This window comes from Eretmochelys imbricata, chromosome 7 (assembly GCF_965152235.1).
Source record: "Eretmochelys imbricata isolate rEreImb1 chromosome 7, rEreImb1.hap1, whole genome shotgun sequence".
In the NCBI taxonomy this organism is placed as follows: Eukaryota; Metazoa; Chordata; order Testudines; family Cheloniidae; genus Eretmochelys; species Eretmochelys imbricata.
Window position 1 is genome coordinate 10,996,519 of NC_135578.1, and position 144,179 is coordinate 11,140,697.

Genomic DNA, 144,179 nt, shown 5'->3' on the forward strand with positions numbered 1-144,179 from the left:
ATAAACTCAATACAGAGAGGCATGAAGGGGGAACATCTATAGTCTCACCTTTCTTCCATCTGCGTTCGTCCTTTTCTATACTTCCCAAAATGTTGGTTTTGTACATGGGATGTTTGCTGCAAAAATCTGTTGATTAGTCTGATGGCTGATCTTGAGAGCTGGTCTTTCTGGTGTGATGCTCACCTAAGTACACGTCTCTAAAGCTAGCTCTGAAAAATATCTGGAGGCAGGAAAAAAAGCAAAAAAAAGGCATGAGCTGAGTACAGGACTAGGAACTGGGAATTTCTGGCCCTAATGATGTGACCTCGTCTCAGTTTCCCCTTCTATAAAATGAGGGTAATATTTATTTACTCCCAGGGATGTTATGAGGACAGTTAGCTGCCATCTTCTCTCAGGCTGATAGTGCTGCATCATTTCTCTTGGGAGGATTTAATATCTTGGTTCATAGCCCATCCATTTTAGAGAGTCATGTGAGACTTGTATGAGCTGCCAATTGTCAGTCAATAAAGAGCTATTTGGAGTCTTTCCTCGATTGTCTTTCCCTTCTGGCCATTTTGGAACTATTATCTATATCTACATCTTCCTATCATTTGTAGTTGGCACCACATACACGTCCTCCACTAAGGGAACAGAATGTTCAATACATGAGCTTCATGTCAGCACATTCTAGTGGTCATCTGACCTCATGGCATGAAAGTATTCTGGGTTAACGGTGAATGTTGTAGGCACCACTGTTCATTTATTATTTATTTTATTTAAATAATGTATTTAATGTGGGTTGCCAAAGGGCACTTGAGAATGCCACATTCATTAACTGACCCCAACTGCCCAGCTAGAAGCTCCTGTTGTGCACAGATGAAAACAGAGGAAGTTCAATGCAGGCAGCATTAAGCTAACCCAAGAAGGACTTAGATGTTCTGAAAACAGACATAAAGGGTAGGAGAGGGAGTGCTACATTTGAGGATGCTCTCCTGCAGAGTATGCTGTGGGACGGTGAAAAAGAACAACCCATCTGATGTGAGGAGTCTTGATGGGACATAGGCATAAGATGGTCCTGCTTGTTTGATTTATTCTTCATAGAGTTCTTTTTCATTGGCAGGTTGGGCCTCCCAACTGCATTAGCCGGGGGTGTCACATTGGGAATGTACACTGTAAGTTTTCCATTACTTCCTGATTTACAGAGCAGACATTGTGTATCCCAGGAGATGTGTATCCCAGGTATGTGCCAAAAGGGTAGTGGGGAGGGTGGGGATTCACTTGGAATAAGCTGCCAAAGATATGGATATTCTCAGAAACTTTTCAGGCTCTCCCTATAGTGCTTTCCCCAATAGATGACAGAACTTGGCTCCATCTCCCTATGACAACTGGGCCCTGGCTGCTGCCTTTAGTAATCATAAGGGAAAGCCACAAGTCTATTCTTCCACCTCTCAAGAAATTACCTTTTCGTAGACTGGAGGTTCAAGGGTCTCTTCCTCCTTTTCTCCTACACCGAGCATCAACTGATCATGGAAAGTTGGCCCAAGACCCTCTCTCCCCTTCTCATAACATCTCTTCTTTGTGGTAGATAGGGGTGGGGCTGAATTCCCTCACCTCTGAGCTACACCTCATCATCTAGGGGTGGTGTCCCAGTTCAAAAGGTGAGCCAAGAATTGAGTCAGTTTCCATGTTCACTGTGTTGCTTTTCTCACCCCTTCTTTAAGAAAGTAGTTGTTTTAGGAAAGGTTTTGACAGGTATCCCACATGATACAGCAGAACCTCAAATATACAAACACCAGAGTTACCAGTCAACCAGACACCCTGTGGATCCGGAAGTCCTCAATCAGGCAGAAGCACAGACAAAAACACAAATGAAAAAAACAAATGAGAAAAAGGCAAATACTGCTCAGGGCTTCAGCGGTGTGGGTACAGATGCAGGTGGGAGGTGAGGAGACTAGAGCTAGGGGCAAATGGGGGGGTTCGGGGCTTCTGACCCTCAGAAGCACCGGGGCTCAGGGCTTTAGGCCCAGGGGGAACGCTGGGGCTTGGGGCTTCAGCGCCATGGCTGTTCCCAGCTTCAGCCCCGTGGGGGGCACCAGGGCTCAGGGCTTTAGCTAAGAGGGGAGTGCCTGTTTCAGCCCCAGCGCTCCCCCCACAGGTAAAGCCCCGAGCCCTGGCACGCCCTTTCCTCCTCCCCAGCCCCCGCCCCACTGAACCCAGGAGCTGAGCCATGAGGAGCCCTGAACCCCAGCACCCCCCATGGGCTGAAGCCAGGAATGGAGCTGTGGGGATGAAGCCCTGAGCCCTGGCACTGAAGCCCCGAACCCCAGAGCTTCCCGCAGGTCTAAAGTGGTGAGTCCTGGTGCTCCCGCAGGGCAGAAGCCCTGAGCCCCCCCGCCCAGAGCCCTGACGCCTCAAGAGGCAGAAGCCCCAACTCCCCCTGCAGCCCCAACCCCCTGTGTGGCTGAACTCCATAACCTCTTCTTCAGAGTTACAGAATATTTCCATTTCTGAGGTGTCTGTAACTCTGCGGTTCTACTGTATTCTCAGAAGCAAACTAGGGAAATGCAGTTTAGATGAAATTACTATGAGGTGGGTGCACAACTGGTTGAAAGTCTGTACTCAAACAGTAGTTATCAACGGGTTGCTGTCAAATTGGGAGGACCTTGTCTCATGGGGGTCCCGCAGGGGTCAGTCTTGGGTCCAGAACTTTTCAGTATTTTCATTAAGGACTTGGATAATGGAGTGGAGAATATGGTTATAAAACTTGCAGATAATACCAAGCTGGGAGAGGTCGCAGACATTTTGGAGAACAGAATTAAAATTCAGAATGACCTTGACAAACTGAAGAACTAGTCTGAATTCAATCAGATGAAATTCAATAAAGGTAAGTGCAAAACACTTCACTTAGGAAGGAAAAATCAAATGCATAACTACAATATGGGGAATAACTGGCTACGCAGTATTACTGCTGAAAAGGATCTGGGGGTTATAATAAATCACAAAATGAATGTGAGTCAACAGTGTGCATGTAACACACGGGAGGTAACTGTCTTGCTCTACTCAGCACTGGTGAGGCCTCAGCTGGTGTACTATGTCCAGTTCCGGGTGCCACACTTCAGGAAAGATGTGAACAAATTGGAGAGTCCAGAGGAGAACAACAAAAATTATAGTCTGACCTGTGAGGGAAGGTTTAAAACCCTGGGCCTGTTTAGTCTTGAGAAAAAAAGACTTAGAAGGGACCTGATAACAGTCTTCAACTAAGTTATGGGCTGTTATAAAGAGGATGGTGATCAGTTTTTCTCCATGTCCACTGAAGGTAGGACAAGAAGAAATGGGATCAATTTGTAGCAAGGGAGATTTAGGTTTGATATTAGGAAAAACTTTCTAACTATAAGGGTGGTGAAGTTCTGGAACAGGCTTCCAAGGAAGGTTATAGAATCCCCTTCGCTGGAGGTTTTTAAGAACAGGTTGGACAAACACCAGTGTCAGGGACGGTCTAGGTTTATTTGCTCCTGCCTCAGTGCAGGAGGCTGGATTTGCTGACCTTTCAAGGTCCCTACCAGCCCTACAACTCTGTGAATATTATTTATATTACAGCAGTGCCTGCAGGCCCCAGTTTAAGATCAGGGCCCCATTGTGCTAGGCACAGTAAAAGACAACCCTTTCCCCAAAGAGCTTACAGTGAGCTGTAGCTCACGAAAGCTTATGCTCTAATAAATTTGTTAGTCTCTAAGGTGCCACAAGTCCTCCTTTTCTTTTTAGTCTGAATACTGAAGACAGACAAAGCCTGGGAGGAAAAACAGAGGCAGGCAAGGGGAGTGACTTGCCCAAGCGCACATACAAGACAAGTGGCAGAGCTAGGACTAGAACCCAGGTCTCCTAGGCCAGTAGCATAGGCAGCTACAGGCCACGCTGCTTCCCATCAGTCCCATTCTTTCACGCTTTTGTGGTGCCCACTTGTGTGTTGCAGGTCAGTGCAATCAGGCAGATTCTCAGGTTCAAAGCTAGCCTCGGACCTTTGTTCTAGCACGCGAGTTTTTCACCTGGCGTCAGTGCCCTCTTTCACAGTGTTTCATTTGCGATGCTGCAGTACAAATTGCCTGAGCGTGTCCATTATAATTTCCTGGTGGTTGTTCTTTTTAATGAGTTGTAAGCGGAGCTGTGAAAAAACTGCCTGTTCCAGTTCACACTGGCTTGTACAAGCTGTTTTTGGTCAGTTGCAGTTCATGTGGTTTCAGGCCCTTCACTTTACCTTTAAAGGCCAAATTCAAAGGACAAAAATAGAGGAAAGAGATGGTTTGCTCTTTCCTGCTTCTTTGGATTCAGCACACCGGGTATCCCCTCTGCTAGCCCCCAAGCACCTCTGCATTCAGCTTCTCCTCACTCGGGGGATCCTGATCAGTGGCACCCAAGGAGCATTTGGGCCTAAGGCTGGCATAAAGCGGTACCTGGGGAATGGAGAAGCAGTTGCCAGACCTGAAGGATCCTGAAAGGCAGGAAATCCTAAGGAGCAAGTTGAGGATCTGTCTCATGTGGGAGAGAGGAGGACACATTTAATTTTGGAAAGGTCAGGATGGGATTCAGTGAGCAAACGGGACTGAAGTTCAAGCTGCTTCTCACATTCTTAATATTCAGGTTGTATAAGAAGCCCCTAATTCAGGACAACTCTATGGGATTGTATGCCTGCTAATACTGATTGACAGTTGTGTGTGTTAAAATCTCAAGCTCTTGGACTGCTGGGTCCTGATTCAGCCAGTTAATTAAGCCTGTGCCTAACTAAGTTTGCAAATATATTTATTGACGCCATCGGGACTGATCAGAGGTTTAAAATTAGGCCTGTACATAACTACCTTGCTGAATTGGGCCTGGAAGAGAGGAAGACAAGAGGATTCTGGGTACTGCACATGGGCTTGCTAACTAGATTATAGTCAGCAGGTGCCTGGGAAGTGGACGTAAGACTATATTCAATATGCCCCAGGCGCTCTATGTGAGCAAAATGCAACTGCAGAAAAAGTCATCTGGGGACCAGACTGAACACAATGGAGTCAAAGCCCAGGAAGGCTGATTTGTCTGATCCACAAATGCTGGACCTGGAAGGAGGAATGAGGACGGGAAAGTCCTTGGAAATATGCCATCCAAAGCCAAGCAACACCATTTCCAGGAAAGCTGCTGCTCTTTCATCACGTGGTATATTGAATTGGAGACAAGAAAGCTTCAGCAAAAGAGGAACTGATGAGTCCCAAGGCTACCCCATGGCAAGGAAAATGTAGACGGACCCAATGGCAACGTTTCAGAAACAATCATCGAAGCACTAAAGCTTAGTCACCTAGTGGCTAAGTCCCATGGTGGCCTGTAAGTCACTGAACGCATGCAGCTGTCTGAAGCCAGGGCACACATGCACAGATAGTTTACAGGTGTGTCAGGATCATGCAACACTTACATTTTCAATCTATACTATTTATTACAATCATTCTGAAATTTCAAGCTTTAGGGCCAAACTCTGAACTCAGTTAGCTGGAGTTAGGGAGTTCCTAGCAGCACGTGCTCCAAAGATATGATGAAGTCTAGCAACACGGACCACATAGCCGTACATTCAACGGATGGCCTCTGGTATGCTCCAGTGCCTCTTTGCAGAGATGTTTTGCTCTTAGCATTTTTCAGTATTCCTTAAATGTTCCGCAAGATAGTCCTCTTCTTTCTCTTCTGAACACAGACTCTTGCAGTGCCAGGAACAAACAGGGGTGCACGTAACATTTTCACAAAGATGGGTTTCAGAGTAACAGCCGTGTTAGTCTGTATTCGCCAAAAGAAAAGGAGGACTTGTGGCACCTTAGAGACTAACCAATTTATTTGAGCATAAGCTTTCGGTGAGCTGTAGCTGAGACTTGGTCATGAAAGCTCATGCCCAAATAAATTGGTTAGTCTCTAAGGTGCCACAAGTATTCCTTTTCTTTTCACAAAGATGACGCTTTACAGACCAAAAATGGTTGACTTTGGCTGAAATCACATCCCAGCTCCCCTTGCCTTGACCCTGCAGCTGTCCTCTCTACAGTCTCTCCAACTCTTGAGGCTCTCAGGTACACAGCATGCTGTTGCCTGCCTTCCTACGCACCAAGGAAGCATGATCGAATAAGCCTGATCCCTGTTGTGTTTCCAGCCACAAAGCGCAAAGCACACTCTGTCTGTTTCAACTGACTCTAAGGGGACAGAAGCAAAGTCAAGCCTGCTTGAGAGAGCAGAGTGTGTGTGAGCCCCCACTAGAACAGCTCTGAGAGCAACATGGCTGCTGTAGCTGCCTGCAGGCAGGAGTCTCAGAAACTTGAAAGTGCTGCGCACAGAAAGCAAAGGCAAAATGGTTGCACAGCGACATAGGCCACAAACCTCAAGCAGCTCCATCAGATCCCTGTTGGTTTCAGGAGAGCGTTAGAAATGGCGTTTGGTTCACATTCAGAACGGCCGGGGTGGACGGACATAGACTGAAATTGGACAAGGTCTCTTATACCAGCAAAGTCTGGAAAAGTTGGCTTTGAATCCAGGCCTCAATGACTGGCCCCTGCCTCTAATTCTCCCCTCCCTGGCACCAGTTTTGCACTGGGCTAGCACCGCTGACTTCTACGAAGTCACTCCTGATATACGCTGGTGGAAATGAGAGCAGAATCAACCCCTCCTAGGTGTGATTCTCTACCATCTTGCACCCTGTGCTGTCACTTCCTCTGGTGCAAAATGAGCGTGTGACGCTGCTAGTGATCTGGTAGAACTGTACACTCCCTTTGTACTGGTGTAAACGGCAAGACAAGGGGCAGGGCAAGGGAGCATTAGGCCTCTCTTCACTAACATGTGGCAAAGCAAGGTGAGGCGTGCTGACCCCTGCTATTTGAATCATTTCGTGCAGCTCTGTTAAAGAATAAAGACTGAAATTCTGTGCTGAGGTACAGCCAGGGGGCGGGGGGCAAAGGCAGCTTTAAGAATTCCTCACCCCCTGGCATCCACCGAGCTTCACCTGTGGTGCCCTCTTGCACCAGGGCTTGGGTGGAGCAAACACGTAGGTTCACCTACGACTGCTTCCTCTCCTATCTGCACCATGAGAATGCTTGCAGACTGTTTACAGCTCCTCTGCACCAGTACACCCTCCCTAAAGAGCCTGCTAAATTTGCATTTCTGCTGTAAGATACACCAGGGGACTTTCACAGCCTCGATGGGTGGATCCAGTTGCAAAACACAAAACATTTTAGAACGCTTCTCTGTTTGGAGAGTGGAAGGTAAAAGTAAACAAGGAAACATCCAGCCGGTTAACCCCAGTGGTTCTTGCATTATTTCTACCGAGTGCTGAGATTTGGTCATTTGCTTTCATAACAGGCTGGCCTGTGTAATGAAAATCCCTAAAATAAACATGCCTATTTCATTAGTTTTCGGTGTGTTTTTAAAGCCCTTATCCCTGCAGTTGTGTTTGAGGAGCTAAAAACAGGCAGCAGAGTCACACGGAAACCTCCGGATGTGAGAATTCACATAAAAGATACGAGCGTGAGTCCTTGTTCCCTTGGAAATAACACTAGTAGTAATTCTTGAATGTGAGGGCGTAATGGCGAGAGCTAAAAATGGCCTATTGTTCTCTGAAACGCTCCAGGAATATCCAGGGACAGCATAAAAACGGGCTACAAAGAGAATAAACTGCTCTAGTTTTTCGCGCTGAGTGGTGCTTCGCAATTGTAGCAATGCCACATACATTATTCAAAGCTCAGAGGCAGAGATCAGTACATTCCTGTTACAGGGCGAGACAATCCTCCCCCTGCAGCCCTCTGGAAACCTGCTATAGGCCTGATTCTGGGAAGCAATTCATACATGTGGAAGACTTTCCCGACTGATCCAGCGATAGCCAATAATTACAGATAGTGGGAGAGGGCACTCCAGCTCTCTAGCACTGGCTGGTTGAAATTTTGATTGAAGATTTGGATTAAGGATTAGAACTGGGCCTTGGATTGGATTAGAGATGGGCCTAACCCCAGTGGCAGATTACGGCATGGGCCCCCAAGGCCCATGCCCAGAGGCCCTGGCCAATTTGGGGCCCACAGAAAAATCTCTCCCCCACACTGCAGCCCCAGGGCTGGAAGAGACACGGAGCTTCTGCAGTCTCAAGGCCACAGCAGGGGTGGGAGGCAGAAAGGAGTGAGCGGGGGCCAAGGCTTCCGGGGAAGGGACGGAACGGGGGTGGTGCTGTGGGTGGAATGGGGGCAGGGCCCCAGGGAAGGGGCATAACAGTACAGGGCCTTGGCCAGAACAAGGGCTGGGCCATGGGGAAAGGGGCAGAACAGAATGGCGCTGTGGGCCTGGCTACAGGCAGAAGGAGTGGAAAGGGGCCGGGTCGCAGGCAGAAGGGATAGGGCAGGGCCATGGCTCCGTCCGGGGACCTCTCACTTGCTCCAGCCCAGGGCCCAAGAAGACCTTGACCTGTCTCTGCCTGAACTCAAACCTTGTCTCCCCACACTCCCAATCTTTGGCTCTGAATACAGATTTGGAACTTAGTTTTGCAGCCAGTGATGAATGGGAGAGTTGAACCAAAAGCCCGGACCTGGAGAGTTTGGGGAAAGTTCAGATCTGAATCTGAACTCTGTGGCTCAGGCCCACCCCTGGCAGGAAGCTGTTAGCCATATGATAACATAGCAGCTTTCACCCTTTTATTTAGCAATTCCTTTATATTTTAATTGTCATGACCTGAGCCTGTGAGGTTCTGAGTACCTCTTGCGAGATGCTTGGTATCCTCAACTTCCATTCAGTGGGCATGGTGGTCATTCTGCATCATATAAGGAAGAACATGGCAATTTACAGGATAAGAAACACCCAGGGGGTGGGATTTCCAAAGTGGTCTAGGGGATTCAGACGCACAGCTCCTTCACACTTCAACGGGAATCATGAGTCTAAATCGCAGCTTGGATAAACGCAGCCTACAGTTCTAAATTCGTTCATTCCTTTTGAAGTGGAATCTGTTTTCTTTCCACTCAAAGGTTTTCAATTTCTGCATTGTCAAGATGAATTATGTGCTGGCTCTTACAAATCCTTTCTAAAGGAACGTCGGTATTTACCTTCTTTCCAAAAAGTTTATTGCTCTCTCTATAGATTTATTACATTAGAAACACCTCCACAAAAAGAACATTAAGGTTGCAAAGTCAAGCATTCAGAAGTTAGGAAATGTCAGAATTAAGGAGCTGTGGGGGGATGGAGCATGCTTAGTGAAGACAGAATCTTAAGAGAATTTAGTTGCCAAACTCTAACAAGTCTCTGCTGAGCACTTGCAAAATGAGATTTTTCAGAGACTCGTAACTAAGGATCCGTGTTTGTCACGGCGGTCGCGGATGTCATTAATTCAATGACTCCCACGACTTCCGCAGCATCTAGTATGGCTGGCCCTGGGGACAGCCACACTGGGTGCAGCTGGAGCAGCTCTTCAGCCAGTCGCTTGGATGGCCATGCAGCCAGCCGCACCAGCCGTTGCTCTGGTGGCCCCGGGCAGCAGCCAATGCTGCTGTCCCCAGGGACCACCTGAGCAGCAGTCCCGGGGGGTGGCGGGAGCAGATACAGCTCAGGAGCTCCCAGCAGTGATCCCGGGGTGGTTGGAGCAGCAGCTGGTCCCAGGGCTCCCCCTGGCGGTGGCTGGAGTAGCAGTGGCCCCCCTGGTCTTCACCCTGCCAGCCGCGGAAGCAGCCACTGGCTGCCCAGAGCTTCCCCCCACACCCCGCCAGCGGGTCCCCTGGGCGCCGCTCCCACCGCAGCTGGAGCAGCAGTGAGCCCCCCCTCGGGACTCACCCCCACAAATGGGGCCACAGGACCCCCGGAGCTCCCCCCCCAACAGCTGGTGCCTCAGGCTCTCTTTCCCCACAGCACCCCCCGTTAAGATTCAGTCAGGGGTATTTATAGTACAAGTCCTGGACAAGTCACAGACTGTGATTTTTTTATTTTTGCCCGTGACCTGTCCATGACTTTTACTAAAAATACCCATGACTAACTCTTAGCCTTACTCATAACTAAGCTGTATTTGGGCAGATTTTCACAGGGAGGGCAAAAGACATACCCCCGATCACAGGGCAACACTCCTGCCAAATTTAAAGCTCTTAATCCAAAGCTTGGAGGCGCTAAAGCTTCTCGATGGAATGGTTGGAAGAATTTTTTTAACCTGGGCAAAACAAGGTCTTTTGCCCTAATCTTGCTTTCAGAAGCTATTGAATCATTTTCGCGGAAACTTCCCCCAAAACATCAGCCTGAGGCAGATACCCCACTGGGGACATTTTAGCCCAGATAGTTAAGGTTGGGAAAATTATAAGCAACTGAAAACAAGGTGTTATAACGGAAAGTTATAGGACAGTGGAAAGTCCGGCAACTGTAACTAAATAGGCGATGCTACTGGCTCCACCTAAATAAGTCGTAGTTACTCTTCGCTCTGCTATAGTGCTTTACAGCAGTAGATCCTAAAGCACTTTACAGAGGAGGAACGTGAAGCACGGGGCAGTTAAGTGAGTTGCCCAAGGTCACCCACAGGCCAGTAGTAGAAACAGAGCCCAGGTCTCCTGTGTCCCAGCCCAGTGCACTATCCACGAGGTCACACTGCCTCCATATTTGCCCCCAGCACATCCTCCTTTAACAAGCGGAGGGAGAAGAGAAGACGACTCCTTGATGGCCACTAGTTATTTGACTGCGCTGTTCTTACAGCCCTAGCAAGCGCTTAGATGCTACAGTGATGAGCATGGAAAACCCTAAGAGACAGATGTATTAGCAGAATATTGCTGGTGGTATCCAGTGCTATTCTCTGGCTAACAGACTGCTGCTGTTCTCCAGCGCCTGCCTATTTAGAGCTGCGGAAGGAACTCCCATGCCACCCTCATTAGCAAATTGATTTTAAAATAACAACACTATTATCCCTTCCCTCGTCACCTATTAGCTACCTAATCCCACCCCCCGTGCTATTTCAAGTTGATCTCCTGATGATAATACAGGGGCAAGCATTTATGAGCCATCAGGCAAACACTACCGCCTGAGTTAGGTTTATGTTCATTGCATTGTATTTGTTTTGTGTATTTGATTTCTTTTCTCTTGGACACTATTTTCCCCGCTACGTTGATGGTGTCTGTTGTAAATCCACCATGGCAATAACACCATACATATAAAAATCCTTTCGCCGTGGAGAGTGTAAAGAAGTCTGCTAGAGCTGGGCAGCGTTTTTCAAATTTGGGGAGATTCTGATGAAATTCCAACCACGTTTTTAAATTAAAAAAAAAGCAAAGAGAAAAGAAAAATGGTGATCTTTTTCAGGAACGCCTGGCATTTTTTAACCAGCTGGAGAGCGGGTGACGTTTTGCAGATTCCGAAATTGCAAATTTCAAAATTGCAACTGTATAGAATGGATCCCACCCCACTTTTTAATCCCAGCTCCGGAGCTCCTAGGGGGTAACTTACGTACTGAGGTATAAATGAACCCAGCCCCCCCATGCAAGTCATCAATGTACAGTGCCTACACTTCAAGCTAGGGTGTCATTTCCAGCTCGAGGAGACATACGTGTGCGAGTTCTGAGCACCTCCCGCCGCTGTATCTTCACTCTGTTTTTAGTGTGAAGGGCCTCTAGCTCCATCTCTAACTTTCCTATAAGGGATCCATTTTGTGATTATTCTTCCGCGGTCTCTGTTTCATGTGCTACAATTTGGGAACATTCTGTAGTTTAAGACAAAGGCTCAGATCCTATGCTGAGCCGCTGAGAGAGACAGCACAGAACTCTCAGCTTGTGGGTGGCACAGGCCCAAGGTGACTTTAACCATCTTTGTGCCCTCCCATACCTGAGCTGCTGTGAATATCAGCAGCCTCTCCTGGCCGTCCTAGGGACTGCAGTGCTGCCGGGAATCTTCACAGCCCCCAGTGCACCCCCTCTGCCCGGGCTCTCAAGAGGGTCCCCACTTACAGCTGGCTTCCACTGATCTCGCTCCAGAGGAATCCACCCCTGCCTACATACAGGGCTTTGAGAGTCCCTTTACGCTGCTCCTGTCCATGAAAGGACCAGAGTCGGGGGTTAGGATATCACCCAAAGACTTGGAAAAGGCCCAGCCTGATTCTGTACCCCAGGAAGCCAAGTGGAATTATTGCCATTAGCATCAATGAGAGCAGGACCGGACCTGAGTTTGTATTATGAGTCAGCCCTCCCCTTTCCTGTAATGAGTGTAGGGTGCTCCACTGCCCCATGGAGAGGGGATACGGCTCAGGATTGTTCCAGGCATTGCAGCCACCACTCCCAATCTCTATATCAATCAGCGTGTCCTGTTTCTAGGGTTGCCAACCCTCCAGGGTTGCCCTGGAGTCTTCAGGAATTAAAAATTAATCTTTCATTAAAGATAATGTCATGTGATGAAACCTCCAGGAATACGTCCAACCTAAATTGGCAACCCTGCCAGTTTCATGTATTTTGATTTCGTTTCTCTTGGTTACTGACCTTTTATTGCTCGTGGCTTTTAGTGTAAGTCCTCAATGGCTGGATAAAAAATATGCACAAATCTTACCTTCTCATTATATCTGTTGGTGTTGCCACTGCTGGGCATATTCTGGGTTCCCGCTGCTGCTACTGGAGATAATTTTGCCTGAATAACAACTTTCTTCCTGCCCCACGTTTTCTGCAGGATCCTGAGACTGCAGCAATCAATCTGATGTGATGAGAGTCATAACAGAGAGTGCAAAACCCTGCTGCTGATTTCACTGCAAGAAGTGAAAGGGGAGTTTGAGCCGCAAGGGAAAAACCCAAGGAGTGAAAGAGAAAGGGCTGGAAAGAGCAAAAATATCAAAACACAGTACAGAAAAATAAAAAGGGTCTGAGAGTCAAGGGGCTTTGTTCTGTATCGTTTGTATTGATATAGAGCATACAGGCCACTCCCCCATTGTGTGAGGCACTGTACAAACACAGAACAAAGAGCCAGTCCCTGCCCAAAGTCCTTACAGACGAGGGCTATCTCTGCCCTGCACAGGGGTGTGAGTAGCAGCGCACTCCAAAGTGCTGCGCTGTTAGTCCCTTGTGTGGATGCTGTGTGCACCAACTAAAAGATTCCTAGTTTGCACGAATGGGATCCTGTTTGAAGAGGACTTCGTTAATGCGAACTGGGAACTCTTTAGCTCGCGCCCTCAGCATCCACACGGGAGAGATACAGCGCCGCACTTTTGCTGCGCACCGCTATTCACGTCCCCGGATGGCAAGGTGGTGTAACTGACCAAGTGATTAAATGCTTCTGAGCGGAGTTGCAGCAGATCAAACTGGGAGGGACTCCAATGAAGCAAATGGGGCTACATTAGTGTAAAAGAGGGGTCAGTGAGATCAGAATCAGATCCAAGTTGTGCATGTTCACCATAAAACATAAAAACGCCTCAAAGTTGCCTAGTTTGGGGGGTTTTGTTGTTGGTTGTGTTTTTTTTAAATACATCCTCACTCAAAAGGTTCGCAAACTTTTCAAATAAACCTGAGTCTTGTGGTCTTGCATTAAAATCATGTGGAGTTTGTGGTTCCTGTGCAAAACCAGTCTCCCAGCCAACTACCTTCAAACCCAATGCTCAATGTGAGATTGCAGTGCAGGGGGTATAGTTAGAAGCCCAGAGGAAATATTCACATGGACCCCTGCAGGGCATATTGGCTAAGTGTTGTACAGCTCTGCCTGGTAGTAGGTTTAAGTAATGGTATATTTTAAACTTGGCACCTGTCTGATCACCCTCCTTGAATAGTGTTATCATGTTTGAAAACACTTCGCTTCACTGATGGCTGTTCTGCTTTGATCAGTGTAGAACTTCCCCTAGTTTGACATGTCTCTGGGGCTTGCAGCGTTGCTTCAGAATTTCACCCATTTTAGTCTTCAGCAGATAACAGCTAGATAAGGCTCAGCAAGGGGGGATGGATGAGATGGCCTCTTGAGGTCCCTTCCAGCCCTACATTTCTATGATTCTATAATTGAGGCTTGGTCTATGCACATGAGCAGGGTAGCAAGAATCCCAGGTACACTCCTATGAAAGCTACCTGGACCTTGGGTCTGGATACATGTGGGTAAGGGGATGTTGCATGCCCCCTTCGTCCTTTGACCAAGTTGAGTAAGGCCTTGGTTCTGCTCTCTTTACTCATTGGCTAAAATTGCTACTCCTCCTGCTGGAGCAAGGAGGAAGGAGAGAGTAAGAATTGAAATTCTAGGGCTTCTCCTTGTGTTATGCAACATGCACGACGCTGTGCTCAGGGAGTGTCACAGCCTAACCCACAGTGAGCTCGAATTTCATATCCATCCATTGAAGAAATGCATCCACTGCTCTAGCAACATGCCTGCGTAACCCACACACATGGATCTTGGAGGGAGGAGCCCAGGTTGCAGGAGGGAAGAGTTTGGAGGAGCTATCACGAAGCCAATCTGTTTGCACCTGGCTGGAATGCGAGTTGTAATTACAACACCTCTGTAAGTAAGTCACGTAATAAAGAGCACATTTAGTTTTAGAAGCCTGGAGTGCTCTCCTGTTATTACGCAGGGCATGGTACATGAAACAACTGCAGGCTGAAACCTAGAGAAAATCTTTGGAATGGGACAAATATCTCCCTTCCTCATGCCCCACTCTCACCTGTGCTCATTTGTCACTGCTACTGCAGCACAGATCACTTCATCTGGGCTCAGCCACCTGGCAGGTTGCCAGGAGTCCAGTTTTCGACCAGAACACCTGATCAAAAAGGGATCAAAAGCGGCAGCACCGCTGACTGGGCCATTAAAAGTCTGGTCGACGGAGCAGCAGGGCTGGTAGGCTCCCGGAAGCAGCCAACATGTCCCTGCGGCCAGGGAGGCTTCGCGTGCTGTCTATGTGGCGAGCACCAGCTCCACAGCTCCCATTGGCCAGGAACCACAGCCAATGGGAGCTGCAGGGCGGTGCCTGCGGTTGAGGGCAGTGTGCAGAGCCCCCAGACCACCCCTGAACCTAGGGGCCGCAGGGACATGCTGGCCACTTCCAGGAGCCGCCTGAGGTAAGCGTCGCCCAGAGCCCGTGCCCATCACCCCCTTCCGCAACCCCCTGCCCCAGCCCTGAGCCCCCTCCCTCAGCCAAACTGCCTCCTGGAGCCTGTACCCCTCACCCCCTCCCACGCCCCAACCCCCTGCCCCAGCTCCCTCCTGCACCCAAACTCCCTCCTGGAGCCCGTACCCCCTCACCCCCTCCTGCACCGCAACCCCATACCCCAGCCCTGAGCCCCTCCTGCACTCCAAACCCCCTCGGCCCCTGGTGGCTGTGGCATGTTTGTGATGGGCTTTGGCTCACAAGCAATTCCCTTCAATAAACACTTTCCATGCAAGCCGGGATCTGACAATGGAGAACTATATGGCCACTTGGTATTGCTGCCACCCTACCGTCATCCTCTCATGTAAATTCCATATACCTTAGATAAGGTAGACATGCTACTTCTTCTGGCCAAAGGGTCTTCTTTCTCTTCCCCCATGCCTTCTCCCCTTTCCGATTGTTCCCTTTCCCCTCATCCACCCCCTTTTTCCTTCCTTTTTACCAAGAAATAGTGCAGGGGCCAACAGGGGCACAGAATGGAGAGATATGATAAAGACGGGAGGACTGTAGACTCTCAGGAGCAGGGATCATCTTTGTGTTTAGTGTTTGTACAGCACCTAGCACAATGGTGTGAGGTCCATGACTGTGCTATGTGCCACTAGGTGCTATGGTAACACAAGTCAATAATAAATAATAAGAGCAACATGCCATGTGGTAGGAACAAGTCATGGGCAGTATTGTGGCTGGAGCTTACATGAGTACCAGCATCTGTTCTACTCCTATTTGACCTGTGGGAAAGTTCAGTGGATTTATAACTCTGTATGTCAGTGGTTGGGGTTTATTTTGGAAGCATAAGGGTAAGTTTCTGAATGCTCCTTGATTCCCATGCATACTCCAGTGTGATTCAAGACCCGTCCTAATCAACCTATGTACTGGGGCAGGAGGACAGACTGCTACAAGACTAACCAATAAGAATTTTATAGCCAGGCTCTTCACCAATATCTGAAATGCTGTTTGTCTGAGAGCACAGATTTTGCTAAAATTATCGGCTTTGGCTAGCACTCCAGCCCTTTTCCATGGGCTGGGGCTTGTCTGTCTCTTGCTTCGCCAGATGCCTTGATGAGGTTTTGTTATGGATGACCAGAAACTGAATTAGGTCGCATCCAGAGAGACAGAGCCATGTTGCTGGGCAATTGTGCCTGGCTGAAAGAAACTGACAGTCATACAGAATTACTGATTTGTACAGGGTGCAGTCACAAGGCTGTAGCTCACGAAAGCTTATGCTCAAATAAATTGGTTAGTCTCTAAGGTGCCACTAGTACTCCTTTTCTTTTTGCTAATTCTGAATGTGACCTGTATATATTTGTGTATGTTTTAACTGACAGTGAGCTGAGCCTTGAAGGTCAAGGCTTGTTAGGTGCTTAGGAGCTAATTAAAGAGTAGGCTGCTTAAATAGGAGTTGCACAGAAAACAGAGCAGAAAGCAGGCCATTCAGTTAGAATCATAGAAGATTAGGGTTAGAAGAGACCTCAGGTGGTCATCTAGTCCAACCCCCTGCTCAAAGCAGGACCAACCCCAACTAAATCATCTCAGCCAGGGCTTTATCAAACCGGGCCTTAAAAACCTCTATGGATGGAGATTCCACCACCTCCCTAGGTAACCCATTCCAGTGCCTCACCACCCTCCTAGTGAAATAGTTTTTTCTAATATCCAACCTAGACCTCCCCCACTGCAACCTGAGACCATTGCTTCTTGTTCTACCATCTGCCACCACTGAGAACAGCCGAGCTCCATCTTCTTTGAAGGCTGCTCTCAAATCCCCCCTCACTCTTCTCTTCTGCACACTAAATAACCTCAGTTCCCTCAGCCTCTCCTCATAAGTCTCCCCTAATCATTTTCATTGCCCTCCGCTGGACTCTCTCCAATTCGGTCACATCCCTTCTGTAGTGGGGGGACCAAAACTGGATACAATACTCCAGCTGTGGCCTCCCCAGTGCCGAATAGAGGGGAATAATCACCTTCCTCAATCTGCTGGCAATGCTCCTACTAATACAGCCCAATATGCCGTTGGCCTTCTTGGCAACAAGGGTGCACTACTGACTCATATCCAGCTTCTCGTCCACTGTAATCCCTGGGTCCTTTTCAGTGTGTTTGGGTCACTCTCTGGGGCATAGAGCAGATTCCTCCATAGCAAAACTGCAGTCGGGATGTATGGAGAAATAAGTTATGAAGCAAAACAGAGTGGGTTTTGAGTTCAGCAAGCTTCTGAATCCAATCTTACTCCAATGTTAAAAAGCACATTTCCATCTTCAGTATGACATGAACTGCTTTTCCCCCAGAGAAAGTGCCCCCCCTTTCCCCCATCAAGGTGTTCTTATTGAACAGAATCGTTGTTTCTATCTAATACAGGCTGTGAGCTGGTATGGATTTCTGACATACCTGTCTTCAAAATGGCAGGATAGTCTCAATGTTGGAACATCCGTTCAGCAACCAGGGAGCAGGATTTTTTCCAGGCCGCGCCGTTAGCTGCTGGTGGCATCCTGTTGGCTGCTGCTGCAGGTTAATTCCTGCTGATGCATTGGGACAGGAGCGGCTCATTAAACTCCACCCTGAATGCAAGGTTTGCTGCTGGGGCAGTGAGTTACAGGGGAGGGAACTCAATCAGCCAAAGCTAAGAAGAGTTACAATCATTCATGACGTGTTTTTTTGGAATTACCTATTAGTTTGTTAATAAAAACTAGACCCCCAAGAAGAGGGACTTTTGGACTCTGTGTAATAGAGCTCATCAGGAATTTTCCAACACAACCATTTTATTTTCTGAAAATGCTGATTCATCAAAACTGAAACGGTTTGCCTGAATGGGTCGGTTTCAGTTGATCTCCCAATTTGAAAATTTTGGGGGGGAGAACAGTTTCAAACTTATCAAAAAAATCCCATTTGCACATGTTTTGAAGTGAAACATTGTGCTTTCCAGTCTGAAACGCTCCTTCATTTCAAAATGGTAGTTTATTTACACTAAAAATATTTCAAAAATAAAAACACCACGATGAAAACAAAATATTGCAAAATTGCCTACATGAAATATTTTACTTGCCCCAATTCAATTTTTTTTTAAATGATCAGTTCATGAAAGTTTTCAAAATTTTTACTTTTTGTCCTTATTCAGAGGCTTTCATTTGCAGCTTTTATTTGGAGCTGGCAGGGACTACACCAGCGTCCACTCCTGATTCCCTCTGCTAGAGGGTACAAAAAAGAAGGAAAAGAAGAGAGCTCTTCCAACAGTGTCAGCGAGTTTGTAATCAGCAATGTCCAAAGGAATCTGAAACCTGTTAAGTTCCTCTCCAAGGAGCCAGTGAGCTGAAAGGAAGACACTGACTAGAATGAACAACTTTGAAGGCTGGTGATAGGGACACAGTGCAGTAAAACCCTCTTTTAGGACCAGATTCAACACGGTCCTAAGCATGTGACTAACTTCAAAGTGTGCAATGGTTTCACTGGTTTCAATGAAAATCCTGGATCATTTCATGGCCCGGTGCAAATAACAGCTGTTATTTGAGTGACTTTCTAGTTGTTCTGTGGAAAAGATGCAGGGTTCACTAAGGCCCTGAATGATTCAGCAAGTTACTTAAGCACTTGCCTAACTTTGTGCAGGAGAGCCATGCCAGGAAGTCACTTTGTCATGCTCCTGATTTACATACACACCAGGGCAATGCATGTGCTCTAGCCAGGGGCCTGTGAAGTAGGAGTGCCCTTTAGATCAATTGAGACTGTGCTGGTTACAGTGACATCAACTGCAAGTCTCAAGTCACTTCATTACAATACATTTGTTAGTCTCCAAGGTGCCACAAGTACGCCTCGTTTTTGTGTGTCCACATTATAGCGGTGTGAGTACCCCCCACCAAAGGTGTATGGGGAGGCGGGGGGGATTTTCCTGGGTTTGCAGACGTAAGCTACATCGCCTGAGATTTTTTTAGCTGCTTTAATTTCCTCTCTAAGAATCGAAAACTCCTCCCTTTAACAAGCTAGTGCCCCCGCTAGCTGGCACGCACTACGCTAGCAAAGCAGGGGCACAAGCTCATTCAGCGCTGATAACATTTTGGTGCGCTGCAGCACATTGCTTTTCACTGCAAACCACAGCCCCTGAACGGCCCGGGGCCACAGCCTCTGACTAAGGCTGTATTGTTTGCTGCGGAGCAGCCTCTTGGCTCATAACAGCAGTCAGCGCCTTATCAGCTAGCACATTAATCTTAATTAACAGATCGACAGCTGCAGTGCCTCCCTCCAGCTCCCCAGAGCATTCACAAGCTCGGCCTGTGCACAGTGCTGTACGGCGGCTCAGACATCACCATTGTTTCCACTACAGGGAGGGCCAAATTCTGCTCTTGGCGCAAATGTGGAGTCACTTCACTGACTTCAGCACTTCGATGCTATCCCAAGACAGGTCAGTAAATACCTGACTGGCACCAGGGGGACTGCGCACAGAATCCAGGCCCCAGCTCATGTCCCCTCATGGTAAAGCCCAGGGGAGTGGGCCCAGCAGCAAGAACATTCTGTGAGGTGCCTGCAGTGAAGTTTCCACAAAATTCTCCTGTTCAGGAGGTGGGTTTGACCCATTCTGCCACCCCGGCAAGATGCAGTAGATCTGGGCCCCATACTTCATGGATCACCCAAGGTCTGCCAGCAGACCCGTGTCTCCTGCATATAGCCCTCAGCCCTTTGCTTTGGCTGCAAAGTTCTTCACCCCTCTCCCGGCCTCCCTGCGAATCATGGCTTCAAGCCCTGGCTTCCTTGGCCAGTTTCCGCACCCAAGAAAGGTGGGGGAGGTCCCTGGATGGCCCAGAGATGTAGAATGGGCAATACAGCCTGGAGCTCTACTACCTAGTATCATTGGTTGCTGAGGGGATTCATGCACCTGGACCTACTTACAGTCCACTCCTCATGCACAGGGTGCTGGTTCGAGACAGGGAGCTCCACAAGGTCAAGGGAAGATGGGAGGGTCCATGCCACAGAGGCTGCTGACCCTCCTCCCCTGCTCCATGAGGGAGGGGTGAGATCCGCATGTCGGGGGGACCCTCTAAGCCAGAGATGCTCAAACTGTGGGTCAGGACCCCAAAGTGCCAGGCTGAAGCAGAAGCCTGAGAGCTTTAGCCCTGGGCAGAATGGCTCAGGTTACAGGCCCCCTGCCAGGAGATGGAGCCTTTGGGCTTTGGCCCCCTCGCCTTGGGCAGCGGGATTTGGGTGGGCTCAGGCTTTGGTCCCCCCCTCCTGGGTTGTAATTTTTGTTGTCAGAAGAACAATGAAGTTCTCAGCGAAACAATTCCCCTTCCCTGCATTCTATATAATGGTAGCTCAGTAGAGGCTTACACCTGATTGGTCAGTTGCTCTTGTGATCAAGGTGGTTACCTGTTGGGTATTTTAAGTAACTGTCCATTTCCCCTTCTCCTCACATTACTCATGGTTCAGGTTAAGAGTCTGTCACGGGTATTTTTATTAAAAGTCAGGGACGGGTCGTGGGCAATAAACAAAAATTCACAGAAGCCCACGACCTGTCCCTGACTTTTACTAAAAATACCCTGGGGTGAGGTGACAAACAGAGCTCTGCTGGGGCTTGCAGCTGCTCCAGCCCTGGTACTGCTCCTGTGGCCGGGCTGACTGCTGCTGCATCAGCCCCAGGGGGCTCACCCAACCTGGTGGACCAGGGCTGGCCATTGGTCAGCTGTTCGGTCAACACCCCCTCCTGACCACTGCTCTGGTGGCCCCAGGGCTGGCTGCCGGTCAGCTGCTCCGGCAGCTGCTGAGAGCTGCCCCAGAAGAAATCACAGAGGTCCTGGCAGGGGTAGGGGGGGAAGGAATTTTAAAAAAAAATCACAGAATCCGTGACTTCTGTGACAGAATTGTATCCTTACTAATGGTCCCTGATTCAGACAAACACTGATGGCTGGAGTTATATTGCCGAACTCTGTCTTAGCACCCCTTCCTTTGCAAGCACTTTGGGCTTGGTTGGTAGATTGTGAATTCTCCCAACTCTTCCAAGAACAGTTGGGAGAATTCACAATATACCAGCCAACAGCAGCCCCAAACGTGATGCTCTGGCCCCTGCCCACTGCTTTCAACTCCCTGTTATTACAGCCTTTCCCTTTGGCAGCAGAATGCAGGGCTGAGCTACTAGGAGACAAAAAAAATCTTGGAAGAGTCCGACACATTTCACTCTAGCTGGTCTCATTGCTTTACAGTGCTTTGCTCTAGTTTCAATATTGTTCCAAAACAATAAATAGTTAATCGGAGTCTGCTACACCAAAGAGGTAATAGCTGTTATGAATAATAGCATGCTACAACAGGGTGGGCTGCTAGGTCAAAACTTCCACTTGGCTAGAACTTGGTATATAAAATAGGGAAGCCATTTCCTACCTTGTCTATTCCCAAACTCATGCTGCTTTTTCATTGAAGAGAATAGAAATTCAAGAGTTTGAGACCATTTTTATAACTTAAAATGGCAAGAATTTGTGTTACAGGTAAATTGATAATATGATAAAGTTGAGGCCAAAATTTTCAAAAACAGGAGCCTAATTCTACATCCACAGCAATTAGATTCCTAAATAAGTGTCCTGATTTTCAAAAGTAAATTTCAGTGGAAGCGACTGGGAGCTCAGTAGTTTTGAACATAGACCACGGAGCCATGCTTTAGACATCTACTTCTTAGTCTAAATGTTTTTCCAAGTTAGGAAAAAAGAAATGTAGCTGAAATACTGAAGCTTTAAACAGGAGTTGCTGTCCATGTGCAGTAGCTCTTCTCATTAAAAAGATCATAAAGGTTTTTACTATGCTGACTTAGGGAGTATGTTAAGCATCTAACTTGCCTTGACAGACCATAAAGGAACTTTTGTGACCTATTGGGCCAATGATGTGTGAGGAAGTGTTTACACCATAGTCTATAGCTGGGATGTATTATCAGTGTTAGATGTTTTGTACCAAAATAATGCTTCAACCTGACACATGGAGCTGCTAGGCTCTGATGTGTAAATAATGCGTATAGTCAACATAAAAATTTGGATCAACCAACCTGCTTTATTGCTCTGTAGATTGTATTTATTCAGAAGTACCCAGGATGGTATATTAACATTAGTACACATAACTGGATGTATTTAGCTGGTTGTCTTTTATGATCTTTTGAGTCACAAATATGGCTTTATAAAAGCTCCTGAAAAGCTCACAGAAGGAAGCCCATTATATTCCATCATTTCAATTCTCACACAGGGATAGGAGTCAGGAAATCTAAGTTCCAGTCCCAGCTCTGCTACTGATGTGTGTGATCTCAGGAAAGTCACTTAACTTCTGTAGGCCAGGTTTTGATCTCATTTACATCAGCATAAATCTGGAGTAACTCTGCAAAATCAGATTCTGCTCTCATTTACACCAGTGTTAGTTTGGAATGACTTCAGTGAAGTCATGGAGTTACTTGAGATTTACAGTGGTGGAACTGAGCACTAAAGTGGAATCTTAGTTTTCCATCAGTACCTAGGAAAAATGGCAACGCTGCTCACGCACCTTTATAATGCATGTGACGCAGCCTTCATGGCTAGATGGCCTAGTGGCTAGGTTGTTGGTTAGTCACCAAAGGGAGTGGTAGGGGAACTTGAGTCCTCCCTCTCCACCAGGTCCCAGGGCCATGTGTAGTTCAACCTCTAAGCAGAGGGTTGGGTCTCCCTCCAAGCAGTGGATGGACAGGGAACAGGGAGCTGGGGGGCAGGGTCAACAGCGGTTTCTCTGGGCTACTTCCTACAAGTCTTTTTAGTTTGGGGCATGGCCCCACAGTCCAGTTGCCCTGCAGTTGAGGACCCCCCCTCTGCCCATGGTCGCCCTGCCCCAGGCTCACTGCCATCTCTTTCCATCTGGATAAACCTTCTGAATGTTTCCCAGCCGAGGAGCAGCCCTGTGTAGACCATGAGGCTCTAGGCGCATGCCACAAGTTCCACCTCTGGTTTTTACATTCTTAGAAAGGTCCCGTCCCTTTGGTGAAGCTGCTGGCTAGAGACGCCCCCAGACTCCTCTCCGTGTGTGCACTCAACCCTGCCTAACAGAGATCCTCCAGAGCACTGCCCCACTTTAATAGATCCATCCGCACAGTATTATTTCATGACGCTGGTTTCCTTTGCCTGCCTTCTTCCCCAGCATTAGCCCCACGCTTTGCCCCTGGGGATGCAGCCACAAACTGAATAGGGGCTGCTGAACACGTGGAATGGTTTCTTTGGCAACGATAGTAAAAGCTCGCTGCAATTTTCTTGCTCTCACTCACATGACTTTAGCTGCCCAGGTAATGGGGACTGTGGAAGCAAAGAAACTGTAAGCATCTGGTTTACATTACGGCCGCTGATAGGAATCAGCCACACACTCCAGCCTGCCTGCTGCATATTTATTCATTTGTTTGGCATCTGATTGATTGATGGAGTCCCTGTCGCCCAGGCAGCAGCCTGGCACAATAATTCACTCACTCTCATGCTGTAACAAAGCAGGGTGCTTTTGCCCTGCTCAGCGCTAGGCTGGAGGAGTCAGTAGCGATGTAGTGCACCCTAGGGCAAGCATTAGGGCCCTGATCCTGCAGTCTAATCCGTGTACGTGGAGCCCTGTGCCTGTGCTGAGGGCCCTTGGGCAGCAGGGTTTCCTGTGCGGATCCAATCGTAGGTTAATGGCCTTAGTTTCCTTCTGTCCCCTGCAACTTAATAGCTCAAATGACGCCAGAGAAGAGATGCACCAGCCCCCCCCCCGCCGCCCTCGTACAACGTGTGTTGTATGTTACTGCCTCTGCCCCATGCCCTCTGACTCTTCAGGCAGGTGCAACGTGTGACTGGAGCACCCACTCCTACTGCTGCCTCAGCCCATTCAGCCCCAGCTACTCTCACGCCGGTGGGGCCCGGGCCTCCCCGCAGGTGGGCTCTCCCATGGGAGTGGAAGGGCTGCTCAGGGCTTGGTGAGTTTTCCTCAGTGGCAGAGGAGGCAGGAAGGCGAAACACGGGACTCAGGGATACCTGGTGCCCGCTAAATGGAAGGGATCGAGCCCTGCGAGGTGCCTGCCTGAATGAGGCACCTCTGGGCACGCAATACCCCTGGCCAGCTCCGGGAGTGAGCCGGAGGCACAAGTCAAAAATTGCCCCTGCCCCGCCCCCGGAATACATCCCAGTTTGTTTCAAGGCCCAGCTTGGTTTGGTTTCCTTGTTACGTTTGCACTGGGGGCCTGTGTGTGTATTTCCTGTATGTGCCGGAGGAAGGTGAATGTCTCTGCCCCCTTGGAGGTTTCTCTGCTCTGATGCTTACCCAGTGCTCGCCAATGGCCAGGCCGCTGTTTAGGACACTCATGCTGTTACCTTGTGTGCCCACCTCTGGCTGTTGCACCCACCTGCAGTCCAGTACTTCAACTGTTGCTCTTTGGCGGGGGCAGGGCAGTGTACCCCACCTAGCACAATGGGGCCTACCTCCCTGCTTTAGTCAGGCCTCTAGTCTCTGCCACAGGTCAAATAATATTGGGGCTATAACCCCATTTATAACACCAGCAACATTATTTTACTTATTCAGTGCACAGAATCCCAGGGGCTTACAGGCATTAGGCCCTGACGGTGTAAAATGTGCGATTGCCCTGATGGTACCTGGTGGAGCAGCCCTAAGATCAATCCTTGCTGTCAGTGTCACGACGACACCAGACCTTAACACCTGGGCTTGGCTGTTTCGCTATGGATGAGAAAGCCTGGAGATGTTGGCTCATTACTAGCTGGCTTGGGGATCAGCAGCATCCATCAGTATGACATTAGAACAAGCTGCAGCAGGGAGCCAGGGTCAACATAGCAGTAATTAGACTATCCCCTGCTGTTTGCTTCCATGCTTGTGGGTTTAAGACAGACTATTAATGTGCCTTAATCATTGTATTATTTTTAGGGGCTTTTTAAATGAGAGCAATGTAAAAAGGATACAGGGATGTTGGAGCTTTTTTATAGGCTCCCAAGAAGCACAATTATTAGGGTGCAAGAAGGAAATTTGTAGGTAAATCATACTTGGCTAGCTCCTTTCTCCAGCATTTTAGAACGTTTGTTTTGTTCAGAGACCTTGGTTTTTAGGCAATTCTTTGTTAGCAACACTACTAGGAAGGAGAAAGAGGATGGCCCAGTGGTCAGGGGCTAAGCAGGGACTCGGCCGACCTGGATTCAATTGCATGCCATACCCAGAGACTGGCTATAGGACCTCTGGTAAATAGTAGAGTGAAATCCTGGCCGAATGGACAAGCCAGGATTTTACCCAATTCCCCTCTCTGTGCCTCAGTTCCCCATCTGTAAAATGGGGATGAAAGTACTTCCTGGCCTTGTGGGAGTGTTGTGAGGAGAAATACATTAAAGATTGTGAGGTGCTTGGATGCTATGCTAGCAGGTGCCACGTAAGTATCTAAAAGTAGATAGAGCATGGGGCTATTTGCTAGAGCTTGAGTTTCATACATTTCTTTCCCTTTCGTCTTTATACTATTAATTGTGTCGAACAATGTTAAGCTCTGCTATTCACTGGGCTGCTTCCCACATGGAAATAGCCTATAGAGTTTAAGAGGGATAAAAACAATAGCTTTCTGCTGAATGCTGCTTCCCGCATGGAAATATCGTAGCAAGGTTAATAGGAAAAAAAACAGTAGCCTTCTTTGGAAATGTAAGAGGGTTCTTCTAAAGTTACCCTAATCACGTTGGGCCAGAGACTGAGATCTTTACTCTCACTGAGTTCTCTGAGGAGCCCCATTGATTTCAGTGGACTTGCTTGTGGAAAAAAGTACGATTTAATAATAACAAAGAAAGCAGAATATGGTCCTTATGGAACTTCAGAGGATTAAGTCCTTCCTCTTGGTTGGGGGGAGGGATTTAGCCATCATATATAATTTGATTTCTAATTCATATTCTTAGTCTAAATTGTATAGGACGGTGCATTAGAATGGTTATGTTCCATTCAATTCTAGAGGAGTTTTGCCATATGGACTCTTATTTGGATTTGAACAAGAGGTTAATAAAGAGACTTTACAGCTTTTGCTGGATTAAACCCCATTGCTAATGAGAAGGCCTGAAGCTAAAGGAACACCGGTGATTTAAAAAAAATTTTTTTTTCGTTAATAGCCCAGTATCCCTTGTTCCATGAACATGCAGCTGCCAAGCTCGGTTCACGCAGTCTGTTAGGAGGTGTTTGAAAATACTGAATTGCACTGATCTGAGTCACTCACAGCGAGTTTGTGTGTAAGAAAGGGTTTGGGGAGTGTGGCGATGGCTTCTGTTGAATGCGGCAATTGGACACTCCTGCGTCCCTGGTTTGAAAGCATTTTGCTCCTCTGATCAGTGCACTAGTGTCGTACATTGGCTCTTGCTGCTCTTGTGTGGGTAGCACCAGGGCACGCGCGCATGCTGTGACTGCACAATAGCGTGGGTTTCCCTGAAGCCTCGCCATGGGAGCAGTAATACCATGAGCACAATTATTTGCAGCAGCTTTCATCTACTAGCTTTACTGGACATAAATACACTGGAAGTGGTGTCAAAGGGATACCATTCTAAGTGACCCACAAGATACAAATCATTCCCACTGATTCACAAATACCAGGGGAGAAAGTGCCTGAGACTGGCCAAGATCCATTTGGCCAGACAAGCTCTTCTGCCCCCTCCAGGATCCCGCTCCTCAGTCTACAAGCCCACAGCCAAAATCTCTGGATCGTGTACACACACCCACGCGTGCGCCCTCTCGCTTTAAGCGTGTCTTCTTCAGCTCAGAAACTAAAGACGGGGGTCACATCTCCCCAATTCTTCCAGCTCTCTAGCTCAGTGGGTGCCCAAACTTTTCCTCTCGCACCCCCTTACAAGTAATGGAACGTGTCCACGCTCCCACAGGCCAGGAGTGGAGCTGCAGCTGTGGCTGGGACCGGAGCAGAGCTGGGGGGCAGGGAGGGGTTGGATAGTGCTCCCTCCCTGCCTACTGTGGGGGCTGGCCTGGGTCCAACCACCTCCCCCCGGACATTCCCCCACACCCCCCTAAACGGGGGGGTGCCTCACAATTTGGGGGCTACTGGACAAGCTGGAAGCCAAAAAAATCAGTGGAATAATATGATATAGACCCAGTGATCCTAGCTAACTTGCCCTTGCTCATTAAAAGCAGGTTGTGCCAAAGCCCTGTGAGAGCTGCTGCGGGAATCCTCCTGGTGACCTATGTCTACCTGCTCACGGTGCTGCTATTCTTTATGACATCAGTGGGTATTAAAAGGTGCTGTTTCTCTCTCAGGACTCGGCTCCTCGTTACTAGCAGGCAGAAAAGCCCCTGATTGATGCCTGCTTAGCTTCTGTTTCAGAGTCCGCATGAGAGGGCAATGTGCCACTGGCAGCCGAGATCAATTAATTGTTGCCCAGCTGGGAGCATTTTGAATTTCTGAGAGTGAGCTGGAAAGAGGTGGGGAGTTAGGACTGTCCTTTTATGAATGTCCTTTTATTCTACAGAACGTCATTGGTTGCTGGAGATGGTGAAACACCCCAGGCAGCATATGCTGGTTTTAAAGGATTTCATAGCCGTACTTGAGCTGGGTTTGTCAGACCTGGTACTGCTGGAGAGCTGCATTTTACATTGGCATAGGCAAGACAGACCATTACAATAGATTGGACAGTAATAGAGAGCCAGAGCATTGAGTGGCTCGACAGAATCTCCCTTAGTCAATGTCAGGGCTAGGGAGATTCTGGCCAGAGGACACTTCCCTCCAGGCTCCACCTCTCTCAAGTTGTGGTCATTAAAGACCACAGCACTTGTGAGACAAAGTGTTGTTAAACCCCATGTCATCCCATAGTTTCAATAGAATGTATGGTATTTGCTTCGTTTGCTTGCGACAGACAGCAATGCAGTGAGATTAAATTCAGTTTCTTGTGCCCTCCTCCAGCGTTTTCAATGTGCCACAGATCTCTGTACTGACAACACAAAACTACAGGGTAGCTGTTGTTGGGACAGAAGCTGGAAGTTTTGGGAGCTGGGTTTGTAAATTCTGGACAGCTGGGATTTTAGTGTGGGAGGCAATCTGCAGTTGTAGAGTAAACACCGTTATGCTGGAAGGTGTTGATGTCTGCCATCAATCACAGACCTGCTTAAAGCTAATGGGTGTGCTAATCACCTTTCATTCAGGCTAAATGGAAGGCGCAATTAGGCCCCCTTTACATAGTGATAACTGAAAACCATAGAAGCCACCACCCGAGGCAGTGGGAGTATGGCAACCCGAGAGCAAGATCTAACTCTCGTAAAGATAGAGGGGTTTCTCTGGGACTGATTGAAATCAAAGGGGCTAAGGGATAGTTTTGCAACCTGCGTGTGTGCAAGTGGTAGAAAGCCAGCACTATCTAGTAGACAGTAAGAGAAGCAGTCATGAGCATGGCCCTGGAAGAGGAAGCAGGGGGATGATGCTTGTTGGGCACGGGACTGGCAAGAAAGGCAGGCTTGGAAATTGTGAGCAAGGAAACTGCCTGGTACTGTTTGTTCCTTTTGTGTCCAGGGAACACAGGACATTGTGTACATGCTTTGTAAATAAATAGAAATACCTTGCTTGGATCATCAGTTCCTCCTCCTAACAACCAACCAATCAAGGCCCTGCACACTGGCTAACAACTCGGGCCCAAAGGGGCAAAAGTACAGCAGCTGAATGTCTCTGCTAAAGCAGTCAGCTGTGAATCATTAACAATGGTGACATTTACCTTATCATTTTAGGTTTCATAGTTGTAAAGAGACAGGCTGGCTCAGTGGTTGGGGCACTAGCCTAGGACTTGAGAGAGCTGCGCTCACTTCCCTGGGAGACCCTGGGCATTCAGCTAAGGTCTTGTCTTCACTGTAGCATGAGCTGGAACTAGAGTGTTGCTATAATGGTCGAGGTGCCGGCAGCCGGACCAGAAGTCTAGTCTCAACTCCTCCCTTTGTTTCCAAGCCATATCAGCAGACAAGCACCAAGCTGGGCCAGGTTTGAGGGCAGGAGTCAGGAGCAAGATGGGGCGAAAGACGAGATCTGTAACAGGAGCCAGCTGTTCTGCGGTATTGCTCAGACAATTTCTTGGTTTGAATAGTTGATGTGGACCGATCAGGTGGCCGCAGGGTTCTGTCACTCTGGCCTCTCCAGGCGGTACTTCCTGCAGTGCCTAACCCACCACTAATTCTTGATGCTCCTTTGCCTCGCTCCCCAGTGGCAATGTGGAGGCATCGATCATCCACAACCCCACAACTGCAGGTTCTAGCCCTGTGGATCCTTAGTTGTCCCTAACCTGACTCCCATCCACACACAAAAATCTCTATTTTGGGTTTATAAATTCTGGACAGTTGGGATTTTAGTGTGGGAGGCTTTAAACTCCAGCTACTTGCCCCCTTGCGGGAGAGGAGGTGTTGACGCTTGAGCAGTAGTGATGCAGCTCCAGCTAGCACCGCCCATCAGCTGCAAACCCAATCACTCTGTGCAGCTGGAACATGGCTTCGCAATGTTGTCAAGTGGAGTGACACTAGTTAACTTTTGCAGCGAAGACAAGTCCTCGGTGCCTCAGTTCCCCATCTGTAAAATGGGATGAGTAAATACTACTTCACTACCCCACAGAATGCTGTTCATTTTCCAGGTGATTATGGCAACTGAGGGCTAGACACAAAATCTTATTAAAAGAATGGCCTATTTTCTCTGGCTGGGAACGTATTCCTCCTCTGCACAGTGGCTGATCACAAGGAGAGCATGTGTGCACACGCCCTGCTAAAGAGAACACTTGCCAGTTGGAAGGTCTAAAAGAAATGCAGCACTTCCATTTTTGTCTGGTAGGCCCAGGGGCTGGCATAAAGGAGGGGAACATTGGAGGACATGCTCCCTTCTCAGTTCTCTCCTGTTCAGATTGTTTTCATGTTGCTGTTCTCTGATTTTCCTTGGCAGGGTAAATACAGCACAGGGACAGGTCTGCTCAAGTTGTTCTCATTAGCCAACCCGCCCCCGACACACAGAGTCCCACGTGCTTCCCCCAGGCAAGCTGGAAGCAAATCAGAGCCCTGCAGCGGGACTGGGATCCCACAGGTCCCAGAGGACCCGCTGCCATAATAGTGGGAGCAGAATTAAAGAGGAGTCCTGCACAGGGCTCTAAAGCAAACCCCAATTGTGGGCTACAGGGCTACGGCTGAATTGCCTGCCTGTGTTGCCCCTGCAAGTGACGGTCAGGATTGCCCTGTGGATTCATGGAACTCTGGCTGCTTTCACACTGCAGCCTCCAAGCGAGAAGCTATAATGCGTCCCTGGGAAGCTGAGCGAAGGTGGCTGCAGGCAACAGACTCCTCAGTTCTGAGTCAGAGCTGCCAGTCATCACACAACACCCAAACCTAGCACCTTCCCAGAGCAGCCTCCCCTCGCGCCCACTGCCTCTGATTTGTCTGAGCCCCCCCGCCCCCATGTCATCACATTTCATGATCATTTGCAGTCATGCAGGTTTCCCATCAGTCATTTTTCTCCTTCCTATTGTATTACAGTGACTCCCAATTAGCTCCTTGTCACAGACTGTCACACACCCATCAAGCTCAACACTGCAGTAACAATTAAACCCCTCTGGGATTGCCAGCACAGCGCAGCACTTATTCCTACATCCAGACCATGGTTTTAACTCCAGCCCCGGTTTTACATCACTAAGTTCACACCAGCAACATTTCTATTGAATAGCTGGGAAGCAATTGGAACAGCTAATTACACAACCAGCCCGACTGTCTCCTGATAGGGAGAACATACCCTGCAGCAAACACATCAGTGCACGTTGCTATGAGGATATTCTCAAAAAGAAAAGGAGTACTTGTGGCACCTTAGAGACTAACCAATTTATTTGAGCATAAGCTTTCCTGAGCTACAGCTCACTTCATCGAATGCATCCGATGAAGTGAGCTGTAGCTCACGAAAGCTTATGCTCAAATAAATTGGTTAGTCTCTAAGGTGCCGCAAATACTCCTTTTCTTTTTGCGAATACAGACTAACACAGCTGTTACTCTGAAACCTATGAGGATATTGTTTGGCTCACTGAGGGTTTTTTCCCCATCTGCTATATTCTGCCCATCAGCGCCCAAGCACATACAATCCCCCCAAACCCTTTGCGGCAAAGTCCAGACTCACAACAGGAAGATTTCAAAGGCCTTGCACATTCTCCTTGGTGGAAATCAAGGGCAGGAGCGTCTGGATTAAGGATACAAACTGCCTTTTTGCAGTGTTGTAGAAGCTGTGATGGTCCCAGGATATGAGAAACACTGGGTGGGTGAGAATATTTTATTGGACCAACTGCTGTTGGTGGACGGATCAAGCTTTCAAGCTACTCAGAGTTCTTCAGAGATTGGACGCACTGTGGTGGCCACCACCGCCTCCCCTGACGCCAGTTTGATGCAAGAAGATTGCAACAAACAGCTTCGGGCTTTGTTAACAAACATTCATCAGCTTTAGACATTCCCCCCAACCCCTAGCTGTGCGTACACACAACCGCTCCCAGCTTCCTGACACACTGCTGGGTGTCCCACAAGGATCTGCAGTCAGGGACATTGGCATGGCTCAACATGGCTCCCAGGAAGATGGCATCTACATCTGATCTACATCCCTCTGGCTGTAGGGCATCTTTCCCCAGACGGTCTCTGATCCTCCTCCAGCTGGCGCTTAGCCCAGAAGCACATTGTTGTTGCTTAGCAAATAATGGGTGGGATTTTCAAAAAAGCCTAAGGGAGATGGACACGCCAACTCTGTCAAACACTTGAAAATCCCACCCATGTAACTAGCTTAGCAGACACTAAAGCAGCCCTGGAAATCAGTTGCTGTCTGCCTCCAATGCAACGCCAAAAAGGAAGAGCGGCTGAAGGACAAAGTGATCTAGAAAGCAATGAGAAGGAGATCTGAGGGTTGATAGCCAGCACAGCTAAAGCACTCAGAGCCAGGCTGGGGGCCATTTTTGGTGTGGTTGTCCGAGCATATGCTGATTTGCCTCCTAGCTTCTGATCGTAGTGGAGCAGGGCCCCAGCAGCGCACATGAGCATAGGGGCTGTCGGTATCCTCACACTCCGGCTTACAGCCGCAGGGCAAGGCTGGTGTGCTAGGTTATATAAAGCTCTGTGTTTTGAGGAATGAAACAGCAGCAGCCCCATTTATTTACAGGCAATGAGGTGGCGGTGGAGTGTTACGATGGCAGCTGAGCAGCGAAGGTGTACAGAAAAGCAGCGTAACTCCATTCATGTTGCATTATTCAACTCATCTCGAATACAGCAGAGTAAAACGACAAATGGGGGGTGGGGGGGGGAAGCTTGTTCTTTTGAACTGCTGGACTACACATTTCACCCGCTAAAAAACTGGTGGCGGATGGTAGGATTTATACTTGGTGTGGCTGTGAATTAGCCCTGGATGTGGTCAATGGAAAAATACCATTTCTTCAAAACTGGAAACTTTGACCAGTGATCTCTACATTGAACTTCCCAGAGAAGATCAGTCAGCAGCCATGAATTTTAACTATTGCAGATATGAGGGCAGATCTTTGGCCTTCCTGAACCTGGAAAGGTTACATTTAGCTATCAGAGTCCATATCTACTGGCACTTACAGAAAGTCAAGATCTCTCCTGCTAGAAAAGTCTACTCTGTTTATGTTTCAAGATACCCCTATGCTAGAGAAATCAGTTTAATGTAATGGGTTGCTAAAGTTGTTTTATTATTTTATATAAACTATTGGGAGCCTCTCTGAGAACTAACTTAAGGAGCAAGTGGGCTGAATCTTTCGGCTCCAATTCAGTGATAACAGGCTAAGCTTTATGCAGAACAGTTGGGATTCTTATCCATAGTGATACGTTGCCAATTCTTACTAGAGCGAAGATGAGCCAGCAGAGGTGGGTGAGCAGACATTAGACAGAGAAATTTGGAAATCGCATCTTTCTGTATTTACCCTGTTGCTGAGGATGTCTCTGCAGCCCTGAGCCTGTTTCCATTTTAAATCCTAGATTTTTAACTTGCAGGGGAAAGGTGTAATTAAAATAGTACAATGGCTCTACCGATTCTGCACTGCTCTGGGCTTTACATTTAAAAACAGCGAGTTGCACACAACGTGCAGGGTAATACAAACCACATGTCTGAATGCCGCATTCTTCAGGCAGACAATCTGAAGCAAGCCGTACAGCAGAAAGCCCCATAAACAGCAGATGAAAGGCACAGTGTGGCACCAGGCAAACAACTGTTTTGATGCATTATCGGTCCCTCCTCTTCTGCTGTGTGCAACATGCTGTCCCTCTGCAGCGTGCTGGAGCTCTGTTTGATTGCATACATGCTCCACCCCCCCGGGCCATTCTAAAATTCACTCTTTGTTTCCCTGCTAGCTTTCTCCAGCGCTCTCCAACAGCCTTTCAGGCCCTTTAGATTTCTGGCCAGCTCTAGTAGCTCTAACCAGTGAATACATCCTAAAAGCTTTTGATGTGCAATTTTCAAATGTGTATTACACCGGATATTTCAAAGCATTTAAGTGAACTGTCAGGTTACACGCTTGAAACATTTCTGACTCACCTGCTGGCAAGAGGAAATGGAGAGCAGCAGCTCCAAGGAATCCAGGACATGGAGTTTCACAGCATGACACTTTCAAGCACTTCAGGTATAATATTTGATTTTGAAAATGAAAACACTTGTGAACAAACAGGAAACAAGCATGCTGGAACACCCTTTCAGACACATCAGGTGCAGCATTGCCAATACCAAATGGTTTTAAAAAAATCATAAATCAGGCCCCAAAAAGAGATTTTCTAAAATATAAAATTCGGGGATTTTGACTTCTTGGTTTCTTATCCTTTAGGGGGGTACTTATGCATCCAGTGAAGTGGGCTGTAGCTCACAAAAGTTTATGCTCAAATAAATTTGTTAGTCTCTAAGGTGCCACAAGTCCTCCTTTTCTTTTTGGGGGTACTTAGGTTACATTTAAAGGCTACCCTCTGCAAGAGGGCTAGAAACTTTTTTTTTTTTTTTTAAAGGAAACTTGAGAGTCTCAGCACCAGGAGGAGCTGGGACCTTAAACAAAGGAGAAGATATTATGAGACTTGTGATAACATCATGAGTTGGCAAGACTGAAGCTACCATATTTTCCAGTTGAAGCCAAAGAGCAAAGCAAAGAAATAAAACTTCATCGATGTTGCTCTTTACTGCTCTTCATTTTCTTGCTTGGCTGTGACTGCATTGTTGGGACTGAGAACCTAAGTGCTTATTTAAAAAACAATCATTTTGGAATTTCTTACGTGTTGTTGCTGGTTTGCACACACACACACACACACACACACCCCTTTCCTTTTGTGAGTGTACTACTTAGGGCAAACTGTCTCGCTTATCTCTCTGTATTAGATGTAATGGTAACAGGATAGCAGGTTTCAAAGGATGCATCGATGTTAGATTCAATCCATCCCTGGAGAGTGATTTCTTATAAATACAAAGCAAACATCACAAGGTTAGGGAGAGTAATAGATCTGTATTATTTGGCTTAACAATTATAGAAGTAAAAATAGGATTAGCAATTATATAACTATCATAGAAGGAAACCACCAATACACAAGAAACACAAGGAAAACATTGTAAATAAATATTTCCTAGGCCTTATAACAACTATGCACAGCAACACGAACAGACTTGAAGTCTCAGAGATCACAGTATCTTTCCTCAGGTGTGTCCTTCTGATCATCTTTCTTTTCCACAAGTAGTTGCCAGGAGTTATTTGTGCAACCTGAGCTGCAAATCCCCCTTTCCTTGCTGCTTAAATGGAAACCCAGGCTCTTTCCACACAATCCTGCCACCAGCCTCAAGAGTTGGATAACTCCTGCTGGGCTCAATACCGTATCACAGAAGAACTCTAACCAGTTATAACCAAGTTAGAGACCACTCTTCCAGGCTAGCACGCCAGATCTCTAGGTGAGACAGCAATGTCATCATAAGGTTCCTGAGCACATGGCTACCACACAAAACCCCATTCCGAGACCAAATACACAAATGTCAGACTACTTATTTAGACCTTTAGCTGGTCACCATTAACATAATGAGCATTTCAGCAAATTGCCCAAGAAGTGACTCCTTCCAAAGTGTACAAGTTGGGACTCCCGGAAATGGGCCTGATTTTCCAGAAAGTGCGAGCACCCATCCTCTGAAAGATCAAGCCCCTTCAAGGTGTTTTCAAATTGGGCATGTAAAAACAGAGGTACCCAGCCTCACTAATCACTTCTGAAAACCTTGACGTTGCACTGAAGGAGGCTAAGAATAATGGATGGAGTTAAAGCATTGGAGTTACCCAAGGGATCACTCCAGACCAACATTTAGCACATAGCAAGCACTGCCAATCAGTGACAGACACACGTTTGTACAGAGATTGAGAGTGGACAGTGCTCAGCTTATTGGCATGGAAACAAGCCCAAAGCCACCAAGAAGAGAATTACACATTCAAAGCAAAATTAAAAGAGCAACACATCATCCTGCTGCAAGCTGTTCTTGCATTAAGTGGAACAGAAGTATTTTCTAATTAGACTGCACAGCGCTGTTTGAGTTCACATACCTCAACCTAAGATATCTCCACAGTGGTTCCAAAGAGGCTGCTCTCTCTCTGCTTGCTTTGCACATGGGTATTAAAGAAACTGGAGTTTGCAAGGATGGATGGGAAGCAGCTACAATCCTAATGACAAAAGCGGCAGCCATTTCTTCTCTGATGTAACAGTGTCTCCATGGGATTCTGAAAGGTTTGCCTACACTCTGGATCTAACACAAATCCTGTCTTCTGGTGTTTTTCTGATTTGACATGGTACTCAGTGGTCTGTAATCCAACACCTTGCTACAGCTGGGGCAGAAACTGCCATTCGTCACATCTGTCATCTCTTTTGTAGACAATTTTCAGCTTGAGCCCTAGAAACTCCAATTGTGATTCACTGCAATAAAAGTGATGCTAGACACATGTAATTAATCACTATGAGGGTGTCCGTCTAGTAGTTAAATAGAATAATCCTGCTGTGGGTTTCTAACGCTCTTACCCAGTCTTCAGGGGTATCTTTCTGTGTTAATTATTCTTTTAGTTTCTTTATGACTTTTGTGTTCATATTTAATTAGTAAGGCAAGTTCTTTTACAGCAAATGCCACCCTCACACTCTTATTCACTGTGTTATTATAAAGCTAGATCAGGATCCCTACTCATTTTTGTGTCAGATAAAGACTATTAGTTGGAGCAGCTGATAATGGGGCTCCATATCCCTGGACTGAAATTCACGTGGCCTTGTGTCTTTTAAAGGATTGATTGCATGGATCTTTCAAACTGATTGTAATCTAGCCCTTGGTAACAAAAATTTTCTTGTATCTTATTAATATGAAGTTATGGAATATTAGGGCACAGGCAACAGTTTCAAAACATGGCTCTTGGCTGTTCGGCCTGTGTGCCCAAACTAACCTAGTGAGTTCATGGTTCTGCAATGGATGTTGAAAGTGACCCCATGAACTAAGAGACTTCTACTAATTCTTATTACAGCTGGCGCCTTTTTGGTGCGTCTGTCCCTATTCTTCTCTACAAAGTCAGGAAAGAAAAGCTTTAAAATTAGCTGACATACAAGCTGATGAGTTTTATCACCTTTATTTTGTATAATGAAATAGCAGGATACTATTTTATAACCATGACCAATATACACTTTAAACTTAGTGACATTTTAGGACAGAAGTTGAACAGCTGCTATGAACTAGATTCCCGCATGCAAGTACATCTGGCTTGTGCCTTGTTCCCTACAAGTAGCAGGTTAAAAATGCTAATTTAATGGATCTTTCAAGCTGTGTACATTTCTTAATAAAAGTGATTCTATTACTGCAATCCTCACTTTCTCCTTTCTATCACTCTTATCAAAGCTGGCCTGAGGCCCCAATCCTGCAAATGATTACGCTGACTCTGAGGTCTGCCTGCCCAGTTGCTTGATGGGTCAGGGCCTTAGACTTTCAGTTCTTTGAGGCAAGGCCTGTTTCTTTACTTTTTTCTGTGATGCACCAAGCAATGCTTCTGGGCTCTCTAAAACTACCTTCCCTGTTGCTACGTATTTTTGGCACCAATTCTTTTGAAACATTTCCAAGTGTGATAAGTACTTAAACAGTTTGCATCTATAGTGAGGTGTTTTTTTAAGCAACTTCTAGTGACATTAGTTATAAGACACAGAAGAATCAACTCCTTTTAATTTGATAACTTATACAGTTCTATTGAATTACTCAATCACTTAAAAAAAACCCCCAGAACCGGAAGGAGTTCAGTATTTCATACCATCTTGTTTCCTAGACAGTGGAAGCAAATACTACTTGTAAAATAGCAGTATTTTACAATGCAAAAATATATCTAGATTTCCAATTAAAGTCTTATAAAATGTTACTCTTAAGAGTTTGGTAGCTCAAGATAACCCAGGGGCTCTCACTAAAATTCTTTGCACCAAACTTCACCATAGCTGCAGAAATGGGGGAGGGAGGGGAAATTGTCTATTTCTGTTATTTGCAAAGCAATATAACCCAAATTCTGCAAACACATCTGCAACTTTGCTCATGCAATTAGCCCCAGTGAACAATATGGTATTACTTACGTGCACGAAGTTCACCACGCGCATTAAGTGTTTGCAGGATTGGAGTACAGCAACTGTGTTTCCCATATATAATTCTGTACATTCTGCAGAAAAGCAGCTACAATAATACAAGCTCTTCACCTTGTCTGAATACTGGCATCTCCCAAAAAAGAGAGCTTTCAGATTTAATTAAATTTTACTATTTTATTTGTGAAAAAAACTACAAGCAGAATTCATAAATAGACATTTCTATTTAAAGCAGGAAAATGATAAAGTGGCTTCTAATAACAGTCGTGCACATGCCAGTAACAGGAATATATTAACATCTTTTATTTGCTAGACAAAGAGCAGTGTCCAATATAAATTTCCCGAAAACATTTAAGACCTGTGAATTTCTGACCAGTTCACAAAACCACCATTGACACTTTAGCATGAAGATCAAAACAAACCTAACAGGACTGTCAGCTCTAAAGACTTTACAGAGCGGAGAAACTTTCAAAAGCGTTATACAAGCTGTCTTTCTGGGCAAATGAAAAATATAGCTCGTATAATACATTAACATAAAAATCCACAAGATAAGATTATGTTTTGACATACTTAAACAAGCATTCTATATTTGTCTCCAACAAACAAAGCTAAGGAAATAATGTAACCATCTTTACACAGTAAATTAAGGTTACAAGTCATACACAAGAACAGAACTGCTTGCGCATTAAAAACTGTTCAGCTCCATTGTCATACTCTAAATGTTGGCTCTTAAAACCATTTTTCGGTTACATACAAGCAAAGGTTATTATATAGTCAGCAATTAATAAATTTTCAATAATTTAAGTTTATTGTAGCTTAAAAAAGTAGACTGAGAATGATCTTAATAAGGCAGGTGAAAATATCTCAGTGGAAATAAACTCACAGAAGCTACTGCCAAATTTTAAATCTGTCCAATTTGAAATGACCAAAGTGTTTTGATTAAAATAAATAGTCTGTGTTAAAATTATTTTACTTTTTCTTTTGCATGACTATGTCAAACTGAGCAAGTCAGGCAAGCTGTGTTTGTGTGTAAAAGTTTAAACTTGCAAACATAACACTGTGCTTTTCTTACCTGCTTTCTGTGCCACTGAATACCAAGCATTTCTGGTCTTTCCTTTACACTAGTGTCTAATTTTTTTTAAACATGCTCCCTAATGATAGCAGGGTAAACTGAAAATGCAAGAAAGTGAAGGGAATTCCATTTCCAGATACATGCCTTAGGGGTGTTATCAATTTCAGAAATTAAGTGTAAAAGTAAACACTATCCTTCAAATCCACAACACAACAGTTAAAAATGTGGCCCGGTTAGGTTCAAATGCTTAGCTAGCAATTTCTACTAAATGCAGAGTTTCAGTTCTCTTGTACCAAAGCAATTTTCCACTCCATCCTTACAAGCAGCTAATTTATCAAGGAGGCACAACCAAAATAAACCACCACCAAAGAAGATTTCAATGACTTAATCAGTAGCCTCTGAGTAGCTCGTTACTGTGTGTTAAAGCTTTTTCAAATAATCTATGGGTCCATTCATTTAACATGAAGTAATTTTCTGGTACATACAATGCTTTCTTGCACAAAGTACGACAGCCAACAAAGCGCACAAGCACGTGCATAACTTTAAGCATCAGTGTGGCCCCACTGAAGTCAGTGGGACTAGACTCCTGCTTACATGCTTTGCTGGCTTAGGCCAAATGCATTTAAGCTGACTGATTATGGTTCATTTATAAAGCAGTGCAAAATATACAAGTTCAGGGCATCTTCAGAAAATCTCTCTTTAAAAAAATTATTCCAATACATCTCAGTAAAATAAATAAATATGGCTGACCAGTTTACCCTCCCTGAGACCCTTAAAGGAACAGTAAAACTTGAAAAGGAATGTCTTTGCAATGTTCCACTAATGTTAAAATGTGGATTGAGAAATTCATAGTATTAAAACTATGTATAACATATTGATGCTCATAAGTAGCATCTGATTTCCTTTGGTTTTTCAATAAATACTTTAAAAATGCGGTTTTAAAAAGGTAAATATAGCTTATATCCCAGATATAAAACAGAATTAAAAGGGGGTGCCCATGTTAACGTGTTCAGAATAAAACTGCAGCTGTAAAGACACTGCTTTGTACCGTACACATGCAAGCAGAGCTGGTAACGGATTAATTAAGCACAGAATAATTTTATCATCATTTTGAAAGGAACCTACATGTCTGCTACTCAAAACCAAGCTGATTTCAAAATAGAATTTTATTCAGTTGCCTCCACAGACAGAAATTATTTTTACCAAGCAACTAATTCACAATGTAAGAAGCTGGCACCAAGTTCCCGAGAAGTGGCCCTCTTTCCAAGTAGAACACCCAAAAGCTATCCTGTTGATGTTGAATAAAGTTACAGACTCTGTGCCTGAAATTACTGCAAAGCACTCTGGGCCACATAATTAAGGATAAAAAGACAAACAGAACTTGAATCTTAAAAAAACGTTTGTTTCACCTCTTCAGATTATTATTTTAGCAGGATAATGCACAGAAGGTAAACTGTAAAGCAATGCTAATAGACCAGGAACGAAGTTTATAGTCTGAAAAGATACAGAGCAAGAATGAAAGAGACACGGACCATCAACGTGAGCAGCACTTGTTGCTGACCTGCCAGCATGAAAGTTTTTTCTCAACTGTAGCTCCCACAGCAGAATATCTAGAAGTGTCCAAACATTAACAAGCCTATATATGTCATCATTGGATGATATGCTGTTCAGAAATTGCTCTTGGAATACAAACCCAACTCAATTAAACCCAAAAATACTCCCCACAACAGAATGGAAAGAGATAGAAATGAAAAGGTTTGACCAAGAAAGAACCAAACCACATCAGATGTGAACATGTAATGGTTTGGTTGATCAGCTCCAAAAAGCTTCCAGCCTTAGGGTTCTCTTCTGCCTTGAATTCTAAAGCAAACAGCCACTCCACAGAGATTTAATGTCACCTCAGTCATTGATGCAGGTCTGGAAAATGGATGGAATTAATCAAAATTACAGAATACCACATTTTTGTGTGATTGGCTATGGAAGAAATAACCATGTCAACAAGTAAACAAAATATACATTAATGCATGGCATTCTGAAACCAGCTTAGTTACTTTTGAATAAGCATGCTCCAATTGGACACGGACTTGTGATTTGTCATTCTGAGTTATTCTATTGGGAATGCAGGCTATCTGGAGGAGTCTTCCCATTATAGATCACAATGTATAATAAAAACTATTTGCCCAGTACTGTTTAGCCAAAAGTTGGGGGGGTAGGGGGGGAAAAGAGAAGAGAGAGAAAATCAGGTCTCATCTGGCTTTAAACCTTCTGAAATATACTTTTCATCTAAGCCTGGTTCCATTTCAGTATCAGCACTTTCACAAAAGGGGACTGTCCCAGATCTTTAACTGTTCAATATTTTTGTTTCACTTCACAGTGTTTCAAGCACCAGCGTTTCCATGTATTGGTTTCAAATAACCCTTTATATATATTTATTTATATATATATTTATATATAATTTATATCAAAACTGATAGTACACAGTATAACTGGAAGAAAGAAAGAACTGAACTTAAAGGATATGCTGAAGGAGGATGGAGTTTGTGAATGCAATAAATAAAGTCCCCTTCCCCTCCCCCCACACACTCCAAAAAACCAAAAAAAGTTGTAATGTTCATGGAAAATTGTGCACAGCAGATATTATAAAAAAGTAGATTCAGGAGCACATCCAATTATAAATGATTGTTAGGAAAATTATATAAAACAATGGAATACATAAAAGTGTCAAGAGTAATTGTCAGGGTGCGAAATTCCTTGGTGGCCAGATGCCCATGACAAGCAGAAATTATCCTGGTTGCATCAGTAAGAGAGTGATGTCCAAGAAAGTGTGTGTTCAAGCACAGAAGAGGCTCTCCAGGACTGAAGCCCCATGGGCAGGTGGAGTGTTTGAATTTCATACCCTGATTCATAGTTTTCCACAACTCCATGTGCAATTTTCAGAAAGATTCATCGTTAACTGCTGACATGTCGCCCTTCGGCGTGGAGGAACGGGACGAGCCTTTGTCTGTGCTCTCAGAGCCGGAGCTGCTCTGATTCTGCTGTTCTGATCCTGCACTGGAGGTCACTGTAGATGAAGATGTGGAAGAGGAGCGAGTCTTTTCTTTAAAGTCTGTGATAATTACTGTGACGTTCCCCACTGTGACTGCCAGCTGCTGTGCAGTACTTCGGTCCACATTTTTCAGTCTGGGCCTAAAGAACAGGTGAGGAAAAAAAGGGAAAAAGTTTATTAGGAACCATATTTCAGAAACAAACTTTCTACTAAGTGATATGTTCTGAGCTCTCTTGGACAGATCAGATTAGTTTGGAAGTGAGCTCTGGTACCAGCCCTATGGGACAAAAGATGAAAGAATTCTGTTATCTGAATACTCCATCTTGTCACATCACGTGCCCTGATGTTCTGAGACAAGGCTGTGACTTTGCAATACAAAACCACATGAAAGCATTTGAACATGGACGTTCATTCCCATGTGGGGAACACTGTAGCTGCAAATAACTCAGGCACTGGGGCAACTTGGCTTCCCCTTCTCAACTTTGAGTTTATACAAATCAGAGGCCCAATCAATCCAAGTATAAGATTGTTCAAAATGCTCTCTCCAGAAGGCTGTTGTAAGTAAAACCCAGGACATTTCTCACAGTGTTAGCTTTTCTCTGTCACAAGACAAAACAAAGCGAACACATTGGTTTTTATAGCTCAGGATTATATCAGTAATTTGTTTCTGCGCTTTCATGCAATTAGTAACCCAGCTAATAAAGGACTGTGCTCTGCACAGAGGCTGACATCCATGTGTTTGCAGGATTTGGTCCAAAATTCTGATACAAATACAATGCAATGAGTTTATTTAAGGGCAAACTTCTGCTGGCGTGTGCTATTGCTGGCCGTGTGAGACAGTCCTTTAGCTGTTGGCGGATGCCACGTCTGCTTCAGTGATTACCTGTGATTTACAGTTAACTCTTTTCCCTTCCAACCGTGGGTCAGACTGATGCAGCAGAACTTTCCCCACTAGGGAAATTAGAGGGGCGTTCTCCAGACATCAGGTAGAACTAGCTCGCTAGCGCTAGAAATTGCGTTTTTCATGGAGATAGGAGACAGACAGGTTTTTCTTCAAGACCAGGCCCCAGTTTCCCAACTGAGTAGAAAATAACCCTCTCCTCTACATTTGGGTCATATTGGACTAACTCAAAATAGTGAGAAAAGAGGAAGTGGATCCAATTTTATATTTTCAATGCCTCTCTGCTGGTGTCGAGAATTGGTAGACGATCATCCCAGTGCTACCCCGTTCAAGATTATCCTATAAAATCACTGAAATAGATGTAGGTTCTAAACTAGGGTTATCTAAAGTGGTGGGAAATGGTGATGATAAATAGTTTCAAAAGAAAAATAAATGATATTCTTGTGAATTTAAACCTTCAATTAAGTGTGCTGTAAATTTCTCACTCTAAAAAACTGCGTTTGTAGGTAACCTAGAAAGAAAATTGCATCAAATTTAACAGTAAAAACATTAATATTTTAATCACATTTAAATATTAAATTATAAACTATGTTGGGATAACAACCTGACACTGAATAACTTTATTTTCTTTTTAATACTGCCCCTCCACTTAGTCACTAGATTTTTCAAACCCGTAGGTGCTGTCAGTAAGTTCTAATGTGAAGCCACACATACACGTAAGTATGTATATACTCATTTACACACCCAAGAGGTTGCGATTTGAACATGTAACCACAGACTTAGATGAAACGATTAACGTCACCTGGCATGTGGGTGATGCTAAAGGCCAACTAGCTCAGCATATCTGGACAATTTTGTCAGTTTTCAGACTTAGCAGGCAAAGGCCACCCTATACTGATAGATCCTTTGTATCTACAGTAAATATTCCAGGAAGTAGGTTTGTTTATTTTTCTCCCCCAAGTCCCCATTTCCTTTAGGAAACCCAGTTCTTCCTGTAACTTTACAGACTCATTTGTTTTTTCTTGTATTCAGAAACAGCTAAAAATCCTGGCCCGGATTTTGTCTCTGGGATGCTGGTGCAGATCTCTCTGCCAGTGCCCTTCTCTGCTATTGAGTACACCTCTCTGCTGTCACTTGACAGGAGCTGGAACAATGACAGGTGCATTGAGCAGACTGCTCCCTCTCAATGATCTGCTTAACATGGCCCCAAGCCACATTAACTTCTGTCCAGAATAACTCCATGCTACCAAACCACTTCAGGGGATTCCTGAACAGCTGCAGCTGGGAGATACCCTGTCACCATGACTGCACTGGAACATGCTGACAAGAAAATAGGGGAGAACTGCGGGAGTGTGATAGGCGGTAACAGCCGTGGCTTCCCATCCACCCTGATGTTTGGGACTAACCCCCCTGCTCATTCTTCAAGGTCTGGGAGGACTTAACAAATCTGATTGAAGCTCAAAAGGGAGTTTAAAGGCACTCTCCTCCCCTTGGCACTTTCACACACCCGTGGCACTTTCACACAGGTAGTCAAACTGTGGGGTCAAATTCTGCTTGTTGCCTCCATGACTTCAAGGCGTAAAGACGACCACAATTTGGGCCTGTTGCATTGGAGAAATAAGGAGCAATAGCTTTTATTTTAAAAGAAACCTGTAATGTCAGCACAGCTGAGGATAGGACTTAACTCTAACACACAGGCAAAAGCCAATTTGAAATATCAGCTTGAATCAACTGTTTTATCCTTGGACAAAAATAAAGTTCGTAAATGCCTGAATTGTTTAATGAGACCTTTCATGTGGTCCCCTAAGAACACAATCAAAAGACAATTTTTCTCATAACTGCAGTGGTAGCATTGGAGGCATGGGTACAGGCAAATATAATATATCCACTCCTTACACTGTTATTGGGTCTAAATGGAGAGAAGGTAAGAAGAAATTGACAGGTGACCTCTTTTGACCAGATTAATATCTATTTTCTACACAGCAGTTTAACTGCCTAAAAGTAACAAACCACCACAACTGACACGATAGCTTTATCAGAAGGCGAATGACTGAGTGTCTAGTGAGTCAACTGCTTCCACTATTTGAAGCTGCTGTTTTCCAGGTAATCATTCAGATGCACAGGCACAGAGGAAGCTTATACTACTGATGTTCATGCCTTACCAATTCTGTGGATAAATCAGAGTCTTCTGTCTCTAGGGCTGTCAACCCAATTAAAAAACCCACTAGTTTGGACCCTTCAGTTCAGTTCTCAGATGTCAAGATCTAACTAAATGAACATCAATTGATTCTATATTAAACTTACCTTGAAGTGTGATTTGAGTCGCTGGTCTTTGTTGTAGTATTCCCAGACTGTATACTGTTTGCTTCACTAGGAGGATCTTTTACAATATCTGACTTTGGTCTGTAAAAGTAGGAAAAAATTATTATTATAGGTTTTCTTGCTGATTAATGTGCACTATTGCTTGGCAAGACAACCAATCACTGATAAAGCTTAAATACTGAATAACTAACTGTACACCTAACTAGTGTCCCCCTGAAACTTACTTAGTCTTTTTACTGGTGTTCTTCTTCGTAACACTTGGACTGATTTCTTTTTCTTTGTCAGGCTTTTCTTTGTCTTGTTTTTCCACTTTCTCTTTCTTCTCCTTTTTAGGTGGTGGGGGTGTGGCATATTGCTGGGCAACTTGTTGGGCAACCAGCTGAGAGTTTATTCTAGGTTTTCTATAAAGAGAAAAAAATAAGACACACAATCAATGATTTAATAAAGGACATGTCATTTCAAATGTAGCAGAAGCACCATTAAGATCCGTTTCATTGTTTATGGAAGGATATTTGACTTTCAGGTACAGAGTATATTTCCTTACTTAGTATCACGTATTACCAGCTACCAGTAAGTATGAAATTTTCCAACTAAAATTTGATAGCCCTACAAACTGGAATTTCATTGGTACTAATCCACAGTCCAGGAACCCTTCTCAATATTTCTAACAAATATAATGCTCTTTTTCCACATGCTTCACAAATTTACACTCTTTTAAATCTTTCAGAATTACATGGACTGACAGCTTTCAAACATCTAGACTTAAAGTGCGATCTCATTTTATTAAAAAGACATTGGTAATATGTTAAATACAGAAAAACAAAATTAGTAAGGTGTCATTCACATTTAGATTTTCAGAATAAGTTCTAGTTCCCTGAAGCAGTGGACTTGGCCTGGACAACAGATAAAGAGCAACAGAAGGTTTACTGATAAAGAGCAACTAAGACTTACTGTGTCCCACCAAAGGCTCAGATTGTAATTCATGGCAAACAACAAAACAAACGGGACATTCACTGTACCATTAAGTGTCACGTCTGTCTGTGCCAATCTCCAACTAGCACTCACTCCCAACACAACTGTTTACAAACTCCAAATAGTATTCAGTAATCTTTACAATGTATATTCATTTAGAAAACAAGGACAACAAAAATTGAAGGATGCTCTTTCTGGAATATTATATCCTCAGTCAAAGACCCTAGTGAGCTGACTTGCTGTAACTGAGATCAAGAAGTCTAAAATTCCTGTCCAGGTGAGGGTCAAAAAAGACAACTTGAGGTGAAATGGCTGGTTTCTGCTGTGACTAAAGGCTAGTAGGTTTGGGTTTTTGAGGGAGATAATGTGATTCAGGGGGCAGGCAGTGTGCAGGCAAAAAAAAAAAAAGAGAGAAAAGGTTACATTACAGAGGGGAAATGGGAAGAGAAGAGGTAACCAAATTACTCTGTCTTTTTAGCGAGATTTTTATTTCAAATGTTTCAAGCAGAAATCTAACCCACCAGATAGTTAACAATTCTGCGCTGAGTGCTCTCAGTAGAAATTCATACACTCATCCCTTCTATAATCCTCATTCCTGCCTTCATTTCCTCTCACCTTGACAACTGTGTATTTTCCTTCTCTCTGGCCTCTCCAACACCCAGCATGTGCAAACTGCTGACTTCCTTCTCATGTGTTCAAAGCAGCACTAACACATCCTCCCTATTGTCAAACAACCCCATTGGCTCCCTATTTTTATTTCAGGTTCAAGTTCAAAATTATTCTGGTTTACAAAACGTCTCTATGAATGTTTCCTAGGACAAAAATTTTCAAAAGCGTCTAAACAGATTAGGATCCTCAGTCTCACTAAAAATCAATGGAACTCAGGCTCCCAAATCACTCAAGGACTTTTGAAAATGTTACCAGATATGCTCTGTGAACTTAGCTGCCTCTCTATTTCCCTTACCTAGCACCACCCTTTGCTCACTCTCTGCAAACTCCTTGGATTGTAGAGAGAGTATTAACCTCTGCAGCTCTAGCCATTCCTAACAGACTCCTTCACACTGCCCATCTCTTTAAATAGCTGTTTGCTAACTTGTTTATACCTCTTCTTTTCTCTCTCCTGGTCCTAACGTTTAACTCTGGATATACGGAGACAATGCTTCTATAAATACTATATAAAATTAAAGTTGTAGTGTACACACATATTGTATTAACACATTTTCAATTAATTTTTTTTAAAGTAGATTTAAATATAGCGTAAACTCATGCAGCATGGATCTGTAGTTCTGATAGATTAAATCAAAAACAGAAATACTACGAACTACAAAATAACTCCTCTCAAGAATTAAATCAGCCAGTTTATCTTGGCACACAAAGTTCCCATTTCATACAAGATCCAAAGATAGCACAAAGTGTTCTGCAAGGAACCAGAGAGACAAACATAATCAATGCATTCTTTGCTACACATACACATTTTTGCATAGGTCAGTCCAGTTGTGTAACCACCACTCTTGTATGCCTTTAAAAAGGACTCCATAAATTACTGCACCTCAGCACTAAATGAAAAATTTAGAAAGGGTCAGTTAACATTAGTTCCAACGTTAAAATAAATGAATGAATACAAATCTAAACATTCCCTAGTTTTACAAGAAAAAAATCAATTAAAATATTTGCTGAACACAACTTTTGGGGATTCAGACATTTCCCAAGTACTATGCTAGAGCAGAACTGGATATTGAAACTTGCTAGAAATTAAAAGTGAAATTGACTAGTCTGTTTTTGCTGAATGAAAGGGAGATGAAACAGCAAAAGTGGGTAAAAGATACATTTTAAAGATTCTTTCAATTTTTTTTTTAGCAGCAATGCAATTGCATCAGTGCTACCAGTTGTGTAGTGCAGACTCATCACAGGCTTTAAAAAATACAATAAAATAAAATAAAAAACCTTATGAGGCTATGGTTAGATAACAGAGTGTTAAAATTGTGCCCAATACACCATTAAAAGGACTCCTGCATCTAAACTGGTGCTGAAAAACAGATCTGCCTAGTTAGTGCACAGAAGGTCTCTGGTTTCACGTAGTCACGTAAGACCACTGCTAGGAGGCCGTGTGTCTGAAATAGTGTGAAAACAATTCTACATAGCACTATCCTATACTTCACTAGTTTGGGATCTGCTTTCTTATACACACATGCAATATAGGAGCAATTTTTCACTTTTTTTGGTCATGTGTCAGTATTTTTGTCTTTCTAAAACTATTGATGGAGTTTCTAAGCCCAATAAGAGTTAGGGCTCTGTGACAAGATCAAAATCAACCTCTTTCTCTGTGCAAGTTAGCAATATGTAAAATCACCACTGGAGATCACCAAATTCGGCACCATTGATTAGCCAGCCAGCTCTTCAGAATGACCGTTCTGTGGCCCTGTTAGATCTTACCAAGTAGTAAAAACAAGGCAGCTAAAGATACCTACTGTAAATAGATGGTAGTTGATCCAGACTAAGAAGTCTGCTGTACAAACTTATTTTAACAGAAGGAAGCACTACACTAAGAACTGCCTGTGACATTTCTGTTCTTATAACACCAAAATTTAGATGAGAGAGCTTGTTTAAAACCTGCTCAGTGCTTTCATGTTTTTTTAAATGAAGGTGAACGATACTATTTGTTGATAAAAATGTAACATTTAAATCTACAGATGCCCCATAAAAACAATGGAAGTGTCCCAAAAAGTTTCTGCCACCACTATGTGAAGGCATAAGTAACAAAAAACTTCTCTTGATATCAACAGAAGGAATTTTGCTGGCAATTGTTTTGTGGGTCCAAAGCTGTTCCATGAAGACCATATCTGTACTGCAACCACGGTTCTGTTTGTACAAGGCTTTAGCTTTATTACAACATACTATTGTGCTCCAGTCTGCACAACAAATTGGAATAATATTTGTAACCAAGTTATAAAACACCCCATGCTGCATTTAGATTCTTCAACACAGTTAGAGCCCAATACTGTTTATAATGTGGTTTGCTTACACTTCTCAAGTGTGTGCATACAGAGGGCCTCACTAAACAGTCAAACTGAAAAATGTATCCTAGAAAGCTTTTTGGTACAATTATTGCTCATATGGCCTGTAGTATAGCCAAGGCCCAAGGTATGAACAATTCTAAATACCATTACATCAACAGCCTACTTATCTTATCAAGAATATTCCTCTAGGGGGATTTAAGGGTAAGAGACTATCTACTGATTTTTTTAATGGAATACTGGGGACAGTTTTGCATTCTTGCATTTTAAATAAGGATTCTACAGCTGTGACTGCATAACAGCTAGTGGATATAAACATGACAGAGCAGAGCAGTTGGGTTATGCAGTAGAAGGAAGATTTTACCTGATTAATGAATCCATTCTCACAAAAGTCTTGCTTAAATAGCAGAGATTGTGAAATGCAACCTTTTAAAGGTTAAATAATTTAAAGTATTTTGCAACTTTTACAATTTTTCATGTCATCAGCTTGTACTATTGGACCAAAAAAATGGATGTTCACACAGTGCTTCATCTTCACATAAGTTCTCCAAAATGGATCACACAATAAAGTAGCAGTTAACAAATCCTTGGAGAGCACAGGCTGTCCCACTGCACGACTGACCTCACTGCTGAAGCTACCTTTCCAGCAGTGACTGGAAGTTCTAGTTACTTGCTGCTTACATAACTAGTGAAATGAGAAACTCTTGCAATCATTTGTGCTTGTACATTTTGTCAAAAGATCATATTAGGAAACTCACACTAAGAATCTCATATAAGGTTTTCTATTTAGTAGCACTTTGATCTGCTCTTCATAATGTTAGCCAAGTGTGGACCTTTGCTCCAACTTCAATGACTGGGGAGCTTGCATATCAGTATATTTTGTTTATAAACCCTCCTTCCACATTCTTTGCTGAGGAGTTAAAGAGTGCAGCACTGTATAGTTAAAAATATAACTTCTTTCTGTAGCTCACGAAAGCTTATGCTCAAATAAATTTGTTAGTCTCTAAGGTGCTACAAGTACTCCTTTTCTTTTTGCGGATACAGACTAACACAGCTGCTAATCTGAAAACTAAAACTTGAAAATCACATCTACCTCTGGAAACAGTCAAAGGTAACCTCCAGAAGAAAGATCACAGAAAATAAAGAGGATTTTTCAAAATTTCTCATGCTTTGACAGCACTAGTCTATAAGGTGCCACAGGACTCTTTGCCGCTTTTACAGAACCAGACTAACACGGCTACCCCTCTGATGCTTGACAGCACTGTATGTATAGTCAGTTTCATTGTCTCAGGGATGGTCAGTGACATAACTCTCATGCATAGTTCCAGCAAGTTCATGTACACGCTCTTCCCTACTCCATGCAAAAGTTAGTAGCAGCAGCCACGAAGAGGTAGTAAGCAGGAGAGTGCACAAATAAAGGGGAATTGGGAGAGTGGGGGCAGAAAAGGGATGGATCTGAGCACGTTTGATAGCATTGCTCCTTTTAAACCCTTGCAAATATTTTTGTTTTTAATTCAGAACATGCTATTTTTAAAAAGACGCTAGGTTAAAAAACAGTCTAGTTAAATAATTAAAAAAGAAATCCAAAATGATAGTGTCCCTTTAAACCAAACTAGGGGCTTGTCTACATGAACATTTATTTAGTTCACGGCAAGCTCAAGTGTGAATCTAACCCGCAGTCTGTGTAGACCTTACTGATGTGCACTAAAAGTTCATTAGTGAACTTTAATCTACTTGCATTTCAAAAGTGGCATAGAATAAAGTGCACTAATGAATTTTCAGTGCACATCAGCAGGATCCACATGGACAGTTAGTGTCTGGTAGGCTACTGTGGGATAGATTCGTACCTCACTCTGAACTAAATGTTCACGTAGACAAGGCCTCAGTAAACATTTAGTCTTCTACTTCAAATTTCTATCAAACTTGGGAAAAAAGTAAACAATGCCTGCGTGAGTTATGGGGACCCCAAGTCCCTGGAAATCAAAGAAAAAAAACCCACAATTTTAGGATATAGTTTACAAAACTGTCATAATCAAACTATACTGGGTAGAAGAACTTTGGATAGAGAAAAGCCAAGCAAGCAAGCACAAACCTACCACAATGCATTTTTAACCACAGGGCATGATGCAGAAGTAATGCTTTTGCTGTGTCCAGATATGTAAGTTGCTTGCCTGGCCTCTGGACCATACTCTCTCTCTCAAACAGGAGATCTTTTCCACAGAGAACTCAATTTTTTAAGAGTTAATAACGCCTCTCAACATAAAAATGCTTGGTACCCTTTGGTTGGGTGTCCACATACAGCATCCTTCATCTCAACTATTTTTCAAAACATCCCATTATTTTCCTGAGATATGGGAAACTTTTTTCTATATTTCTGTATTTTATAGCTTAGGTTTTTCTGATTTTAGAGTAGAGCAGGACTTGTTACAAGACCTCACTATAACAATCTCATGAGTCCTTCACCGACCATGGCTACAAAGCATTACTTTGCTTTCCTGAAAGGCAGAAGTAAGACAAAGTCAGTATATTCAGGGAGATACAATTCCTGTTCATATTTTAAAATGAAAAGGAGATGATGGTGACCTGAAGCCTCGTTTCCACTTGGAATACAATGAATTAACCTGCTCAGGCATCTGTTCCAGAGTTCTGAGTCACTAAAGTATAGAAGGATCTCTCTGTGCTAGTTTAACACCACACTGAACTTGAGTATTTCTGGCCACAATTTTGCTCTCATTTGCCATTTTATGACTGGATATCTGCAAAAAACAGACTATTGCTTTAAACAAAAATATCCCATTTTTAAAACTATTTAGCATGAGAGCAGAGTGACCTGAGAAGAAATTTGTCTCCAATATACACTTTTTGCAAGAAAAAAAAAATTACCTCGAAAATTAAGATTAACTGCTTTGTGCCCAAATCCTGCTGAGACAGAAAGGAAATTGAACTTTAATGCACTTCAAATACCAATATCCTGTTTGGGTGCCAAAACCAAAACACAAGGCAGTCTGCACTCTAAGCCTTCTGTCCAACGGAGGTGCTCAAGGAAATGGCTTAACTGTCACTGTATGGCATTTTAGTGTCTTTTACTCAGGCCTGATCTATACTAAAAAGTTACCCAGCTATGGTCACTCAGAGGTGTGAAAAATCCACATCCCGAGGGACATAGTTAAGCCGACCTAACCCCTGGGGTAGACAGCGTTGGGTTGATAAAAGAATTCTTCCATTCACTTAGCTACTGCCTCTCGGGAACATGTATTACAAATGCAGCTGGGAGCTGCAGCACTGCGGCTGTGCCGCTGAAGCGTTGCAAGTGTAGACAAGCCCTCAGACAAGCTTCTCACTTGCATCAATGAATGTATGAAAAGACTGCATGAACTAGCGAGAATGTAAGATTAACAAGCACTGTACATGAGCCAGAGTTAGTTAATGAATTGCAATATCTCCCTGAAAAACAGAAGTGACATTTCAGGAATTCAGGAAGCTACATTCACAAAAAACTGCCACACATTAAATATGGTAAAAAGAAAAGGAGGACTTGTGGCACCTTAGAGACTAACAAATTTATCTGAGCATAAGCCTTTGTGAGCTACAGCTCACTTCATCGGATGCATCCGATGAAGTGAGCTGTAGCTCACGAAAGCTTATGCTCAAATAAATTTGTTAGTCTCTAAGGTGCCACAAGTACTCCTTTTCTTTTTGCGAATACAGACTAACACAGCTGCTACTCTGAAACCTGTCATTAAATATGGTGGTAACTATAATGTCCTACCTGTTTCTGCAATCTAATCGGAGTCCTCCCAAAGTACCCAAGCGAGTTGCAGAGGATTTTCCCCTTGGCAGTGGTGAGCTTAGTTGTTTGGTTAGTTCTCATGTTGTCACTTGGACAACACAGAGGCCAGCAAATATGTTATGTGCCTCCATGATGTTCTGTCCTGTGCCAAATCTGGTGTGTTATGGGGTGGGATGCCTATGAGGAACAGCTGTCTGTTAGCACTGTCCAGTCATCCTGTTTTAGGATTCCAAGGGTGTCTTTTCCATCCTGCTTTCACTGGATCCAAGTTGAAGATGATTCTTGCAGAAAAGCTGGTAGACATTTGGAGCAGATGACAATACTCTTTAGAGAGCACTGGGTGACCATTTGAGAGAGTGAGAGGCGTTTAATTAGGAAGTGGATCTCTTCCACTCAACTTTAATACGTGCTGAGGGCTACTGCAATTTGGTCACTCACAGAAGGCTTGACAGTAAATGTCACGTGACTGAATTCTGAATCCTATGTGTAGGCTTGGAAGGATTAGATTTTTATTGGTAAATATTGATAAACATCAACTTGAACACATATACACAAAACATTGAGAAATATTTCCATTGATGATAATCAAAATTTACAGAGTAGGAACAATGCTGCTGCTTGAGAATTTCTTAGAGTTTGATTTAAGGCTATTTACTTTGTATATTTTTACATATATGATGCTGACAGTTTGTGTTTTAACAGTTATAAAGCTTAACTTTTTGCATATCAACATCTGTCATTAAATAATGATTGTCTAGCCCCTCATTATTTCCTGCAACTGTGAAAATTTAAATCAATAGACATTGAAAAAAAGCTTTAAAATAAACATCATCTATCAAAATACTAAAAAAATAAAAATTTAATTCTGCAAAGCTTACCTGTGGGACAGACACCAGCAACAGATTAGCCCAATTTTTCTGGATGTGACTTTTTACAAAAAATATTATTTCAAGTAGCTGGCAGTGAGAAATCATTGGCCAATATGGGTTCTAATTTGTAGTCACCGTTTAGTGGTTTTCAGACCAGGATCGCTGAGATGTCATAGACCAGACCAAAAACAAAAAAGTGAGGGCCAAGTTTTACTAATGTTAAAACAACTGAGTAAAATCCAAAGGATATATTCACACAACAGCCTGCCAGTCAATATCATTCCAAAGAATCTGGATCCCTGGGTCACATCATCATTCCAATGGATCTGGCCATAGTCTGGATTCCAGGGTCACATGTGAACTGGTATTTGCTACATGTCAGCAGCTGGCTTTGCTTATCAAGTATGTTTTACAGGTGTCTGATGTTAGTGAGACGAGTGATTGGAAATGAAGGCAAAGTATTATATGACAATACTTCCAGCTATGGAGAGAGTTAATGTGTCAGGGACATTCTCCTCAGCCTAGCCAGCCACACTTAGTTCCTTGATTCGTGTGGACTTGGAGCAAGGCAAATATAACGCCCAGAGCGGCAGCAAGCAGACACAAATCCAGGTCTTATGCTAGGCAAAAAAGTCTTAGTCAAGAAGTTTCTCCTCAGGTAGGAACAATGATTAGCGGACTCTGGCCCAGAGGAAAAGGAGGAGTAAAGGAGGAGGGTTTTATTTCTGGGATCATTTAGGCCAATGGGAACGAGAAGGTAACGAATATGCTAGACTAGCGAAGAAACCGATCTGGAGACGGACAGGAAATAATGTTCTTGCCAGGAATAAAAGGGAGGCTGCTGTTACACTTTCACCCTTCAGCTGACAGACCCTTCAGACTGAGAGTAACTCAACAATGAGAGTTCAAACTGCCGAAGCAGGAAGGTTACACAATGCAAAAGCACGAAGTGGTACAAACAGAGAGGCTGATGCATGCGGAGGCTACTTTGTGTCGTGAAGCCTCACTTTCATCTTTACGAATGATCACAAAGAGGTACGCTACAAGTACGAGCCTTCCTACGTTTTGACAGTCTGCACCTCTCCCCTTTGCATCGCCTTGATGCCATGATTATTTCTGAGATCTGAGAGGAGATTCAGGAGGTGCGCAGTTAGGCAAGGCGGACACTTCTTTCCCAATCAGGATTTTTTGCCATCTCTGTAGGAGAACGCACCTGCACATGGCTTTATAACTAGGAACTCATTGCAGACACCCCAGATTTCTGCATTAAAAATATAAACCTTAAAATAACAAGCAAATTTCAGAACACCTTCAAGATCTTTAATATTACCAACATATTAGTAGTGAAAGACCAAATTCTGACTCAAGCGTCTAAAAGAGTTTAAATTTTTTCAGGTCAAATGCTGAGATCTTAGTCATTCCCTACTTGGCCTACTTATTTAAGTGACAGTTTTCCTGGGTAAGGACTTAGCTATCAAATTTGACCCTGATGTGACTAATAACATACAAGATAATCTTCTGCTTTCAGAAGCAAGTAAATTAGAGAAATAATACCTACCTTTGTCCTCTAAGACAAGTCACAAAACCAAACCAAATCAATCTATGTTTTGAAAATTATCACTGGAGAGCAATAAAATATTCCAATTAAAATTAGTTTGGCAGTCTCTGGGAAGCTGTAGTTCATGTCACAAAAGCAGATATTTGCAGAATAAAATACAATTAGTAATCTTTGTCGGAATACAATATTGAGGCATGAATTGACACGCTATAATACATTCAACTCTCCAGAAAGTAGTTTTGGCACCTAGGTCTTACAGATTGAAATTTTTATTACCAAAAATGATGCCCAATCACTGCAATAGTTAAGTTTCACACATTGATAGATTCTAAAGCCAGAAAGGATCCTTATGATTATCTAGTCTGACCTCCTGTTTGGCCATACAATTTCTTCAAAGTAATTCTTAGAGCATATCTTTTAGAAAAGCATCTAATCTTGATTTAAAAATTAGGAGGTGGAGAAACTACCGTAAATTGTTCAACTGGTTAATTACTCTCACTGTTAAAAATTGTGTGCGCATGCCTGATGTACGCTTACCAAAACAACTGTTGTACGCCCAACTCACCAAAGGAAAAAGGAAACAGGGAGGCCAAAAAAAACGCTTTAAAGACACCCTCAAGGTATACATCAAGAGATGTAGCATCGACACCACACACTGGGAGACAGCAGCCCAGGATAGGTATAACTGGCAAAGACTTGTCAGAGAGGGAACGTCCACTTTTGAGGAAAATTGCCTTGCCCTGGTCGCAGAAAAACGCCAGAAAAGAAAGGAAAGACAACTGTCACGTAGCAATCGCATCTTACCCTGTCTTCCAACACCACCTCTGTCAACAAGCCTGTGGCTTAAGGATCGGACTCCTCAGTCACCAAAGAACCCATGAAAAATAAAACCTGTGAAAGATATCATCCTCGTCCTTGAGGGATTGCTGATGACTCTCATTGTTAAAAATGTATCCCTTATTTCCAGTCTGAATTTGTCTAGCCACTGGATCCTTTATACCTTTCTCTGATACAGTGAACATCCCATTATTAAGTATTTATTCCCCATGTAGGTACATACAGAATAATCAAGTCAACCCTAAATATTTTCCTTGTTAACCTAGACACACTGACATCTTTAATAATCTATCACTGTAAGGAATGTTTTCTAACCCTTTAATCATTCTCATGGCTCTTCCCTGAGCCCTCTCCAATTTACAAACATCCTTCTTGAACCGTGGGCAGCGGAACTGGACCCAATATTCCAACAGTGGTCACACCAACTCCAAATACAGAGTTAAGGAGTTTGGGTTTGGTTTGATTTTAGTGACATAGTGGCACAAGATCCCTCAGCAGGGGTCTCATGGCATATGTCTCTAATTTCCAAGAGTGGTAACTGATCCACATTCTTGGGACTCTGATAAATCTCTGTAGATACCTTACACACATTTCCTTCCTTTTCTCCAACAAAATGTTTCCCTGCCAAACTACCATCTCTCCTTTGGAACCAGGTCCAGGATACTAAAATCCATTAGTTCTGCCCTTTTATTCACAACTACTGTTAATGCGAAATTAATCAGAATAATAGCCAGCAGCCAAATTAATCGAAATAATAGCCATACTCTTGGTGCAAGTTATTTACTGGGAAATAAAGTGGAATTATGTAGCAAAATCACTTTTACCACATTGTACAGAATATTTTCTGTGTGCTCCTGTATTCTGTACTTGCTCAAAAGTCCTTGACCCTTTCTCTAGGATTTGAAAGGCATAAGCCATCTACCTCCTGAAGACAGAGAAGATTCTACCATGGAGGAGTCAATCAATGGCCTGCTTAACACATGGAAGCACAGAAAGTCTTAGAGGACTCATGCAATTCCCAGGAGTATGGATCCAATTATAATTGCTTTTACCTTTGCACCATGTTATCACAGGAGTGGAAGTAGCATCAAGTGGTATTTTACAAAGTCAAAAACCTCATGGCAACATGAAGTACTGATAATTTGAATAATTTCACACACAGTGGTGCAATATGTCAATCTCTGAGTGGGGTCTCACCATTTCTTCGAAGAAAGTAAATATGTCTCATATGCAATGCAGCATGAAGTGTAAGTACACAAATAGTTTAAGAATCCTCAAGCGTTCAACTGCACATTTAACAAAGAAAAAGAGTCCAAAGCAGTTTTTGAGAGTTGTTTATAAAACAATCTGTTCCAAGATCATAATACAATAAGGAGCACTCTTCTGAGATAGATGCACTGCAAGAAGAGAGTAGACAGTAACCCTTCAAAACATTACTTCAAATAGCAAGTCCTATTTTCTCAAAACCTTGGTTTTTTCAAATCTAAAAAAAAGAGAAAAGTTTTAGAAGATGTTAAGCCACGTATGTGGTGGCTGAATCAAAGTATTCATGCTTATACACATATTACAAAATTCACTTGTGAGTCCACTGTCATTTTCAGAGATCAGAAAGAGTGTAGACTAATCGACAAACTCTCCTTGTATAAACTGCACAACATTAATGACTTCAGTGGAAGTTGCTCAGATGTATCTGAGGGGAGATTTTAGTCCCAAGTGTATAGGCTAAGCAATACACCAAAAGGACAAGGCAACTGGATGACTACAGAGCACTAAAAGATAATACAGAACACACCCCAACAGGAACAGGAAGAGCATGAGTGATTAAATAAAAGCACACAAAACATTACTTCAAGAAAATCCAAAATCTTCTGAAGTATTGTTTCAATTGCGATTAGCCAAAAAGTAAAACAAAAACTAATATGAATGACTTTTACTCTTAGATGACAAGTAACCAGAAACAGTTAATTAATCTAAGTAACCCAAGAGTCTGATAAATATGATCAAAAACAGTATAGACTTCTCAAGTGAAGAAATATATTGTGCATCAGTTTTCACACACACCGCCAAGGCCCTGTCTACATTACAGTAATAACCAAGACATAGAATCTGGCTCAAGCAGAGTTAGGGTGACCAGACAGCAATGTGAAAAATCAGGACAGGGGATGGGGGGGGGGGGGTAATAGGAGCCAATATAAGAAAAAGACCCCAAAAATTGGGACTGTCCCTATAAAATCAGGACATCTACTCACCCGAAGCACAGTTCCGCTTTGTAGTGTAGATGGGAACCATAACAATGTTCCATAATTGGACTTAACAGTTGTGGTCCCACCCATACTTCAGTTTTGAACAAAACAAGACCACAGGACAGCTTTCTTGTAGCCAGTTGACAAATTATAACCACAGTGTAAATTGGCTTTAATTGTTCTTTATACTATCAGTATGGAGCAATTATCTTTTCTAAGTGGGAAAAAGATGTGAATTGATATTAATCTAAGATGTAGTATATAAGGAAATACAAGAAAGTTATCTCAAGAAAGCATCATATAAGATTAAGTATCACTGATAACATTTTCTAAATTTAACAAAATGTGAAAGAGGAAAATCATCATCCATTTGACAAAAAGCTAAGATATGCAACTTTGCTCCTCAAACAACCCCCCCCCCAACAAACTTAAGTATATTTAAACATACACAAACTATTGAAAGGTTTCAATATACCACTTAATGATTGGAACTTTTAACTCTTTGCTGCCAACTAAGTTGGAACACCTGATTTTGTGAAATCAACTCCCCTGGCCTCAATTTTTTTTATGTTGTCTCATCCGTTCCTTTTAGTAAGTTATAAAATCACCATGTTCATAGTTACAGGTACATATCAAGCTGTATCAATGGATCAACTGAGGCGCTTATTTAATAAAACTTTTAACTTGATAGAATTCAGAAGAAATAGTTTACAACCAAAATATGCATTACAGGGGGAAACACCTTGAGAGCGAGCCTATCAGCATTAAGGAGATACAAGAAGTTACATTAATATACTCACTAAAAATCCTAACTCTGCTCCATGAGGAATATTACCTAAAAATAAGTCACTTTCCAAATCTAAGAGTTCCTTCTGATTTTGACATAGAACATTAGACTACAGTAGAGATACTGCATGTGATGTAATTAAAGACCATAGAAATTTTTCTGCATGGAGGTCAAAGCTTCAGCTTTAAGGAAGTAATGGTTATCTCTTAAGTGCTTGGTTCCTGAAAACTGTATGCTGCAGGACTGGATGAAAATCTGTACTACAGGAGGAATTCTTGAGAAACTGAGTGAAATCTGCTCATGAGAATTTTTAAACCTTTGCACAGTTTGAGGCCACCTAACAATGTTTCTAAGTAGTTAAGGAATAATTTATATTAGGTACCAGAAAATATTAAAATAGGAGTTAAATCCCAAACAGGCTGCAGAGTAATTAAAGGAGAAAACTATAAAAAATCCCCAAAAACTGATTTTCAATTGATCTCAAGCCTGGGATCTGGAACGGTTACAATCGAAACCTTGAGTCTTACAACATCCAAATTTAAGCTACAGGTTTTTCTTCAGAAGTAGCTTTCTCCTACAAAGAAGCTGCTGAAGAAACGTTAAATTCTTTTCCTTATACTGCGAACTGGAGAGATCCACAATGAATACTGCATATTAAGACAGCACATTTTGGAGGTACTGTATATTTATTGAAAGGTTCAGTATACATCCAGAGCCTCTAAAAAATGTGGGCACAATAAATCAAGAACTTAATGTCAGAAGGGGGCATATTCTAAGGCCTGCCTGGCCCCTCTCTCTTCCCCAGATCTAGCACAGGCTGCCTTTGACAGTGAGACCAACAACCTGACCTCCCCCTTTCCATATGGAGGCCCTACGTCAGTGAGGAAGAGCCGGAAGGAGGTTGATCTAAGCCCACATTCCCTGGTGCTCCCTCTCCTCTCAGCAGCAACTCCAGAAAAGACCAGGCAGAAAGACTAGGGTCTCCCAGGCTCCTCCACATGATCATCTTCACAGCCTGGTAGACCCTGGGTGCCACAGGAATCATTCAGTTTTGAAATCTCAGCTCTGCATTCTATATTTAATTCCCTGATCTGTGTCTCCCTTACCCGCCAAAACTCCTTGGATACCCAACCTCCTTCTCCATGTTCACCCATCTCTCTCAGTCCTTTCCTTCTCTTTTACAAAATACACCAGCTTTTAATTCCCAGGCTACGGAGTGACCATTTTCAAGAGTGCGTGCAGGAGTGGGTCTTCAGTTTTCAAACAGGTATCCCCAGCTGGGATGACAAAGTTGATTTAGAAAGGAGGAGGGTATTTGGAACTTCATTCCTATTGAAGAATTTTATGCTGCTGCCCATCACCCTAGTATGAGCATCTTTCTTATAAAATCAATAATGAAGTCCCTACTAGACTTCACAGAGTCTCTGTCTCTCCTCCATTTTAGGGGTAAAAAAACTGCTTTTTTCCTCATAAGAGGATTTTTAAAATGAGGACTGTAGGAGAATGATTATGAAGGGCAAGGTTTCATTTCTCTATTTAAATCAACATAGATATTAGGGAAGGAAGCATCTGCTGATAATGGGCTAACCATGTTCTGCCTATTTATTTATAATTAGCGTACTATCTGAGTGCCCTTAGGAATCCAGGACACCATCATGCCACCAGGGATCCACATTTGTTTTATTTAAGGCTTATAACTAAGGATGGGAGTTTGTGATGGTGGTCATGGATTCCATGACTTTCCGTGACCTCCGTGACTTCTGCAGTGTGAGCTGTCCATGACTTTTACTAAAAATACCCATGACTAAAACGCAGCCTTACTTATAACCACAGTATCGAAGTTATCAGGATTAAGGCTCTATATTTGTAACAGTGTGGCTTTCATGACCAACGCTTATGGTCTTTCACATTTTATGAAATAATCTAAAAGTCATAGTCTTTGTCATCCTACTTAGTGAACTTACTACTGAGCAAGATTCCATGATTAATTTACAAATCTGTCTCTATGTGGTCTCCTTCCAGTATAGTAAAATTTCATGTTTTTATACCTTTTAAAAATGTTACACAACATTGTTGTTTGCAGTGTAGCCGCGCTGGTCTCAGGGTATTAGAAAGAGGAGGTGGGTGAGGTAATATCTTTTATTGGACCAACTCCTGTTGGGAGAAAACACAAGTTTTTGAGCTATACAGAGTTCTTCGAGTCTGAGAAAGATATTACCTGTCCAACCTTGTTTCTCTTATACAACACTGTAGTTTTTATCATATTAAAGAATGAGTACTTGACTTCTTACAATTCCTATCAAAACAGCTTATTAGAATATTGTGACATGACTTTTCTTTAAAACTAAAATTATTACCAGATAATACCATGAAGATTCAGATATTTTGCAATGACCAACAACCGGCCTAAAACTGTGATACCAAATCAAAACCATGTACACAAACTTCCCAGAATTGGTAGCACAGGCACTTTAACAAGTCTAAATATAAAAGCGAAGCAGGACAATTAAGTAAGAGCCAAATCAAACAAACAACATCTTACAAAGTCCTCAGTAAGCTGCCAAACTGAGGCTGTGGTAGACTGTCAATCAGAATGAGTTTCGAAGTTCAGGCCCTGTACTGAGAAAGCCAAAGTGGAAAGTTCGACACCAGGGCCAACAGTGAGAACATCCCAGTTGATTTTATCTTTATGGCATAACTAATGTGAGGCACTCACTTAGGGTATATGCCTAACTTAACATGCTACAGCAGCAAAGCTGAAGCACTGCAGTGGTTAATCCACTTCAGCGAGATGTGGTAACTAGAATCCTTCCATTGACCTATCTACACCGTGTGAGTGTGTGTGTGTGAGTGTGAGAGTGTATGAGAGAGAGAGAGGTTTTCAGCGTAGACCAGGAGGATCTACTAAATTCAATACAACTACACACACCTAAGTTAAGCACATGAATACATCTTTTCAGCCTCAGGGCCTTAAATTGTTGGGTCCCACAGCATTCACTGCTAACCTTTAAATGCAAACAGGGAGTCTTTAAGGGTAGCCCTAACAGAAGGACGTTACAGTCATCCTGGCTGGAGGTAACAAAGACATGGATGCCATTGTGAGGCTTGCATTAAAGTAGTACGGTCATAACTTCTTGGTAGTTACAGATGGAAAAAGGCATTATACACCACCGCTGCTTCCTGAGAATCTACGAGCTGTGATGGATCCCAACAGGATCCAGGGGCTATGAATCATGTTGGTGAACAGCAGGCAATTCCTATATGGAGTGTACTCCAGATGCAAATACTACATTAAGAGAAGGATTAAATCAAGCAAGACATATCAGACATGCCTCTGGAGAGACTGCTCCCGACCAAATCAGTCAGTCTGTTCATTTGAGATGGTCTGCAAACCAAAAGAAAACTTTCAAAAACCTGAATCTCTATCCTCAAAGGAACAAACCTGCTATGGTACATATCCAAAATGAAAGGAGTCTGTTTTCCCATTTTGAGCAAGAAATGACAACAGACCAACAAAGGTTAAACCAGATGAGGCAAGTTGTAAACTGTTAGTTAAAATGAGTCTGTGCTTTTAATTTCCCACCACCACCGCCAAACAGTCACAAGTAAGGCTGCAGGTTTGTCAGGGCATTAAAAATGTCATGAATACCATCCGTTTGTCCATGCCTTTTTCTTGTGTCTGTGATTTTAATAAACTCATTCTGCAGTGCTGGCTTCTGGCCTGTGGCGCTGGGCCTGGATTCCTGTTCCAGGTATTACGAGCTGGAACCAAGGGCTGCAGCGCTGCTCAGGTTTGGCCCTGCCATTCCTCCATAATGACAGGAGTTGCCGCTGCAGGGCAGGCTCATTTTTCAGCCCCTCCCAGAGTCTCCCACCTCTGGGTCAGGACTTTACATCTCCCCGCCCCGCATAGCTCCACCACTTTAAATGGCACTCCCAGGACATTACACATCACTTTCCCTTATACAGTGACTTTTACTAACTTGACCATGATTTTGATGAATTCCAAGACAAATCTGCCCTCCTAAATCATTACTGAAAGTCATATGGAGTTTTCACTGTGCTTACCTTCTATACATTCTTACACATAATTTTCTTCAGAAGTCCTTTCATCAATGTGAATAAAATTCACAATACTGCACACTGCCTTACCTGTATTGGAATGAGAGCTTCAATTATTCTCATAGGGCAAGAGCAAAAGGCACTGCAAAGTCTGTTTTCAAAATAGCATGGTTTAAGGCTAAGAGCAGGCCAATTTTCTTCCATTCATGAAATATTTCACACAGCAGCTCAATGTGGTTAGAAACAATAGTAAACCAATAGTTATTCTCCATCACTGTTCTATGCCAGTACATAATGTGGGGGGGGGGGGCCGAATTTCTGTTTTTCAAAAAATAAAACCATGATTTAAAAAAAATGGGGGGGGGGGGGGAAGAGACCAAGGATCACCTCAGCTATCTCACACATTGAAATTACAACTTCCCACGTCTACATCAGGATTTTAAAATAGGAGCCATCATGTTTTTAAAAAGACAACACCCAGCACTTTTTTCTGGTCAAGCCCTCAGAGGGACTGACAACTCAATAGCATTAGAGAGATGGGCACTGCAGATCACACAGAGAATACAGAAGAACCTCAGAGATATGAACACCAGAGTTATAAACTGACATGGGTGTAATTTGGGAGGGGGCACTGCCCAACCAAGCAGAGGCGGGGGGGGAGGGGGCACACAGGGCTGAGTCACTGCCTCCACCCTCGATTTTTGCGAGCACTGAGCTGCTCATGGTTTGCTCTACTCGGCCTGCTGGGGAAGGGGGAATCTGTTGTTCCCACACTGCACTTCTGCACCCCTTGGCATGTTACCAGCTCACCCGGGTGGGGAGCATAGGGAGTGGGACGGAGCCTCTTCTGCTGGGTGAGGTAGGGTGGCTGCTCCAGCTCACTGCCTGTGCACCTGGACACCGCCTCCTAGTGTCACTCATCCTCCCCTTCTGTGTGTGCTGGACGCCTTGCATGGTCACCATCCTACTTCCTGTACAATGCTGAATGACAGCGGTGGGGCAAGGCAAGGGAGGTGGGGTGGGACAGTGGAAATGGGAGAAGGAGAGTGGGGTAGTGGGTTAGGGTTAGCATTTTTCTTCTGCACAGTAAGTTTCAAAGCTGTATTAAGTCAATGTTCAGTTGTGATCTTTTGAAAGAACCATAATGTTTTGTTCAGAGTTCTGAACAACCTCCATTCCCGAGTTGTTTGTAACTCTGAGGCTCTGCTGCTTCCAAATGTAATCTCTAGTTGCTAACAAAAGTGCTGTGGGGAAGCCGAAGTTGCAGTTCAATAACTGCAGGGAGAAGCATCCACCTTCTTTGCCATGCCTAGTGTCTTGGCTGAATTCCAGTTTGAGCAATTGAACTATATTCTGCCTATCTATATCTCATCCTCCCCCTGCAGTTGCAATTCTATCCAACAGTCTTCGCTTCCTGTCCTAAGCAGTTGTGTAGGGAGTTGCTTATGCGCTTAGATAGACTTCTCTGTGACCAGTTCAGTAACTCCTGTATACAAAGTTTGTAAAGTACGGCAATCTTTCGAAATGAGGCCATTATCATACAGTGTAAGATTATTTCATAAGAACATCAAAACAGCCATCCTGGGTCAGACCAATGGTCCATCTAGCCCAATATCCAGTCTTCTGATAGTAGCCAATGCCAGGTGCTTCAGAGGGAATGAACAGAATAGGTGATATATCAACTGATCCATCCCCTATCAACCAATCCCAGTGTCTGGCAAACAGAGACTAGGGGCACTTCAGAGCAAGGTTTTGCATCTCTGCCCATCCTGGCTAATAGCCATTGATGGACCTATCTTCCATGAACTTATCTAGTTCTTTTTTGAACTCCGTTATAGTCTTGGCTTTCACAACATCCTCTGGCAAAGAGTTCCATAAGTTGACTGTGAATTCTGTGAAGAAATACTTCCTTTTGTTTGTTTTAAACCTACTGCCTATTAATTTCATTTGGTGATCCCTAGTTCCTGAATTATGAGGAGTAAACAACATTTCCTTATTTACTTTCTCTACACCAGTCATGATTTTATAGATCTTTAGCATATCCCCTCTTAGTCGTCTCTTTTCCAAGCTGAAAAGTCCCCGTCTTATTCTTATTATTTCACAGTTAACTTACACTTCCTCCAGTTAATTAAGTACATCTACTACAGGACAGAAATAATAGTACAAATTAGCACATTTTATTTCCACTAGGATACTGATGAGCATAAAGTGTAAGAAATCAGTAAGAAGAAATTGGTACACTATACAAAAATTACACAGGTCTTGGGGAGAGAGAGAGGCAGGCTTAGTTTAAAAAATTTAAAATTAGGGCATCGGAAAACAGCACAAATATATCCATCCTCTTCTTAATGAAGAAAGACTGAACGCACAAGTCTTTCACCTCTTAAAAGAAAACCAAAGATACAGAAGAGATCTGAAACCCTTGGTGTTGTCATTATAAAAAACTCTCCATGTCATTAAAAATGCAGTCTTCATATCAAAACTACTGTGGTTCACACACTACATGAAAACTAAAAGAAAAGAGACGTCGTAGTTTATAATCAAATAGGATATCCGTTTTCCAGAAGTGTTACCTACATTTTTTTCTGCTGTTTTAAGCAAACAGAAACGCTCTATCCAGGTTAGGACATGAACAGAGTTAAACAGGAATTCAGAAACTAACTACGTAGGTAACAAGGAAAGAAACACCTTCCTTATGTGGCTCCCAAATCTGCAACGTACGGTAATTTACAGACTGTATTAATTCCCTGTTGCAATGTCCTCCAAACATCCAACGGGTCATGCAATTAAGGAAAGTTCTGTTTCAGCAATAAAAAAAACTTTACAGAGTTTTTTTTTTTTCCCATGTAACAAGTGTTCCTGTATTAATTCCAATGATTAGTCCCATGTCAAAGCATTAGTCTTGAGAATTTAAAGGAACTGAAAATACTGTTGACTAGAACTTCTATATTGTATCTAAAGGAAGAAAAGTTTTCTTACAACTGAGACAAGTCTTACAAGTGCAAACATACATGTTCCACACCCAAGACTTTTGGGAAAGATGAGGAATAAGACAACTGGCTCCAATGTAAACCCCAAAAATGATGCCCGAACTGAAATATATATAAACAAATAAATAAATAAATAAAAGGGCTATTTTAGATTTCTCATATGAAAAACATGATAGAAAATGAAACCACCTGTAAAGCATCACCAGAATTAAAATATTGAACCACTATCGTTTTATTAAGCACACAACATGCTTTTAGAAAAAACTGGTATTTTAAGAAACTTTTGTGTCACAACTACAGCATTACTTACATTTCTCTGTAGTAAAGATAGTAATGTAAAAAGAGCCTCCACTTTGCCCATAATGCAAGGAAATAACTGCACAACTGCAATCTTTGCACAGGCTCAGATTCATGAAGCAGCACAGGAACATTCCACAGAAACGTTTAAGGATAAAAAAGAATTATTTGGTTCTTGTATGAATATGTTTTACATGAGTGGATTTGTCAATGTTAAGCCATATGTCAGGAATCATTTACCATTCTGCAGGAGCTAACTGATATGCCACCTGCACACTCATCATGTTCAGCTAACCCTCTGAGTGACATTCAAACTGAGGAGGGAGGAGAAGAGACAAGAATACAAGACACCAAAAATGGTTCTGAAACTCTCTGCCACTGTCTTCAACTCAATAATGTAATCAATAAGCTACTGTTTGGGCTATAAATCTAGTACTGAAACTCCAAATTGGTACTTTGCACAAGAACAGGGGAAACATTAGGATGAGGTTTCTAGGGTTATTTTCACTTTTGTTTAAGCCTTCCGATTAAGTAAATGGTGAGAATTATTTAAGCCCCCTCCCCACCAATCACAGCATTTACCGCAGGCTCAAAATTTATGATGCCTTTCAAAAATCACTATGAAAATGTACTAGCCTGGACACAAATTTCACTTGCCTGCTATTGCCAGAATGATGCAAAACTCATGAGATTTTACTTGCCTGTTTAAGAAAAAAAGTTGCTCGTCAGCGGAATTCAGCAAGGCTGTGATAGAATGAGGAGCTACCAGCAACTGGGAAGACGATAATCAAATGTTCAGATTTACAATACAAATAGGTAATAGATTTATTTTAAATACTTCCTCAAATTTATGACTGTTTGTTAAGCTAAGTGAACCTTCTGAATCAAGTATCAGAACATACTAATTATAGCAATGAGCATTCCACAATATGGAGTACAAATGGGTCCAAAACCAAGCTAGACTTATTACGCAGGTTTCACAGAAGTTTGCAGAACTACTGCTAATGGCTAGCACCATCTGTCATTGTTTTAACTCAAACTCAGAACTGAGAAGTACAGATGGGATCTATTACAACATCAACCATATCTGAAGTAGAGTAATATTTGAATTAACACGATTTACACAAATACTTTAAAACAACTTCTAATATGTCTCAGACTGACTTCTCAAGTTTAAAAATTGTCAAGGTTATATCACACCTTAATTTATCTTGACAGTTGTTCCCATCTGGAAGCATTTGTCGCAAGCATTTCAGCCACTTCAAACAAGAAGGTTCAAGCTAATTTAAAATGCTTCAACTCAGTGTTTCTCCAGCCTAGCCTTGGAAGGGGACAGACTGTGTCCCTTTTGGAGGTAGAGGAGCCCCATACTTGTTCAGGGAGAGGAGAATATGCCAGAGAGGGATGGGAAAAGCTGCATGTTCTCATGTTTATCTCCTACTGCAAATGTGCTCCCCAGGCTTCGGGTATAGCGGTGGATGGCTGCTTGAAAGCTGCCTGGCTTCCCTCCATGATCCCACAGCTGTCCCTATTACAGTGGGTTGCTGAAGAATTTCACATGTAAGCCGCAGGCTCTGACAGCAGCAGCCTGCCAAACTTTTCTCTGCTCCCACAGCGCTCATCTCAGTCATTAGAGCACATGCAGCCCAGCCATGAATGAATGGTACCAAGTCTCAACTACAAACAGCATGTGGCTGTCTGCTGAAGGAGAAGGAAGGAGGAAGAGGAAGAGAAACAGAAACAGGGGGAAAAGATGGCAATACTATCCTCCAGAGAAAAAAAGGAAAAAAACAGGACAGGAAAAAGAAAAAGGTCAGGGGAGAGACAGACTACTGAGAGAAAAAGGATAAACACTGATAACTGCGCCAGAGCACAGTGAGAAGGGACGCTGGGAATGGCAAACATCTTGCCCAAGAGTTGCTATAACAAAACAATGTGTTCTTCCCTAGACTCCCCAACATAAATGTTTCCAATTTTAAGTCCTTATTTCCATAGCCTGTATTAATCATGTCACAAAACAAAATCAGTATTTTTTAAAAAAGTTTTAAAGTATGGTCCTGGGTTACTCATGTCAAAATATGTATGACATACAAGTTTCAGTGTTCTAACATATTAAGTAGTACTGTTGTGATCCCTGAGAACTACTCCTACCCTAAAAAAGACGTGAAGACAATTTAACAGGATATAATCTATAAAACCAACAGATAAGCAATAAGGCATGACAACCATGCCCGGATAAATATAACAAATGTTGGATGGGATTCTAAAGGAGTTACAATGATCCCTTCAAAATTACTTTATCAAGGTTACTAGGTTCACAATTTGACATTTTTGATAACATATATGCTTTCCAGATATGCACCACTTTTATTACTAAATTTAGGGATGGATTCAAATTATGAAATGTGGTGAATTTATTGCCATAGAGAATGAAATCTTTTTGATCAACGAAGTCAATACAGCATTAACTCAAACTTCCCCACATACTTCCCTAGCCATGCGCCTCAACCCTGATTCATGGGACCACTTTTTAAATTCTCCCCATACCCACATTCTTAAATATTGGCCTGAAGTCAATGCTGTCAGTTGGGTCTGAAACAGCTTTTGACTCTGCCAGTGGTGATCCCTGGCAGGAAAATCAACTAGCTGTTCCATCCAGGCCAGTCACTCTTGGGAGAGCCATGGTTAAAGTTACACATAACAGTAGATCTTCAGAGTTACAAACTGACTGGTCAACCACACCCCTCATTTGGAACTGGAATTATGCACTCAGACAGAGATCAAAAAAAGCAAACCCTGTACAGTATAGTACTGTGTTAAACATGAACTACTCAAAAAATAAAGGGAAAGTTTGACAAAGAAAGAAAACTGTTTCTGTGCTTGTTTTATTTAAGTTAAGATGGTTAAAAGCAGCATTTTCCTTCTGCATAGTAAATACTTTTGAAAGAACAATCAATGTTTTGTTCAGAGTTATGAACATTTCAGAGTTACAAACAACCTCAGGTCCCAAGGTGTTCATAACTCTGAGGTTCTACTATAAACATACCTTTGGAGAAGCATGGATATTTCAAATATTTACATTTCTGCTTCCAATGTCATTATGTCACTACAAATATACCTGCTTCAAGTAATGGGTAGGTCTTGCTTAAAATGACTGAGAAAGGAGCATGGAGATTGATTTCTGCTGTAATACTACATGGCAAGCTGGGATACACTGGCAGATCACAGTAAAGTTTTACACTCACAACATATTGGGACACCTTACACATATAGATAAGCAAAGGAGCACTGCCTTCACCCTATCATTCATTGTTAAGCACTACATTCATCATAAACAGGTAAAACTGGAAAGTTTACCTGTTCAAAGACAGATACACCAAACGATGTTTTCCTATTACACTTCCTACATTTCTTAGGATTCCATTTGAAAACCAAGTAAGAATCCAGTTATAAAAGACATGTTTTCTCCAGGCACTTCAGATGCTAAAAGTTTTACTCAAATGAAGGGCATTTTGACTTTAGATCAAGTGAAAATCTATTTAAGAGAGGATCAACGATAGATTTCACTTGATATGAAAACAAAGCTTCAGTCCTTCAAGTAACAGTAATTTTATAAACAAAGTTCCAGTTTATAGGACAAAGGCAATTTATGTCACATATTTCTGGCACAATTTGTAAGGAAATTTGGTTTGTCAATGGTTATGTTATTTTAAGAGGAAAATTTACCACTCAAGGTGTCAGTTTGCTTCTTTCAAAAATGAAATATGAGATTAAGAATTCCTGTAAATACCTTTATCAGCAGAAGACAGGGTGAATAAAAGTCAATAGTTTAAAAAAAAATTTTAAACAGATTTTTATTAAAAACTGATTTTTTTGATAAAATGCTTTTTGAGGAAAAAACCTACCTATCTAAATAGGTCTAACTAAGATACATTATAGCTCAAAGATATCATTATGGAATAGGGATTATAAACTCTAACTCTACAGTATGAGACAATATATTCATGTAATGTTTAAGAAAAGTTTTGTAAATGAGTTCCAATAGTTCATGGATTAGGGACCCCACCTTATGGGGTTCCAGGGGCTTCTGTATAGATTACTTAGGTTAATCTTTCTATCTACCCAATGGGATTCAGTGCTCACTCTAGAAGATACCATCAGAGATGCTCAGTTTTGCAGTTCTCAAACTGTGGATTTGTGTCTCCAGAGATGATATGCTTGTTAACAGCAAAAATGTTTTTAATTAATTTATTAATTAAATAATACATAGAGATGAGAAACAACAGACCTCAACCCTATTGTCCTCTGCAAATTTGTGTACACAGAGTCAATCCCTTACCTCTCTCTAAAAGTGCAATGGTTCAAAAAGTTCAATGAACAGAAGATTGTTGGTGGCGGAATAGATCTGGACAAGAAGTCTGGAGATAAATGTGAGAAGGGAGGGACAGGCAGTAGAAACAAAAGTGAAACTCTGAACAGCATATTCCAGAAGCCTTGAGGTCTTTCTGAGTGTAGCCTTCATTGATTTGCGATCTACCATACCATTCTCTCACTAGAAGGGAAAACCTATAATGGCAGCAGGTTGCAAGAGAGACCCAATTTGGGACTAAGAACCATTCAAGAAATATATGTTTGCAGATGATGTTTTAAAGAAAGTCACACCAGTGAACTTGTGGAAGTCACTTAAGCACTTGGATTCAGAGACTGCTGAAGTGATAATCTCACTTTTAAACAGCAGTAGCTTCTTCTGCTGGTGTAGAAAGAATATTTTCTTCCTTTTGACTAATTAATTCCAAACTGAGAAATCATTTGGGCCCTGAAAAAACAGGAAAGCTTGTTTTTCTTTTCCAGATTATGAACAAACAGGAAAATGAAGGTGAAGATGACTGAGTTAGCTGCAGAAGCCAATATTTTAAGTTTCTCATGTTGACCTGGCTGACATAGTTGATTTAATTTTTCTTTTAATATTTCATTTAACTATTTTAGTTAAAACAATTTTAAAAACTTGAATGTTTAACTAAATTCAAAAATTCATATTGTTTTGTTAAAATATTATGTGTTTGCTGTTGAAGAAAAAAATCCAGAACACATAACGTTGTTGTTTAAGTTAAATAAAACAATTTAAATGTCTGTCTGGTGATGTTCTCCTCCTAATACAGTATGGCAAGAAATCCTCCAAATATTAACGATTAACCTGTTAAATTGGAGATAGTTTGCCTCCCAATGACTTCATAAATATCTGCTTCAATTACCTTTGGTAAATGAAACAACCAAAGAATCATTCATTTTCTGATATAGCTGTAAAACTAATCTGAAAAGTTTTCAAAATAAATCACTTAAAAAATGTATAGTGTGTACCTTCTAAAAATGAAACCTACATCTATCGCTGAGTTGTGAAGAATATCTATTAAGGTTATAACAACCAACAAGAATGCACTTTTATGTAGAAATCTATGATTAAATCGAGTCTTCCTAACTAGTGATTTAAAACAAATCCACCCTGGCAGAGAACAATGCATAGCATACCTGTATGTATCCTGTATTTTCAAATTTGCACCAACACATTTAAGTACTATCAATATAGGTGCTGCTAGAACAGCTATTAAAAATACAGGACACTGTGTATCCCTGCTTGCTAATTTTATTCTTAATGGGCTTGAGGATGTGGCCCAATGTTTGCTGGATGTGGCCCCAATGTTTGCTGAAAGTTTACAGGGAGCTTCAGAACGCATTGCTATGCTCAGTTGAAAACCTTCCTCTTTCTCTCCTCCTGTCCTTTTACTTCATAAACAATCAATTCCTCACTTACGGAGTCCTAATCCTAATTGTCCACATGTACCAAACAAACTGTCCAATAAGGAAAAACAACTTTCTTCATAATTAAGAATTATAAACAAAATTAGCACCACAAAGAACAATCCTACACAATAGAAAGCCAGGAATAATTAATTTAAGTAGCAGCATTTTTGAGCACTCTCAGAAGTCACCTCCTGACCTATATTCAAGGTATTTGTCCACAATGCAAAATTATCATTTTTAGGAAAAACTGCTTGCTTAAAGTGAGCCTAAGTAGTATAACGTTAATTCCATTGTATTTGTCCAGCAGACTGAATATTTACATATTTTACTTGTCACCATTGCTTTGCCACTATTATAACATGCCAAATATTTTAAATACATTTATGTGCCATATGTATAACATCTTTTAATCTCTTTCATTCTGGTGCATGCACTAAAGAAGAGTGGAAGCCAGCAAATTTCAGATTGAAGGTTTGTTTTCTTTTTAATTCTAAAAGCACATTTCTGGTGCAACATTCTGAAGTGGATAGTCTTGTTGAGAACTAACAGTTAAACTATGAACTTGTGCCAGCTGTAAATCACTCCAACCATCCTGGCACCATCATTTAAAGTCATTTTCCATTTAAAGAGTCTCACATCAATGCCAGTATAGCCTTTCATTACCCATCCCACTTAATACCCGCAATCTCTCCACAGATCACTTGTTCAGTCTCCACTGACCAAGGAGTATACAGAGACTGATGTGTGGATTATTGGGATTCCTAATGCTTTTTTCCCCTGCTGGCTAAATGCTGAACACTTGGCAGTGTGCCTGACCCACAACACGTATGGACTTGTCAGCCCAATACAATGTGTCATCTGGAAAGTCTCAGACTGAAGTAGAACTAAACAACGCCTGATTAGCAACAGCCTCAGGCTTCCAAAACTTCCAACTATTAAAGTTTCAAATCGTGGTCCAAAAAGATAGGGGCGTGAATATTTGGGGTTTTTCTCCCCCTTGTTTTATGAAGTGAGGGGTGGATGAATAGATTGTGATAAGAACAAGAACAAAATTGAGCCTTATATTGCTATAACAAAGCATGCAAACACAAAAAAACAAATGGAAGTTGAATGCAGTATATTTCCTTTTCAACAGCAAAAAGCATTCAGAATTTGGAAGTAAGAATTCTGTTTTGAAATTACTTTGTATGTAACTCATCTTCTTAATTGTATAATTATAGAAAAGGTTCAATGGAATGATCCCAAAAGTGAATTCTGACTGAAATGGTTATCACTAACAGCATTAACATGTAGCTATTTAAAAAAGTTCTTATACCATCTCTTGACTGGGGACTGAAGGAGGAGATGGAAATCAGACACAAAAATTCTGAGTATAGACATGGTCCTTGCCATTAAGAGTTTACAACTGAAAAGAACAACCATACTGGATCAGATCAATGGTCCATTTAGCCCATTATCCTGCCTTCTGACAGCGGCCAGTGCCAGACGCTTCAGAAGGAATGAAGAGAACAGGACAATTCCGAATGATCCATCCCATCCATCCAGTCCCAGGTTCCGGCAGTCAGAGGTTTAGGGACACCCAGAGCACAGGTTTACATCCCTGACCATCTTGGTTAGTACCCATTGGTGGACCTATCCTCCATGAATTAATCTAATTCTTTTTTTAACCCAGTTATAGTTTTGGTTTTCACAACATCCCCTGACAATGAGTTCCACACGTTAACTGTGTGTTTTGTAAAGAAGTGCATCCTTTTGTTTTAAGCCTGCTGCGTATTAATTTCATTGGGTGACCCCCTGATTCTTGTTTTATGTGACGGGGTGAATATTCACTTTCTCCACATCTTTCATGATTTTATGAACCTCTATCATATCCCCTTCTTTGTGATCTCTTTTCTAAACTGAACCGTCCACGTCTTTTTACTCTCTCTTCATACGGAAGCTGCTTCATACCTCCTTACTCACTTTTGTTGCCCTTCTCTGTACCTTTTCCAATCCCAATATAATTTTTTTTTGAGATGGGGTGACCAGAACTGCACAATATTTAATGTGTGGGCATACAATGGATCGATACAGTACCATTATGATATTTTCTGTCTTATTATCTGTCCTGGTCTTAATGATTCCTAATGGTCTGTTATCTATTTTGACTGCCACTGCATATTGAACAGATATTTTCAGAGAACTATACATGAGGACTCCAAGATCTCTTTTCTTGAGTGGTAACAGCTTATTTAGAGCCCACAAATTTGTACATATAGTTGGGATTAAGTTTTCCTATGTGCATTACTTTGCATTTATCAACACTGATGAAGGACACCTACATGAAGGGCAGAGGAAAGGGATGCATCATACAGACAATATGATCGGACTGCTGGTAGACAGATGTGACGTAAACAGGCATTACCAAAGTAAGGGGATAAATAATGAAACTTGCTTAAATTTGAGTGCTTTGTACATGAATGACATATTGAAAGTTCAGAAACAACTGAACAAATGAAATACTGTATTTGGAAATAATATATAAAAACAACATATGCTGAAAAGCCCAAACACAGCACGTGAAAGTCCCCTCAGAAATAACTCAGACATAGGCAGATATATAAAGTAGGATTTTTTAGTTTGCACTGACTGGCAAACAGATCACAGATTACTGAATTTTGTGAATTAACGCAAAAGCAAAGAAACATAATAAAAAAAATCTGAAACTCCATCACAAAATACACTTTATTTTGACAAGCATAGTATAGTTCTTTTTTTTCTTATTAGCAAATGTACTATAATATATTTCAAAAAGGTAATACAATACCTTATCATAGCACAGCCATATTAAGTCTTTGCTGAGAAGTGGTGAGTGACCACCAGCTTGGATTGGTCTGGGGTTTTTATGGCTATTTTAAGTGCTTCTATGACACACACACACACCCCATGGCCAGGGTATCAGAGTGTCTCACAACCGATTAGCATATTTATCCTCAACATCCCTGTGAGGTAGGAAAATACTATTATCTTCATTTTACAGATGGGGAACTGAGGAACAAAGAGACTAAATGACTTACCTGAATTTCACATAAGATTTTGTGCAACAAGGAATTAAACTCAGGTTTTCCTGAGTCTCTGGCTAGTGCCCTAACAACTAGACCATCCTTCATCAGGTTGGGACAATTACTGCTGTCTGCAGCTTAACAACAATGAGTGAGAGAGATTCTAACTTACTTATGTTGCTTCCTATATTAATTGCTTCCTGGGATTGGATAGCCAATCACTTATTTTTTACTAACTTCCTGGGGCTTGTGATGGTCTAGAAACAGTAACAAGTTCTTGCTGTATTATTTATTAATGAATCACATTGGATCTGATCCAGTGACCTACTGAGCATCTCCCAAGAGGTACTGCATGCCCTAGCTCGTAGTAACATCAGGTAGATTGGGGAGTGATTAGCAATTTACATGTCTCTTCCTAGTTTCAGGATAAACATACAAATTCATAAAGTAAATACACTGAAAAGACTAGAAAAACATTTTCTCACTAACTTCTCGGTTTTAATGATCTGGGTGCCCTTTTTAACAATAGCAGGTACAAACTTGTCAGACAAATGTGATTTTCATGTTAGTGGCACCCCTTTAAGTAAATTAGTAATTATTGCCCAATTTTCAAGTACAATTGGAAAGTTTACTTTCCATATGAGTCTCCTCAAGAGAAAAACAGTCTGCAAGTGATATAGCTACACAAGGAAAATGCCTGGAAACGAACAATATTATGGCACAAATGAAAGTTCAAATGCTTCTTTCTGTTCATCATTCCTGATTAAAAAAAACACCTCATTTTCAAACAACTGCTTTACCTATTTAGTTTTAAACACACTCTATGTAGGAGCAAAGTTTTACTTTGTTTCTGTTTATTCCATAGTTTCCCTGTTTATTCAGCCTCTTTTCTCCTCTGTAGCAGTAAGCCATGCTGCTAGCTGAAACACAGGGCAGATGGCTTTATCCAAAAACAAGTAGTACTCTCAATGGATTCATAATTCCACACCATTGGGCTCACTTCACACAAAAGACTCTTTAAAACTCAGGCAGCTACTCCCTTTTTACCATGTACACAGGTTCAAATGGTTTTTAAGGAGAAGAGGACAAATTATTTCAATTCAAAATGTGCTATTATGCAAACTAAAAAGAAATTTTTTTTACAGCTTCTGTATATTTTTGTTCCCCTGACACACACAGCGCTTAGTCTGAATTTTGTCTTGTACCTATAGAATTTAAACTTTAAATACTGCTTAGGAAGTTGAATCTGCATTCAAGACTTAAAGCAGGAAAAGAATTCTAAGTATTACAAAATCTTACACCATTGGCAAACATTTTCCCAGAGATCCTTTATTCACTCTCATATGAACTAAATGTCGGGTATGAATTGTATTTCTTCAGATATTGAAGAGTATACCTCAGTGATGTGTTGTGTGTGCTTAGTAAGACCCTGATCCTGCACACACTTACCCGTATACTTAACTTGATTCATGAGTAGGTCTTCAGATGGGCTACTCATATTTAAACAATTGTGTGTTCGCAGGGTCGGGCTTACATTGAGAGTAAGGTCAAAACCAGCTAGCCAGAGCCAAAACAGTTAGTGTAAATTTGTCCGTATGTAGTTTGGCTAATGCGCATTGCTCCTAATATGCAACATCATTGCTGTTCTAATGCTGTAGCCTTTCCGTGCACAGATGACCATTATTGTAGAACAGCGTTGAGTGCATCCCCTCAGGTGTCAGGCCTTGTGGCTTTACCCATCCTAGGGCAGAATTCCACAGTTTTCCACTCTTTTAGATTGAGCCCTGAGATACAGTACCTTGTATATCAGCCATGCTTACCCTGCAGATCCAATTCAGCTCAGCACCTGCGATTCTTCCATTTGGGAATCTGTGAGCAGTGATAGATACAGTAACTAGACCACTTTTAAAACCAAATGATTGTTTATTTTAAAAGTAGGAACAAACCCACACCTATCCTACCTAAAGCCCAAGCATTCTGCGTTGAAGATGTAGGCAGGCCTATCTTCTTCAGATATTCCCCGCTAGTGTCTGTGTGTCAGTTTGGTTCTACTGAACAACTTCACTCTCTTGAGAGAGTTCCTTTTAACCCAGCAAAAGTTCCTTTGAACTTGCAAGCTCTCTCATGTTGACCCTGCTTGTCAAAACCAGTTCTGTAAATGGGCTGGAACTAGGTGGTAGAATCTTCAAAAATAACAATTTGGGCATTATCTCTTAATAACCTGTAAGTTTTTACTGAGGGATGGCGTATCTTGAACCATTGTTTCCCTTTCTGCTTGTTTTTCCTGACAACCCCCTATTACTAAACTAACATTCACACAGTAAATGTCACAATAACCATGTCATCATGCTGTGCTCAAATTATTTCAGAGAAGCTTCAATTCCATTACAAGCTGAATTAGTTGCAGTTCAAACTCATGTCCTCCTCTGGCCGAAGACAGAATTAACACATGGCGCTTCTAAAAAAAGAAGGATTAGGGCTAGTCTACACTGGCAACGCTAAAGCGCTCTCCCAGTGCTCTAAAAAACCCACCTCAACGAGGGGCGCAGCGCGGCTCCCAGCATTTGGGCACTGTTTACACTGGCGCTTGACAGTACTGCAACTTGCTGCACTCAGGGACGTGTTTTTTCACACCCCTGAGCGAGAAAGTTGCAGCACTGTTAATTACCAGTGTAGACAAGCCCTCAGTGAGGTAACAGTGCATCGGAGGGACAGAGGTAACTTGAAATCTAGTCAATTTTAAAAGGATTAGTTAAAGTAGTTTTCCATGTTACACCTACCAGAGTCCCCCCATGCTGATTTTTGTGCTTTTATCATCACATGTTCCGCATTCTTGGATGCTTCTCTCTCCCTAATTTGTGAGTCTTTCATGCAGCAGCAGCAGAGTACAGCGGACTATATACAAATGCTGTCAAAATCCACAATAAAGTAGCCTAAATCTTGGGTGTTACCCAGAAAAAGTGGTTGGGCGGGGGGGGGTGGAAATTGTCAGATAGGTGTGTAATTTAAAGGCAATTTCAAATGACTGGTATGCATTTTTATGAAATATCTGAAAGTCAAAATAGTACACTTATAGCAAGAACAAACATTAGAGATCACCTCAATAATACTGTAATTAACTCTACATTGCAACTGAAGTCTGCCCACATAGAGCTCATTGCACGATCAGCACCTAAGTCTTTCACAAAGCCACTGTTATCCACCACTTCATAAATAACAAGCATCACACTATGTTCCCAGTTTTAAGAATTTATTCATGTTTGTCCTATGTTTGCCTCCCAGATATGAGAAGACATACACCCTAATTAATGCCTCCCTGAGTAAGGAAAACAGGTTTTAAATAATCGGTATACTTCATGAGACAGACCGGAACATCTAATATTCATAGACTCTTCCAATTCATTCCCTAGAAGTACTTCACTCAAAATGACACATACCCGAAGGACTATTAGTTGATTACTACTATCATGTATAAATGATAGTTGAAAACTTTGCTACAAACTTCAAAACTTTGGATCATTTATTCTTTTAGCTCATTCCAGTGAGAGAGTTATTCCTATTACCATGGCGTTGGGTTCTTTCAGATCTTAAAGGAACAATGTGCCAAATTCCTCAGTGTGATTAAACTATTTTAACCCTGTATCTATACACTCCAATAGACTAAAAAGATACAAAAACAATTCTGATCACTGGGAAGTGATTGCTCAGCAATGATTTACAAACCATATGGAAGTTAACCTGTAAGTATGTTTTAGATAAAGACTAGGGATTTTTCTATCGAAGATGGAGACCTTTGCTATCAAAGCAGCATTCAGAAATTTGAGAATGTGTAGATTCAGAAGATATTTCTAAGTCAATTAAAATGGTTTCCACACAAATCTTTTCCAAAAAAACACTTAACATTATGTGTTCTCCATTCTAAAATTTTGAGCTCTGATTTTTAGCTCTCATTATGTCCTAATTATGACACAATCCAACTGCTTAGGCAGGCCCCAATTTTAATCGGGGATTTTAAGAAAGTGAACAAAGAATGTGGTGTCAAGTTCAGGGCAATTGTACCAGTATTCAGCAAGGGCACCTAGTCTCTGGCTTCCAGCTCCTCAGCTGTTGCCTGTCTTGGGTGGAGGCACATCTCACTCCCTTCTGACCAGGATATGTCCATGCTGAGTAGTTCCCTGCCTTCACTGTGTTATTCCCAGCAAAGACAGTCTGCCTAAACAGACCAACTTGCTTTCTCTTCAGAGACTGATTGAGTAATTGCTACAGATATAAATCATCACCACAGTTCTTTCTAAGCAAGCCTATGTTATTCTTAAGATAAAAAGTACTATAGAGAAAACATTAAAAACAATAAAAGAAGAGCAGTCTTTAAACACTCTACCCTAGGGTTTTTCTTGAGGTTACAAATTCACAACAGCTTCCGCTCAGAACAGGCACCCAGTCTTATGGGGCCTCATTAGGCCAAAACTCCCCCATCCTTCCCTAAGGATTGAGGCCCTCTGTGGACCGGAGGATCTATGAAGTGTGTGTGGGGATGAGGGATATGGAGATTCAGGAAGAAGGTCCTGAGTCTCAGGCTATTTATCCCTGAGTCTTTTCTTTTGTTGATCTCTAGAGAATCCCATCTGAACTACTATACGCAAACCTCCCCATTGATAGGCTTCAAAGGGTTGACAACTGGAAGAACTACATTAGCACATAACCCCTCCTCTTTGAGAAACTCCCTTAATCTTAAAAATTTGCATTGTTTCAAAAGGTCCTTTGAAGATCCTTACAATCCCTTCCAGAGATTGCATTAAATCCTGGCTTCTTGTTAAATTTAAAGAAATTCCATATAATCTCACAATAGTGCATAAATATTTGCATTTTAATACAATGAACTCCAAAGACGTTAAAACTAATTCAAAAGGTTTAACTTAATTCAATAAAGTTCATTCAGAATATTGTTAGTTTGTCACATGTGACTTCAAGTGCTTGATTTAACTCCTACTTCAGTCTTTCCCTTGACTTTAATGAGAGCTGGATGGACCCCTGTATCCCCATGTTTTATTTGGTTACTCAGGACCTGATGCTCAGACATAAACAATGCTGGGGGCACTAAAAATACTTGGGTTACAAAAACCCTGGAGCACATGCTTTAAAGCTGGAATATAAATTGACAGAGGAATGTTCCATCTTTTAGTTCCGCTGAAGTCTGGATCCACTTTGAGCGGATATACTTGTACTGATAAGTGATTCTAGGTTCTTGTTAATATTTCTTGTTTTATATCACATTTCATTTCTAATCTCTGTTGTGAACACATAAAAGGACAGTAATACATTTCTTTACATGGGAAAATGAAAGGGGAAAACCCTGATTTTTCTAAACGCTTGTGATAGATATTGGTAATATTAAGTAATCTGTACACAAACTAACAGCCCTTTGGGTACATGTCATTTTGAGTGAAGTACTTCCAAAAACGAATGGAAGGACAGAAGAGTCCATGAATATCAGGCGTGCCTGTCTGCTTCATGAAGTGAGTCAATTATTTAAAACAGTAATAGAATTGTTTTCCTTACTCAGGGAAGCACAGATTAGGGTGTGTGTCTTATCTATGTGGGAGGCAAAGTATAAAATACTCTCAAGTGGCAGCAAAATGTAGGAGGAAAAATAAATCACCCCTGGGAAGTACTAGTTGTGACAAGAAATATCTTCACTTTAATCCTTTTTTATTCTGGAAACAAAAAATCTTTTACTCTTAACCACACAACATGCAACAAATCCTCCTAATACATCTGTTTCCTAACAGACTAACACGGCTGTTACTCTGAAACCAGAATTTAGATGTGCATCCAATTTTCAGTTTAACTTTATAGAGGTATTATCAGTTTAATTTTATTCTAAGTAGTGGCCCCATGTATTGCTGTGGATTATCCATCACCATCTCCTGAAAAGCTCTCCAGACTCTACTGGCAGGGCAAAGCTGATGATCAACAGCTGCCACCTCAACTGCTGAGTTCAGCCAACAAGCTACTTGTGAATTCAACAGCCAGAACAAATTTTATTGATCACTTTTAGTGCTCTCTCTTTTACCAGAGAATATACAGACATGGTCAGGTTCTTGCTAAAATACTCAAGCAGGAAAGCACAAAGGGGACAAGTGGCTTGGAGAGTCCTTTTTTGATGCTTGAAATGGTCTTTAATAAGTATTCCATTTTTGCCATCAATCTCATAAAAACCAGAAGACTGAGATTATGCATCATTTTGAAAAGAATAAAGATGGGATCCACGCTAGTTTAAGAAAATAATTTAATTCCTAAAATAAGTAATCAAAACAAATTTTATATATATACACACATACACACATTTTTAATTTAATAAAAAGATAAGAAAATATATATTGAGCATTTAGTAGGATTATGTTAAATTTTCCACTCTAAATACCACCTTTCCCCTCACTTGTTTCTCAGAGTGCAGGATACAGAGTGGGAAATTGAATTGTTCATGAAAAGGGGTGTAAGCTCATTTAAGAGTTGAAACCACACACTGTTCTGTGTCACTCCTATTGCAAATCAAGAACTACCTTCATTAAAGCCCTTCCCCATTCAACTCTTTCCACCTGCAGAAGTTAACTTTAGTGTCAGTGACAGTCGCTGCCTGACTTTTTTTAATCTATTTAACATTTTTATATCAAATCAATTACACAAGTTGTAAATCCTACAGTAGATAGTGATAATTTCCATAACAAAGATTATACATCATTTCAAATAACTGAGATCCTATCAAAAAAGCTAAAATAAACAACCTTCCCCCCAAAGATTTTCAAAGTCTGAAGTCAATAAGTGGTGGTTTCAGAAGTTTGTAAAACTTGGGTGGCACCCCAAGGTCAGCCCATATTTTTGTGTTTAGGGTTTGTACTTCAGGTTCAGTAATAAAGACCCATACCTATTAATTAATTACTTGTACTATAGCAGTACCCAAAGATGCCAGCCATAATCAGTGCTACGCTGTGTTAAGTGCTTTATCAACAAATAGAATATACAGTCCTTGCCAAGAAGAGCTTCCAGTCTGAAGGACTGTCTACACAGGACATTCAGAAAAGTTAAAGTGAATCAAATAAAGGTGTGAAGTCAGTTCACATAGATTAAAGACATTTAAAAATTTCTTCAATCAAGATCATAGAGCACCAAATAATGGAAGCGGGATGCTGATGTGATGTCTGACATCCTAGCCAACACTGGGGAACTACAGAGCTAAAACCTTGAGTAAGGCTAAGATTTAGCCATGGTTATTTTTAGTAGAAGTCATGGATAGGTCATGGGAAATAAACAAAAATTCATGGCCTGTGACCTGTCCATGACTTCTACCATAAATAACCCGACTAAATCTTAGCTCCTCCTGGGGCCCCAGGGCACCATTGCTGCCCCGGGTGAGGAGAGGCCCGCTGCTGCTTCAGACAGAGGGGGAGAGGGGCCGCCCTCAGGACCACTGCTCCGGGGCCGCCCTCCGGACTGCTGCTGCTTGGGCAGCTCCAGGGCCAGCAGCTCCCTGGTGCGGCTGTGGAAGTCACAGAGGTCCCAGAAAGTCACAGAATCCCGGACTTCCGTAACAGACTCGCAGCCTCAACCATGAGCTAAAAACAATCAGGGGCTGTTACATAATCGTATCATCTGTGCATCAAGCACAGGTGGGGAGGACACGTTCCGTGCACTTACCAGAGGGTTATACATTTCCTCTAGAGCAGAAGAACTTTGTCCTTACCATCCAAGGCGCATAGCAGTTTGAATCCTAGACAAGCCTCCACTTATGGACGCACAGGGGGACATGCAACACACACTGAACAGTGGATTATACTAGTTTGCCTGAAGCCATAGCACCGAAAAAAGCTGTATAAGTTTCTCAAGTTAGTTCTTTTCAAAAGTAGTAATTCCTTTTCTAGTGATCCTCCACTTGGAAAATTTTGAAAACTAAACAAACCAAGTATCAGCTGCAATATTAATACCCATCTTTAAAATAGAGACATTGGGCTTGTATGCCAGCACAAACCTTTCTTTAGTTGACTACAGAAGACGACTCTTTAGAAGATGATATTCAGAGGCATTCAAGCAGCTGTTTAACCTCATTCAATTACTTTTCCTCCCTCCCCTCAGAACTACAGCAGCATCTGATAATTTTGATTGACCATCACCTTTATATGCTTAGAACATTGATACAACAATAATCTTGGAGAACACAAACGAATGGCATTCACCCACTTGGTTTGATGCCTATTAAGAGTTCAGACCTGAGAACGATACAGAATGGTTAGCACTACTTACCAAAAGCTTGGTGTCTCTATGAAGTTTATGGTCTTTCCAGATATTAGAGATTGCCAAATGGTGGCAATTTCTTTGCTAATTTTGATAACCAATTCAGCATCTCTGAAGGAAATAGATTGTTCACAAGGTAGATAAAATGTTGACCAAGTTTTATTAATGCTCAATTAAAGGAAGGTGTTGCCTGTATTGTTGAACACAAGTAGCAGCAGGAAAAAGTAGCTCATATTGTAAGGAACTGAAGGGTTTACTTAGGGTTAATCCCGTACGCTGGGCAGAAGCCACACACCCCTCTCCCTTGCTGGGCATGCTCCATCTGGAGCAGCAGCATAAAAGGGAGCAGCCCAGCTCAGTCAGGGTTGACCCCCAAGGACAGAAGACACATGTTGCAGGGCTCATCCTCCCACCTGCGATCTGCCAGAGCCCCAGATTGTGGAGGCCAGCCATGCCGAGACCCAGGCAGGTACCCAGCTACCTGCAGGTGCCTGAGAGACGTCAGAACCGTCGGGAGCTTCATAGGCCAAAGACCCTGAAGACCTGTGGACCATGCCCCTGGAAGAAAGGGTAGGAAGCAGCCCACGGGAACTAGCCATTGGTCCAGTTGTAGAACCGAACAATAAATCGGCAGGTTTCAGTTGGATTCCCACTGACCCAGTGGTGAATATACTCGTCACTGATAGGGCCCTGGGCTGGGACCTGGTGGAGTAAGGAGAGATCAGGTCCCCCTGCCCTGGCCACTAGCCCCCTCTGGCCTCAGGCTACACAGCCCTGCTAAAGAGGGCAGCTGTACTGACTCCGGCCACTGAGCCACATAGCCTTGTGAAGGAGGTCAACTGTATTGACTCTGGCCATTAGGACATGCAGCCCCACTGAAAAGGGCAGTCATATTGACTCTGGACACTCGGCCATACTGCTATGAAGCTACGGGTGGTCAGCTGGGCTCAGCTGCGGGACTATAACACCCTTTCCCCCACCCTAAAGGGGGACGGGGCGTACTTGCCCTGTGACAATGGGTTTTAACACATAAGAGTTACACACAACTTTGAGACAATTTCCTTTAAGAGGTGAGCAGCTTTTCAAACTGTATTCTATTTTCCTGTGCTTGTTCATGATGCTGAAGGTTTGGTATATCCCATACTAATAACTAGTTCATACTATTTTTCAAAGTCATTTACAGTGTGACAGATTCATAAACTGTTGCCAGTCCTCCATTTATCCAGAATGCATGGGCTGCTCCCTCTTTCTCTTTACAGAGGTACACAGACCAAGGGTATTTCTTTTTTCTATCTTTAAAAGTATTAAATAGCAGCCCTAATTTTGCCATTCAAATGTGCCTGAAAAAATTCTCTGCTGATGGAATTCAGAGCAGAAGATGAGAGCGAAGTGCTGTGCTAGTGTACTGAGGCCATGTCTACACTACAGAGTTAAGTTACACCCACAATCATAAACCACTGTAATTACATCGCTTGTGCATGTTCACACAAAGCTCCTTGTGTCAGTAGAACACATCCACAGCTGATGCACTAGTGCTAACCGAGAGCAGTGCACCGCGGGTAGCTATCCCATTAAACAAATCACCATCTTCTCCCTCTCCCCACAGACCCAAAAAGATACGGCAACTCCAGTGTATTCCATCAACAGACGTTTGCTGAGGAAAGCTGGCATGGTCAGCTAGGAAGATGCAATATGAGCTGTCCACACTGAGCAAACAAGAAGTAGAATTTCAAAAATTCCCAGGGCTTTAAAGGGGGAGGGGCACATGCCTCTTACCTGGCTGCAGGGCAGCGGAGTAGAAACTGCTTATCAGAGCAGCCATGATGGGCATTGTGGAACATGTCCTGGAGGACACTTAGGCGACATAAGCAAGCAGCGTCTACACTGACACTACATGGCTCTAACTTTGTCGGGAAAAGCTCTATGCCACTCGTCGAGATTGTTTTATTACGTCGGTGTAGCAGAAGAGTAAAATCAGCGCGAGGAGCATTGTGTGTACACCTCCACTCTTTTGTCAACAAAATCTGACTTTGGTCAACAAACCTGTGTAGTGTAGACAAAGCCTGTGTGAGACTTTCACTCTCCTCTTTGTCCTCAAAGGCCCAGGTGACAGCAGACAAGGATGAATCCAGCTATACGGCAGACAAAGAATGCAGATGAAGCGTATAGAAATTGGGAGCTGCTGTGGAAAAAAAGGCAACTGGCCATATAGAGCCAAAGGGGAAGCAGAGAGCCTGCAGAGTCCCACAGCAGCAGACACCCTCAGTCATATGTCCTATAGGTTACAGGGAGCCTGCAATCTGGAGGCAAGAGGCAGAGGAAGGAATTTGCTCCTGAGAGCAGAACCAATGCAGGGGACGAAAGGGTTGCTCCCTACTCCTGCTTTGAGCAGGGGTTTGGACTAGATGACCTCCTGAGGTCCCTTCCAACCCTGATATTCTATGATTCTACTCAAGCTCTCTGATCTCTCATGACTCAGGAAAAGAAGGCAGATGACTCCACTTGGTTGTCTATCCTCCTAATGACTCCTGGACACCAGCTTCCCAAACTATCATCAATCCATTCCCTCTTGCATAATTCACATCACAACCCAGTCCCAAAACTAGCTGAGCTCTTTAGGGAGAAGCACTCTTGCCAACATCCCAGCACAGTAGCTAGTTCAGCATGTGCTGTCTCTTGTCAGCTCCCTGCCCCAGACAGAAGGAGCTCTCCAACAATAAAGTAGAGGCAGGATTGGACAAATCCTAAATATAATCTGAAATTAAACTACAAGCCAGCTACAAACAAAACATCAGACTAGGTTTTAATTTTTTTTAATGTTTTAATAATGTATCGGTGAAAACAAAGTGAGGCCAACTTTTAGAGTATGGTGGTGCCACTAATGACAATTGGTTTGCTAACATGGCAATGATAACCTTCAGGCAGAAAGCGACCTCACAGCCAAAAAGAGTAATGGAAAAATGTTTGGGACCCTTCTGAATCTTACTTAACATAAGCACTAGGAGTCTGAATTGAGTTAGTGGCTTCCAAAAAAAGGATCTGATGTGTCAGGCTGTGCGCGTTGTACCTTCTCCCTATCCTCCTTTCTCTTTCATCCACTCTGCCAGCATGCTTCTTCCCTTGCAAACGCCAACACAATTCTATATGCATTATTTATGGGTTCTGCTAAGTCATGCAGTGGGATAATTATTTAAATAATTGCAGTGATACTTTGCTATGATTGTATTAGATGTTATGTGCTCTATTATTCTCCCCGATTTTCTTGGGACTGCTTTTGATGCATGGTTTGAGCACAGAAAATGTATTTTTTCCTCATCATATTAAAAAAATGTAAACTTTAAAAACCTTTGTTTAGGAGTACAGTGTTAGAAGTGAATTTTAAAAAGAGGATACCAATATGAAAGATGGTATTTTTAATAAAGCCAGAATTAATGCATTATTTAGATTTTCACATCTACCAATAACCACTGAACACGAGCTGGTTTTGCAAAACATCTAATGAAATGTTAGGAAAGTTATTAAATTCTTCTTTGTGATTTACAGGGCTTCATGTAGCATAACACTGAAATATGTTAAAGGTGAGATATCTACAGAATTTCTGTTGATTAGCAAAGAATAAATGAAATCAAAGCATATATCCTTGCTTTAACAGCACAATATATATTTTACTAGGACAAATACTCAGCTGACTACAATAAGCGCTCTTCTAATCAACAAGTACTTTCAGTCTCATCCAAGAACTTAACGTGATGTAAGTTACATTCTAAAACAGCCCAATTAGACACTTAAAAATGGATTTTTTAATTAAATTTTAAAAATTAATGTTTCCTTTCCCCAAGAATACTCTTTCCTGCTACATAGTGATGAGATGACGTGGACCCAACAAAAAAAATTAGTGTTTTCCATTAGAAGTTTTATGGATCAAACTACATGAATTTAAAAACAAAAACACAACCCAGGAGATCAAATTTAGTAAGGGTACACTGATATTCCGCTTTGCCCCAAGCCAGAAATTTTTCTGTACTAGAACATCATTGCTTTGCTGCTACTGCACACAGTGCTTCTCAGTTGACCAGGCAGGGGCAGTAGCATGGAACTCACAGACTTCTATTCTATTCTGTCCCACTCTCATGATTGCCCAGGCATGATTCTCTGCAGCTGGGAGTCACTGTCTATGCCTACAATTAAGGCTAAGATTTTGTCATGGATATTTTTGGGAAAGTCACAGACAAGTCACGGGCAATAATGAAAACTTCATGGAAGCCCCTAACCTGTTCCTGACTTTTACTAAAAATATTCATGACAAAATGGAAAGCCTGGACATCTGCCGTGGGCTGGGAGCTCCAGGGGCCCCCACTACTCATGGGGGCTTGGAGCTACAGGGTCCCACTCCTACTGTGGCTTCCAGCTGCAAGGTCCCCCCTGCCACCATGGTGGCGGGGAGCAGGCGGGGGTTCCCCACTGCGTCCCCCATGCCGCCCACAGTGGCAGGGAGCTCAGGGGATGCCCTGTGCCACCTGCAGTGGTGGGAAACTCTAGGCGTGCCTTGTGCCACCTGCCGGCGCAGTGGCAGGGAGTCTGCCTGCCGTGGCTGGGAGCTGCAGAGGGAAGTCATAGATTCTGTGACATCTGACCTCCGTGACTAAATCACAGCCTTACTTACTTACGACCAAAGGGTATTTGAAGTATAATGGTCAGACAGGCAGTTCACAGATACAGAAAAACTACTTATTTCTTTTATATTTTTCATTTGGTAATCTCCTGTGGACTCAGATCAAAACTCTTGAACTTAAATACTTAGCCTGATTTTCAGAGATGCCATGAATCTGCAACTTCAGCTGAAGTCAATGGAATGCCTAAATAAGGATACCAGTTCTTCAGTTAAGACACCCAAACCTAAACATTTTGGTCACAGTGTACATAGATAAGAAATCTGTTTGGGGGCATTTTTAAGTAATCTAGCTCTTTAATTTGCAGAAACCAAGTAGAAAAAGCTTTCAAATATATTAAGAGTGCCATGCTTTGTTTGAAATTTTACTTTTGGCTAATCTGGTTGAGCCTCTGTCTGGATAATGTACTGTTCCTTACCAGTGTGCGTGTCAAGTAACTGTGCAGAAAGTTATCTAACAGAACCTCAGGATTAAGACCACATTTCAGACTCTGGTCTTGCAAACTGGACCATAAGGATGTACTCTTACACTCACTCAAAACTCCACTGATGCTAAGGCACCTTAGAGGTACAGGGGTCTGCCTGCATGAAACAGCTTACAGAATCAGAAAACTGATGTGTCTAAGGTTTTTTGGCAATTTAAAGGAATGAAGTGTGGCTTCCCCCATCTATTTCCAGATGTGATTTTATTATTTGTATTCGTAAGTAATGATCCTTAACTGTTCCCAGTATAACACACTGTAGTACCATCTTTAAGCAAGTGTATTACTCACTCCACTTTCCAAGACATAAAACATACAACCCTCCACCTACCAATCATATACCTATTTAAAAGTAAGTGTGAAACAGTACAATAATATACAATACAAATGATTCTGAATTTTAAACTCCTGTAACATGTTGGAGAAATTTCACTGCAGTCCATACAACAGCAAAATTCTAGTGGATAAATCCAACTTGCACTTTAAACTATTAGCCATGCCACACCAAGAATAATTTAGTAGGTGATCATCCCCAGTCCTCTTGCAGCCCAGGTGACATCCCAGTCACTTTAAAGGCATATTTGCATAGGTTGGGGAATGGAAGGTCCAAAAGTTGCTTCTAAGTCTAAGCCTACTTGCATTTATTTCGGATGGGGGGCAGGGGGAAGGAGAGGGGGAGACTGAGGATCTCAAAGCACTTTACAAACATTAAACAAACCACACATCAGCCATTTGTGGCTTGTTTTGCAGATGGATAAACTGAAGCACAAAAGAAGTTAGGCAATTGATTATGTCAAAGCAATTTAATAGAACATCCAGAAATGTCCTTTCTTGACTCCTACTTTCATGCTCTTAGCTCTGACCATTCCCTCTCTTGAGCCTCCCAAGCTGTAGCGCATAACATTAAGACCAGGCAACTAATCCAACTAATACTCTTGTTAAACTCCCCTATCTTCTTTTTCCAGTGTTTATACTGCGGGAAAGGGAGAACAGGGGAGGAAGAAAGAGGGGGAGGGAAGCACACACACACACACAAAATCAGACATCTTTGGACACTTAGCCTTCTCACACATGCAAAATTTTCAGCCCTTGTCTCTTTAGGCAGGACCTCCCTAAGACGTCAAGATACTTTGGAAACAAAACTCCTCCCCTTGGTCTGCTCCTCATTGAGGCAGCTGGATTTACCTTTACACTAATCCCCGATGAATGATATCCAGTAGAATATACCCAAAATATATAGTAAGTTTCTGATATCTTGTAATGGTAAAAGGCGCAAGAGGTTTCTGATAAACAAAATTTGAAAATAAAATAAAACTAAAACAAAAACTTAAGTTTAAACAAATAAATGCAGTGTCATGAGTCAATAACTCAGACTCACATCTTACAAAGCTTTCTAGTATGCTTTATTACAGGAAATGATGAACCTGACAGTAAATAGTTTGGGTGATAAGCTGAGTCCACCAAGAAAACTACTCCATCTCTAACCCACCATGATTGAAACGGAGTTCTGTCAGGCTCCATTATAATAGCAGTTCTTTGACCTAGAAGGCTGGATTTAAACATCTGCTGTCTGCCCCCATTTTTTCTTTGAAGAACGTTTTGTCACTCCATGAAAAATGCACTGGCCATTGGCAAACAGGAAGCTTTTCCTCAGCGAAGTGAAACTAACAAGAATCAGATTAGTTTCACAACTACTCAAAATAAGGGATAGGACATGTCAATTTCACTCTGATATTTGAAGTTGTTCATAGAACAATATAAAAGTGTGGGTGATTTGGTTTTCTTTGGTGGGGCAGAAGAAGGTGGGGCTGACAGGAAGAGAAAGGCGAATGAGTGGCAAACTTCCCCAAGAACACTTTTTTGCAACCAGTCAAAGTTGTAAAGGTTGGGCTGACAGGACAGAGACTCCCTCTCAAAAGTCAACAGGAAGTTTCAAAATAAAAGATATATCCCTTTTTTGTATTTATCTGGCAGCTGCAAGTCAAAATTACTATGAAAGATGAGCCCTAGATGGGGGTGTCTTGGAAACTGCACTCTTGGGAGAACAGCCAATCTCAACAACCAACATCCCCATCCCCTCCCGCTCCACAGAGGGTTCAAAGCAGCCAAAGGGATGCACTAGGCCTCTCACCTCTGTGTTGCCCCACACCTCGCTGTGATGCTCCCTTTCTTTGATTCCTAGCTCGAGCTAATAGGAGTCTGGTTTTCAAGCCCTGATCTTAATCGTTTATAGAAAAGGCACCAAAATAAGTTAATTAAGTTGTTTTTCTGATGTTCCAGTATTTAAACTGTCCGTAAAAAATAAACAGATAACCTGTGTCCACCACATTCTTGAAACTGATATTATTTGTCCCAACAGAAAAATGTACACTTAATTTGTGCTGTCCTTTATTACATCCAACACCCCACGTTAAGCTATTTGTAATTAATTTGCCAGTAAAAATCTCCCCCTTTGGAAAACGTTGCTTATAAACAACTCTGGGTTTATAAAGAAAAAAACTGAATATTCAAAAGCTTTAAATAAGCAATTTACATTATATGTTTTTGGGTGGGGGAGGGTTGGGATGGAGAGAAGTTTTTAAACGATATGACCCTATTCAACAACCCTATTCCATTTCTTTTCTCTGTTTCAGTTTCCACCAAACTGAGTATGCTCAGTTTAAAGATAATTCCTTACTGTACTAGATTACTAGAGTAACATGTCCATAATTCTTAGTGACACAATAAAGCTTTATGGGGACTCAGCTGTTCCCCGATACAGGTGTTTACAATTTTAATAATAACTTTACTATATAAGCAGAATGCATAATGTTTCATTGAAACATTAAATACAACTTATTGACAAGCCGTTAACTACAGTCACGTATTTTAAAGAGACAAATTACTCCTGCTTTATTTTTTATGTTTATAGTAATACCAGGCCAAAAATTCTAGAACTGCTAATACTTGAAATAAAATTTTGAAAGTATTTTTAAAAATAGCCTTCTTCCTTCCTCTGATATAAAACTGTGACTGGAATCCTCAAATTTATTCCTAAATTAAGTGTATAAAAGCAGTTTAAAAACTACATATCACATGTCACAAACAAAGGAAGGTTTGCAACTTTTGGACTTAAGCACATGTTAGAAATATTTGTTTGTGACATAGTCTTGCCTCTACTAAAGAGCATTTCAATAAGGCTCATTAAATATGTTATTAAACTGAGCAACACACCCACTCTTACTATATTTAAAAAATGAAAATAGGAAAAAAAAACATTTTTCCAAAGTACCTAGAACAACACAATAGAAGCAAAGGGATAGCAAAGTTTCTACACTATATTAACATCACAGAGGAGCAGCCCTCCCCGCCACAGCTAATGCCATGCTCCATCCTAGAGGAGACAAATGTCTGCACTGGCTGATGGCCCTGTGATGGAGTCAATCGTCCATCAATGTATTGCCTCTTCTGTTGAACTCTCAGGAAGAGAAAGTGTTCAGTGCTGCTTCAGAAAAAATCAGTGCAAGCATTTTCAAAATCAGAATGCCAAATACAGCAGCTCAAATAATTAGATCCAAATATTTGAACAGAATCTCAGAACACAGCTTCAAGAGCTTGAGCATACGTGAATGCACTGTTCAACTAAGAATAAATGAAGTTATATGCCCTCACATGCTTCTGGATTTTACACAGCTACAAACAGGGAGTAAAACCCTTTGTACATAAATTAATCTATATAGAATTACATTCAGCCTTCACATCTGATCTCAACTAATTAGCAAATGGTAAATTGGGGATAATTAAGAAAAGACTAGTTGATCGCCTGACATTTTTAAACTGTTCTTTTCACATAGGCTCAGAATGCACTGGATATTACATTACCTTGATGGCCACTAAAGATGGGACTGAGAGGGAAATATAAAAGTAGGAGAATTTATATTACTTTACTATTAACCATATATAGAACATTTTTATATTCAGGTAGGCCTCCACCCTACACTCATTAAAGTCATTGCAAATTTTGTCATGGGTTTAAACAAGAGCAGAATTAGACCTCTAGTCTGTCTTCAACATACATCAGTTGATGGTCTCAATTTCCAAACCTGCAGAACTTTTGTAAAATAATTCATACGAATTAATCCTGGTCCATCTACATCTCCTAACCAAATCTGTTAGAATGAATAATGGTTAAGTTACTCTGCCTGTTATGTCTGAATATTTTATGTAACATCTCCCAATATAGGTCAACTCCAGACAAATGAAGCCACCAACTTAGTTCAGAAAATAAACAGTATTTCAGATTCCACTCAGTCACACGTTTACCCACTATAAAAAGACGACAGTTTTATCATAGGCAAGATAATTCACGTCATTCAGCACTTCTGCGTGCTACAAAGAAATCTATCATAACTCTTAAATACTGATGAATACAGCACTGCTTGTTGAAAGACGCACGAGTCTAAGGATTTATTCATTGTTTGTCCTTAGGTAGAATGCAAACTACCTAACGTTCATAACAAGAAATGGAGCATGCTTTGAAGAAAAGATAGTCTAAAAGGATACCATGAGCTTTAAAAGCAGCTAAAACCTGTGTACATATTTGAACACAAGTTGTAAAAAGGATTCTTGGGGATTTCAATAATTTCAAATTAAGAATGGCAGTAAAGGAGATAAAGAAAATACATTGCTACATCTACCTAAAAGTGGAGGCTTCCCATCAAAACACCATAAATTATAAACTTTGATCAGATACACAAAAATCTATATTCATATCGGTCAGAAATGTGATCAGCTCAAAAATTTAAAAAATCCTGCGCTTCTATTGCAATTTCAAGCTTGGAATCTCAAAAGTGCATTACAAATATTAAGTCTCAACACCCTTGTAATGTAGAGCGTTATCACCATTGTACAGAGGCAAAGGTAGGAAGGAAGACTAGGGCCAGGTCTACATTACAGACCCATTATAACTACGTCGCTTGGGGGTGCGAAAGATCCACAACCCTGAGAGATGCAGTTACACCATCTACTCAGGTGGTTAAATCAGTGCTATGTCAGGAGGAGAGCTTCTTGGGGAGGTGGATTAATTATGCCGACAGGAGAAGCTATCCCACTGGTGTAGGACCATCTTCACTGAAGTGCTACAGCAGCGTGGCTGCACCGGTGCAGCTGCAGAGCTATAGCGCTTTATGTGAAGACGAGCCCTAGCAGAGTCAGGGTTCAAATCCAGGTCATCTCCTAAGTACCACAAGTTCCTTGCTTTAAATGTAGATACATCTTTCATCTCAAGCATTCCTAGCAACAACCATTTGTGAAAAGAATGCTGACCAGGGACACACCAGGCTCACTTCTACTTTCAGGCCTTGTCTACACTACAGAGTTTTGTTGACGCAAGTTAAACCGACAATCAAAAACCAGTATAATTACATCACTTGTACGTGGTCACACTACACTCCTTCTGTCGGTGGAGCACGTCTACTCTTGGTGCTCTACCACTGACAGTGAGAGCAGCGCACTGTGGGTAGCTATCCCACTGTGTTGCCTGCCACCTTCTGCAGGTAGGAGTTGTGGGAAGGCAGAGTGGATCGCAGTGCATCATGGGTGTAGGCTCAACATGCCATAATGTAGTTCTTTCTGTCCCAACATTCTATGGTTTTCCAACTATGTTTCACAGTATTTTTTAATGGCCCCTGTTTACTGTGCGCTCGCCATCACTGTCTGAAAAGATGGATCCACACGGCTCTCTACTGTTGTGGTCACAGTTACGAACACATCTCAGATGGTCACGCTTTCCCATGAGTTCCCAATCTGAACAGGAATTAGAGTTGCCTGACCTGCTGTATGCCACGGAAAAAAAACACCACCAGATTACTTTTGGCATTCACGGAGCAACTGAACACAGTGGACCATTGCTTTTGGGCTCAGGAAACAAGCACTGAGCGGTGGGATCACATTGTTATGCAGGTTTGGAATGACAAGCAGTGGCTGCAGGACTTTCAGATGCAGAAAGCCACCTCCCTAGAACTTTGTGCAGATTTAGCCCCAAGACTGCGGTGCCAAGATACCAAAATCAGAGATCTCCTAGCAGTGGAGAAGCGTGTGGCTATCGCTGTGTGGAACCAGGCAACTCCAGACTGCAACCGGTCAGTCACGAATCAGTTTGGAGTCTGGAAATCGAGCGTTGGGGCTGCGGTAAGGCAAGCGTGCAGGGCATCCTGCTATGAGGGACAGTGACTTTGGGCAATGTGCGTGAAATAGAGGATGGCTTTGCGGCAGTAAGATTCCCTCACTGCAAAGCTGCGACAGATGGCACACATATCCCAAATTTTGGCTCCAGACCATCTTGCAATGGAGTACGGCAACAGAAAGGGCTAATTCTCTATGGTACTGCAGGTGCTGATGGATCACCGGGGTCATTTCACCTATATCAACGCAGGGTGGTCCACGACGATGCATGATGCACACATCTTCAGGAACACTGACCTGTACAGAAAGCTCCAAGCAGGGACTTTCTTCCCAGACTAGAAGATTCCAGTGGAGGATGTTGAAATGCCCATAGTTATCCTGGGAGACCCAGAGTACCCCTTACTCCCATGGCTCATGAAGTTTTACATGGGAAACTTGGACAGCAGCAAGGAGCGCTTCAACAATAGGCTGAGCAGCTGCAGAATGATAGTGGACCATGCCTTTGGAAGATTAAAAGCACGCTGGTGCTGCCTTTATGGCAGGTTAAATCTAAATGAGGAAAACATTCCCATCGTCATAGCAGCCTGCTGCATGCTCCATAATATTTGTGAGGCTCAGGGTGAAAAGTTTCCCCTGGCGTGGACCATGGAGGCTGATTGCCTGACCGCTGCATTTGAGCAGCCAGACACCAGGGCTATTAGAGGGGCACAATTTGAATCAGGGAGGCTTTGAAGCAACATTTTTATAATGACCACCAGTAATGTATCTTTCTATATACAGTACTCTGCCATGCTTTAACAACTTGTCACTTTGCATGAAAATTGTGAGGATTCCTGACCAGGATTTATAGTCAGAAAATGATCAAACTGATACTGTGTATTACTACCAACAGAAATCACCATGTGTAGAAGACAAAGATTGGTTATATTTCAGAGCTTGTTTTTATTAAATAACAATTAACACCACACACACAAGGTTTGATGGGAAGGAAGATAACAGTGAGGAGCAGTGTAGGCTCTCATAGCTGTGTGTAAGTCCAGCTATCATTTTGGAAGCTGTCCAAAGGGGTGAAGTGAATGGAGTACTAAGATGGGCCAGGAAGTTGCAAGGAATGTGTAGGAGGAGTTTGGGAAGGGCATGGAAAGCAGTTCTGTATTGGCTCCGGGGGGTAAAAGGGGGTGCACGCATGTGTTATCATTGGAGCATGATTAGCGACTTCAACATCTCTGTTTGCTCCTCCATCACTTTTATCATCCACTCCCAGCCCTTTACAATACGCTTCTCTCTCCTTTCTGTCCTGCCTTTCCTCCCTGCATTACTCTTTTTTCGGCCTCTGAGGATTTGAACACCTCTTGGAACACATCCTCCTTGCACCGCTTTGATCACTTCCTTATCGCGCAGCAGCATTCTGCCAGTGTGGCCTTCACAGGAACCCCCTACACCAGGGGTTCTCAAACTGTGGGTCAGGACCCCATTTTAATGGGGTCACCAGGGCTTGGTGTTAGACTTGCTGGGGCCTGGGGCCAAAGCCCTTCAGCTCTGAGTGGCTTCAGCTCTGGGTTGCGGGGGCTTAGGTTACAAGCCCCCCTCCTTGGGCTTTGGGCCCCTCACCCCGGGCAATGGGGCTCAGGCTTTGGCTCTCCCTGCCAAGGCAGCTGGGCTCGGATTTCCCCCGCCCCAGGGCAGTGGGGCTCAGGTGGGCTCAGGCTTTGATCCCCCACCCTGGGGTCATGTAGTAATTTTTGTTATCAAAAGGGGGGTCACGATGCAATGAAGTTTAAGAACCCCTGCCTTACACATCTGCAGAAGCACAAGAAACAATACACAGAAGCATGGTTGTTGATTCAATGCTGTGCGTGAACTATTATAGTAAAATACACATCTTTTTACATACAAATCACTTTCTCACTGTCCCTCTGCAAGCACACATGTCTGCGAATGTCCTAAACATGGTGAGTTCGGCCCGGGTACAAGTTGGCATTTAAGATGGGGCAAAGGGTCTAGGTGTTTTTTTTAAGGTCATAAGTGCATGCGACTCGGGACAATATCGTAAATTCTGCCACCGTTTTCCATAGGCAGGGATCACTGAAGCCGATATCTCACTCCTGAGAATAAACAAGGATGCAAGGGTGCATCTCCCGCACGCTTGCAGCTTCAGACCCTATGCTGCTTGCCTGTGTACTGCTTTGGTCTCTACACAAGTGATTGCCAAGTGGCGCAGGAAAGTTTCCTACAACAGGGGAAGGAACAAAGCAGCTCTGCCAAGGCACCTTCGGCAGAGGATTGGCGAGTACCTCCAGGGAAGTTTCCTACAGATCTCTCTGGATGAGTCCCATGAAATCTCAGTGTGCGTTAACACACTGCTGTTCCGCCACACTGCTTAGTTGCGCAAAGGAATGCAGAGCACACTCAAACACAGCTAGTCTTGTACATTTCTGTCCCTTCACCCACTTCAAGAATATAAAGGACAGTTCTATCTCTCATAATTGAGCAGCATCAACTCAAAAAGATCACTTACCAGGGCTTTCCTCTCCTGCATCATGCATGCCAGAGACAGACAGCTGGGACTAGCTAGACCCTCCAGAGTGGAGAAGAGGTCCTGATTCACCGTGCCACCAGACGACCCTGCCATGTACTCCACATAGTCCTCTAACTTGACCTCTTCATCCATGACTTTGTCCTCGGGGTTAGGTCCACGGTCCACTACCCCCAGCCTCACCAAAGTATCCACAGGGCTCTTTGCAGTGGAAGTGGAGTTGCCACAGAGGATGGCATCCAATTCCTTATCAAAGCAGCAGGTCTTCGGCGCAGCACGAGAGCAATCATTGGCCTCCCTTGCTATCCGGTATGCCTGCCTCAGCTCCTTTATCTTTTCACAGCATTGCTGCATGTCCCCTGTTCATAGCCCGTACCCAACAAGCCATGAGAAGCCTGCCCATAAATGTCAAAGTTCCTATGGCTGGAGTGAAGCTGGGATTGCACAGCCTCCTCTCCCCACAGTGCCAGCAAATCCAATAACTCAGGTGTGCTTCAAACAGAACAGTGTTTGCTACGTGGCGCCGCCATGATCAGCTGGGAAGATGCTATATGAGCTCTCCATGCCAAGCAAACAGGAAGTGAAATTTCAAAAATCTGTGGGCCTTTAAAGGGGGAGGGGCAAATGCCTGTGTACCTAGCTGTAGTCCACGGGAATTCAAACTGCTGATCAGAGCGGCCAGAATGGGCACTGTTGGACTCCTCCTGGAGGCCATTTTACAGCAACATAACCAAGCGCGGTGTCCACGCTGACACTTATGGATATATCTTTGCCGCAAAAAACTCTATGTCTCGTCAAAGTGGTTTTATTTTGTCAGCAAAGCAAGAGAGTTTTGTTGGCAAAAGGAGCATTGTAGTGTGTACACTGCCTCAGAAACACAGGCAAAACCTCCCATGACAAAAGGGAAATGCCCCACGATACAGTAGGAGTTATACCCAGGTATTTAACCAATTCTATCATGTTTGTGTCAGTTTTGATTTCTCTGGCTGGAGCAAAATTAATCTGAATTTTCTGAAGATACCATTGCTGACTCCAAAGTGAAAACAAGGAAAAATAGACCCACTTTCTCAGTCCTTAACTGAACATTGGGAATATCAGAATTCTAATGCAAACTGATGTGGTTGACAAGCTTATTAGTATGTCAATATCCAGAACGTGCTTCTAATTTACACCTGTTTTATGGAAGGGCTGATGCTGAGTTTAGGAAATAAACTGAAAGGACTGGCTGTGCTTATAGATGCAGTAAAGATGTGTGAGTAGAGCACTGTTTGTTTGTTTACAGAAATATTTTGTTTGCACAAAAGGTTGACAGATGTAGTAAGCACATACAGCCATAGAGTGGACTTAGGTAGATGAGATAAGCCAAAAATTTCACAATTTTCTCCCTCCTCTGGGATACTGAAGATTTGCTTAGCATAATATATGAAGAATAGTAAATAGATGTTTCTGTGATTTTGCTGAGTGCTCAATAGAAACCAGGCAGCAATAAGTACAATTTGTCCCTATCTGTCTGTCTAAAATATGCATACTTAAAATAAAATTTAAAAATCCTTTTGTAAAAGTGCTTCCATCCAGGAAAGCCCAAATCCTTTACTGTACCTTAGGAAGAGGAACAACAGGACAAAGACAAATACTATGCTATACCTAGAACTGCCACAAAAAGTAGTTGTATGCATAGCCTGGGTAAACTTTGTTCGAGGTCAAAAGCTGCTCATTACAGAAGCACTGCACACCTGCCAAGTGACCTACATTGTGGAATGGAAACCTACTGACCTACAGAACTAGCTGAATGCCCACAAAGTAGGTCATTGGGGTTCCTCTCTTTAAAAGGAGTGTGTAATCATTGTGAAAGTGACATGACTGACTACATATATGTAGAGACAAATTTATGTGCTTCATGCAGAGGAGCAAATAACCAAATGAGAACAGTTAGGGTAGGTTTTCACTATGAAATTAACTCAAGTGTTCGGCACTACAGTCTAAGCACCCAGGTTAGCCTAACCTGGGTATAAGCAGCCACACTGAAAAGCTATACCCATTACCAGGTCCTCACTGATGCTGTACTCAGCTGTGTGTGTCACTATGGCACATCCCAGGATTCTTTGTGCTGCAATATGTTGAGCCGCTCTATGATGCTTTCCTACTGAATTGTAGAAGAACTTTTCTGTCCTTTTGGACACACAGGGTGGAATTGTGGGAAGGCACTGGAGGACTATCAGCATGAGTAGCAAGTATGAGCCCAAGTTAATTCTGCAGAAAAGACATGCTCGAAGGAGATAACAGGATCTGGCAGTTTCCTAACTACTTGGTATAGTGTACACTTGCTGCCTATTTCAGGTCCACGTGCGACTGGGTCCCAGTAATTTAAAGGGCCCACATAAGAGATCTTTCAGGGTGCACTGCATAGAAGCCAATCTCATATCTGCTCAGCTTTCCAGTTTTTTGACCAGCCCATAGGAAAGTGAAACAATCAAGTCAGTTTAAGGAAAGCATGCACGGAAAGGGACTTTGCCTTCCTCTGTCTTCACGTAGTTCCAGCACAAGACTCTATAGAGACACAGAGGGAGCTGGCGTCCAGCTGATGCAGGGCCTGTTTACAAGAAGAGAGGAAAGTTTTTTTTTTTTTGCATGCTTTGGTTTCAGTACCTCGGCTTGAGAGACAAACGAAGATGAAGGGGGGTCATCTGGCGCTGGAGTAACAGGCTATATCTGTGTATATCTGGCGCTGGAGAAGCAGGCTCAATGCCAGGGGCAGGGGCTCACCCATGGGAGCCTCTAAGGTCTTGTTTTCACTAGGAATAAAGTTAGGTCTTTTACACCTTAAGCTTCCCTCTAGCGTTTACCTCATCCTGCTAACACATGAAACAGCCTGCTGTGTCCAAAATAGAATTTTACCATGTCAGCTAACATAGAAAAAAAACCTCAACATTTTCCCAGTGGAAATGTACCCCAAAAGCTCTATTTGTTTGAATACGGTGTTCAGAAATGGGAGGAGAGGAGCAGAGAATGGAGGTAGAAAACAAACATCTCTGCCAGTCAGATGGCACCTACTGTATTAATCACCTGTAGCATTTCAGATGCCCAAGGCTGGGAGCTAGAAAGATCCAGGGAGGGGGTGTGGGGTGTCTCCTGGCATGCTTATTTGAATGTCAATACCCAGGACACACTTCCTGTTCAGAGTTTTAGCTCTGGGAAAAAACCTGAGCAGTTCAGGCCATGTTTGTGAACATCCAACATTTTCTGCCTCAATGTCAGATTTGTGGAAGGTTCTTCCTATTTTTAGCTCCCCAATCACACTGGGTTTGCCAACTCCATTGTGGTTGGGGAGCTAAAAATAGGAAGAATCTTTTTACAGGGGTACAGCTGTAGGATATTAAGAGTATAGAAATATACTTATGTTGAAAAATCAAATGAATTTTAATACATGTGAAAGACATTTAACTTAGAGCTAAATGAAAGCAGCTTGCTTCTAACTACATCATGACTACAGAGTGAAACAAAAATCTTCAGGAAAGGGTGGCCCAGCAGTTAAGTCAAAAGAATGGGAAAACAATTAGAATGCAGCCCCTAATTCCCAGAACAGAACTGGGCTACCTAGCAACTAGTACGATGAGCTCAAGACTGAATAAAAAGAGCCACACAGTGATGCATGTTTATACTGGATAGAGCAATTTAGATTTTTGTCCCAAACTACAGATTATTAATTTTGTATCAAATGCTTTTATGTATGATCCATAACCAGTTATTTCCAAATAAGGATGTAATGGAAGCATTGTAAATCTGTGTTTCATAAATATACTACACTGAAATGAGAGATAAGATCAAGATTCTAATACCAGACACGTATTACCCTAAGTACAACAAAGATATCCGATCAGATCTCCAAGTGCATACCTTGTGTCTACAAATACTAGTGATAAGAACCACAGAAATGCCTATTAATAAACACACATACCCTCTTCAGGATATTTATGGAGCAAATTGTTGCTCTTTTATTCAAAAGTCACTTACTCTCTAGAAGAAGATGGCAAATTGCCGCTCTCACATTTTTCAGTGTACAGAGAAGACTCCAATCACTGCAACTTGATAGGAAAAGCCCTGCTTTGGGAACAGAGAGGCAAAGAAGGAGCCTATCCTAAAGGTTAAGCTAGGAAAGTTATCACCCTCCCACATTTTCCCCAGTCACCTGAGCAGGAAAATCCCAGAGAATGATCAATATAGTTGCTAAATACCACTTTTCTAGGAGTACCAGCAGCAGTGTGAAACGAACTATGAACAGGGGCAGGATTCTCAGGTATGATCACTCAGCTGGGAGAGGAAATGCCCAGGAGATATGGGGGGGGGGGGGGGGGAGAATGCAACACGTGCACACCTCAAAATAGAAACAAAGGGAGAGGACTGCCAGTACCTTTAAGAGAACTAGTTGGAAACAAAATGGACTAAACTCTGCCCTCAAATAAACAATCGTATTAATATCAACAAGGGCAAAATTTGGCCCTAAAATGTCCAGATTAAATATTCCTTCTATATTTTGAAGTAGTATTGGGTACTGGAAGGGTAGTGTGTGTTGAGCAAATCTCCCCAGTAGCAGAAGTTTTAATTCAAGCCCTAATCTCTTTTTAGCTAACAGGTAGCTACACTAGCACAAACCTCTTAGTAGATGCAAGTAGACTTGCCCCAATGCAACTTTCCCTGGTTTGAAACCAAGATAAGCCATGTTATCTACCATAAGTCACTTTTTACACATGTGCACCACATCTACACTAGCAGTTCACATTGATGTGGCTATACCAGTATAAAAACCCCAGTGTTGGCAAAGCCTCAGCCTACTTGGCTTGATGTTACTATTGTTCAGTCAAGTCAGCTCTGAAGTTTTCACCTTACTGAAATGAATGTTGGATTGTATGTAATTTGCACCTTTGTTTCTTTTACTGTTTATCGGAAAATTCCTTAGAACACAAGAACACTCAATACTAGATACATTTATTAAAGTAGAGGGAGATAAAATTTAGAAGATAACTTGTGAAAGTAAATGGTTGCATATTATGACAACTCTAGAATTTACATCAATGTTACGTGTTTAAACCAACCATAACATTTATGAATTCTCCTGGGCTGAACATGGCCCCACACATTTTAAAAATATTATTTTGTAACTTAAATATTTACAGGGGGTCCACTGAAAAACACCGTTCCGGTACAGATTAATAATTAATAGTCTATCTTGGTTCTTCCTGTTCATTAGCAAATTCGTAAGTCACTGTATTTGTACGTAAAATTCCCTTTTTAGGCTCCTAGGGAAGGGACATTAAATCAGAGAATAAGTGAAACGTCTCACTGAAGCCAGTCACCCCTCCCACACAGCAGACAAGGATTATATCAAGTCTGTAAAAACGTACACAATCAAAGTTAGTTAAAGTCTAAACTAGTTCACAAATCAGAAAACATTAATCTGCCAAAATAAATTCTACAGCAAATCACTGACTTCACTGTGGGGTTTTTTTTAAAAAAAAGTCACTTTGGATTCATGTAAATCTGTTGAAACTGGGAACATTTTAACTGCACACAGTTAAAGATGAAAGACATTTGCTTCTCTTCATGTCTTTGAAAAATATTATGAATTTGTCCAAATTACTTTTAAATATAAAGCAAAATACTTCAAACTTTAGTGAAACTCACTAGCTTTAAGTATGGCTAAATGAAATCAATTTGTCAAATTATATCTTAAGTTGCTGATCCAATATCTCAGGTTAACCACAGTTTTATCTGAATAAAATTTATATAAAATCACTCAAACAGATTTCGTCATCAAACAAAAGTATTCTGAGTAATAAATCGTCAGCCATAAACCACTACACTTCCTTAGTCACTTATGAAAAAACTCTGAAGAGTTTCCCAGCTATTGACTTATACGTCACATACAGTAACACTCAAAGCCAAACCACAATAAAGAACTCTGACCTCTGAGGTCTTCTACATAGGCACACAAACAGAAGTGCACTCACAATAGACAGTGACTACTACTTTCAGTTGAGTATTCGTAAATGACACTAAAGCAAAACTGTATGATTTTTCATGGAGTATCCTGTACCATACATATTTTCAAATTCTACAACTTAACTCAAACAGCGGCACACAAAAACTTAATGCACTCAAATGCACACAAACTTAATATATTCTAAATTAAAATAAGCTGTCCAGAAAAAGTGCTAATGGGAAAATGCTTCATGATGTTCCAGACCCAATGATCACATTTGCAAATTATGTAGCATTTCTTAACCTAAAGTTGTCTCCTACAAAACAATTTTTCATTCTTAACTGGAAGAGTAATTGTTCTGGCTGAACAAACATTTTCAAATGTATCATTTTCAAAAAAGTTTTATATGGATTTTCATTTCTCAGAAAGTACTGTGGTCAAATTGAAAAGATCTCATAAGATACACCAAGTTAGTCCATGCACCACCCACACTTGGATTCCTAGTCTCATTTAGACTCCCATCCTGCAAGTACTTATACACATGCTCAACTTTATGACCATGATTACACTCACTGATTTCAATAGGACTACCCGTAGGAGTAAAGTCAGCCCTTAACCCTCCAGATGGATCCATTAAAATATCCCACAAAAGCCCACAGCACTTTGCCCAGACTCAGAGATCCACCTGAAGAAGTTAAATTGCAGGACTGGAGAGTAACAGAACAAAACTTAAAGATTTAGGTCCACATTCAAATGGCTTTATATTCTTCATATTATCATATCTAAATTAATGATACGCCAATGATCAGACAATTTATCTCAACACTTTTCAGAATACCCTACTGTAAATCATACACACACTTTAATCAACATGCATTATAATTAAAATATGCTAGTTACCTAGTGGAGTACTACAATACTACACATAGTTGTCATGGTCATGTCACCCACAGGCTCAATGGCCCAAAAGCTTGGTCCAAATTATAAAAGAAAAGCTTAGCACTTATAAGGCATTTTTTTTTTTTGTTCAAAGCACTGTACAAACTAATTGAATACATTTTTAGTCTCCTTTGTCAAACAACTCAAAACACCAGAAGTCTTCAAGCAACAGTCTGCTCACGAAAATGTCTCTCAGCATGCAAAGAGCTTTACTTAAAACATTGTCTTAAACTTTGAAAAAAATAAGAATATAATATTTCCTTAATAGAAAGAGACAAAAATATGAACTCCTCAAATTTAGGAATGTACTTGTACAAAATATAAAAACATTAAAATGAGTCAAAGGCATTTGAAAGATCTGCAAACAAAAAAGCAGTTCCATGTTCATAGCCTAGTCCAGGGGTTGGCAACCTTTCAGAAGTGGTGCACCGAGTCTTCATTTATTCACTCTAATTTAAGGTTTCATGTGCCAGTAATACATTTTAAAGTTTTTAGGAGGTCTCTTTCTATAAGACTATAATATATAACTAAACTATTGTTATATGTAAAGTAAATAAGGTTTTTAAAATGTTTAAGAAGCTTCATTTAAAATTAAATTATAATGCAGAGCCCCCTTGGACCGGTGACCAGGACCCAGGCAGTGTGAGTGCCACTGAAAATCAGCATGCGTGCTGCCTTTGGCACGCGTGCCATAGGTTGCCCACCCCTGGCCTAGTCCTAACTCTCACTGTCAAGAGTAACTTTCTAAACCCAAGGGGGTGGGGGTGGGGGAGGAGAATCATGTGTACTCATTTAACTAGAGTATGACAGTCTCACTGTCTTGCAAAAACTTCCATCATGCAGAAAGAACCAACAGTTAAAGATTTCAGAAAGCCACATGACTTCCATATTAAATTTCTATGGAAAACCAACTAATTTCAAATGACAATAGAATTCAAAGATCAACAAGACGAGAGGAATAAAAAAAAGTTGTTTCTGTGGCATCTTTAGTTTCAGCTATTTCTCTTCACTTCCCTTATCCCCCAAAAGGCATAACAAATATTTCCAACAGAACAAAAATTGTTTCCCCAAATGACAGAGAGAAATGTCCACCCAAATCAGAATTGAAAGGGTTTTAAAAAAAAAATGAGTCTTTTTATCATCATCAAATGGAACATACAGAAAAAAACATCAGGTCACTACCAAGCCTATAAAACAGTTGTGTCCAAGGTATACTTAAGCGTTGAAACAGAATTTAAAACAACATACAGTATTAAGAGGAGAACAGGGGAGATTATTTCCTCTAAAGGAAATAAAATACTGAACCCACTTCAAGGTAGCAGGTAAAATCAACAAGACAGAATAATTATGGATTAAAGAAATATTTTAACGTATATGTATACCTTGTGGAGGTGCCTTTCCTGACATCACAGATGCTGCATTTGAAGGCTTCAGCACTGTTCCTAAAGGTGCAGACACTACAATCCCAAAAGCCTTCGTCTGCTGCAGGTTTTGCTTGCCTTTTTGGCCTTGAGGAGAGAGTGTGCGTGTGCGTATGTGTGTATGGGGAGGAGGAAAAAAGGAGGAGGAGGAAGAGAGGAGGAGAAAAAGAAAAACACACACATTAGAAACCATATTATCAAGCAGTGAAATCCAGTGCATTCTGTAATTCTCAACTTGCATCGCCAGACTCCGTTTCTCTTCCTTGTCTAAAGAGTCATCAAATATCTGCTATTGGGGGCGAGGGGGGGGGCACTATTATAAAGCAGTAATCCCACACCCCACACTTTGCTTTATCCTAGCCTTCGGCCCCCCCCACACACACATTACACACCCTGCATTTGCTAACCACCACCCCACACACACCCTGGAAGGAAAGAAACTGGGGGGTGGGGGGCGTTTCCCCTCAATCTTTAAACCCAGACAATCGATTTTCACACAAACAACAACGGTTACACAGTGAACCTGGGAGGGCGAGACTTGGGCAGGGAGGGGAGAGACAAGAGGAGCCCGTCTCCCCCCTCACCCTCCTTTTTTGGAGACGGGTGGGTGGTGAAGACTTGAAAAGCTGGGAGGCGTGTTCCCCCCCACCCCCATGTCTGTCTGTCTCCTCCACCTTGTTAAATCTCCCTTTGTCTGGGAGAAGTGAGGAGCGGAGGAGAGTGTGTTTGTGTGAGGGAGAGGAGCCGCCATAGCTGCTCTCACACCAGCTTAGCCCTGGCACCAGCAGCAAGGAGACACAAGCCCGTCTCCCTCCTCCTCTTGCCCTCACACGCTCCCTCCATCTTAGGAGCCTCGCGGCTGGCGAGCAGCCCCCTCGCGCACCGCGGAGAAGCTGGAGTTGCTGTACCTGGCTGGAGGGACGCAAACAGCCCCCCCCGCCGCCCCGCTGCCTCCATCTTAGGAGCCCCCCCACTCTTCCCCCCTCCGCCCCAGCCACACAAGGGCCTAGGAGCCCCCAACACCCAGACAAGAGGGGAGCTGCCCGCTGAGGGAGGGCCCACAGTCCTCCCCTACCCCGGCCGGCCGGCCACCCTCCCTCCATCTTAGGAGCCTCTTCTCCGCCCCCGGGGCTTCCCCTGCTGGACCCCCCCGGGAGCCCGCTCGTTCCGTACCTGGTCGGGCTCTTCTTGTCGCCCATGGTCATGGATCGGGGCCCCCCTGCCCTGCGCGCGAAGGGAGAGGAGACGGGTCGGGGCGGACTCGGTCCAGCGGGCTCCGGCTGCTCCTCAGCCGCCGCCGACGCTCCAGCCGCTGCCAGGCTCCGCTCCAGACTAGCAGCGCAGCCCGGCTCCCTCCCTCCCACCGACCGCACGGCGACAGCGGGCGGAGCTCGCCGCCCGGCCCGGCCAATCCGGGCCGCCCGGCCTTGGGCTCCGCCGGGGAGGGGAGAAGGGACGGGAATGCGCCCCCCCCACTCCCCACCCGCAGGGCGGCGGGCCCCCAGCCGGCAGCCCGCGGGGGGGGGGGGATGTGCCACCCACCCCCCCCGAACCACCCACCGGCGGGGGAGAGAGGAACGTGCTCCCCAGCCACAGGGCAACGTACCCCCGGAGAGGAATGTAGCCCCCCCGAGGAACGTGGTCCCCCCCCCAACCAGCCACCCACTGGGGAAAGAGGAACCTGCTTCCCCCCCACCCCCCACAACCAGCCACCCACTGGGGAGAGAGGAACCTGCCCCCCCCCGGGGAACGTGTCTCCCCCCCACACACACATAACCAGCCACCCACTGGGGAGAGAGGAACCTGCCTCCCCCCCCGGGGAACGTGTCCTTCCCCCCCCCCCGCCACCCACTGGGGAGAGAGGAACCTGCCTCCCCCCCCCGGGGAACGTGTCCTTCCCCCCCCCCCAGCCACCCACTGGGGAGAGAGGAACCTGCCTCCCCCTGCACAGCCAGCCACCCACTGGGGAGAGAGGAACCTACCTCCACCCCCCGGAAACGTGCCCCCCCCCCAACCAGCCAGCCGCAGGGGAGAGAGGAACCTGCCTCCCCCCACAACCAGCCACCCGCAGGGGAGAAGGGAACTTGCCTCCCCTCAGCCACCCGCAGGGGAGAGGGGAACCTGCCCCCAAAACCAGCCACCCACTGGGAAGAGAGAAACCTGCCCCCCAGCAACCCTGCAAGGGAATGTGCCCCCCCCCAGCCACCCACCCACAGGGGATGGAGGAATGTCCCTCCCCACCCACAGGGGAGAGAGGAACGTATCCCCCCAGCCACAACCAGCCAGTCACCCACAGGGGAGAGGGGAATGTGCCCCCCACAACCAGCCACCCACCCGAAGGGGAAAAGGGAATGTAGGCAGCCAACAATCCACCCACCCGCTCCAATGAGGGGAGAGGGGAATGTGCCCCCCCCGACCCAGCCAGCTGCCCACGCATAGGAGAGAGGGGAATGTTCCCCACAGCCAGCCCTGACCTCCCCAAAGGTGGGCCCAGGTAACCTAGGAGAGAGAAAGGGAGCTCCTGAGACCAAGTACAGAACAATAAGCTAAACTAACCAACGAGGAAGGCACAGCCTGAGCCCGGGGAAGAGGGTGCTCTTGAAAGACAGCACAGTGGGGTCTGTACCCACCCAAAGCAGGGTAGAGCCACCTCATGGGAATGGTGGGGTAGGGGACAGCAAGGCGGCTTGTTTCTAGCTGTAACACAGTGGCCTGCCCCTTTAAGGAGCCAGGATGCCTGGGACCAGCCAGGCCTGTTCTCTATAAAGGACAGAGAGGTTAGTTGGCAGCAGCTCCAGAAGGTGAGGGGCTCTGCAGTAGGCCCTGAAGCAAGGGGGTTGACAGGAAGGGTGTGTTTTCGTTTTTGCAACTGCTGTGTTGTAATGGTTTTGCCTAAGTTTTATGTTGAAAACTAAGCCCTGGGGCAGGGCCCTGAAAGTCTCAGGTGCTGCTGTGAGTCCTTCCTAGGCTGGGAGACAGGCCAGCAGCCTATGCCATCCAACAGCCCTAGGAGAAGAGACCTGTGAATGTGCCCCATCCAGTTCTGCTATCAGGGGCACAAAACAGCCCGGGGGATGGCCTCCCCCACTGAACCCGAAGAGATTTTACCGCCCATGGCCGGGAGGATAGAGGCTTCCTGAGAGAGAGTAAGGTCACAAACCCCTCTCCATCCAATGCAACCAGAAGGGACCCCAGTGAGCCCAGGGGAGAGTGAAACACTGTTTCCCCTAACAGCCCTCCTCCCCACCCAACTAGGAGTCCAGCCAAGTAGAGAGAGAGTATGGGGAGAAGGCAAGGGGCACTGTGTCCATATCCAGCCCACGCAGAAAACCAAGAGCTAGCCCTGGGAAAAGGCAAATGGGAGTCCTGATCAAGGAACAGAGGATATCTACTCCCATTCCTTCCCTATAGGGACCAGTGATGGGAGATCTTGGGAGAGGGCATTGAGAAAAGACCAGCATCACCCCCAGTCAGCCCAGTGAAAAGGGGACTTGTGCACCACGGCAGTGGGAGATGTGCTCACCCTCCCATCCACCAAAAGGAGGGCTCAGTGAGACCGGGGGAGAGATGGGAGGTACCCACCCAAAGGACGATGCAATAAGCCCCAGGGCAAGAGAAGGAGAGTCTACTCCCATGGGAGCAAAGTTGAGTATCTCAGAATCAAGGGACATTAAGAGGAAAGCCGAGTAGGTATATCCCCATTCCCCTGCCGCACATTCGCTTAGACCCTGCAAAGGGCAGCATAGCCAGCTCGGGGGAAAGACGGAGCCATTCTCTGTCCTCACACACGTATGCAACCTCATAGACTTCAATGGAATTTGCCCTGATGTAATGGAGTGTAGAATTTAGCCTGGAAAGAGAAGCAAAGAGTGTAGGGAGTGCCTTCGGAGAGACATCCATACTTGAGCCCCAAATCTCCACTTCCCCCTCTTCCTTCTCTCTATTGCTCTTTGTGGTGAATCATAGACCCACACAGATACTTGACTATTGCCTTTATGGCATATTTGTAATTTCTTAGCTTTTCAAAAGTGACATTCACATTTGTTCATGATTGACTCATGAACCATTTGACATTCTTTAAAAACAAAAAGGGAATAGGGAGTAGCATATTCAGCACAAGCTGTGCATCCTCTCCCCTTCCCCTAACGCACAAGCAAAGGGCGGTGCAAAGGGGTGCATCTATAGTGGTATTAGCCACAACCATATTTCTGCACCAATGTAGCTACATAGTGGAAGCTGTGTAGTGTACACAGGCATTTTTATCACATTACCAGGGTTAGATGATGCACTGGCAAAAATGTGTGTCTACATTAACAGCCTCCACTGCTGGAAGATTACAGCTGCCAAATTTGCTAGTGCAGACAAGACCGCAGGATGCAACATAATCTAGAGGGCCAGGTCTACTCTTAAAATTTAGAATGACCTAGCCACATCATTCAGGGGTGTGAAAAATTCACATCCCTGAGCAACTTAGTTAAGCTGACCTAACCAGGTAGATTGACAGAAGAATTATTCCATCACCCTAGCTATCGCCGCTCAGAGAAGTGGATTATAGCAATGGAAAATCCCCTTCTGTTGATGTAGGACACAGCTACACTATAACGCTACAGCGACACAATGGCAGTGCCATGCCTGTGCCACTATACGGCCTGTAGTATTAGCCTAGGAGAGTTTAAGTGGCACGCACTTAGCCATACCCAGCAATCCAAAGGGAAAAAGATCAGTCAGCAAGAAGGCAGGGCTTGGGGGTGGCAAAGGAAGGCAGGGCTGGAGAAGTTAGCTTGTGACAGTGCACCCCAAAAAAGGGCGTTGTTTCATGATTTAGAAAACAAACCCTTGTAAATAATGACTTAAGGTAGCATATGCTTGTATCGGGAAAAGGCGAGAGTGTGGCTGTGCTTTGTACTTTAAAGCCTCAGTGACATAGGCTTATCCATAGGTGGTGAAAGTCCTGCCCACGTGCCCATTCAAAGTCAAGCCCTGGGTATAATTTAACAGATTCAGATTGTATTTTTATGGAGCAGCAGGCCTCTCAGTAGTCAAAGGTTGCAGCCCGGTTCCACGCCTAGACCTTCCCATACATGAAAACTTCACAACCTAAATCCTTTGCCCACAGAGATGGCAAGAGAAGCTCAGAACACCACAATATCCTACCTACCTTTAACACAAAGCAGAATTACCAATCCAAGGGATTCAAAAACCATGAGTCAGGTGCCTAAAAATCATGATAATTTTAAAAAATAATAAATGTTGGGTTCTTTTTATTTGGCTTTTGAGACTTTAGGCATTATGTTTTCAAGTTTTTTCCACAACCCTTAGGGATAGAAAATTACTTTATAAAAAGAATGAAAGGTAGGATTCTCAGGTAACCAATGACTCCAGGAGCTGTGGCTTTAAAGAAAAACACCAGATATGAGATTTGTGATAAAATCAGTGGAGTTAGCAACTCTGAAAAGTTCCATGTTATCTGGACCCACCATAACTTCAAATTAAGATTCCTGTTCGTCCAGCCTGTGTAGTAGCAGTGATCTGCACAGTAATTGCAACTGATTGACAGACTGCTACCACTCCTCCTTGTTTCCAGCTGCACAATTACAGTTAAAGAGGCTAACAATACACTAGGGAATTTCCAAAAATGGCTTTCTTGTACTTTATACAGATCACCAATTCCCTCTTCATCCAGCCCCAAGGACTGAGACAACAGGATGCTCACATCCCTACCAGAACAAAGTTAAGGTTATGTGGATATATGTGAGAAATGTCACCTTATTTCCTGTTTTCCTAATATTTGCTGTTTGCTCTCTATCGTAGCTGTAATGTTCTTGTGAGGGATTTATGTTAGAACAGTAACTGTAACATTCAGTAAGGACATGATGAGGTTGTCTTTACATACAGTACTACAGCAGTGCAATTGCACCAGTGCAACTGTGCCACTGTAGCACCTTAGTGAAGACACTACTATTCCAACAGGAGAGCTTCTCCCATTGGCATAGTTAATCCACCTCCCCCAGAGGCGGTAGCTATGTTGGTAGGAGAAGCTCTCCTGTCAACATAGCGCTCTCTGCATGGCGGGGTTAGACCAATAGAACTATGTCGCTCAGGGGTGTGGATTTTTCACACCCTTGAGCACCAGAGTTATACTGGTATAGGTCTGTAGTGTAGACCTGGCCAGTAACCGCAATGGCCCAGATCCTCAAAGATATAGAGGACTGATCTACACTAAAAAGTTAGGTCGACCCAGCTACATCATTCAGAGCTCTGCAAAATCCACACTGAATGACGTAGTAAGGCAACCTAACCCTCGGTGTGGTCAGCACTAGGTCGATGGAAGAATTCTGTCAACCTAGCTACCACCTTTCAGGGAGGTGGATTACCAACACTGATGGGAAGGGTTCTGTACTGTCTACACTAAAGTACTATGCAGCACAGCTGAGGCTTTGCCTCTGTGCTGCTGTAGCATCTCAAGTGTAGACAAACCCTTAGACACCTAACTTCCATTGATTTCAGTGGATCTGGGCCAAGGGTGACTGCAACGAGAACACTATCATACCAAAGATTTTGTGTGTGTGATTGAGTACTTTGAGGAACATCAATGGATAATCAGAAAGGAATACACGGAATTGAAAAGCTTCAGAACTTTGATTTAATAGTTGATCGGAGCAGAGTTTGACTCTCACATTCTGAAATACCAGAAAAATCTCATGTTTGCTTGAGGTTTTTGCTAAAGATTTAACTCAGAGTGCCTGTACTGTACTAAAGGACAGTCTCTATAAACAAAGAATAAGTTATTGTTGAGAGGTACTAAGGAGCCATGACACATCATAGGAAGCAATTTATCTTCTCTAAAAGTTAATTTTTTTCTTAGCGAAAATTGTTTTCTTTCTAAAACCTACAACATCCGTTATGTAAATTGCCCTGGAAACCTTCCTTCTTAGCAAATAATGTTTTCATAGTCACATGTTGAAAGCTTGGCAACCTAACCATAGTGTGACTTCATTTAATCATGTATATACAACAGGAGGTAATTATTCCCAGTTTATTAAATGCTCTTCAAGTGGCAATTAGTAGATTCTAGCTTCCTAGACTGGATGGAAAGGCTGCAATGGTTCACTGAGAAGCAGCATAGTCTAGTGGTTGTGCTATAAGAAAAGGAGTACTTGTGGTGCCTTAGAGACTAACAAATTTATTTGAGCATAAGCTTTCATGAGCTACAGCTCACTTCATCGGATGCATTCAGTGGAAAATACAGTGGGGAGTTACTCTTCAGCAGGAAGCCTGATGTTGCCACATCTTACAGGACACTATTTCCTGCTGACCCACACAGACCCTCTAACATAGAGACAGGAACCAGTTGCAGAGAGTAAGTCTGTAACTATAGTCAGCATTAGTGCAATATTTACTTCATAAATTGTTTAAATTAGTTTAATAAAAAGTTGTCCTAAAGCCTGCCTCCGAGTTCACTGAAATGCAGCAGGGGCTAGAGCAGAAGACTGAGCATGAGGAGACCTGTATTGTCGTCCAGGTTCTGTTATTAACTCACTATGGGCCCTTGGACAAGTCACTTAGCATCTGTTTATTCAGCACTACTGATGTTAAGAGCTAAAGTGGTAGATTGCTTAGCTTATATGTGAAATCTATGGCACCCATTTCAAAACTAAACAATCCCAGTTAGATCTAGGGTGGCTTTGCCAGCAGTCACCCACAAACCCTAAAATTTGGGACACACCCACTCTGAATTTCTAACCTGTAGTTCTGTTGTGTAATTAAAGTGGCACATTAGGAACAGCTCTGAGCTCAAACAGTTGCAGCACTCCACCGTCTTACTATCATTTCTTTGAAAGACTCCTCAGTAGCTTGTTCTCCCTCCCCCCCTGGATATGTCTTTTTAGCCCTCTTCCCCCCACTAGCCAGGTTGCCACTTCCCTATTGCACACATCCAGGGCCTCTCTGGGCACAACTGCAGTTGTTATTGTTAAACTTGTGCCATTCAAATTAAGCTAGCCACTCCATTGGCTGCTCCTTTCCTAGTGACCCTAACTCTTTTTGATTTCCTGGTCCACCCCCGTGCCTGGTTGCATGTCCAAATCAGTGTCCACTAAATAGTTGTACACTATGCCAGATCTCTGTATTCCTGGTAGTTAATAAAGCACTGATTTGGTCATTTCTTGGGGTGTAGGGGGGAGAAAGTGCTACTAAATATAGATAAATACATGCAAATCATAAATTACCATCTTAATCTGGGCAGATCCAACAGTTTGCAGTTAGTACTGATCCATCTTTTTTCTGTGGTAAACACTGGATGAAGAACCTAGAAACCCAGGTGATTAGAAATGCCAAATGGGCAGATAGCTTTAACAAATGATAACCACTTTCTCTGCACTTTTGTTCACAAAGGTCATGTTGACCATGTGAGAGAGGAATGCTAGCAAGGGCATCTCCTCCCAACCCCCTATATATAAGAATCCCCCCTAGAGAAATCTAAGCAACGCACCTAACTCTGTCTTCCCAATCCCTCTCCCTGCAGCCACTTAACTCCTGATTGAATGATCTCTCATCCCCAGTAGCATGCAGCTGCTCTGGCTTCTTTGCTTCAGCTGAGAAAGTGGGATACAGTCCAAGTCTACTGTCCAGGCCTCTCCATGGAGCAGCTGGCAAGGGATGCTCTGTGAGTGTACCAACAACTTGCATCCTCCAACTCAGCACCCAGTTAATTGCTTCTGCAATGTGGGTGGATTTCTCCAACCCAGGGAGCAGAGATCCTGAGATTATTTTCCTGCACCTAGTCTGTCAGTATAAACTGTTTTAATAATAAACTGGTGTGAAACACAAGGAGCCAAAGTCAGTATTTGTGTATAGGGGTTGATGCCAAATGTAAATATTAACTCGAGCTTAATAGCCACCAATGTGATAAATATGCATTTTTAAAATTTTATGTCAAATATGTGTAACTTGTGAGAAGAGATTTGTTGTGCACAGCAGCCTGATTCCTAACCACTTGTATATGGCTGTTTTTATTTGTGTGTTTATTGGTGGTGGGTTTATTTTAGTAAAGAATTTGGGCTTTGGGAACAAACTCAGGACTTGGGGCTCTGTATTAAGGTATGTCTATACTACAGCAGAGACAAGGTGGGTGAGGTAACCTCTTTTTTTTTGAACCAGCTTCTATTGGTGAGAAAGACAAGCTTTTGAGCTACCCAGAGCTCTTTCTCACATCTGGAAAAGGTACTCAGAGTGTCTCAGCTAAATACAAGGTTGAATAGATAGAATATGGGCTAACTACTTATGCTAAACTAAGAGACCATTCAAAGTGAAGTGGCCCGTTAGCATCCGTGTAGTCATAGGACAAAAAAAGGGGGACAGGGGTCAGTGGGTTACAGACTGTTGTAATAAGCCATAAATCCAGTGTCTTTATTAAGAATAGGATTTTTAGTGTCTAGCAAAGTTATGAATTTAAGCTCCCAGGCTTGTCTTTTGAAAGTGCTGTGCAGGTTTCTATTGAGGATGAGGACTGATAGGTCAGATATGGAGTGATTGCTTTGTGAAAAGTGTTCACTCACAGGTGATACAGTGTTTTTGTCTTTTATCATTTTCCTGTGAGAGTTCATTTGAGATTGTAGTGATTGTCTGGTTTAATCCATTTAGTTGTTATTGGGACATTTATTGCATTCGATAAGGTACACCATATGTTGTGATAGGCATGTGTAGGACCCATGGATCTTCAAAGTTGTGTTGTGGAGGGTGTTGATCATTGTAGTAGTGAAGATATATCTGCAGGTTTTGCATCTGTCAGTCTGGTGCCACTTTGAGTTGCTGTGTCCTTGTCTGTGGGAAGCCTGCTTCTGATGATGAGCTTGGAGAGATTGGGGGCTGTTTGAAGGCCAGAAGATTTCTTTCAGGATGATGAGCAGGTTCTCTCGGGGTATTTGGGTGGCCCATTACATAATGAGATCTCCTTCTCAGGGGAAGGCAGTTTTGAGTGTGTTAAGGTGCATACTCTGGACTTCCTCTTTGGAGCATATCCTATGGTGTCTGAGTGCCTGGCTTTACATAACAGACTTCTTGGTGAGTTTTGGGGGTTACTTTCAAGATCGCTGGGTCCTACACATGTCTATCACAACATATGGAGTACCTCATCCAGTGCACTAAATAACCCCAGCCACACCTCTAGAAAAAAAGGGGATGGTCTGGTAACAGCCTGTGGACCTCACACAGACCAACATCATATGCTGTAGCCTGTGATCACTCCCTTGGCCGGGACCGTGAGGAAGACATGCTCAGAAGCCTGAAAGTCTCCACTTCAAGAGAAAATACCAGAACAGAAAGTATGTGTTAAATTTGTCCAACTGACCTCACCATCTTTTATGGTCACATACTCTTAAAAAAATACCCCTACAGCACACTGGCTGTCAGGGGTTGATTTCAATGGGAGCTAGACACACGAGCCCAAATCCTCAAAGATATTCATGAGTCTAAGGCTGTGTCTACACAGGCAATTGAACCCCCTCCCACAAAAGACAAAAGTTTTGCCCTGACAAGTGCCAGTGTGAACAGCACGTTGTCAGAAGGAGCGCTCTCCTGCCAACAACCGAAATGCCACTCGTTGCGGGTGGAAGTTTTTTGTCAGCAGGAGAGCCAACGTACAGCAGCTACACTGCATGATTTTTAGCGGCACAGCTGTGGCAACACAGCCGTGTCGCTAAAAGCTGTGTAGTGTAGACAAAGCCTAACTCCCATTGAGATCAATGCCTAAATACCTTTGGAGGATCTGGCAGGGTTGCCAACTTTCTGATTGCAGAAAACCAAACACCCTTGCCCCGCGGCCCCACCCCCGCTCACTCCATCCCCCCCTCCCTCCATCACTCACTCTCCCCCACCCTCACTCACTCGCTCATTTTCACTGGACTGGGGCAGGGTGACCAGACAGCAAGTGTGAAAAATCGGGACGGAGGTAGGAGGGTAATAGGAGCCTATATAAGAAAAAGACCCAAAACTCTGGACTGTCCCTATAAATTTGGGGCATCTGGTCACCCTAGGCAGGGGTTTGAGGTGCGGGAGGGGGTATGTGCTCTGGGATGGGGCCGGGGATGAGGGATTTGAGATGCGGGAAGAGGCTCAGGGCTGGAGTCAGGGGCTGGGGATTGGAATGCGGGAGGGTGAGGGCTCCCGCTGGGGGTGCAGGCTCTGGGGTGGGTCTGGAGATGAGGAGTTTGGGTTGCAGGAGTGGGCTCTGGGCTGGGGGTTGGGGTGCGGGGAAAGGGGTGAGGGATCCAGCTGGCGGTGTGGGCTCTGGGGTGGGGCCGGGGATGAGGGGCTTGAGATGCGGGATGGGGCCCAGGGCTGGGGTAGGGGGCCTGAAGAAACTGTAGTGACAATCACAAAGAACCCTTGAGGAGAGAAGCAGGAAATAGTTGAGGAAGCATTAACAGAAATCATGACAGTTTGTGAGGAGGGCGTTGTCAGAGGAGGGAAGTGGAGTTAAAGAAATTAAAAACAGAGACAGCTATAATATAAAACCGGGGAGTAAGTGGCAAAGAAAGAAGACCAGACTGAGAAATTCACCATGAATGACAAAAGTGCTCCTGAGTCTCTCTAACTAGTAGGAAGGGCTGTAGTTTTGAATTGCTCTCTCTGGCCCCTCTTTTGTCCAAGGCCTTTTCCACATGTACAGTGCTTCAGCAGCCCCGCATCACCGTAGCGCTTTAACGTTACTACACTAATGAGAGAGCTTCTCCCATCGGCGTAGTTAATCCACCTCCAGGATAGGTGGTAGCATGGATTTTTCACACCCCTGAGTGATGTAGTTATACTGATGTAAGTTTGTAGTGTAGAAGACCTGGCCTAAATATTTTTATACTCAGAAGTAGTGGTGAGTGCGTTGATCAAAAACCTCACAGAGATTGGGTGTGAACACATAATTCAATTAACATAACTGTCAGGATGAGTTAATCGGAAGCCCCTCACCTGAGACAAAAGCAGGTTGTGAACCTGCCCAGACCGTGGAGTGAGTGGGGGGTGTTGCTGAGCTATCTGTATGTGTACAGTGGAGCTGGAACATTTTAATAATAGGGGTGCTGAAAGCTAGCCCCCTTACCCCTGTCCACACACACATCCCCTCCAGAGCTGAGGCCGGGAGCAAAGCCCCAGGTGCTGGGTGGCAGCAGAGCCCCGGGCATGTGGGGTGGCAGCCGGGACCCTGGGCACAAGGCTAGCAGGAGGGAGCTCGGGGGTGCACCCCCGAGACCTCAGGTTCCCATGTCTATGTGTGTGTAGGGAGAACACACAGAAACCGAGAATAGACAGAACAGAGGGAGGCAGAGGCAAAAGGCCACACCATTAATTTGGGCTTGAATAGGGACTGGGAGTGGCTGGCTCATTACAGAAGCAGCTTTGCCTCTCCTGGAATTGACACCTCCTCATCTATTGTTGGGGGTGGACTACATCCATCTTGATTGAATTGGCCCTGTCAACACTGTTTCTCCACTTGTGAGGTAACTCCCTTCTCTTCATGTGCCAGTATATTTATGTCTGCATCTGGAACTTTCACTCCATGCATCTGAAGAAGTGAGGATTTTACCCATGAAAGCTTATGCTCAAATAAATCTGTTAGTCTTTAAGGTGCCACCGGACTCTTCGTTGTTTTTGTGGATAGAGACTAACAAGGCTACCCCCTGATACTGAAAAGCTAGACAGAACTTGGGTCTGTTGGCTAAAGAGACTTGGGGCTATAAGTTAAGAAACTCTACCTTTTGTTCTTGGTTCCTCCTACAAAGCAGGACTTTGTACTTCCTTGTAAATAAACAAGATTGCATCAAACAAAATACCAGACTCCATCAATTTCTGCTCCCAAATGGAACATCACCTGGGCCCTGAACTTTGACTAGCCACTCAAATCAGAAAGGGGGCAACAATATATGTTATTTTATAACCCTAGCCTTCTTTTCCCTCACTGAATACATTTCTCTGACTTAGTCCTAGTGAATGGGATTCAGGGGATGCTACTACTGATAGGTATTTGCAATTTATGTGTCAAGGCACAGGGATTTAGAGGGCAGGGGAGAGAGAGGGACCTCATGGTGATATGTGTCTAGTTACAAATGCAGTTGGCACATTGAAATGCCCAGCAGGTTTTGGCTTGTTTTTAAATTCCGTTTCTTAATTTGTTGTCTTCCAGGAAAACAAAATAGTTTTTGCGGTATAAATCTGAAGAAGTGCTTTTTTACCCACAAAAGCTTATGCCCAAATAAATCTGTTAGTCTTTAAGGTGCCACCGGACTCCTTGTTGTTAAAATACTTTTTAATAATCTATTTTTAGATTATCTTTCATGATTCTTTAGGAACAATAAATAAAATAGCTAATTAGCACCAAACTAGCAAATGATCAAATCTCTGCCATCAATAACTTAAATTAATGAGCCAAAAAATTTCTGTCAGAAACATCCTACAGCAAGCACAACACAGTGTAAAAGGAATCTGAAAGAGGAGGTGTAACATGCAAGCCCGTCAGTGCCATGAGTCTACAAACAGTGTCTACGTGCCCTTAAACTGCCAACCACTGACAGAGAATGGAGTGGAAAAAAAAATCTGGATAGGTAAAAAGATGCATGAAATGCGTTGTGTGGCAGAGTCAAATATAAATCTCACCTGAGTAGAACTGAAGAGAAAACCAGCTGAAAGCAGAGACACTGGTAAAGCATCCTGCTTGCTGTATTCTGCAGCGGCTGATGTCCGTGCAATTTAAATCTCTAATCCCTTGCCTACTGTCAAGGTTCCTTCCCCACTCTGAACTCTAGGGTACAGATATGGGGACCTGCATGAAAGACCCCCTAAGCTTATTCTTACCAGCTTAGGTTAAAACTTCCCCAAAGTAAAAACTTTTACCTTTTGTCCTTGAACCTTTATGCTGCCACCACCGAAGCGTCTAACAAAAATAACAGGGGAAGTGCCCACTTGGAAACATCTCCCCCCGCAAAATATCCCCCCAAGCACTACACCCCCTTTTCTGGGGAAGGCTTGATAAAAATCCTCACCAATTTGAATAGGTGAACACAGACCCAAACCCTTTGATCTTAAGAACAAGGAAAAAGCAATCAGGTTCTGAAAAGAAGAATTTTAATTAAAGAAAAAGTAAAAGAATCACCTCTGTAAAATCAGGATGGTAAATACCTTACAGGGTAATCAGATTCAAAACATAGAGAATCCCTCTAGGCAAAACCTTAAGTTACAAAAAGACACAAAAGCAGGAATATACATCCCATTTAGCACAACTTATTTTATCAGCCATTTAAACAAAACATAATCTAACGCATATCTAACTAGATTGCTTACTAACTCTTTACAGGAGTTCTGACCTGCATTCCTGCTCTGGTCCCAGCAAAAGCATCACACAGACAGACAGGACCCTTTGTCTCCCTCCGCCCGCCCCACTCCAGATTTGAAAGTATCTTGTCTCCTCATTGGTCATTTTGGTCAGGTGCCAGCGAGGTTCTCTTAGTTTCTTAACCCTTTACAGGTGAAAGGGTTTTTCCTCTGGCCAGGAGGGATTTAAAGGTGGTTAGCCTTCCCTTTATATTTATGACACCTACCAAAGAGGTTTTTTGCAACAGTACAATCTGGATGCCACTAACGTATGAATAGGCATCTTGGGACCGCTCTGGGGAGCATAGGTCAAAGTTCAGTGATGTATGTAGTTGTCTTTCTAATGGGTCTTATTGATTATTATCCATAAAACAACCAACGGCTCAGAATCTTCCCTCTCTTGCCAGACACTGGCAAACCACAAAAAAGCACGTTCGTCTACCAGCTCTAAACAATTCAAGCTTGCAATATGGAAAGACAGTAAGGCACTGAAGAGATTACCACAACAGGATAAGTGGAAAATGATAAATAGATCTGTGCAACATCTGCATAACAATGATACCTAGCAGCAAAATGCTGGAAAACAATAAATATCATATGAAAACACTGAAAAGCAGGGGAGCATGATGGAGCCCTCGGGGACCCAACATTGCAGTTCAACCAGCTGAGCAAAATATGGTTGGTGGAAACAAATTGACAGCACTAATGCAGACAGAACTGAATCCACACTAGCTCAGTCCCTTGTATTTCAGCAAGGGTTCTGAAGTATTCCACCGAAACCTCCAGGCTCACAGTACAAAATGCTGCTCACAGTTTGGCGTGCTAGTGACACGGAGCCAATCCTCTAGTCAGGATTTCAATGGGATCAGTAAGGATGTTTTCAGGATGGAGTAATTGTTTGCAGGACTGTCTGGGCTAATAAATACTAATCTAGAATCTACAGCCTTGGCTACAGACTTGTGGTGGCATGAACAGCAAATCCCCTTTTATAGCACAATCAGACAATACAAATAATGTGGCCTTCTTATCAGAGGTCAAATCCTGCTTGTTCTATTCTTATCAGCAGTGGCACTGAAGCCAGCAGGATTTGGCCTCAACTTTCTAACCAAAGAAAAGGAGTACTTGTGGCACCTTAGAGACTAACAAATTTATTTGAGCATAAGCTTTCGTGAGCTACAGCCTAATCACATCAGCCACACCATCAGAGGCTCGTTCACTTGCACATCTACCAATGTGATATATGCCATCATGTGCCAGCAATGCCCCTCTGCCATGTACATTGGTCAAACTGGACAGTCTCTACGTAAAAGAATAAATGGACACAAATCAGACGTCAAGAATTATAACATTCAAAAACCAGTCGGAGAACGCTTCAATCTCTCTGGTCACTCGATTACAGACCTAAAAGTGGCAATACTTCAACAAAAAAACTTCAAAAACAGACTCCAAGGAGAGACTGCTGAATTGGAATTAATTTGCAAACTGGATACAATTAACTTAGGCTTGAATAGAGACTGGGAGTGGATGGGTCATTACACAAAGTAAAACATTTTTCCCCACTGTTCCTCAGACATTCTTGTCAACTGCTGGAAATGGCCCACCTTGATTACCACTACAAAAGGTTCCCCCTCTGCCTCCCCACTCTCCTGCTGGTAATAGCTCACCTTAAGTGATCACTCTCGTTACAGTGTCTATGGTAACACCCATTGTTTCATGTTCTCTATGTATATAAATCTCCACACTGTATTTTCCACTGAATGCATCCGATGAAGTGGGCTGTAGCTCACGAAAGCTTATGCTCAAATAAACTTATTAGTCTCTAAGGTGCCACAAGTACTCCTTTTCTTTTTGCAAATACAGACTAATACGGCTGCTACTCTGAAACTTTCTAACCGAGAGCCAGAAACCACCTTGAAAATGGAGATCAGACTAAAGGGGGAATCTATCTTTGCAAAGGTCTGTGTCATAGAGCGCTCGGGTTCAGATTTAGTTTGGAAAAGCAACCAAAATGACGATGCTTATTTGAACTATCAAAACTTCCTGTGTGTGCAAGCTTGAGCTTGTGGGCACTGATATGCTCACAAGATTTCTAGCTATGACCAGGAGTGGAAGTGAAAAAGCCCTATCCATGAGTTTCAGAATCTTACTAAAAGATTCCATTAGTGTGCAGTTCTAGAAAAGGTCTGTGGTGGAAATAGGGGTCTGGCTTTCTTGGAACCAGTTTGCGCATTGTCAGACCCAGTCAACACTAGCGTCCTGTGACTAATAGGCACATGAAGCAATCCCCTGAAAAAGTAGTATCAGGTCATAGCCAAAGCAATGTCTGTACATGAGCATAAAACCAAACTGCAAAGAGTTGTTTTGACTCTTGTATGTATTTTTGCAAATTTTAGAGGGCTTTAAATTTTAAAGTTAAGGCAGGGAGGGCAGTATAATTCAGCAGGGGCGGGGATAAATAGGAACTGGCTGGATCCTACCACTGTTCATTTGCATTTAACACCTTGCACTTGAATTCTTACAACCTGCCCTGGTATTGCCAACGCTCATGATTTTATCATCAGTCTCACAATATTTGGTGTTCTTTACGCCCCAGCTCTTGGAATCTTATTACTAAGTGAGAATCTGAGCTATGGTTGCCAACTGTCTGGGATTGTCCTGGAGTCTCCAGGAATTAAAGATGAATCTTTAATTAATGATTATGTCATGTGATGAAACATCCAGGAATATGTCCAACCAAAATTGGTAACCCTAATTTAAAAAAAAAAAAAAAAAAAAGGTTTCTAGCCCTCATGGCTGCAGAGCTTGAAAACGTGAACCCAAGCTCAAAAACCAAAGGGCAAATAAAAAGAACTCAGACTTTTTTTAAAAAAAATCTAATAATTTAAGCCAAACTCACGATTTTTGAATGCTGGGAGCTGGCCCTACTGCTGTCCTTAATATTTCTGTGGGAGAGTTGGCAAACCTATTAAGTCCCATTTCAATGGCACAGTCTTTCAGGCTGAAGAAAGTTGAGCCTTAATAATTGGCCCAAGGAGCTGCTGCTGTGTAACATAAGACATCTCCCTCTAACCAAAGGCTGAGGCTATGTCTACACTACAAGTGCTACTGCAGCTATGCCAATGTAGCACAATAGCATGAATCTGTCCTGCATCCTCAGAAGGGGTTTTCCCATCGATGTAGGTCATCCACCTCCCTGAGTGGTGGTAGCTAGTTTGAGGGAAGTATTCTTCCATTGACCTAACCCCATCTACACTGGGGGTAGGTTGGCTTAACTACACTGCTCAGGGGTGTGAACTGTAAGCGTAGACCAGGTCTAATGCCCGTCCCCTGCAGTACATTCAGTCCCTGCTGCCTGGAAGCAATAGCAATGGAAGAATGTTCCTGCAGGAGCCCCACGCATGGAACTCCTATTGACTTTAATGGGAGTGCCCCCGGCAGGGCTCTGAAAATCCAAAGTGAAGCTTCTCCTGGCACTAGAATTTGAGCACATGATCTTTGCAGATAAGGTTTCTGCTGCCCCAGAGGAATGGAAGCACTTCACTGCTGCATCAGAAACAATAGGGCTTGTCTACGTGGGGACACTCAGGAAAATTAATCCAAATTAACTTTAGTGCATTCATTAAACCTCTGTGTGGATGCTCTTATTCAGAATCAAATGGCCTCAATTCAACGTAGCACTTCAGTGAGGACACAACCTACGCTGATGATCAATGGGAGAATTTTCCCATTGACCCAGTACTGTCTACACCAGGGGTTAAGTTGGTATAACTGTGTAGCTGAAGGGTGTGGATTTTTCACACCCCTGATCAATGCAGTTATACTGACCTAATTTCCTAGTGTAGACCTGGTCTTCAGTTCAAAGTAGCCTTACATTGATTTAGCTATTTTTTTCCTGGAGGTGTTTTTTTTAATAGCCGTGACTACACAAGCCACTTTAAAATAGTTACCAGCGCTGGTGCACTGTCTGTTGCATAGAATGATGCAGAGATTTCAAATCTTTGTTACAGGTGCTGTGAACCCATCTTGCTCTGGGACATAGTAAAAGCGCAGCCTTGGGAAAGGACAGCTGGCTGGGCTCTGTACACCTGCCATCACTAATATCAGTAGCATTTGAAATTAGTGCAGCTGGACAGGACTTAATGTTTTCAATGAGTCATTTTTTCCCTCTGACCCCTTTCCCTAGCATGTGGATCCTCAGCCGGTATGAGTGGGTGCAGCTCCATAATGTTTGATTTACACCATTTGCCATTTATGCTAGTTGAGGCTCTGGCCCACTGTTTCTGAGTCCCATTCCAAAGGGGGCTGGGTGTGTTTTTAAATTAACTTAAACATTTTTAGTAGTAAACTCTTTTTAAAAAGAAAGCTCCAAGCCAAAGAACATTTGCCAAGTTTCAGCTCAATGTGAATTTTCATGACGGAGTAATAAACACCGCAATATAGAGGTTTAAAATGGAAATGCCGGGTGAACTTTCCTCCCAGCAGCCCCCCAAAAAACAAAACAAAAGTATTTTTTACAGAGGAAAATCATCAGGTAAGCCTAGGGGTTGTTTTGCAACTCTTTGGTTAAAAAAAAAAAAAGAAAAAAGAAGAAGAGAAAAGGTAATATACAAAAAACCATGACATTCACCTGTTGACTGTGGTCCTGATCCTGCAGGTGGACCCTGGTAGGAACAAGGATTTTGCCTTCTGTGAACTACAACCAGGCTCCACAGTGTTTTAAAACAGGAGCTGTTCCTGTGGCCAGCTCCATCGATTCTGTGGCAGGTAATGCTATTTCTGGGGTATAATACCTAACTTCCTCTAGCACAATAACAATTAATGTGTACCACAACAGTGATCAGTAGAGGCACTGGAACCAGATTGCCTGTGAGTTAAAAGAGATGGCTGGTGGCAAAGCATTCCCCGTGAGTGGCCCTCAGCTGTGGAATCAATTCACCGCTTTGATCTGAATAGCCCAGCTTTGTTGGCCTTCAAGGCATATTGGGGCAGGGCTTCTCTATTTATCCAGGCCTTTGAAGAGGGTGGGGTTTGATGGGGACTCAGATTTGTGTGGGAGGTGGGGAATTCCTTGGTGGTCAAATTTTATTGTCTGTTGTGGGGACGGCTGCTAGTTTGTTTGGGTTTGAAACTCATGTCAAAGGCACCGTAGAGTCCCAAATAGGTACCTTTTAAAATCTGTCTATCCAGGGCATGGTAACTGCCTGCCTCATATCCTGAAGGGATAACTATCTCTGCTGAGCCATTCACAGTGATTCCACAGGCCCTGGGCTCCACAGCACCACCATGACAACAGAGTCAGAGGTGGCCAACATGCACGGGCTGAGAATAACCTAAGAGTCATGGAGTCCGGCAGCAATCACGAGGCAGAAAAGAAAGACGATTAATGGACAGAGTGCAGTACCTTTTCCAAAACCCCGAGAGACGAAAGAGTTCCTGAAAATTCTTTACTTTAGACTTTACTTCTATTCATTTTCTTGGGTGGATAGAAGTTTTCCTTAAACATGCACATTGGGTTCACAAATCCCATCCCCATTTTCAAACACGAATTACAGAGGATAATTTTGAAAATGCTAGAACATCACAGCACTTACTGCCCCCCACCAGCCCTGCTCAGACTGGGCCCAGGTGTACACTATGGGGTTAGGTCGAATTTAGCCGCTTTAGGTCAATTTTAAAATGAATACATCTACATAACCAACCCCGTTGCGTCGACCTAAAGGGCTCTTAAAATTGACTTCTGTGATCCTCCCCGGCGAGGGGAGTAGTGCTAAAATCGACCTTGCTGGGTTGAATTTGGGGTAGTACAGAAGCAACTTGATTGCATTGGCCTCCGGGAGTTATCCCAGAGTGCATCAATGTGACTGCTCTGGACAGCACTTTGAACTCTGATGCACTAGCCAGGTACACAGGAAAAGCCCCGTGAAATTTTGAATTTCATTTCCTGTTTGGTCAGCGTGGCGAGCTCAGCAACACAGGTGACCATGCAGTCCCCCCAGAATCGCAAACGAGCTCCAGCATGGACTGAAAGGGAGACACTGGATGTGATTGCTGTATGGGGAGAAGAATCTGTGCAGGCCAAACTCCGATCAAAAAGAAGAAATGCTAATATATATGCCAAAATCGCACAGGACATGGTGGAGAGAGGCTACAACAGGGACACGCAGCAATGCCGCGTGAAAGTTAAGGAGCTCAGGCAAGCCTACCAAAAGACAAAGGAGGAAAACGGTCGTTCCAGGTCAGAGCCCCTTACATGCCGCTTCTATGATCAGCTGTATGGCATTCTAGGGGGGGACCCCACCACTACCCCACACTGTCCATGGACACCTGCAAGGGGGGAGTCTCATGCAACAGGGAGGAGGATTTGTGGAGGAGGAGTAGGAGGAGAATGCACAGCAGGCGAGCGGTGAATCCGTTCTCCCCGGCAGCCAGGACCTTCTCATCACCCTGGACCCAATTTCCTCCGAAGGTGGGATCCCCAACCCTGAAGCCGGAGAAGGCAGCTCTGGTGAGTGCACATTTGTAACTACAGTACAGGGTTTAAAAGCAGTAGTGTTTAATGTCTGATTTGCCCTGAAGACTTGGGATGCATTTGCGGCCAGTACAGCTACTGGAAAAGTCTGTTAACCTGTCCTCTAGGGACATCTCCATGAAGCTCTCCTGGAGGTACCCTGAAAGCCTTTGCAGAAGGTTTCTGGGGAGGGCTGCCTTATTTCGTCCTCTACAGTAGGACACTTTACCATGCCAAGCCAGTAGCAAGTAGTCTGGAATCATTGCAGTACAAAGCATGGCAGTGAATGGTTCTGGGTTTTGGTCGCATTCAAGCAACATTTGGTCTATATCTTTCTGTGTTATCCTCAGGAGAGTGATATCATTCATGGTCTCCTGGTTGAAATAGGGGAATTTTTGTAAGGGAACAGTAAAAGGACCCCATTCATGCTGGGCTGTTTGCACTTGGCTAAAAAGGATCATCCCGGAGAATAGCCACGCGGCAGGGGGAAGGGTGAAGGGATCATCCCAGAGAATAGCCACGCAGTGGGGTGGGGGGAGGTGTGTGCTGCACATCCACCAGAAAACCGCAGCCCCTCCTTTTAAATGTGAAACCCAACCGGCATTGCTTGCTCTGGGAAAGGAGGGTGCTGCAGTTTGAGACCATTCTCACATATTATGAAGGCGTAAGAAGCCAACCCCGTGTACCCTTTGGCTTACCATGGCTGCCTGGAAACCAAATTGTGTTGCCCAGCAATGTGTGATGTGTCACCATACCGACAGGTGCTCAATATAAAAGGCAAAATGTGACCTTGTACCTAAAGCACATGTGCTTTCTGCTGTGAATTGCTTGTTTCACTGTTGAAGAGTCTCCCTTTTGTTCTCAGAAATGTATCACCTTAAATTTAACTCTCCCTTTTTACCCCCCCCCCGCAGGTGCAAATGTTTCTATGCTCCCCCTATCATCTCCGTCCCCGAGGTTATCACAGATTAGAAGATGGGAAAAAAAGCACTCGCGATGACATTTCCGGAGCACTCCGCTGACTTAATGGGCTTAGTGGGGACATACACAATCATCTGTATAAAATCGATTTCTAAAGATCAACTTTTATAAAATCGACCTAATTTCATAGTGTAGACATACCCTGGGAATGACTCCAGCTGTGATCGGGAGAGCAGGGGACCCTGGCTTGGTACTCCCTGCCACAAGCAATTGGAAATGGCAGTCGTAGAGATGGGTGGAAAGTGGGAGGACTAAAAGCCCTGCTGCTGTAGGTCTTAATCCCCGGCTGGGGGCTCAGGAAGGAGTAAAACACTCCACAGAAAGGGGTGAACGAGCAGGAGAGGAAGTCTGACTCTGCGTCATAATCCCGTCTCTGGTCTGCTTCTGGGGTGGTGCAGCTACACACAACTCTTCCACACAGCCAACTGGATAGTCACAATCAGACAATAATACTTTCCTCTTTAGAAGAGGAATCTACTTTGGGAGCTGAAGCCATGATTTAGTTAAACTTGTCCAGACAAAAAAGTTAGTGGATTTTTTCTCTAGGCTATGAATAAAATGTTTCCTTAGGATCAATTCAAACATAACAGATTGCAGCATTCAGAGCTAAAATTAATCTTATGCCAAGAGGATGAATTAAAAACTAACAGGTTGCAACATTCAGAGCTAACAATTAATCTGGTGCTGAGAGCCTCCCTTTCTACTTTCCAACTGGCTGCCTTGCTTTCATTCAAAGAAAGCCTGAGTGGAAATGTGTTTCCAGGTGGTTTTGGTTAAAGCAACGAAGAGCAATGAATTCTGTCACTGTCTGGTTTCAATCATGGAATAAGGTGGAGGGTTAGCCAAAAGAGAGAGAACTGGCCTAATTAGCAATAGCAATTCCACTAATTAGTAATTAGATTAATTACCTAATTAACTGAGATTGTTGTTAGACAAAGGCAGGTAGAGCCTCAGAGGTGATAAGAAAGATACCCGGTCAAGGTTACTTCCTGATTTATATTGATTTCTGTAACAGTTCAACAAGTCCCCGGGTCTCCATATATATTTACCTTGGTCGTTGTCCTCCAGAATGCTTGTTACATTATTAAAAATTTAATTAAAAAGGAATTCCCACCTCAAATTTATCTCCATTAAATCACCTTGTGCCAATGAACATCCAGAATCCAGGCTCAAGAAGAATACAACAGAGGGTTGGCCTGGACAGGCTGCATGGCAATATTTCCTGTGCTAACACGTGCAAACAAACACTGCACATCCCCTGAGCCTTCTGTGGGCATTCAGAATTCCACTCCCCTGCATCCCACACTGAGTTCCTTGTGCCATCCCAACTCCCTTTGTCTTCAGTGGGAGGCTGGAGTGCACAAGCATGTACCGATTATTCACGTAATGGGATGGGCATAGCCATTCAGGATAAATGTAAAGAAGTGGCTGAAACAATAGCAGCAGCACCCAAGACACAAGCACATGAAAAAGCTTGAGTAGAAGTTGAACCATGTGGCTCAAGGGGTTTGAAAAGCAGTGGCTAGGGCTTGGATTGGTGGAGCAGTTTTTGTCTCTGTGTGAGTCACACGAAGTGCAAGGAGCAGGACATACGAGAGAGAGAGAGACAGAACACAGCCCTCCCCCATCTACTGTCCCATCACCGGCCATTGGAGATATTTGCTGCTAGCAGATGCGGAGCAGCTACATGCCATTGTAGGCAGTTGCATCATACCATCCCCTCCATAAACTTATCAAGCTCAGTCTTGAAGGCAGTTAGGTGTGTTGCCTAACCACTGCTCCCCTTGGAAGGCTGCTCCAGAACTTCACTCCGCTGATGGTTAGAAACCTTTGCCTAGTTTTCAAGCCTAAATTTGTTGACAGGCAGTTTATATCCATTTGTTCTTGTGTCCACATTGGCGCTTAACTTAAATAACTCTTCTCCCTCCCTGGTATTTATCCCTCTGATGTATTTATAGAAAACAATCGTATCTCCCCTCAGCCTTCTTTTGGTTAGGCTAAACAAGCCAAGCTCTTTGAGTCTCCTCTCATAAGGTAGGTTTTCTATTCCTCAGATCATCCTAGTAGCCCTTTGCTGCATCTGTTGCAGTTAAATTCATCTTTCTTACACAAGGGAGACCAGAATTGCACATGGTATTCCAGATGAAGTCTCACCAGTGCCTTGTATAATGGCACTAATGCTTCCCTATCTCTACTGGAAATACCTCACCTGATGCATCCTTGGACTGCCTTTTTCATGGCCACATCACATCTAGCAACTTATAGTCATTCTGCGATCAACCAATACACCCAGGTCTTTCTCCTCCTCTGTCACTTCCAACGGATAAGTCCCCAGCTTATAGCAAAAATTCTTGTTGTTAGTCCCTAAATACATGACCTTGCACTTTGCACTATTAAATTTCATCCCATTTTTATTACTCCAGTTTACAAGGACTTCCAGATTTTCTTGTATGATATTCTGGCCCTCTTCTATATTGGTAATACCTCCTAACTTTGTTATCCACATATATTATTCACACACTCCCACTTTTTGCGCCAAAATGTTAACTAAGATTGGTCCCAAGACCGATCCCTCAGGAAGTCCACTAGTAACCTCCCTCCAGCCTGACAGTTCACCTTTCTGTTTGATCCCTTGTCGTCTCCCCTTCAGCCAGTTCCTTATCCATTTTCAGTTCTCACATTAATCCCCAACTTCTTCAGTTTAACTGATAATTTCTCATGTGGAACTGTATCAAATGCTTTACTGAAATCCAGGCAGATAACATCTGCATTTCCTTTGTCTGAAAAATCAGTGATCTTCTCAAAGGAGGAGATCAGGTTGGCCTGGCACAATCAACCTTTTGTAAACCATGATGTAGTTTATCCCAATTACCATTCACCTCTATCGCCTTAACTTCTCTCTCTTTCAACATTTATTCCAAGACCTTGCATAAAATTGAGGTCAAACTAACAGGCCTGTAATTTCCCAGATCAATTCTTTCCCCTTTCTTAAATATAGGTACAGTACTATATTAGTATTTCTCCAGTCACAGGGTACGACTCCCAAGTTTACAGATTAATTAAAAATCCTTGCTACTGGGCTTGCAATTTCATGTACCAGTTCCTTTAATATTCTTGGATGGAGATGATCTGGGCCCCCCAATTTAGTCCCATTAAGCTGTTTGTGTTTGATTTCCACTTTGGATGTGGTAATTTCTACCTCCATATCCTCCTTCCTATTAGCCACCCTGCCACTAACCCTAAGCAATTTGTTAGCCTTATTAAAAACTGAGGCTAAGAATTTGTTTAGGTTTTGGGCCGTGCCTAGATCATCTTTAATCTCCACCCCATCCTCAGCGCTTAGTGGTCCCACTTCTTCATCTTTCCTTATTTTCTTCTTATTTATATGGCTATAGAATCTTTTACTATTGGTTTTAATTCCCTTTGCAAGGTCCAACTCTGCTTGACTTTTAGCTGTTCTCCCTACACTTTCTGACCTCCAAGAGGTAGCTTTCCTCACTGATCCCTCTCATCTTCCATTCCTTGTAGGCTTTCTGCTTTCTCTTAATCCCCTCTTTGAGATGTTTGCTCATTCTGCTTAGTCTGCAACCCTTCCCTGTGAATATTTTCCCCTTGCCTGGGATGCAGGCATCAGATAGTTTCTCCAGAAAAATGTTGCCCACAAGCCCAATACTGAGGCATCAGTGAATTAGAAGAGAGCACGTCACCTATGGAAACATTTCTTGCAGCATCTCTGCTTTCCTTAGACATCTGCAGTGTAAGCACTAACCAACTACATCTGTGAGACAGAATGAGATCACAGCGTGACGTGGGATGGCCACAGATCACAGCTAACAGGAAGATTTTATACACTGGTGCAGAAACCAGAGGTCCTGATACTGTTTTCACATGGTTCAATGGGTTTGCCTGAATAAAGGCTGAGTAAGAATCTCAGGATTCAGGCCATTTGCTTCAAGTTGCTGAAGGTTGATCAGCTAATAGAGAGCAGCTAATCTGCCTGTAATGCTTGGTGCTCCCAGGCCCGGGTGGCAGCTATTTCATTTTGAGGACTCAGAACCAAGCAGTATTTCCTAGCTCAGCATCTCAGTTTGAACCCCCATGGACGGTAAATCACAGAATGGAGCACAGGCCATGTGTTGACACTCCGGAGTAGAAATATCAATTTTTCACACCATAGTGGGGTTTGATAAGTGTAGAGAATTAGTGTGGTGACATGATTTTATAAAGGCCTGGTTGAGATTAATGATTTTCCATCCAGTTACTCTAGATAGCTGGATTCCTAGTGATCAGCAGTTAATTAAGATACTATTCAAACTACAAAGGAAGGTGATGGACAATAGCAGAAAATAAAAACTGGCAACATATAAAGAAAGTAATGTCAGGGACTATCTGACTTCTAAGACTGAACCCACATTTCTGGGCAGTGTAAATATTTAGGCCTTGTCTGAATGCTCCACCTATCTCTGATGTGTCAAAGAAAGTACGGCAGCTACATGAGTAGCGACATATACCAGCTATCGGAGAAGAATTGATAGACTAAGGCCGTGTCTGCACTACCACTTATTTCAGCAAAACTTCTGTTGCTCAGGGGTGCGAAAAACCACACCCCGAAGCAACATAAGTTTTGCCAGCATAAGTGGTAGTGTGCACAGCGCTATGCCGGCAGGTGAGCTTCTCCCACCGGCATAGCTACTGCCGCTCGTGGAGGTGGTTTTATGATGTCAAGAGGAGAGCTCTCTCCTGTTGGCGTAGAGCAGCTACATGAGAGAGCTTACAGCAGTGCAGCTGCATCGGTATAGCTGCGCCACTATAAGCTCTCTAGTGTAGACATGGCCTTATATCATAATAGACATGAATGCAGGATTGAATATATGTCTGAGACAGCTTCATTGCACGGGACTAAAATGAAGAGTAAGTGTGCAATCGAGCTGTATCCACCAGTCTAGAGCTATAGCTTTTTCACACCATATAATATTACTGGGGCAGAAAGGTGTTTCTAAAGTTTCTAAAGTAAAGATTAAATTCTTGTGTTTTCTTTAGTGTACGTAAAGAACACTTTCACCTTTCTTTTCTTGCTAGGAGAGCCCATATTTACTGAATCCTACTTGGTACTGTTATCTCCTACATAAAGATGGTCTAGAAGAAAAGGTCTCAAACTGGCAACTGCAGAAATTCATGGAGACTTCATTGGGATGGTCCATAAAGTGTCTGAGTGGTTGCTCTTGTAAATTTGCAAATTTACATCTCCATTTGATAGGAGGTCCATGAATATCTCTGCCATCCAGTGTAAAGAGAGGTGAATATCAACTATCTTTGTTCAAAACCCATCCTGTGCAACATCCTCAAAGAAGATAGCTTTTTCTTAGTCATCAATAGTAGGTAGAGAGAGTTCACAATAGAGTCTGATGCCAGTAAAGTCCTTTTTATGACTCATGAGGAGATGTTCAAATTTCTCATTCTAGCATCATCTATCTCATTCAAGTCTACCTGGCAGAAGAGAACATGTCTAATTTAGTGCTTTCTTTGTACAGGTTCTGCTGGAAGAGGTTCCTTTCTTGGTGTAAGAACTCAGTCAGTGCCTCTTGATGTTCCACAGAGTCCTTCAACTCACGTTCCAAGGCAGAAGTTCTTTTACAGAAATGTGGCACTCCTGAACGGTTGTGTTAAACAAAAGTGGGCCTCTTGAAATGTTCTTTCTTTCAAGCATATATGGGAGTGCCCATCAGACACACACAGATACCCTCATTTAATGCCCTATTCATCCTCCAGCAGACACAGGAAATCCCTCTGTACCAACCAACCAACTGTAGGCTAGTGGAGGGGAAGTAAGAGGAGACAGCAGCTGTTGCCATGTCAAGATATAGAATAAGTGCACAAAGAAACAGAAACCAGCCCATTCAAGTTCCTGTTGTTGGTCCTTTACCCTGTTCCTCCTCCTTCGCCCTCTCGCTCTTAACACTGTGATTCAGAAGATTTTGTGCCCTGTAGCTATGACTGTCAGCACCAAAGGGAAGAAGGGAGAGAAGCACAATGAGTTTACGGAGCATGAGGCATATACACCTTCCATACAAGATCTGCATCTGTCTTATCTATCCCCAGCTGCTCTAAATCAAGGAAAACAACAAAGAGGTGCTTCTAATTCTTCCCACTCTTCCTGTCCAGTGAATAGGCAGCTTTTTGTTATCCACAGCAGAGGACAGTAGCAGTGGTGTGGCCGACAAGGTTAGGGATGAGGCCCACGGCCTTGTGTGAGACTGGTCTGCAGAGCTTCCATAAAGATAAAAGCCACATGGCAAGATAATGTAAACACTGTATGTTCACAGCAGATTTTCTCCAACCCTACAGTCCCTTCTCATGTTCCCAGAGGTTGGTAAAACAGCATAGAGCGAGTATGGTTTGCTGCTCTCTTTGCTCCCTCTTTCCTCTGATACTATGGGTGGCAGTGCTCAGATACTACAGTGATAAGTGCAGTATAAGACCCTAGAAATCCCATCTAGCTTTCTAGTCCTTTATTCAATCCTGCACTCCTTTTCCCAACAGCACCAGTGACAGTGAGGGTATGGCATACCCACCTCCCTCCAGTCCCGCTGCTGGACAGTACTGCAATTATAAGCACTTTCTAGACTATGGAATAAATACATACACCACAATGGGCCAAACTCATCCCAGGTGTCCTTCCATTGATGTAAATGGATGAATTTGGCCCATTATGCAGCATGTAAATCATATTACTGCAGAAACCTGACACATTTCCCAAAGCGCAGGCTGGAGAATTCTCCCACCACCTTGCAGGCCTCCAAACCTCATTTCCAGCATGCCAGAGGTACTTTTATTCATTAATCATATTTGCTTAATAACCTCGTTGTATCTCTTCTGTGCAGGAAACTGACAGGGTCACATAAGGTAATTGTAAGATGTCTCTTCTGGTGAAAAGAAGTGTTAGATGTACTGTCATTTTCTGCTGATGCATATGGTATAGATCCTTATTAATTTATTTTCCCAACCTCACCCAGGAAGTTACTGTGAGATGCATAAAGATGTTCAAATGCTAGGTACCTATTCTGACAATACTTCAGTTTAAACCTTGCAGTAAAGTTTATGATGGTGAATTTATAATGTTCTGGCTTTCACTTGCTGGTTGATTGAGAATGCTGAGCTGTAATGTGTTTATTGCGGATAATCACTGGTGATGTCAAGGAAAAGATTGCAGAGAGAGAATAGATTCAATCTGTTCATTAGCTCATTGTACAAATTTCCCTCATTAAAAGTTTTGGTAACTATAATCCATAAAACTGTCTATCCCCATAAGGATGCATAGAACCTAAGGCCCCGATTCTGCTGCCATTGAAATCAGTGGGAATTTGCCACTGGGGGCAGGATCCGGCCCTCGATGGTCTTTTCCATCTCCTAGTTCTGTGATCCTGTGTTAACGTACATGAAATTGCATGGACGTTAATTGTGGAGTGTGCTTGTTTCTCTCTCTTAGGTGAGTAAAAACCTGCCTGAACCCCTAGGGTATGTACCCTGCATGGCTCTCTACAAGCAGCGCTTCCCCCATCTACACAGATGTTTTTAGCAGTGTAGTCTTCCACTGCTGGAACCTTTCCCTGCCCCATTGAAAGGCTTCAGCAGTGGGGAAAGGCTCTGGCAGGGGCAGGCAGCAGGGAAAGGTTCTGGCCACACCGCATTGCCTTCCCCCTGTCCAAGCCTTTCACTGCCATGTATAGCTACACACTGCAGTGTTTAAGCAGCTTCTACTTTCTCTCTGTCCCATATACATTGTTTCCTCTTGTGCTCCTTAAAGCTCCTGAGATTAGCACTTGTATTATTACAGCATGGGGTCTCACTGCATAGCTGAAGTTCTGGATCTTCCCTTTGATTGTTCTGGTTGAAAATCAGGCTTTTTAAATATCCTGCAATTAGTTCACTGAAAGTCTTTAACTGGCACAGAATTCTCTGCTGCCTGCAAGTGTTTATCAACCCACGTTTTTCTTGCCCTCCAATACATCCATTTCCCAACAGCCTCACATGAACATCCGTCCCCGAGCAATAGAAAATTATGTTCCTGCTGGAATTCCAAATGTCGTGGCTTGGGTTTTTTTGTTTTTGTTTTTTGCAGAGCGGTGGAGAATGACAATCTGGGTAAAAGAATAATTTTCAACAGCATTTGCCAAACAAAGTGTGAAGGAAACTTCATTCCTCATTGTTCACTTAGTACCAACCACCAGACAAACTGTTTAGTTATGTCACAAAAATGGTGATGGTTTAGGCATTTTATGGGAAATAGGAAGTGCTATAGCTAGGTTCTAATCTATGTAAGTTCCTATATTGTGCTCATCACCATAACACTTGAGTGCCTAAAGACAAATCTGAGTATGCCTGCCTCTTAAAACACAGACTGGGTCAGAGTCTGCTCTCACTTTTAACACTGTAAATCGAGACTCTCCTCTATCCCTTCAGTCTAGGTAATATTAAGGCACAGCTCAGCTTGGTATGTAAAGGGCCAAACCAACTCCCAATGACTTCAGTGGGTACTAGATCAGTGAGAACACCATGTAGACCTCGTCTATGCTAGAAGATGAGATTGGCATAACTACATAATTCAGGGGTGTGAAAAATCCACACCCCTAAGTGGCACAGTTAAGACGCCCTAAATCCCTGTGCAGACAGCGCTAAAACGGAAAAATTCTTCTGTCAGCCTAGCTACTGCCTCTTGGGGAGGTGGATTACTTACACCGCTGAGAGACTCCCTTCCACTGGCATATATAGTGTCTACATAGAAGTGTTACAGTTACCGCTATAGCATTTTAAGTGTAGACAACCTTTTAGTATTTATGTATTGCCTTACATGCTCAAAATGCTGTGAAAACTACTTGCTAATCTTCACAACAATCCTGTGAGGTGTAGGTTAAGTTACATTATCACCATTTTAACAGATGGAGAGATTGAGAGGAGTGTCAAGTGACTTGCTCCGGAGAGCTGGGATCACAACAACTCAACCAACCTTTGCTAATTCCTCCAGAGCACCACAGTCCCATCCCAATGCAATGCAGAAATGATGCTGGAGGAACACTGCTGCACTGTCTATCCATCCCCCATTGAAAACCATAAGAATTGTGCATGTATATTGGGTGGTGGATTTTGATCACTTTTCTGTCTGAATTACAGTACCAGGATTCCCAATCCTGTAGCTACAAGGTGAAAACAGTTAAAACAGAATGAAAAAATAAGGATTTAGGATAATTAACTAAAATGCTGTAAAAAAGCTAAAGAAACAACTGCAAGTGCAAAATAGGCACCATCCATACAGAGATCACTGAGAAGAGCTTTTACTGCTGAGAGAAGCTGTACACCGAACAAGGGTGGTTTTGGAAGAGCCACAAAATCCTTTAACACTGTTTGAAAGTTACCTGTATTTTTTAAAAGTGAATTTAATGTGGAGTAACTTGGAATCCAGTTAGGTCTTTGAATACAAGGTTATTTTTAAAGAAAGTAAACTGTCTAATCGGTACTGTATGTTCATTGTCCAAGTTTAACTAAACATTAGGGTAATATTTTATACAGCCTGCTCAACAGTTCACTAGCTAGATATTTTGCCTTGGTTCTTAGAGAGAAAAATACACTCATTTATTTCTCTGAAATAGCATATTATGATGGATGCAACTGCCAAGCTATAGCTAATGGATGTAACATGATGGAAAACGTCATTATTTAGGGGTGAAAAATTATTCTTAAAGAATCCATTGTCCATGGTGGACCTGTACTTCTTGAGCCTGAATCCTATAACATATTTCAGCTAAGGATTTCGGTGTGAACATTCCCAATTAGCGCATCAGCAAAACCCTGTCAAACCATCATTTGCTGAAGGGGAATAGCATGTGTACAGGATTTTAAAAGGGCTCTAAAGAAAAGTCATTCAAACATTCCTACCTCATAAGGAGGACTGCAGAGCCATAAATTATATAGCACTGTGGAAGCCTCTCAGTAAGATCAAACCTCTGTCTAAATGAAGTTCAGCCAAGCAACAAAAAGCAAAGAGGAAAAAAGAGCATGGCCTAGTGGACAGAGCCCATGACTGGGCCCCAGCAGCTCCCGGGGGTTAATTCCAGCTCTGACACTGTTCTGACCTTAGACTAACCCTGTGGCTCAGTTTGTCCTTCTGGACAAGTTCACTAATCCTTGTACACCTGCCTCACATTGGGTTTGGGACCAGGTTCCAATCTGTGCTTCTCTGAAGGCACAGCCCAGGGGATGGGCGGGAAGAGGCGGCTTGAAATCGCTTTTGTCCCTCCTAGATTTGGGTTCACTCTAGCCTCTACTTAAATTAGAGCAGTCCCAACGGCTGCTCTAACAGACTGTAGCTTCCCCCTGCTGCCTACAGACTGCAGTAGATTTGGCAATTGCCAGAGCACAGAGTGCTTCAGCCACTCCCCTTCCCACCACTGGTCCGGCCACCAGGTCACCCCATTGAATCCAATGGGGTGATCTGGTCTGCCCTTGGGACCTTCTTATGCCGAGGTCGCCCTGGGAATGGTGATGGGCAGCACACAACCAGCCCTCTGTTGCCTCTGCAGTGGGAGACATGATGGGCCACTGCAACCCTGTGCCCCTCTGGAGTGCCTGGCCCAGGATCTGTAAAGCCCCATGGTGATGAAACGAGCCTGGAAGGGCTCAGCATCAGGATTACACTTCACTCAGGTGGATGGAAAATCTCCTGCTGAAGGGAACGGGAGCTGGGTCAGCCTTTTGCTGCTGCTTCTGAGCCAATACAATGGAGAGGTGGGTGCATTTTCCATGGGGGCACGGAGGTGCCCAAACAGACAGTCCATACAGTATACAAAATGCACCCAGTTTGGAAGGTTCGCCTCACTTTTTAACCCCTCATGGTCAGTGGATGTTTTGCCTGAATAAAGCATGCAGAATAGGACCCTTCTTCCCAATGGAATAAAATGTCTCTGAACGGTTAGAATACGTCTACACTGCAATGTAAGCCCAGGGTTAGTGTGACTCGAGTCAACTGACCCATGTTAGGGAACCCTGGGCTTGAGCATCTACATTGTATGTTAACCCTTCTTTTACCCATGCTCGAAATTAGGGCTCTGATGTCCACACTGCAGTGCGCAGTCCCGAGTCAAAGTAGCCATATCCCAGAATCCCTAGTGTCTCCCTCCACCCCCCAAAAATGTGGCTGCTCTATCTCTGGGACTGTAGTGCACTGTGGGAAAACTTTACTGCTCACCCTGCACGTTACAGGAAGTTGGAAGCAGCTCGCTTTGCAAAAGATTTGATCCGTTCGCTCTCCACTGCAAACCCAGGAGGCGCTCTGACAGCGTGCTTGCAGATCCGTGATCAGAAGAGAATGAGTTAACACTGACCTGAGCTGCTGCCATTCATGAAGAGGGAGGGTGGCTTCTGTTTTCAATAGAGTGGACTGCAGATTGTCGGGACAGAGAGGACTAAGGAAGTTGTGCCATGGAATTGTGGGATACTTCCAGCTGGCTCCCAGGACCCAAGTCTAGCTCCCAGGACCCAACTCTAGTGGGGCTGCGTCTACACTGCAAAGCAACGGGGCTCAGACCCTCTGCTTAACGCAAGATATGACCCTCCATCCCTGCAGGGTCCTGGGACTCTGGGTTAGCGCAACCATGGGCGCCAACTCTGGGGGTACTCCAGGGCTGGAGCACCCGCCGGAAAAAATGGGTGGGTGCTGAGCACCCACTCGCAGCCCCTCCCCCAATCAGCTCCTCCGTCTCCCCCAGGGCCTCCTGCCCACCGGCGTCCCCGCCAATCAGCGCCTCCCCTCCCTCCAAGCGCCTCTCGCCTGCTGCTGGAAGGAGGAGGAGAAGTGAGGGTGGGGCACTCAGGGGAGGGGGCAGAACGGGGCTGGAGCAGGGGCTGGAAGAGGTGAGACCAGGGCAGAATGGGGTGGGAAGAGACAAGGTGGGGCCTTGAGGGAGGGGGTGCAGTGGAAGTGGGGTCTGGGGCAGAATGGGGGTCCTGGATGAGCATGTACAGCCCAACCTGCTGCTGTTTCGCTGATGTTGTTATTCGAGTGAGGTAGATCAAAGCTAGCTCAGGTATGTCTACCCATGCTGCAGTCACACTTCGGACTGCAGCGTAGACATTCACAGCGAACCTGATCCAAAGACCAGTGAAGCCAGTTTAAAACACTCCCATTGACTTCAGTGCGCTCTGGGTCCTTTAAACATCTTCTAGTGTTCAAGCACACCCCCACCAACGCACAGCAAATGTTAGGAAACAGGGCCTACCATAGGGAAGTGATGCATGCCCATACCCCAGCCACAAAAAGATGGGTCTAGGTGAGAGCGTAAAGTGCTTATTGTCAATTGGGAACACTGCTATCTGTTCCTCCAGCAAAGACACTAATATAAACATTAGCAGGCGAGATCACATCAACCTTGCGAAGGCTACTGTGCTGCCATACAGGTCTTGCTTGACAAATGTTTCTTACTTTCAGTGAATGCTTCTGCTGCATATCAAAGAGGCACTAAACTTGCCTGTCCCCATACAGGTTTTTTGGTTTTTTTGACCATTTCTACTGTGCTAGAATAAACTATTTTGCTGGTTTAGCCCTGAGTTCTGCCCTTACATACATATGACGAACTCCTACTGACTTCAGTGGAAGTCACATTGCTGTATTTGAAAGCAGGAGAGGGCAGATTTCTCAATGCCCAGCACTCACAACCGGGGCCAGATTTTCACAAGGGCTCTCTTGAAAATGTGACTACTTATTTTGGCGCCCAAAAGGGAGCAGCGCTCTTTGGAGAAACTGCCCCCAAGTGTAAGCATGGAGCCCTCCACTCCTGACAATTTCTGGCAATAGCGACTTGGATGCCGTCAGAGTAACCACAAGATTTTACAAAGCCGTGCTAAAGAAACTGGATTGGGGAGGGGATGTTCTCAATTTCCAAACAAACTGTGGTTCTCGCTAGCATTGTCATCAGCTCGCAGGATGCTTGTGTTACCAGCTGTTAGGATTTTATTGCAAATCTAACAACATTTGACTTTGTTAAAAGCCCCAGCTCTTGGATTCATGTGATTAGGTGAGACTCTGAACTTTCATTTAAACAAGAAGTAAGTTTCTAGACCCCATGGAGGAAGAGGAAAGCTTAATTTCCTGACCCAAGTGGATCTTAAAGAGTCAGAACCCAGCAGGCAAATAGAATGAGCCTCGAAGTTTGTTTGTTTTTTGTTTGTTTTTTAAATCTCATGATTTTGGAGGCTGACTCCTGATGCTAAATGCTTGGGGTTGGCATTCCCCACAGCATACATGCATAGTTGCCTGGCACTGCCTCGCTTGGTTGCCGTGAGCAGCGATTGTCTTCCTTTTGAGTCTCGTCCAGCACCAAGCCCATCAACAGTGCTTAACAAATATAGCAGCAATAATTAACTAAACACACAAGCATTAATACAAGCAGGCGACGAGTCACTCTCTCTGTGGCTAGACTCACTGCCGAGTGCTCAAATTCAGCTATGGAATTGCAGGTGGCTACAGGTGGTCGAGCAACAGATAGATCTTACCATGCCATCTCATTCTTTAAAATGAAGCCTCATCTTGCTGCAGAACAGCTGGGCAGTTCCTTTTTAGTTCTGGTAGCCAGCATGGCTTATTGTCACAAGCAGAGGGCTCCTGGAAAGCATCTGGGTGGATAAAGCATAGGTGTAAGTTAAGGAACACCCCCACCCATATAGAGGCCCCTTACTAAGCATCATTCCGCTACTTTGTTCAGCCTGCCCCAGCTCCAGCAGCTCCATCTTCAGCACATTATACATTCCCATTGTTCCTCACTGCATCATATCAGGCCCCCATGTGCAGAGCTTAATGCACATTCTTCCAGAGCACAGCTCTTGCTTTCAGTCTTTTCACTGCCTGCCTGACAAAGCGCCTAGCTATGCACAGTCAGCATCGGGGGAGGTGGCAAGTAGGGTGGGAGATGTTTCAGATTCCTGCTACTCCTAGCTCTAGTTTGCTTGGCTGCAGAATCCTTACAAGCAGAACTCAGCAGGAAGCTAGTAAGGGCAAAACTGTTTAGTTCAGAGACCTGAATTAATATCCCAGGCTACAAATGCTAGAGGGCCAGATTCATCCCTCGGGTAAGTGCACTGAAGTCAAAGGATTTACTGGAGGGATGAATCTGGCCCATTGGGGCTCAAGATAGCCTCCACGTGGGCACAGTACCACAGAGGCTGCTATATCGGTTTGGTCTGCTTATTCGCTCATCTCTAGTGCTATCTGGGGTGGGTTTGGGGGTCTAACCGCTGATCATTCAGTCAGGCCTGGAAACAGCCTCCAGTGGGAACTTTCAGTCACAGGTGAATGGGGCACAGTGACCTTCATCTCCTGCCCATTACCAGCCCCTTCAGACAAGTAGTGGAGAACGCATGCATAGAAAAGATGAGGGTTACCCTAATACAGTGGTTCTCACCGGTGACCCCTTTCACACAGTAAACCTCTGAGGGCGACCCGCTAATAAATTAAAAACTTTTTTTTTTTTTAATGTTTAACACTGTTATAAATGCCAGAGGCGAAGCAGGGTTTGGGGGCGGAAGCTGACAGCTCACGACCCGCCCAGGAATAACTTCACAACCCCCTGAGGGGTCACGGCTCTCAGTTTGAGAACCCCTCCCCTAAAACATCCATTCGAGATTTCAGCCCATGATGTTCTGTACCCACTACACATCGGCTACTGGTTCTGGCCAAAGGGAAAACTCTCACCTAGTTCAACAAGAAACACGAACTGCAGCAGTGAAACTGATCATCACACCCACATGAGAGGCCCTTTCCTGACACAAGCTGAAATTATTTAAGCAGCGATTAAACTAGTTTTTGTCTCCATTAGGGGTGTCCATCAGTGTAACTAGACCACTTTAGGATCACTTTAGTTCAACTGGGGCAATTTTTCTAATACAGACGAGCACTTGAGTTTGTAGAGAGCCTATAACAATAGCTCTGAGAGGTGTTAACTGCTTCTGTCCATCTGTGTGGGAGGATGCGGGAGAGGGAGAGAAGAGGGGGGAGGAAGGTGTTAACTCAGATGCCTGAAGCTGATTGAAGTGTCACCCTTGTAAGCGTTTTCACTGCTGATCAAAGTGTGGAAGAAAGGAGAGAGACAAGGAAAAGCTGTATAATCCACTGTGAGTGACATTTTAGCGTGTCAGGTGGCTGGAGCTTGTTCGTGGAAGAATGCTGCATGCTAAGTTCAGTGTGCAGACTCATTGGGTGGCGAAGGATACAAGTCACTTGACATCCCTTTCCTCAGGGCTTGCTTCATTTCCAAGAACAAAGCTCAGAACCACACCAAATCAACTCAAACCACCCAAGGCCTTCCAAGCTTCAGCCAGCTGGGAGAAGAGCGGCCGTGACCCTTTCCCGCTGGTAGCGTCTCCTTTCCTTTTATAACCCACCCACGTGAGTCATGTGACAGACAGGCACCTCTTACATGCCCAATCATGGTTACATCATCACAAGTCTCTTGATATTTTTAGCCCCTCATTTGCCCCCTGCCTAGGCATAAATGTTGCTCACGGCCCACAGGTGTATTTCGCTCCTGGGAGACAGCCTACCCTTATTAAACAGTGGCGCTTGCTCCCGTTCAGGTGGGAAAGGAGTTGAATGAATTGAAAAGAGCACCGCACGCCCAATTCCGATGTATGTTGTAAATAGTGTGTGGGCAATTTTTAATAAAGCAGATTTTTCATGTGGAACCAAGAGGCTTAATTGAAGGATGTGAGGGAGCTGGAATGTAATTGCTGCTAATCACTCGGCACCCAGAAACCTGCTGCAAAAGGCTTTTGTGTGTGTGTGTGTGTGTATGTGTTAAAAGCACACTTTTCTCTATTTCTATTTGCGGGGGGGGGAGGAATGCTCCGAGGCAATGGGCCGATTTGTAAGGTATGAAAAGATGGGTCTCAGGTAGGGTGCGGAGGGGAAGGAGAAGAGAAGCTTCATCACCTTAGATCCTGCACTGCAAAAGTGATTCTGCTGCTGTGGGTAAAGCCTCAGGCAGGATTCTCCTGGAAAAGTGCCCACCTTCTCGCCCTCCCCAGTCAGTGGCCCTTAAAGTAGCCAGCCACTGAAGCAGCTGCCATGTCTGTGGCTGCAGGCAGCAACACGCCAGCCCCAAGCTTTTCTCCTGCACTCCTGGGGTGCTCAGCTTATTTTTCTGGCAGTGGGGCAGTGCTCTGGCTGGTTTGGGGAAGCTAGAAGCCCCTCAGCATGAGTGCTCCAGCCTTCCCTGCGCCTCTCCTTGGGCTTGTTATCAAGTGCTGCTGGAAAAAAAAAAAGAGCATTCCTGCCCCTGGTCCCTTGCAGAATAGTAAGTACGGGAGTGGAGCTGTCTATTGCAGGCGCGGAGGTGAAGGGTCAGGCCTCCAAGGAGCCTAAAGCAAAGCTGCTCCAGAGAGAATCCTGCACTGCTGTCTGGAAGGCAGAGACGGGGCAGGCAAAGGAAGCGTGCAGTAGCGGCAGGCTGACATCAAGCCGAAGAAATCCATAGCAGGTACAGCAACCCCAGCCCCTCTATCAGAGAAAAGAGGATGGAGCTGAGCAAACTGCCTGCCAGCAGCAGAATAAGTAAAGCAGGAGAAAACGAGCAGCGGGCCAGGTTCTCTGCTCAGCCAAGTT

General features: G+C 43.4%; 1 protein-coding gene across 1 annotated transcript; it reads right to left on the reverse strand.

Annotated features, from left to right (window-relative positions):
- Positions 1 to 37,894: 37,894 nt before the first annotated feature.
- RYBP (RING1 and YY1 binding protein) lies at positions 37,895 to 107,001 on the reverse strand. Its single transcript, XM_077822331.1, has 5 exons — positions 106,864 to 107,001; positions 105,652 to 105,777; positions 45,181 to 45,357; positions 44,939 to 45,037; positions 37,895 to 41,873 (listed from the first exon to the last, which is right to left on the reverse strand). Exons 1-5 carry the CDS (start codon positions 106,893 to 106,895, stop codon positions 41,621 to 41,623), a joined length of 687 nt encoding a protein of 228 aa, XP_077678457.1. The 5' UTR covers positions 106,896 to 107,001; the 3' UTR covers positions 37,895 to 41,620.
- Between the last annotated feature and the right edge of the window lie 37,178 nt (positions 107,002 to 144,179).

Coding starts and splice junctions, on each gene's coding strand:
- RYBP (XM_077822331.1), bottom strand. CDS start 106,895: ATGACCATGGGCGACAAGAAGAGCCCGACCAG. Junction 105,778..106,863: donor GACAAGAAGAGCCCGACCAG/GTACGGAACGAG, acceptor TCTCTCCTCAAG/GCCAAAAAGGCAAGCAAAAC. Junction 45,038..45,180: donor AACACCAGTAAAAAGACTAA/GTAAGTTTCAGG, acceptor CTACTTTTACAG/ACCAAAGTCAGATATTGTAA.